General features: G+C 42.3%; 1 pseudogene; it reads right to left on the bottom strand.

Annotated features, from left to right (window-relative positions):
• Positions 1-48,008: 48,008 nt before the first annotated feature.
• Positions 48,009-130,801, bottom strand: LOC138094319 (uncharacterized; annotated as a pseudogene).
• Between the last annotated feature and the right edge of the window lie 13,378 nt (positions 130,802-144,179).

The following is a 144,179-nucleotide window of genomic DNA, read 5'->3' as shown; positions in this document are numbered from 1 at the left end:
ACTTACCTTTGACCCCTACCCTGTGGAATAGTCTCATATCTGGGTCCTATGTGTTAAGTTTCAAGGAGGCCACAGGATGGAGGGGCCTCTAATGCTTTGGTACCTACAAAGATGAGCAAACCAACATCTAAGGCTATAAATGCCTCAAGGTTAAGAAATCAAAACCAAGGACAACCCATCACAAACAGCTGACCAGGCTTTCAGCTATAGCCAATCAATAATCTTTTTAAAAATTTATTTTATTGAAGGATAGTTGATTGACAATATTGTAATTTCTACTGTACAGCAAAGTGACTCAGTTATACATATATATACATTGTTTTCCATATTCTTTTTCATTATGGTTTATCACAAGATATTGAGTACAATTCTCTGTGCTATACAGTAGGGCCTTGTTTATCCATTTTATATATAATTGCTTGCATCTGTTAATCCCCAGACTCCCAATCCATCCCTCTGCCGCCCCACCTCCTCCTTGATAACCAAGCACAAGTCTGTTCTGTGTCTGTGAGTCTGTTTCTTAGCATAAGTTCATTTGCATGATAAGATTCCACATGTAAGTGATATCATATGATATTCTTCCTTCTCTGTCCGACTCTCTTAGGATGACAATCTCTAGGTCTATGCATGTTGCCTCAAACGGCTTTATTTCACCCTTTTTGTGTGTGTGTACGTATGTACATGCGTGCAGTTGTGTCCTACTCTTTGCGACCCCATGGACTGCGGCTCACCAGGCCTCTCTGTGCATGGGATTTCCCAGGCAAGAATACTGGAGAGAGGGTAGCCATTTCCTCCTTCAGTAATCGATAATCTTGCCTTGCTTCTGCACCTTCTCTGTATGTCTTTTTTTCCTGGCTCCTATAGGCAAAGTGCGCCTAATCACTTCGGGTCCTGTTTGGCTCTGCCCAATTTGAATAGGTTGTAGCTTCAATCAATACTTAAAATTGTTAATAGGCCTCAGTATCTCTTCTACCACTTGTTTCCCTTTTCTTGGTTTATTCCTTCTTTGCTAGAGCGCATCTTCTAGGAACTTCTCAAGAGAGGGTCATAGTTACTATTTTGAGTTCCTTGTGAGTCTGAACATGTCCTAATTCTTGATATGCACTTTGGTGGGCTATGTATTTCCAGGTTGGTAATCTTTTTCCTGCAGAATTTCTCCATTGCCATTCAGTCTTTCTTACTAGAAGTTTATGGTATTCTGATTTCTGATCTTCAGCAGTGACCTGCTTTAATTCTTTTTGCTTCCCTGGTGGCTCAGATGGTAAAGAATCTGTCTGCAATGCAGGAGACTGGAATTCAATCCCTGGCTCGGGAAGGTCCCCTGGAGAAGAGAAAGGCTACCCACTCCAGTATTCTTGCCTGGAGAATTCTATGGACAGAGAAGTCTGGCAGGGTCTCAAAGAGTCAGACACGACTGAGCAACTAACACTTTCACTTTAATTCTTTCCAAAAGGGTTGTTTATCTAGGCTTGTGAAATTTCGTGAAAATATTACTTTGAATGAGTCTCTGTTGTTTATTCTGTTAGGCAACGAGGAATTCTTTACAGTTCTTGGAAATTTTCTTGTGTGTGTTTTCTTTTCTTCTCTCCAACAGGACGTCTGCTATTATGTCCTCCCCTGGAACATTGTCCCTGCCGATTTATACCTCTCATATGCCTTTCCTGTTTTTTTTTTTGCCAATTTGCAAAAGAATTGAAGAGATAATATGCATGTTTGGTTGCCACAAAAACGAGGTGCCTTTATGCCATCACTTTTTGAAGGTTTATTAAAAGAGGAGTCTAGTGTGAATCTGTGGAAGTTATCCTTTAAAACACGTAAAATGGAACCAGCGGAATATCTTCAAGTAGAAGGTTTTATAAAGAAAATATTTTAGAATAGGCCCTGTCTCTTTTGACCTTGGTTCCTGCCTAGATACCAGGATTAAAGTGGCAACTGTAGACACGGAAGGGTCACATTTCAGAGAGATCAATGAATGGTATCGTGATATCGTTGTTTTTCTCTGTCAGACTTACTTCACTTAGTATGATCTAGGTGCATCCATGTTACTGCAAATGACATTATTTCATTCTTTTTTATGGCTGAGTAGTATAGGAGCCTGGTGGGCTGCAGTCCGTGGGGTCGCACGAATGAGCAACTTCACTTTCACTTTTCACTTTCATGTGTTGAAGAAGGAAATGGCAACCCACTCCAGTGTTCTTGCCTGGAGAATCCCACAAATGGGGGAGCCTGGTGGGCTGCTGTCTCTGGGGTTGCACAGAGTTGGACACGACTGAAGTGACTTAGCAGCAGCAGCAGCAGTATTCCACTGTAAGTTCTCCATAGTAGCTGTACCAATATACATTCCCACCAACAATGTAGATGGGTTCCCTTTTCTCCACACCCTCTCCAGCATTTATTATTTCTAGATATTTTGATGATGGCCATTGAGACCAGTGTGAGGCGATACCTAATGGTAGTTTTACTTGCATTTCTCTAATAATTAGAGGAACCAGAGATCAAATTGCCAACATCTGCTGGATCATGGAAAAAGCAAGAGAGTTCCAGAAAAACATCTATTTCTGCTTTATTGACTATGCCGAAGCCTTTGACTGTGTGGATCACAATAAACTGTGGAAAATTCTGAAAGAGATGGGAATACCAGGCCACCTGACCTGCCTCTTAAGAAATCTGTATGGAGGTCAGGAAGCAACAGTTAGAACTGGACATGGAACAACAGACTGGTTCCAAATAGGAAAAGGAGTATGTCAAGGCTGTATATTGTCACCCTGCTTATTTAACTTATATGCAGAGTACATCATGAGAAACACTGGGCTGGAAGAAACACAAGCTGGAATCAAGATTGCCGGGAGAAATATCAATAACCTCAGATATGCAAATGACACCACCCTTATGGCAGAAAGTGAAGAGGAACTAAAAAGCCTCTTGATGAAAGTGAAAGAGGAGAGTGAAAAAGTTGACTTAAAGCTCAACATTCAGAAAACGAAGATCATGGCATCTGGTCCCATCACTTCACGGGAAATAGATGGGGAAACAGTGGAAATAGTGTCAGACTTTATTTTTTTGGGGCTGCAAAATCACTGCAGATGGTGAGTGCAGCCATGAAATTAAAAGACGCTTACTCCTTGGAAGAAAAGTTATGACCAACCTAGATAGTATATTCAAAAGCAGAGACATTACTTTGCCGACTAAGGTCTGTCTAGTCAAGGCTATGGTTTTTCCTGTGGTCATGTATGGATGGGAGTTGGACTGTGAAGAAGGCTGAGCACCGAAGAATTGATGCTTTTGAACTGTGGTGTTGGAGAAGATCCTTGAGAGTCCCTTGGACTGCAAGGAGATCCAACCAGTCCATTCTGAAGGAGATCAACCCTGGGATATCTTTGGAAGGAATGATGCTAAAGCTGAAGCTCCAGTACTTTGGCCACCTCATGCGAAGAGTTGACTCATTGGAAAAGACTGATGCTGGGAGGGATTGGGGGCAGGAGAAGAAGCGGACGACCGAGGATGAGATGGCTGGATGGCATCACCGACTCAATGGACATGAGTCTGAGTGAACTCCGGGAGATGGTGATGGACAGGGAGGCCTGGTGTGCTGCAATTCATGGGGTCGCAAGGAGTCGGACACGACTGAGCGACTGAACTGAACTGAATAATTAGTGATGTTTAGCTTCTTCCACGTGATTCTTTTTTTTAGCCATCTGTATGTCTTCTTTGGAGAAATGTCTACTTAGATCTGCTCATTTTTTGATTGGGTTGTTTGGTTTTTTTTGACATAGAGCTACATGAGCTGTTTGTATATTTTGGAGATTAATCCCTTACAGCAGTGGTGTCCAACCATTTTGGCACCAGGGACTGGTTTCGTGGAAGACAATTTTTCCATGGACAGGGGTAGGGGGAAATGGTTTTGGTTTTTACCACTGTTCACTTCCTGCTGCGTTCATAACAGGCCACAGACTGTACTGGTATGTGGCCTGGGGGTCGGGACCCCTGCCTTGCAGCACTAGGGATTTTCTTTTCTTTGAAATAGTTAATTATTTGGCTGTGTTGGCTCTCAGCTGTGGCACGTGGGATCTTCCTTGTGGCATGCAGAATCTTTTGTTGCTGCGTACCGGCTCTAGAGCTTGGGCTCAGTAGCTGTCCCCTGCACAGGAAGGCAGATTCTTAACCACTGGACCAGCAGGGAAGTCCCAGGACTAGGTCTTTTAAACACTGACCCCTAGATGCCTTGCCTGATATGAGAACCACTGAGGTCGCTGGTGGCTTTCCTCAGGGAGAGAATTACACTCTCCTTAAATAGACGCAGTTCGAGTAACACAGGGTGAGTCTGCAGTTCTGGCTTTGCGGTGCGGGTCCTTGGGTTCCTTCCCACCAGTGATGGCTCGGGCTTGTGAGTGGTGACGGGAGGAGAGGCAGAGCATCTGTGATGTGATATGAAGGCCCTTGTCTGTAAGTCCACTTCGTCATCATTTAATTTGGCTACTGTAGTGACAGTCAAGGGATGATTATTTATTTATTTATTTATTTTTATTAAAAAATTTTTTTATTTTTACTTTATTTTACTTTGGATGATTTTTTTTGAAGAGACTCGGAGGGAAAGGAAAAGAGACTAATGATTTGTGAATTTTAGTAAAAGAAAATGGACACTAGGGGGCAGCAAACCACCGTTCACAGGACAGGCTGCACAAAATTCAGTAGGGCAAAAGAAGATGGTTTCCTTGAAAAATATGATGTGTGTGATAACTGTCTTCTATAAAGGGCAGCCCCAAAGGTCAGAGCTGCTCTAACCTGAGTGGCAGTTTCAATCTTTTCAATATTTCCCTCTATGTTATCCCAGTATCCACTTATCTTCTCATGGAGCACAGTCACATACTATGCTCATAGTGTTTCTTTATGCTTTATGCTTCCCTGGTGGCTCAGACAGTAAAGACTCAACCTGCAATGTAAGAGACCCAGGTTCTATCCCTGGGTTGGGAAGATCCCCTGGAGAAGGAAATAGCTACCCAGTCCAGTATTCTTGCCTGGAGAATCCCATGGACAGAGGAGCTTGGCTGGCTACAGTTCATGAGGTCGCAAAGAGTCAGACACAGTTGAGCAACTAACACTAGCCCAGTAACTCCTTACCCTCTCACGAGGCACGTTCATATACTTTGCTCGGTGTTTTCTTACAGGGCACCCTCCTAGTTCTTCCTCACAGACTCCTGGAGTTGATCCTCAAGGACACATCACCTCTTCTGGAAACAGTGAGCTTGACAAGCACATTTCCTGCATCTTGTGGGATGAAGAGCTGGTCTCCAGCTGTGGGTCTCTCAGTGAGCACATTATCTCCTAGAACCTCCTCACAGGTGATAGGCCTCTAGGAGACAAGTCCACTGTGCGTTCACTGGGGTGACCAGGAGACGCTGCACTGTCCTCAGGGAACTTCTGTATAGTCAAAGGCTAACTTGGCTTGATACTTTTGGCTATATATTTTGCTCTGAATCACAGAGGTCTGTTTCCTCTGCTAAGTCTAGGAATTATTCATATTTACCCAAGATGTCTTCTTAATGAGAACTTTGCATAGTTCATCCAAACGGAAGTAAAAAAAGATGCGCTGCATTTGGATTGTTCAAGCGGTCAAATATCGTTGTTTTTGGCAAGAGAGAGGAGGTCTTCATCTGGACTCATAGAGGATTTGGTACCATGTGATGTTTTCTGGTTAGTTCTTCTAGCGGTTCCAGCATGACCTGGAGTGGTGGGCTATGGTGGTGTGCGCCCACGAGCTGTGTGAGGTTGGGCAGATCATGGGACCTTCATTTCCTCATTTCTTAAATGACCTTTATTTCCTCCTTTTAAAAACTATCTACTGTTGGCCTAGGTAGTAACTCTTAATTAGAAGCACACCTCTGAGTCTGATTTGAAACCAGTAGATCCTCTCCCACAGAATCACGGCTGGGCCCCTGGCGTGTGTATTTGGGTGGTGGGGGTGAGGAAGAAGGGGAACTCAGCCCATTCCAGGTGATTCTGGTCAGGTCACCAGGATATGAGCATCATAGCAAGTATTCTAACCTTCTTTCATTCATTCACTCATTTGTTAATTCACCAAAAATTTAGTAAAAAAAAATTGTGCTTATGTAAAGGTCTACATGAGTCCATTTGGAATTCAGATCCAGTAAAAAAAAAATGAAGGAAGACTATATTAACTATTCCAAACACACACACACACACACACACACACACACACACACACACTCACACACTCACGGTTAAAATTTGTACAGTAACAGGCACTTTGTTAAGTTACATTAGTATCATTACTTATTTATTTTCCAAGTCTCCTGACCTGATAGTAGCTGACAAAATGAACCCCTCTTAGGACTCATGAACTGAGAAATGAGTGACGTAGAATCAAGCAGCTGATGCATGAAGAGCTCTGGAGAGAGAAGCTGGTGTTCTAGTGCCAGAAACTTCCCTGCCACCGACTCTCCCTGCAATCTTGGCAAAATGTCTTGAGTTTCTTCTTCCTTACTCATGATTACTTTCCAAAGGGGGTTATAAATCTCTACTGGTTATTGCTCAGGATGAAGATTAGGATCAAATGAGATAATGTGACTTTGTAAATTATAAAAAGCCATAAAACCTTAATAATAATATTGCCATTATTACTATCACGAATTCTATTGAGTGGAAGTGTTGGAATTTTGCCTCTCAGGCCAAATGTCTTAAAGGTAGCAACAGACTAGGTTGGGCTTTAGTTTGTCCACGGTGAGTGACCTCTCTGGGTTTTCTCTTTCACTTTCCATGAACCATAACAGCCCACGTCTTCATATGCTTGGCCTCAGCTGACTCTTCTCCAAAGCTCCTTTCACACGCATGCATCTCATCTACCAAAAAATGTTCCTTGTGGTCCAGAGTGCCTCAGCTGAAGCTTTCCCCATTACAGTTGTTTACTTTCTCTGTAAATGTTAGGTTTTATGGTGAACTGTGGCTTTGGAGATACAAAAGCTCCATCTTGGTTTATTTGGGATAGGCTTTCCAAGAAGACAAAGCCTGTGAGTCTGAGGAACACTGACCTTAGTGTGTCCTGTGCAGACCTTTTTATCCCTCCCACTGTGGGCCAGCTAGGCTTTCATTTATCCATCTGGTTGTTGTTCAGTTGCTCAACTGTGTCCGACTCTTTGTGACTCCATGGACTGCAGCACGCCAAGCTTCCCTGTCCTTCACCATCTCCCAGAACTTGCTCAAACTCATGTCCATTGAGTCGGTGATGCCATCCAACCATCCCGTCCTTTGTCATCCCCTTCTCCTCCTGCCTTCGATCTTTCCTGGCATCAGGGTCTTTTGCAATGAGTCTGCTCTTCGCCTTGGGTAGCCAAAGGATTGGAGCTTCAGCCTCAGGATCAGTCCCTCCAGTGAATATTCAGGATTGATTTCCTTTAGGATTGACTGGTTTGCTCTCCTTGCAGTCCAAGGGACTATCCATCCGGGGCTTCCAGTTAATCCTTTACTTGCTTCAGATATTCAGGGTCCTTTTCTATGCTCCTTTCTAGACTAAGGAGAGGGGTTGATGCATTTGTGTCCTGTTTTACAAGGAGAAGGCAACACAAACACCATGTTTATTGGGAGAGGCGCTTTGGGATCAGATAGACCAACGAAATGGGCTTGCAGGTGCCACAGCGACTGCTGCTGTTCCCGAGGGACATGGTGCCCTGTCCCCGTGTAGTCTCATTCCTCGGGGGAAAGGAGAGGCATTAGATGACCTTGTTCAGGGTCACTTGTAGCGTGACATTCTTATGGATCTCTTCAGGACTCTGAAACACAATTTCTTCCTAAAATGACATACCTACTGTAGCAGCAGAGTTCAGGGATCATCAAAGAGAATTTAAGATGACCAACCTCAAACCCCTGTACTCCCAGCCTCCCCAGCTCCCATGTCTTCTCAGTGGCCATTCTCAGTGGGCAGGTGGCTCTTTCACAGGACATGAGCTCTGCCACTAAGAGCAGTTCCTGCTGGAGACAGAGGGAAGCCAGGGTCCTGCTCATTAGCCCTGAACCCGAGGGCTCTCTGAGCTCTGGGACCAGTCTTCCTCCCACTGTGTGATGCTGCTGCTAAGTCGATTCAGTCGTGTCCGACTCTGTGCAGCCTCATGGACTGCAGCCTACCAGGCTCCTCGTTCATGGGATTTTCCAGGCAAGAGTACTGGAGTGGGTTGCCATTGCCTTCTCCGTATGTGTGATGAAGGACCTGCTTTTATATTTTAAAGCAAATAGATATTTATCTTTATTTATAAAAAATTTATAGTGTCAGGTGTCAGAAAAGTGAATGCACATTTTTTAAAATATAAATTTATTTATTTTAATTGGAGGCTAATTACTTTACAATATTGTATTGGTTTTGCCATACATCAACATGAATCCGCCATGGGTGTACACGTGTTCCCCATCCTGAACCCCCTCCCTCTTCCCTCCCCATACCATCCCTCTGGGTCATCCCAGTGCACCAGTCCCAAGCATCCAGTATCATGCATCGAACCTGGACTGGAGATTCGTTTCACATATAATATTATACATGTTTCAATGCCATTCTCCCAAATCATCCTACCCGCTCCCTCTCCCACAGAGTCCAAAAGACTGTTCTATACATCTGTGTCTTTTGCTGTCTCGTATACAGGGTTATCGTTACCATCTTTCTAAATTCCATATATATGCGTTAGTATACTGTATTGGTGTTTTTCTTTCTGGCTTATTTCACTCTGTATGATAGGCTCCAGTTTCATCCACCTCATTAGAGCTGATTCAAATGGTGAATACACATGTTATCCCATCCATGGGATCTTCCAGGCAAAAATACTGGAGTGGATTGCCATTTAACATGTTATAAATACTCTTTTTTAGATTCTTTTCCCATGGAGGCCATCATACAGTACTGAGTAGGGTTTCCTGTGCTATATAGTGGATTCTTATTAGTTATCCATTTTATGTGCAGTAGTGTGTATATGTCAATCCCAATCTTGCAATTTATCCCTTCCCCTTCTTCTCCCTGATAATTATGTTTATTTTCTCCACCTGTAACTCTGTTTCTGTTTTGTAGATAAGTTCATTTGTAGTCTTTTAGATTCCACATATATGTGCTATCATACGATGTTTGTCTTTCCCAATCCATCACAGATTGATACTTGTTTAACAAGAAAATTTTACCTTTGTGAAACATTACATTAAAAATCCAGTACAAGCCCCACTTAAAAATGATTTGATTTTAAGAAAGATAAGATTACTCTGGAGCACGTTTCTATAATAGTTTCAGAGGACTTACTTGCAGTTGATATCAGAAACAGAGTCCTCCACCTGGGACAGGTGTGTGGCCCATGTTCTGGGAAGCACTGCTGAAGGTCTTGGCCGGCAGCCTGCAGCCCCGGGCCGACCACGTGACTGCGGCTGGGCGCCCACCCTGTGCCTTGGTGTCCTCACCTGTAGATAGGGATAATGATGGTGATACCTCATGGAGTTGCTGTGAAGATGAAGGGGGCTTAGGCAGGACCATCGCTATGACTCCTGAAGCGTGAGCCCAATATGATCAGTCCCAACTGGCAGCTAGCTCCTTACGCTGGAGGCCATTAGAGTCCCTGGGAAAGAGCCAAGCTGGGAGTAAGGGCAGACCCACCTGCCTCGTGATGTATTCTCTGGACAGCAAGACGTTCCATTTCTCACACATACTCATTTCGGTAAGTTGGAACTGCAACATTTAAGGCCTTTGCTTTTTCTGCGTCATTTACAGTTTGCCTGTAGTTTTGCTTGAAAATAAGAATCTATTAAGCCAATGTGTTTATCTCCTTTATTTTTGGCTAGTTTCTCTTTCCAGTTAAAATATACAACAATTTTTAGGCTCACAGTACAGCAGGGGGATGTTTAGATCTAAAATAAACTGTTTTGTCAAAACTAAAAAACAGCAAGAACTCATTTAATCTGTGTACCTTTTCTGTAGTGATCCCAAATTTTCTCTTAGACTAAGAACACTGTTTCTTTTAGTATAGATGGTCTTCCGGTGACATTTGAGGTTTTGATATGTTTTAAAGGAGGAACATATTAATGAGATGTTTTAAATAATGGAGTCGTTCTTATCAAGTCATCAGCCTAAAGCTGAAATCTATAGCACAAGCCCTCTAAACACAACCAGTTTACCATACTTCATCAGAACTTGGCCTCGTGTTTGCATTGGATTTTCCCTAAAATATAACAACAACAACAAAAAATGGGTGAGAAATTTCTGTTTACATTGTGGATCCGCTTTCTCTACTGGCTTCTGTTTTGCTTCCCAGTTGCCTTTTCACGGGAAGTGTTTTGACGTGAGCACAAAATAAAGGCTGTGCAGTATTTCTGTATTAACATGTCCCATTCAGTCCTCAGGAGGAAAGTTGGTCAGATGAACAGTTGATCTCTGGCTCTCTGTACACCAAACAGAGTAAATGCACCAGAGTAAATAGATCACAACAGCGAATTCTAGGGGATCTCCTTTCTCCATGGTGATCCCTCAGCACCTCACTGGGGCATTGCTCGCCTCACCTGCTCTCAAGTTATAAGGGTACTTATTCACACTTCCCAGGGTTGTGTGTTCCCCGCAAACGCAGGAGGGCGCGTGTTTCCCCATGGCCACTGCCCCTGCTGCAGGCTGCCCCTGGAAGGCTGTGCAAACAGCTCTCTGTTCCCAAGTTGCCAACTGAAGGCCCCATTCCTTGAAGTCCTGCCTGAGGCAATGCCAAGCCCTGTTCCTCGATGAACTGGGGACTGCCCACCTCCAACTCCAAGCTCCCTGTCACCCGTATATACAGAGCAGTCTGCTGTGTCCTTCCTGAAAGCAGTTCCTTCAGCTTCCGCGCAAAGGCCCTCTCGGACTCAGCCAGTCTGACACCGGCTTGAGTCTCGGTGTCAGACTGTGCTGATGGCTCCTCCTCTATCTTTTCCCTCAGACACCGCCTTCGATGCACTCATTCAGCGGCTAACCCGCTTCCAACCAACCGCTTCAGAACCTTTCTTCCAAACTGGAGTGTTTTCTTTTTGGATAATGTGATAATCAACCACTGGTGTTGAATTTGTTATTTAAAGCCAGTATTTAAATAATTTAAACATTTAAATTATATTGGTTGAAAAAGTTTTTATTGGAAATGGATAAATGTGAGCGGTTCCTCTATACCCCACCCCACCCCCTTCCCAGACCCAGCATCTGTCACTTAGTGGTTGACTGTAGGGTCAGTTCCAAGCGTCCGTGAGAGAGATTCACTTCACCTGATTAGGATGTCACAGCATCATGCCTTCTTCTGGCCCCTTCTGGTCTCTAGTTAAACACACTCTTGATCTTCTCACTGTGATTTTTTTTTTTTGTCTCTTCTCCATGCCTTCTGTATTTCATTCATTTTACTGTTTCTATTTGTTTATAGTGTTATCATCATTATACTATTCTGCTTTTTCTGACCTATCTTCCAGTCCATGCATTCTTTATTCAGGTTTCTCTAATCTGCGGGTAAACTACTATATTGCTTTTAATTTTTGTCATTGTATTTTTATGCTCCTGAATTTCACCCTGTGTCCTTTTTACATGTGCAGTGTCAGTGTTACTCTTTTTCCACTTCCTTGCTGAAACTGTTTGGTTTTGTTTTTCTCTCTTTGAGCACATGAATCACAGTAGTTTTAGCGTCTGTGTCTGGTAATTTCATCGTCTGGACAAACTCTGTTCATTTATATTGTCGTTTGTGCTGGCTGTTGTTCATAGTGTCTTGCATTCTTGAGACCTGGTTATATTTGATTGTGTGCTGGACATTGTATTTGAAAACATTATTTGTAAACATAATTTGAGGCCTAGAATGTTATCTGTCTCCAGAGAGTTTTCTTTTGCCTCTGCTGGATGCCTGTGGTGCATACCAGGGTCCTGTGGATTTAATTTTAGGATCTGAGACCCTGTGGGCACCCATATGACTTGCAGTCCAGCTACAAATGAAAGCAGGTTTATCTGCAGCTTGCACTTATTTCTAGAGTTCAGTTTACAAGAAACTAACCCCAGGCACTGGGTGGTTCAGTAGAGCCACCTCTTGGCAGAGTCTAGATTCTTCTTTTTGCCCAGCTATCCTCCTGAACTGTCAGAAGCACTAACAGGGAGAGTTTGTTATGATGCAACCCTGACCCACCTCCCCCAAAGACTTTGGTTCCGTAGGTCTGGGCTGTAGCTTGAGAATCTGCATTTCTCAGAGTTTCCATCTGATGCTGTTGGTTTGGGGATTACACATTGAGGATCCCTAGTTGACTTCATTCTTGAACTCGATTGTACATCTCTTGAAGGTAGAGACTATGACTTATGCTCCTTAGTTTCTCTCCCCAACTAGCTTAGTGCTATGACCCACATGGAACCTGTATATGTAATTCTCACAATGGAATAAATTCAGGTGTTTCTGTTGTTATTGGTTTTGTGTGTTGGAGGGTCTTAAAGTGCCAGGTACCTCCAGCCACTGGCAGTAAACAAGAAAATACAACACAGTCTCTGTCTTTTCATTCTAATGGGAGATGTGGGGCACTGTGGCAGGGCAGGCAGGGGATAAGAATGAATAAGTTGACTGTGTGCTTCTTCATCCAAATTGTGGCAGTGAAAGGGGACACTCAAAAATCCCATTGGAATCACTATGTTACCAGGAGCTATGGAAACAAGGAGAAGGGGCTATTTAGTCCAATGGAGCAGCCAGTGGGTTGAGGGGTGGAAGTTCAGAGGGGAATTCCAAAAAGTTACTTCAGGGAGACTATGCTTGAGTTGTGTCTGAACTTTTGCATTTTAAAGCAGGAAAAGGTGCAGCTCGGTTCCTCAAATGCTAATTAAGGTGGAATTTAGGGTGATAAGACCCCTGCAAGCGCACAGGGTGAAAGTGTCCAAATTATGCTACTTTGGGTGACTACACCTTCTTTGCTTAATAAGCATTTATCATTTGTCAGGGCAGCAGAAGTCACTTGGTAGTTCACTATTCCTTATTTCAGAAAAATAAAAGGTTGATTGACTTCAAGCTCTTACAAACAAGGAGAAGCAACTTGCTCTCCCCTGCTTTCCTCAGTCTTCTCATGCTTCTCTCTCTTTGTAAAAAAGTAAGTAAAGCTGACCTTTGAGCCAAGGTTGTAACAAGGGCAGTCCCAAGCTAGTTGACAACTGATCTCATGACAGTGAGCTCAATATTTAGACAAAGCTAAGTTCTTTGCATCAGAGGTAAGTGATGTCTACTCAGAGGCTACATTCCCTCACCTGTTCTCTCCCGAGGGCTACCTTCATTGCTAGGTTTTTTCCTAATCACCTTGCCTGGGCTCACCTTCTTACCTGCAAAGAGCACATTCTCATAGTAGCACAATTGCATAGCTGTGGCTTATACTTTGCTACTACTTTGGGTGCAGTTTGCTGCAAATAAGGACATTTACAGTCCGTGGGAGATGTTGAAATAGTCCCAAAATAGCAGACATGCAAACACGATGCCTGATGAGCTGCTGCTTATTAAAACATATGGTTTAAGGACTGAGTTACCAATTTTATGTTTCCATAAAGTACCGTATGGTCTTGTATAATGAGGAAAATTGCAGAATTCTGATGTTTATGGGGCAGTCAAAACTGTAGGCTCTGCAGGCACAGACCATGAATTCCAGCTTGGAACTTCATGTTAATATAAGCTTTTTGCATTATGTATTTTTTAACACTTTTAAGCCTTCCTCCATGATCAATGCAAAGAAATAGAGGAAAACAATAGAATGGGAAAGACTAGAGATGTCTTCAAGAAAATTAGAGATACCAAGGGAACATTTCATGCAAAGATGGGCTCGATAAAGGACAGAAGTGGTATGGACCTAACAGAAGCAGAAAATATCAAGAAGAGGTGGCAAGAATACACAGAAGAACTATACAAAAAAGATCTTCATGGCCCAGATAATCATGATGGTATGATCACTCACCTAGACCCAGACATCCTGGAATGCAAAGTCAAGTGGGCCTTAGGAAGCATCACTATGTACAAAGCTAGTTGATGTGATGGAATTCCAGTTGAGCTATTTCAAATCCTGAAAGATGATGCTGTGAAAGTGCTACACTCAATATGCCAGCAAATTTGGAAAACTCAGCAGTGGCCACAGCACTGGAAAAGGTCAGTTTTCATTCCAATCTCAATGAAAGTCAATGTCAAAGAAAGCTCAAGCTATCGCACAATTGCACTCATCTCACATGCTCGCAAAGTAATGCTCAAAATTCTCCAAGCCGAGCTTCAACAGTACGTAAACAGAGAACTTCCAGTTGTTCAAGCTGGATTTAGAAAAGGCAGAGGAACCAGAAATCAAGCTGCTAACATCGGTTGGATCATTGAAAAAGCAAGAGAGTTCCAGAAAAATATCTATTTCTGCTTAATTGACTATGCCAAAGCTTTTGACTGTGTGGATCACAACAAACTGTGGAAAATTCTTCAAGAGATGGGAATACCAGACCACCTTACCTGCCTACAGAGAAATCTGTATGCAGGTCAAGAAGGAACAGTTAGAACTGGACATGGAACAACAAACTGGTTCCAGATCAGGAAAGGAGTACATCAAGGCTGTATATTGTCACCCTATTTATTTAACTTATATGCAGAGTACATCATAAGAAATGCTGGGCTGCATGAAGCACAAGCTGGAATCAAGATTGACAGAAGAAATATCAATGACCTCAGATCTGCAGATGACACCACCTTTACGGTAGAAAGCAAAGAAGAACTAAAGAGCCTCTTGATGAAAGTGAAAGAGTAGCATGAAAAAGTTGGTTTAAAACTCAACATTCAGAAAACTAAGATCATGGCATCCAGTCTCATCACTTCATGGCAAATAGATGGGGAAGCAATGGAAACAGTGAGAGACTATATTTTTTTGGGCTCCAAAATCACTGCAGATGGTGACTGCAGCCAGGAAATTAAAAGACGCTTACTCCTTGGAAGGAAAGTTATAACCAACCTAGACAGCATATTAAAAAGCAGAGACATTACTTTGCCAACAAAGTCCATCTTGTCAAAGCTATGGTTTTTCCGGTAGTCATCTATGGATATGAGATTTGGACTATAAAGAAAGCTGAACGCTGAAGAATTGATGCTTTTGAACTGTGGTGTTGGAGAAGACTCTTGTGAGTCCCTTGGACTGCAAGGAGATCCAACCAGTCCATCCTAAAGGAAATCAGTCCTGAATATTCATTGGAAGGACTGATGCTGAAGCTGAAACTCCAATACTTTGGCCACCTGATGGAAAGAACTGATTCATTTGAAAAAACCGTGGAGCTGGGAAAGATTGAAAGTGGGAGGAGAAGGGGACATGAGTTTGAGTAAACTCTGGGAGTTGGTGATGTGCAGGCAGGCCTGGCGTGCTGCAGTCCATGGGGTTGCAAAAAGTCAGACATGACTGAGCGACTGAACTGGACTGAGCTCTTTCACTCCTGAAGGGAGTGTGGACTCTGTTTCTCTGGTTAGACTGTGCCTCATCTACTGTCTTTGACCTTGTGGCAACTGATGTTTCTCAGGTGCACCCAAAGTAGGAAAGGCTTAAGATTTTCCTTTCAGAGTTTTTGCCCTAGTGTCCGGTGTCTGGTTAGGCAGATGGCTGTTATGATTTGAATTGTGTCCCCCCACAAAAGATATATTGAAGTCTTGACCCCCAGTAACTTGGGTGTGACCTTATTTGATAATAGCATCCTTGCAGATGAAATTAGTTAAGATGATGTCACACTGGAGTGCAGTCCAATGTGACTCATGTCCTTGTGAAGACACTGACACCCAGGCAGGATGTTCTGGGAAGATGGTGTGTTGGAGCGATGCATCTCCAGGCCGAGGCATGCCAAAGACTGCTGGCAAACCTCCAGAAGCTAAGATTCTCTAGAGGTTTCAGAGGGGGCATGGCACTGCTAACACCTTGATCTTGAACTTCTGGTCTCCAGAACTGTGAGAGGACAAATTTCCGTTCTTTAAAGCCATCCAGTTTGTGGTGCTTTGTTATGGTAGCCTTAGAACATGAATGGCTAATGATGTCTGGGCCTCCAGTTCCCTCCTTTGGAAGTATCACTCACAGAAATTACTCTAGGTCATCTGGGTGGTATAACCCAGTGTGACAGAAAGAAGGCTGGCGGGAGGGCGGGACAGTCATTCTTCACACAGGTGAGTTCCTCTGCCTGGATTGTTTTAAGCCTCCTGCAGTGCTGACTGTTCTACTCAGAGGCTTTGCCATCCCTCTTTGTCTTGGTTTTAACTCCTTTGATGATGGGTGGGGGGATGGGCAGGGTACACAGGACCCTGAGGTGGCCAGTCATGCTGCATTCCCTGGTACAGTGGCACAGAACTTAGAGGCAAAACGGGCCCTTCCTTGAATTGATAGAGAAGCACTGAGTGGAGCAGGGTGGTGCTTTCTCCCTTCTGGCCACTAATGTGGGACTTGGGCACCCATGTGCAGTAGGTCCTTTGCAACCAGGGTTCTGCATCCACAGATATGGAGGGAGGGCTGACTGTCAGGAACTGGAGCATCTGAGCGTGTTGGTATCCACGGTAGTCCTGGAATCATTCCCCTGTGAGTAACAGGGGGGCAATTGCATATTTTTCTCTGGAGTCCAGAGGGTCTGCTTTCAGTGAGTGAGCCCTGAAAGCTGTGTTTCTGAACCCCTTAATCCCCGCTTTCTGCAGTTCTGATCTGCATCTTGTGAGCTACTCTTCAACTCTTTCTAGCTACAGGTTTTGCTAAATCCCATTTCTACTTGAGCTAGGTAGCGTTCCTTCTTCTTCTTTATAACAGTCAGGCCCCACTTGCAAATCTTTTCTAAATCTCCTCCTCTCCCTCCTCCCAGGGAAAGATTTCCTTTTGCTCCGATTTCAATTTTTAAATCCTTTATTAGAATGCTAGACAGAAATTGTTTTTTGGCTTACATGTTGTTGAGTCTCATTAGGTCATGAATTTCTTGATAACAGAAGCTGTCTTACTCATTTTTATTTCTTAGTGCTGTGTGCCTGGTTTATATCTGGGTCCCCAGTTCAGGGATATTAGCCAGCTAAATAAACCAATGAATGATGAACCACCCTTAATGGGACTGCAGATTGTTTAAGCAGGAGAGGACTCTAGAGTTAGTCTGCATGTGTGCTAAGTTGCTTCAGTCTTTGCGACCCTTTGGACTATAGCCCTCCAGGCTCTTCTGTCCATGGGATTCTCCAGGCAAGAATACTAGAGTGGGTTGCCATTTCCTTCTCCAGAGAGTCTAGTGGTTTTCAATTTCCAGAAGCTGAATACTTTCTTCAAAATGAACTTTTAGGTGGAGTCCTGTATGTAAAGCATGTGCGCGTGGAGTTGCTCTGGGGGAGGTAGGTGTGGCCTCCTCCCGGGAATGCTGCCCCTCCTCCTGTCCTCTGACCCCCTCACCCCTGGCCTCAGCGGAACTTCTGGGATTCATGCATCACCGTTTGTTAAGCTTCTTTCTTAGACTCTTGGAGTTTCATTTTCCCATTTGGTTTCCCTTCCTTTTAGGGAGATTCCTTAAAAAATTGCAAATAGAATTGCATTATGACCCAGCAATCCCACTGCTGGGCATACACACCGAGGAAACCAGAATTGAAAGAGACACTTGTATCCCAATGTTCATTGCAGCACTGTTTATAATAGCCAGGACATGGAAACAACCTAGATGTCCATCAGCAGATGAATGGATAAGAAAGCTGTGGTACATATACACAATGGAGTATTACTCAGCTATTAAAAAGGACACATTTGAATCAGTTCTAATGAGGTGGATGAAACTGGAGCCGATTATACAGAGTGAAGTAAGCCAGAAAGAAAAACACCAATACAGTATACTAACACATATATATGGAATTTAGAAAGATGGCAATGATGACCCTGTATGCGAGACAGCAAAGGAGACACAGATGTGTAGAGTGGCCTTTTGGACTCTGAGGGAGAGGGAGAGGGTGGGATGATTTGGGAGAATGGCATTGAAACATGTATACTATCATGTAAGAGACGAATTGCCAATCTATGTTCTATGCAGGATACAGGATGCTTGGGGTTGGTGCACTGGGATGACCCAGAGAGATGATATGGGGTGGGAGGTGGGAGGGGGGTTCATGTTGGGGAACTCATGTACACCCATGGTGGATTCATGTCAATATATAGCAAAACCAATACAGTATTGTAAAATGAAGTAAAAATAAAAATTTAAAATAAAAAAAAAAATAAATAAGCAGGGTGACAAAAAAATAAATAAAGTGGATGTCACAAGATGTAAGTTGCTGCTGCTGCTGCTAAGTCGCTTCAGTCGTGTCTGACTCTGTGTGACCCCACAGACGGCAGCCTACCAGGCTCCCCCGTCCCTGGGATTCTCCAGGCAAGAACACTGGAGTGGGTTGCCATTTCCTCCTCCAATGCATGAAAGTGAAAAGTGAAAGTGAAGTCGCTCAGTCATGTCCGACTCTTCGTGACCCCGTGGACTGCAGCCCACCAGGCTCTTTCGCGCGTGGGATTCTCCAGGCAGGAGTGCTGGAGTGGGGTGCCATTGGATTCTCCAGGCAGGAGTGCTGGAGTGGGGTGCCATTGGATTCTCCAGGCAGGAGTGCTGGAGTGGGGTGCCATTGCCTTCTCCACTACTGCACTACGATTACTTCCCTCACACGTGAGCATCAGGCACACAAAGCACACATATTCCCCTCTCTAAAAATACTGAAGGGGGTGATTTGTAGAGCTCCAAATCCCACAGGGTGACCTGTGGGGTTCACAATAGCTATTGGCCTTGTGAGAGTAGGGCCAGCTCAAAGGATTCAAATTTGACCAAAGTTCACTCGGGGGAATCTCCTTTCCAAATTATAGTACATTTCCAAACCCTTCTCAAGCATACTCTCCAACTGACCACCCGACATCATCGGGACCCTTCATATCTTATTGTTGACCCCTGACCTGTCATGAAATATTGATAAACAGCATGATCTTCTTTCTCCATTAAAAAAAGTTTTTGTTAGGGTTTCAACGTACCTTCCATTTTTAGGATTCTTGATTTCTGGTGTCACATAGTGACTAGTTGTTTGTAATGGGAAAATCCTCAAAGAGACATGGTATTCCCAAACATCTTGCTACTAGGATGACCCTTTGCTATGCTTGATGTTAGCAAATAACTGTAAATACAGAGGCTGCCTAGTCTATCAACCAGTTCCAGTTCAGTCGCTCAGTCGTGTCTGACTCTTTGCAACTCCATGGACTGAAGCACGCCAGGCTTCCCTGTCCATCACCAACTCCTGGAGCTTGCTCAAACCCATGTCCATCCAACCATCACATCCTCTGTCATCCCTTTCTCCTGCCTTCAATCTTTCCCAGTATCAGGGTCTTTTCCAAGGAGTCAGTTCTTCATATCAGGTGATCAAAGTACTGGATTTTCACTTTCAACATCAGTCCTTCCAGTGAATATTCAGGACTGATTTCCTTGAGGATTGACTGGTTTTATCTCCTTGCAGCCCAAGGGACTCTCAAGAGTCTTCTCCAACACCACAGTTCAAAAGCATCAATTCTTCAGTGCTCAGCTTTCTTTATAGTCCAACTCTCACATCCATACATGACTATTGGAAAAACTATAGCTTTGACTAGATGGACCTCTGTCAGCAAAGTAATGTCTCTGCTGTTTAATATGCTGTCTAGGTTGGGCATAGCTTTTCTTCCAAGGAGTAAGCGTCTTTTAATTTCATGGCTGTAGTTACCATCTGCAGTGATTTTGGAGCCCCCAAAATAAAGTCTCTTGCTGTTTCTGTTGCTTCCCCATCTATTTGCTGTGAAGTGATGGGACCAGATACCATAATCCTTGTTTTTTGAATGTTGAATTTTAAGCCAGCTTTTTCACTCTCCTCTTTCAGTTTCATCAAGAGGCTCTTTAGTTCTTTGCTTTCTGCCATAAGGGTGGTGTCATCTGAGTATTCTGTCAACAAAAGACTGTATAGTTCATATGAAGGCAGGGTTTTTGATCTCATTTGGCTAAAGGATACTTTTCAAGTTATAGTGAATTGAAAAAGCACCAAAAGAGCTTATTAAATAAAATTTGTATGGGAATTATAATAGAGAGCAAATATTGAATCAATATAAATAAATTGATTCAAGAAATAACCAAATTTTATTTAAAAATTTTCTTATAACAGGAAAAAATTATATAAATGAATTTTTTGTTAAGAATAAAAATCTATATTTAAATTAAGAAAAATTCTATTTTAAGTTTTTTACTGAGAGAAGTTGTGAAGTATTTTTTGAAGTATAAGTGACATAACATTATACACTTTCAGATGTACAATGTAATGATTCAATATTTGTATATATTGCAAAATAATCCCCACAAAAGTCCAGTTAACATCCATCACCATACATATTTACAAATTTTTTTTCATGTTATATGAACATTCAAGTATCTCTTACTTTCAAATGTGTAACTTAGCATTATTAACTGTAGTCACCATGCTGTACATTACATCCTTGTGACTTATTCACTTTATAATTGGCAATTTGTACCTTTTGACTTCCTTCACCCATTTTACTCACCCACACTTCTCAGCTCAGGCAACCACCAATCTGTTCCCTATTTACATGAACTCCATTTTCTTAATCTTACATATAAAAGGGACTATATGGTATTTGTCTTTTTCTGACATTTCACTTAGTGTAATGCCTTCCAGGTCCATTCATATGGTCACAAGTGTCAAGGTTTCATTCTTTTTTATGACTGAATAATCTTCCATTGTATACACACACACACAGACACAGTATCTTCTTTATCCATTTCTCCATCGATGGACATTGAGGTTGTTTCCATGTCTTGGCTATTGCCAATAATGCTGTTATGAACTTGGGGGGTGGGGTGCATAGATCTTTTTGAGTTAGTGTTTTCAGATAACTGCTCAGAAGTGGAATTGCTGGATAGAATGGGTTTCCCAGGTGGCTCATTAGTAAAGAATCTGCCTGCTAATGGAGGAGACTTGGGAGACATGGGTTTGATCCCTGAGTTGGAAAGGTCCCTGGAGGATGAAATGGCAACCCACTCCAGTATTCTGCCTGAACAATCCCATTGGCAGAGGATGGGCCACAGCCCATGGGGTCACAAATAGTTGGACATGACTGAGCATACACACATGGTAGTTGTATTTTTAGTTTTTTGAGAAAACTGAATACTGTTGGCCATAGTGGCTGTATTAATTTACATTACCACTGACAGTGCACAAGGGTTTTATTTTCTTGCCAACACTTGTTAATTCTTTATCTTTTTAATGACAGCCAGTCTAATAGGTATGAAGTGATATTTCATGGTTTTGATTTGCATTTCCCTGATAATTATTGAGCATGTTTTCATGTACTTGTTGACCATCTGTATGTATTTTTGGAAAAATGTCTATTCATATCTTGTCCATTTAAAAAATTGTAACTCAATAGTATTTTTTGCTATTGAATTCTATGAGTTCTTTGTATATTTATTAAATGTATAATTTGCAAGTATTTTCTCCCATTAAATAGGTTGCCAGTTCTTTTGTTGATTTATTTCACTGTGCAGGTTTCTAGTTTGATGTAGTACACTTGTTTATTTTTGCTTTTGTTGTCAATCCAAAAACCATTGCCAACATTCATGTCAAGGAGCTTATGCCTATGCTCTCTTCTTGAAGTTTGGTGGTTTCAGGTATACAATAGAAGTCTTTAATCTAGTTTGCGTTAATTTTTGTATGTGGTATAAGACAGTGGTCCAGTTTTCTACTTTTGCATGTGGCTGCCCAGTTTTCTCAGCACCATTTGTTGAAGATATTGGCTTTTCTCCATTGTATATACTTGGCTTCTTTCTTGTATATTTATTGACCATATGTACATAGGTTTATTTCTGGGCTCTTTATCCTGTTTCTGGGCTCATTATCCTGTGTGTCTGTTTTTATGCCAATACCATACTGTTTTGATTATTATAGCTTTGTAATATAGTTTGAAACCAGAAGGTATGATGCTTCTTGCTTTATTTTTCCTTCCCAATATTGCTTTGAGTATTTGGATCTTTTGTGGTTCCACACAAATTTTAGGCTTGTTTTTTCTATCTCTGTAAATGCATTAGAATTTTAAGTCTTTATGAGAGTCAGGTTTATGACCATTTTCCCATGTCTGCTAAATTTTATGATATTCTTGAGTCAGATTCTCATATCAAATGCAGTGTAGAATCCATTCTTACATATTTCAAAATTAGTCTAATTTGGAAATTCCATTTGCATTAGGAATGTTATAGCAAAAGGAACACAAACTTCATCTGAATGTTTTATAATATTCAGGTCAATATGAACTAGATTACTTTAAAATTCATGACTTATTTTTGTCTTCAGTTCAGTTCAGTCGCTCAGTTGCGTCTGACTCTTTGTGACCCCATGAATCGCAGCACGCCAGGCCTCCCTGTCCATCACCAACTCTGGGAGTTCACTCAGACTCACGTCCATTGAGTCCATGATGCCATCCAGCCATCTCATCCTCTGCAGTCCCCTTCTCCTCCTGCCCCCAATCCCTCCCAGCATCAGAGTCTTTTCCAATGAGTCAACTCTTCGCGTGAGGTGGCCAAAGTATTGGAGTTTCAGCTTTAGCATCATTCCTTCCAAAGGAATCCCAGGGTTGATCTCCTTCAGAATGGACTGGTTGGATCTCCTTGCAGTCCAAGGGACTCTCAAGAGTCTTCTCCAACACCACAGTTCAAAAGCATCAATTCTTTGGTACTCAGCCTTCTTCACAGTCCAACTCTCACATTCATACATGACCACAGGAAAAACCATAGCCTTGACTAGATGGACCTTAGTCGGCAAAGTAATGTCTCTGCTTTTGAATATACTATCTAGGTTGGTCATAACTTTTCTTCCAAGGAGTAAGCGTCTTTTAATTTCATGGCTGCAGTCACCATCTGCAGTGATTTTGGAGCCCAAAAAAATAAAGTCTGACACTGTTTCCCCATCTATTTCCCATGAAATGATGGGACCAGATGCCATGATCTTCGTTTTCTGAATGTTGAGCTTTAAGCCAACTTTTTCGCTTTCCTCTTTCACTTTCATCAAGAGGCTTTTTAGTTCCTCTTCACTTTCTGTCATAAGGGTGGTGTCATCTGCATATCTGAAGTTATTGATATTTCTCCTGGCAATCTTGATTCCAGCTTGTGCTTCTTCCAGTCCAGCGTTTCTCATATGTACTCTGCATATACGTTAAATAAGCAGGGTGACAATATACAGCCTTGATGTACTCTTTTTCCTATTTGGAACCAGTCTGTTGTTCCATGTCCAGTTCTAACTGTTGCTTCCTGACCTGCATACAGATTTCTCAAGAGGCAGGTTAGGTGGTCTGGTATTCCCATCTCTTTCAGAATTTTCCACAGTTTATTGTGATCCACACAGTCAAAGGCTTCGGCATAGTCAATAAAGCAGAAATAGATGTTTTTCTGGAACTCTCTTGCTTTTTCCATGATCCAGCAGATGTTGGCAATTTGGTCTCTGGTTCCTCTGCCTTTTCTAAAACAAGCTTGAACATCGGGGAGTTCACGGTTCACGTATTGCTGAAGCCTGGCTTGGAGAATTTTGAGCATTACTTTACTAGCATGTGAGATGAGTGCAACTGTGCAGTAGTTTGAGCATTCTTTGGCATTGCCTTTCTTTGGAATTGGAGTGAAAACTGACTTTTTCCAGTCCTGTGGCCACTGCTGAGTTTTCCAAATTTGCTGGCATATTGAGTGCAGCACTTTCACAGCATCATCTTTCAGGATTTGAAACAGCACTACTGGAATTCCATCACCTCCACTAGCTTTGTTCGTAGTGATGCTTTCTAAGGCCCACTTGACTTCACATTCCAAGATGTCTGGCTCTAGATTAGTGATCACATCATCATGATTATCTGGGTCATGAAGATCTCTTTTGTACAGTTCTTCTGTGTATTCTTGCCACCCCTTCTTAATATCTTCTGCTTCTTCTAGGTCCATACCATTTCTGTCCTTTATCAAGCCTGTCTTAGACAAGCTATTTCTCAGTTTCTTATAAATCAAAGACAGAACATTTTCATTGTTACTTTGGAGAATTTCAAACTTTTGCATGTTTGATTTAGACACTTTGAGTGTCATCAGCCTCTATATTTTATGCAAAATATCTTTCTTTTAGAAATAGCACCATGGGAAATGAGTATATTAGGTATACATGTTAGTATTTAATAAAATAAAAATTATCTGTTGACATTTTAAGATCAAATCCATACTCCAGATGAGCCATCATGTAGCAGACAACTGTTGGTAGGACAACCTGCCTTATAGATATAAATTGCCCTGCCCATGATCACCAAGATGTGCCCTGTGGGCTCACAATATTCATGCAAGCCTTGTGCCTGGCATCCTAGTTGTCTGTGAGTCAGGTCATGTGATCTCTCTCATGGTGACAGGATACAGTATTTCATTGCTTTGACTCCTGGGGTCACACCATTGATTTAATCATAGCTTTTCTAGGAAGAAAATGAGGTGCCACACATCAATACTAAGTATACATTGATTTCAGAAGCATTAAAATGTGAAAAATATTCATTTTAGACTCAGAGAACTAAGATAAAGCTACATGTGTTTAAAAGGAGTACGTCAAGGCTATATATTGTCACCCTGCTTATTTAACTTATATGCAGAGTACATCATGAGAAACGCTGGGCTGGAAGAAGCACAAGCTGGAATCAAGATTGCCGGGAGAAATATCAATAACCTCAGATACTCAGATGACACCACCCTTATGGCAGAAAGTGAAGAGGAACTAAAAAGCCTCTTGATGAAAGTGAAAGAGGAGAGTGAACAAGTTGGCTTAAAGCTCAACATTCAGAAAATGAAGATCATGGCATCTGGTCCCATCACTTCATGGGATATAGGTGGGGAAACAGTGGAAACAGTGTCAGACTTTATTTTTTTTGGGCTCCAAAATCACTGTAGATGGTGATTGCAGCCATGAAATTAAAAGATGCTTACTCCTTGGAAGAAAAGTTATGACCAACTTAGATAGCATATTGAAAAGCAGAAACATCACTTTGCCAATAAAGGTCTGTCTAGTCAAGGCTATGGTTTTTCCAGTGGTCATGTATGGATGTGAGAGTTGGACTGTGAAGAAAGCTGAGCGCCGAAGAATTGATGCTTTTGAACTGTGGTGTTGGAGAAGACTCTTGAGAGTCCCTTGGACTGCAAGGACATCCGACCAGTCCATTCTAAAGGAGGTCAGCTCTGGGTGTTCTTTGGAAGGAATGATGCTAAAACTGAAACTCCAATACTTTGGCCACCTCATGCCAAGAGCTGACTCATTGGAAAAGACTCTGATGCTGGGAGGGATTGGGGGCAGGAGGAGAAGGGGACTTCAGAGGATGAGATGGCTGGATGGCATCACAGACTCGATGGATGTGGGTTTGTGTGAACTCCGGGAGTTGGTGATGAACAGGGAGGCCTGGCGTGCTACAGTTCATGGGGTCGCAAAGAGTCGGACACGACTGAGCGACTGAACTGAACTGAATTTTATATATTTAAAAGAAAAATATTGCCTTTATCTCTATATTCTCTACCTATTTATCTATACATATTTATTTGGAAGATAGTTCAGAAACTATTTGCCTGTTAGAAGGGAATACAGAATGTGATTTAACAGTAAAATAACCCTCATAAAAGTGGTACTGGCTAAAGAACCCAAGTTGGTGAGGAAGGCAGGTTTGACATATTCTGGGCCCTGTAAACAGGAAGCAAGCATAGCATTCTCTGCTCCTGTGGAATGTTCCCACACCAGGAAGTCAGTGTAAGATCTGAGTGATTGTTTTGACTACCACAAAAGAGCATCTGAATCTTGTGTTGTTTTCCATGTTTGTTTCTGCTTATCTGAGAACAGGAAGCTGAAGATGGCCACTGGTCACATGAGTGTGCAAGTCTGGGAGACCTTTCCTGCCCATTGGGGAACTTTGGGGGAAGGACCAGACTCTCATGGCATTCAGCCAGTGGCCTCTCTCCCATTCTTTCTGGTCCCTTCCCTCTCAACCCAAGGTGCCTCTGCTGCTCTGTTCTGTGCTGGAATCAGCCTTGCAGAGGATTTCTCCTCGTAGCTCCACACTTCTTCAACTGCGGGTTCATTGGAGCCTGATTAGCAGTTTGGAAGAGTATCAATTCCCATTCCTTAACTCCCAGGCGTTCAGTTGTTCCAAGTTTCATTAGAGGTGCCTACAGAAATTTGGCCCAGAAAGGGAAAGGACATGGTTTTAAATGTACTCGTTTTAAAGTACCATAAAAAGATTTATTGGAGAAGCAAGTTATAGTTGATGAAGAGCAGTTCTCGTCAATTTTATGTTAGGATGTTGGCTGACTTCAGGTGGGTGATTGTTCAGGATCAGATTGGGGCTTCCAAGTATGTGAGGGATGAGGCACCTGAGTATTACAGGATACTGGTACATCTGTTCTGGCCTTATTAGAAGATAAGGATAGTTAGGACAGGTATTTCCCCTGGTATATTGCTACTTTACATTATTATTATATTTATTGTTGTAAAACTGGGGCTTCCCTGGTGGCTTAAATGGTAAAGAATCTGCCTGCAGTGCAGGAGACCTGGGTTCATTCCCTGGGTTGGGAAGATCCCCTGGAGAAGGAAATGGCCATCCACTCCAGTATTCTTTACTAGAGAATTCTATGGACAGAGAAGCCTGGCTGGCTATAGTCCATGGGGTCACATGGGGTTGGACACGACTGAGTGACTAACACACACACATGTTATTGCTATTTATTTATTGTTGTAAAAACTACAGAAGATTTTCCATCTTAACTATTTCTAAATGGATGGTTCAGAAGGGTTAAGTGCCTTCACATCATTGTGCAACCAATCTTCAGAACTCTTTCCATTTTGTGAAATTGGAATTCTGTATTCATCAAACAACTCCCCATTTCTCTTGTCTTGGTAATTCCCATTTTGTTTTCTGGCTCTGAATTTGACTACCCTAGATACATCATACGGGTGGGAAGCATACAGTATTTGTTCTCTTGTGTCTGGCTTTCTTCATTTAGCATCATGTTCTCAAGGGTCATCCGTGTAACATGGATCAGAATTTTCTTCCTTTGTTCTGCTGGATGGGACAGCTGTTTTTAAAGATTCTAGAGAGCAGACCACACTGGCTGGATATATAAAGTGCACGGAATACTCATTTGGAGGATTCCTATTTTTATGGTAACATTTTTTAAAAATACTTTTTATTTCATGTTGGACAACAGTCGATTAAAGAATCTGCCTACAATGCAGGAGATCCAGGTTCGATCCCAGGGTTGGGAGAAGGGAATGGCTACCCACTCCAGTATTCTTGCCTAGAGAATTCCATAGACAGAGAGGCTGGTGGGCTACAGTCCACGGGGCTGCAGAAGAGTCGGACATGACTGAGTGTGTCCACTTTCATAGCCAATTAATAATGTTGTGATAGTCTCCGATGCACAGAAAAGTGGCTCTGCCATACATACACATGTATCCATTCTCCCCCAGACTCCCCTCCCATTTTCTGCTCACTTTTCTTAAAGTCTTTTAAGTAGTTGTGTTTCCAAGTTCCAGCAGCAGGATCAGTTAGAATTCCCTGTGGATATGGATGATGCATGAAGAGTGAGATCAGGCTGAGGATGCTCTGAGAATTACTGAGTTGTCTCCAAATGGTCTCTTTCCTTCTGGCCTTTATGAGAAAAAACTCTTTTCAGCTTCCAGTGGTGTTCTCAGCTCAGGTGGGGTGTGATTCTGCCCTCCTCCAGGGATTTGGCATTATCTGTAGGCATTTTTGGACATCATGCTTCAGGGGAGGTGTGCCATTGGCATATGGCAGGTGGAGGCCAGGGTTGCTGCCAGACTTCTATGATGCACAACAGATGATGATTTGGTCCAAATGTTAACAGTGCCCATGATGGGAAACCCTGACCCAGAAGCAGAAGCTAAAGAAGACCAAACCGTGTATGAAGTTTTAGTCAACAGAGAGCTTCCAATCGTTACAAACCCAGATGGCCCTCCTCTTGGAGGCCTGGCATGTAATGAAACAGAACAGCGTCCATCTACGTCAGATGCCTCAAGTGGGTACAAAAGATCACATCAACAGCAGCTCTCTTACCTAAACACCATTTGTCTAAACACAAAGCCTTCAAACAGCTGACTTTCAGGGAGCTCAGTGTCGGCCCTACTCTGGAAGCCCCAACAGAGGCTATTTCATGCTAATGTAAACAGGATAAGCCTTTTCAGCTGCAGTGCTGTTTACCAGGAACCTGCTGAAATAAACTGGGCCATTAAGTTTAATTTAGTCAGCAGGAATTGCTGGCTTTTTCCATTGTCAAGAAGCAACAAATGTGTGGGCACATATGACAGACGCTATGATCTGGATTTGCTGGGGAACACTTTGGAGGGCCTTTCTCCAAGCGAACGATGAGAACGATGAACTTATGCATGATGGACTCCCTCCCTGAGAGCAAAGAGTCAACTTGCAAGCGAAAGAAGCAAGTCTAAAGGTGGGACTGGAGACGGCCTCTGGAGGGCCCTGTTACAGCTGGGAATCAGCAAGTCGGTGACTGAGTTGAAAATGAATGATCTGAAAGTTCTTTTTCTTCTTTTAGGTGGAGAAGATACCATTTAATAGGAATTGTACTATATTTTTCTCTCTGCACATTAAAATTCTCATCCAGAGAAGAGCAGGGGAAAGCTGTCAGCAGTGGGAGGAGGTACAGTGGAGACCAGCACCCTTCAGGGTCCTGGACTATCCTACTTAGGGGCTGGGGCATCGCTCTGATAGTTGCAGCCATACTGCAGTGCTCAAATGGACCAGTTTTGTACAGTCTCTGGACAGCCTGGTTGAGCTAGGGCTCCTCTGTCTATAGGATTCTTTTGGAAAGAATTCTGGAGTGCTGTGCCCTCCTCCAGGGGATCTTCCCGACCCAGGGATTGAACCTGCATCTCTCTCTCAAGTCTCCTGCACTGGCAGGCAGGCTCTTTACTACTAGTGCCACCTGGGAAGCCCGAGCTAGAGAAATGTGTTTAAGTGCAACAAACACCTCCCAGGGAAACATAAATGAGTTCACATCCCCAGGCCCCCACTTTAGCTATACCATTTCAGTTATGCCCTCCCGTCTTTTGCTCCATCAGACATATTAAAGCTATAGTTGGTCCCTCCATGCAGTGCTCAGGAGTCTGGACTCTTATATGAGATTGCACAGGTGTGAGTCCTGGCTCTGTTACTTACCAGCTGAAAGCCCTTTTCCTCTTCCGTAAGGATGAAATCACTTTCAGTGACCTCATATAGTTATGCTGATTTAAACGGCTTAATATTTGTAAAGCACATAAGACAGCTCCAGATGAGTGGTGAATATCATGTTTGCTAAATAAATGACATCCTGCTACCAAACCAAACTTGGGTCCACCAGCCTGTGTGCAGTAAAGCCAGTCTGTTGACACCAGTTTGTAGTGAAGGAAGGTGCAGTGTTGACTGCAAGGCCAAGCAAGGAGTGTACTGCTCAAAAGACCTGAACTCCTTGGTTGCTTCTTGGAGAGGTTTCTAAACACAGGGTGAGGCCTCAGGGTGCCTCATGAGCGCATGGGCACTCTTCTAGTGGATGGGTGTGAGGTGATTGGGGGTCAACATCATCAACCTTCTGGTTTCAGCTGGTCTGGGACCATGTACTTCTGGTCAGCAATGTAGTTAACTTCTCACACCTAACGGGGGTTTTAGTCTCTGCAAAAAAACTCAAGGCTGTGGCTGAGGATGCTATTTATAGCCCTTACGGAGGAACTAAAGTTCCTTGACTTTTTCAGGGCTAAACTATCATGATTTTGTATTGCCTGATGGTTTTCTTTTGTTTCTGAATTTTCTCACCTATTTGATTGTGTTGATACTTGCTCTTTGGAACTCAGGGAAGGCCCCAGAAGCTAAAGATTTTCTACAAGCAAGAGGCGAGAGACATGGAGGTTTATCCTCAGGAACCCCCACAGGGTCCTGCACAGTTGCAGTTCGACAAACTGGAAGCTCTAAATTCATGGATTAGGCTGTAATTTAACAGATTTTTGGAGCCTGATGCTAACTTATTTCAGAGAGCATATAAAATAAAGTCAACATGTATTGACCAAACAGCCCCCAACTTCCCCAGGTTTGATTTTAATTGACTGCTCAGGCTTCTATGCTCTCAGGCCTTCCTTGCCCATGCTGTAGCTACCAGGTGTCCTAGAAGAAGTGTCAGATGTTTTCATCAAGTGAGACTGATTGTCTGCCTTTCCATCCACTGGTGGGTCATAAAGTTGGCCTCACGGCAAACGGGGTGAAACAAAAGATTTGCTGGAGCAGGGAGCTGGGAGGACAGAGGACAAAGCCTGCAGTACATTCTGACTTGGAGGTGTTTACAGCACTTCAGCCAGGAGGTGACAGGACCCGGGTCAACGGTGGTTAAGATCCACAGGTGAGGCAGGATCAGGAGCTGGCCCAAGCCACAGGGCAGGGCTGTCTCCAGGGTCTGCTCTGGTGCGAGAGACCTGACAACTGACCTATATCCAGGTGAGAAGGAGAATCATGACAGGGGACATTTGCGGCCCCTGTGGAGAGTTTTAACTCCCACTTCTCCTATCACAACTGGATGGCGTGGGCTTCTCCTTCTTCCTCCTCTGGGCCTCTGGAGTCTTCCATCCTGGGCTTACATCCCCCAGGAGGGGGCAGTGGGTGGCATTCTCTCTGAAGAAACTGGCATTTGGGAGTCCCAAATGACACAGTAAGTTGTGCCCTGATTTCCTAGCAGCAAAGTCCGCTGGTTGCCCAGCGTGCTGGTGCCCAGAGCTTCCATCCTGTCTTAGTGGCTTCTGCTTAGGTGTGAAGGCAGGTCAGGGGCCACTTTGGCCAGGGCTCATCCGGCCTGGGCATGGCCGTGCATTTCCTGCCCCTGGCTGCCTGCACCTCCTTTCTCTACTTGCACTGGGTAACAGAGGGAGGCACAGATGCTTAGAAGGAAACAAATAAATGACTTGGAAAACGATTCTCCACAAATAGCTTGCCTGCTCCTCTGAGTCCTGAGGAAGTTCAGTCAAAACATGGAAGGAAAACATCCACTGGTCCCCAGTGCCTAGGTACCGGCCAGCATGGATGGGGCTCCGAGGCTGTGGAATCTCAAACAGGATGGGACTCAGAGACATCAAACACATTTCTGACTGCAATCTTTTTACTTTCTCACTTTAGCACTTTCCTCTGAATTTCTTGTGGTCAACATTCTTGGTATTCTGGGTTGAAGAGAGTAGGGGAGAAGGAAGCAGGGAGAACTGATTCGAGGGAAATGAATCAGAGTGGAATGCAGTGAGCCCCAAAGTTGAGGATTAGTCCCCACTTCTGCCTTCTCTACTGCCGTGCAAGTCCAGAGGAGAAACAATGGGAAAAGCTGGTTCTGAGTAGGGGAAGCCCAGCAGACCCATGGCTCTCTCAGATTCAGCCTCATTTATGCCCACCTGCTTGGAGAGAGAGACTGGTGCTCTGAGAACCACAGGGCATGGGGAGAGCCGCTCATCTTGAATTGTTCTTGAAGAGCATATTTCAGCAGTTAGCTTTTCCCAGAGGATCCCTGCAGCTCAGAAACCTGCTCTCCATAGCCTAGAAGGGGCCATGGTGTTTTGAGAAGGCTAACACCTGATCATCCCACTGGCTGTTCTCTGGGCAGAGTTTTCAGCTCTGCGGTTAGGTGCTTTACACTGGGCACCACTAAGGACTGAGTGTTGGGAGTCCTAACCCCCAGTGCCTGTGAATGTGACCTTACTTGGAAATACGGTCTTTGCAGATGTTAAGTACTTTCAGTTCAGTTCAGTTCAGTTGGTCAGTCATGTCCAACTCTTTGTGACCCCATGAATTGCAGCACGCCAGGCCTCCCTGTCGATCACCAACTCCCGGAGTTCACTCAGACTCACGTCCATCGAGTCAGTGATGCCACCCAGCCATTTCATCCTCTGTCATCCCCTTCTCCTCCTGCCCCCAATCCCTCCCAGCATCAGAGTCTTTTCCAATGAGTCAACACTTCTCATGAGGTGGCCAAAGTACTGGAGTTTCAGCTTTAGCATCATTCCTTCCAAAGAAATCCCAGGACTGATCTTCAGAATGGACTGGTTGGATCTCCTTGCAGTCCAAGGGACTCTCAAGGATCTTCTCCAACACCACAGTTCAAAAGCATCAATTCTTCGGTGCTCAGCTTCCTTCACAGTCCAACTCTCACATCCATACATGACTACTGGAAAAACCATAGCCTTGACTAGATGGACCTCAGTCAGCAAAGTAATGTCTCTGCTTTTGAATATACTATCTAGGTTGGTCATAACTTTTCTTCCAAGGAGTAAGCATCTTTTAATTTCATGGCTGCAGTCACCACCTGCAGTGATTTTGGAGCCCCCCAAAATAAAGTCTGACACTGTTTCCACTGTTTCCCCACCTATATCCCATGAAGTGATGGGACCAGATGCCATGATTTTCGTTTTCTGAATGTTGAGCTTTAAGCCAACTTTTTCACTCTCCTCTTTCACTTTCATCACTTTCATTAAGTACTTAGGTGAGGTCATTAGTGGGGGGGTCCTGATTCAATACGACTTGATGCCCTTACCTAAAGGGGAAGTGTGGGAGATGGACATAGACACAGAAAGTGCTCATCATGTGAACAGGAAAGTAGGCATCAGGATGATGCTTCCACAAGCCAAGAGATACCAAAGATTGTAGCGAACCACCGGGAACTGGGGGAGAGGCAGAGAACAAATTTCCCAGCCTTAGGAGGAACCGAACCTGCTAAGACCTCCAGCTCGGACTTCTAGCCTCTGGAACTATGAGGCAAGAAATTGCAGTTGTGTAAGCCATGCAGTCTGCGGTACTTTGCTCCAGCAGCCTTACAAAATGATCCAGGCTTGGACTTGCTGGAAGAAAGCGAATTCATCACGCAGGGTTAATCAGCCCCACGTGGTTCATACACAACCTTCGATTTGGCTTTTGCCCAGAAGGTTTTGTGCAGTGACCATTGGTTTTGTTCTGCTCCGGATCTCCCTATATCTCTCTGGTGGAAAATTTTCTTGCTGCTCAAGGGTGTGTGGAGGGGGACCAAGAATGGAACTCTTTGTTTAGAATTTGCGTGGTATACATAAATAACAAGCATATGGGGGATTTTCGAGCCAGAGGCATTTCAGAATTAGGCAAGGGAAGAGAGACTTCATTTGTTAAAGACATTTCCTGTTCAAATTCATCAAGAGCTTTCCTACATCCTCCCTTCCCCGTGTCCTGCTCCCCTCACAAACCCAGAATATGTAAGAGGCTTTCTTAGCAGAGTAAGCCCAACAGGATGTTGAGAGAAAGGGATAAGAGAAAATAGTGCATAAACCAGATGAATGGAAAAAGCTCTGTTTCTTTTTATGCATATAACTTCAGAATTGTAAAAAAGAAGTGAGTAAGAAAATTTCCTTCTCAGTAAACATGCCATTAAGTGTGTCTAAATTGTTTACACAAAGCCCAGGATCTAGACGTTAACCCCGGTTGCCTCTTTTTAGATAGAGGGACCTGCACTGAAATGTTACCTTAAGGCTTCTTACACTACTGGCTTATGTGCCCTTCTGCTCAGACTGTTACATAGGGTGAGTGGGTCAAGTTTAAGGTACAAAAGTTGGCCTACTCCAGCTCAGCCACTCCAAAAAAGGGTTACACACTTGGGGGGCGCAGGTGGGGCAATTTTGGCCTCCTTATTTCCTGAATGCAGGATGCTCTAATTTAGTTAATGCTTTTTCCTATCACCATGTGAATGCTCTATAGCAGCTTCATCATTTGCTCTGGAAAAGCCCTTTCGAATTAAAATAATTCATTAGCTGTCAGACACTTAGTGAAGCGAGCTGTGAAGAAGGGAGTTCCATTTGCTTGTGTCCGGAAAGGAGGTTGCCTCCTGGTTAGCATAAACATCTTCGTTTCACACCCCATTAACAGGGTGTTTGTCTGATTTCTTCCTTTCAACCCAAACCACAGTCCTGGGGAAGCCAGCCAGCCTTCCAGTTGCTTCTGGTGCAGACCTTCATGGCTTCGTGACTCGACTTAGTCAAAGAGATTTCTTGTAACAGTTTTAGAAGAGACATTTCCACATTCAGATGTGACCACAGAAACACATTTCAATGACAGGTAGACATTATATATGATTTCTTTGTACCCTGAATGAGAGTGCTTTTTCTGGATGAATCTCCTGAAGACAAGTGTGTGTAACTGGTAATTTGCAGTAATATTAGAAACAGAAGAATAAAATAGTTGTGATATATAATAATATAAGTATTTATTACATAGTATGTTGCAAGAGATAAAATATAGAACATAAAGCATAAAACCGAGGACACCAGATTTGGGGAAAGGCCAGAAACTGCACTCAGCTCTTCATGTATTCTTAGGGTGTGTGTGTGTGTGTCTGTGTGTATGAGAGAGAGCAAGAGAGTGTGAGAGGGTGATTAGATCCCTTTGGAGAACGTCTCCTGTGTCATTGAAAGAAGGGTAATTTATGTGAGTGTCATGAAAAGTCATTTAAGAATTTGAGAGGAAGCATAAGGAAGGTAATTATGTATCAGGAAAAAAAAGGGCATTTTCCCCCCTCTGATTGACAGAAGGGTCTAATCCTTGCATAACATTTTCAAGGGCAAGGCTCAAACTTGGCTCTGAGATAATTAATTGGCCTGTTGCCTGGAGTGAGGAGTTGGCTTTTAGAGACAAATACACTAATCAAAAACAGCTTTCAGGAAGACTTTATTCTGTCCCATGCCTACCACAGTAATTTGCACATAATATGCCCTCAAATATGAGTTTATCTAATGGATGAAGAGAGGATTTTATATTGAAAAGTTGTTTGTAGCAGGCAGTCTCTGTACTTCTTTTTCCTCTAAAGGTGAAGACGGACTTGTCTAAATAGCAGTAAGAGAAATATAGGTTAGAGTTGCCAGCTACAAGCAGAAAGAAATATTGCAAGAGCTCCAAGAGGGTTAACGTTCTTTCTGGAGGTATCTATGGCAACAGAAAGGTTAAGCATAGCTCTTGTAGAAGAAAGGTGTAGGTCCTTAATTCTCTGCCCCCGACTTCCCCTTTCCCCCTCCATTTGCTACTGGCTGGGAGACACAGTCAAGCCCAGAATGGTACTAAATCCCCCTGAATAATGGGATTTTTTTCTTATAGTCAAGATACTCTGCCTTTCTGAGAACAGAGGGGTCATTCAGCTAATGTCACCTGAACCAGGCTATAGTGTAAAGGGGACATATATAAAAATTGGTTCACCCGAGAGTAAAAGAAAACCCCAATTAAAATGGCAGAAACAAAATAGTAAGTTAAGAAGTCAAGCAGTAGATATCTAGTTCATGATATTGCTAGGGACCACATTCTCATCATGTAGCTTCTACGTCATGATCCCAGATGGCTGCTTGAGCTTCAGCCATCATGTCTACATACTAGCCAGGGGCCAAGAAAAGATGAAGAAGGGCATGCCCTATTCCTATAAGGACACTTCCCAGGACTGGCAAAGGATACTTTCACTGACATCTCCCTGGCCAGAACTTCCATGAACACACTTTCAGCTTAGGGTGGCTGAATAATATGGTTTCTGTGTTGGGCAGTCAAATATCAGCTAAATACCAGGGGTCCTATTAAAGAAAACAGAGAAGAATGGTTAGTAGGGGGCACCTTGTAGTCTCTGCAAAAGGTGTAAAATGGATATGTGGGTTACTCAGTTCATGAAAACATTATTTTCCTCTCTGTCTATTCTACACTCCCCTTGGTTCCTGTCTGAGTAGCTTAATTTGATTTTGAAATCTTGACAGTAGGAACTCCTAGGCAGATCCTGAAGGCATTCACAGGACCTGGGTCAGTCTGGATTCACTGGAGCAGAGCATGGTTTCCAAACTCAAATGGACCGATGCACTCTGAGGTACTTGGTCTGGCTAGGGCCTGAGATTCTGCATTTCTAAGAGTCTCTCAAGTGATGTGATGCTGTTGGAGTGCAGACCACATTCTTAGTGCAAGAGTTTAGAAAAGATTTTCAACGTCCCAGTCTGTAGAGATGGGCTGGTGATGGTCAGAGTGTGTGCCATACTGTTCCTGAGAGAGCCTTGGGGAGCTTGCAAAATATAGATTTCTAGCATCCCAACTACTGCATTCTATGTGATAGGTTGCAGATATCTGATTTTTTTTTAAATTGAAGTATAGTTGATTTAAAATATTGTGTATAGTTTCAGGTGTATAGAAAAGTGATTCTGATTATCTATCTGCTTTTTCAGATTCTTCTCCATGAAAGGTTATTATAAAATATTGAATATAGTTCCCCATGCTATACAGTAAATCTTTGTTGTTTATCTACTTTATATAGAGCAGTGTGTCTCTTGATCATGGTATCTCCCTTGCCAGGCAAGTATGCAGCAGTGTATCTCTTAATCCTATATTTCTAATTATGTGGCTCCCTACTACCTGCCTTTCCCCCTTGCTAAGCGTGAGTTAGTTTTCTACATCTGTGGGTCTGTTTTCTGTTTTGTAAATAAGTTGATTTGTATTGCCTTTTTAGATCCCACATGCAAAGGCTATTATGTAATACTTAATACCAGCTTTGTCCTTTTTCCTCAGAATTACTTCAGCAAGTCTAGATCTTTTGTGGTTTCATATACATTTTATTTTATTTATTTTATTTATTATTTTTTTTAATTTTAAAATCTTTAATTCTTACATGTGTTCCCAGACATGAACCCGCCTCCCACCTCCCTCCCCATAACATCTCTGTGGGTCATCCCCATGCACCAGCCCCAAGCATGCTGTATCCTGCGTCAGACATACACTGGTGATTCAATTCTTACATGATAGTATACATGATAGAATGCCATTCTCCCAAATCATCCCACCCTCTCCCTCTCCCTCTGAGTCTAAAAGTCCGTTATACACAGCTGTGTCTTTTTTCCTGTCTTGCATACAGGGTCGTCATTGCCATCTTTCTAAATTCCATATATATGTGTTAGTATACTGTATTGGTGTTTTTCTTTCTGGCTTACTTCACTCTGTATAATCGGCTCCAGTTTCATCCATCTCATCAGAACTGATTCAAATGAATTCTTTTTAACGGCTGAGTAATACTCCATTGTGTACATGTACCAAAGCTTTCTTATCCATTCATCTGCTGATGGACATCTAGGTTGTTTCCGTGTCCTGGCTATTATAAACAGTGCTGCAATGAACATTGGGGTACAAGTGTCTCTTTCGATTCTGGTTTCCTCGGTGTGTATGCCCAGCAGTGGGATTGCTGGGTCATAAGGCAGTTCTATTTGCAATTTTTTAAGGAATCTCCACACTGTTCTCCATAGTGGCTGTACTAGTTTGCAATCCCACCTACAGTGTAGGAGGGTTCCCTTTTCTCCACACCTTCTCCAGCATTTATTGCTTGAAGATTTTTGGATCGCAGCCATTCTGACTGGTGTGAAGTGGTACCTCATTGTGGTTTTGATTTGCATTTCTCTGATAATGAGTGATGTGGAGCATCTTTTCATGTGTTTGTTAGCCATCCGTATGTCTTCTTTGGAGAAATGTCTATTTAGTTCTTTGGCCCATTTTTTGATTGAGTCATTTATTTTTCTGGAATTGAGCTGCATAAGTTGCTTGTATATTTTTGAGATTAGTTGTTTGTCAGTTGCTTCATTTGCTATTATTTTCTCCCATTCAGAAGGCTGTCTTTTCACCTTGCTTATAGTTTCCTTTGTTGTGCAGAAGCTTTTAATTTTAATTAGATCCCATTTGTTTATTTTTGCTTTTATTTCCAGAATTCTGGGAGGTGGATCATAGAGGATCCTGCTGTGATTTATGTCGGAGAGTGTTTTGCCTATGTTCTCCTCTAGGAGTTTTATAGTTTCTGGTCTTACATTTAGATCTTTAATCCATTTTGAGTTTATTTTTGTGTGCGGTGTTAGAAAGTGATCTAGTTTCATTCTTTTACAAGTGGTTGACCAGTTTTCCCAGCACCACTTGTTAAAGAGATTGTCTTTACTCCATTGTATATTCTTGCCTCCTTTGTCAAAGATAAGGTGTCCATATGTGTGTGGATTTATCTCTGGGCTTTCTATTTTGTTCCATTGATCTATATGTCTGTCTTTGTGCCAGTACCATACTGTTTTGATGACTGTGGCTTTGTAGTAGAGCCTGAAGTCAGGCAAGTTGATTCCTCCAGTTCCATTCTTCTTTCTCAAGATTGCTTTGGCAATTCGAGGTTTTTTGTATTTCCATACAAATCTTGAAATTATTTGTTCTAGTTCTGTGAGAAATATGGCTGGTAGCTTGATAGGGATTGCATTGAATTTGTAAATTGCTTTGGGTAGTATACTCATTTTCACTATATTGATTCTTCTGATCCATGAACAGGTTTCATATACATTTTAGAATTACTTGCTCTAGATCTGTGAGAAGTGTCATGGGTAATTTGATAGGGATTACATTAAATCTGTATGTTGCTTTGAGTAGTATGGTCATTTTCACAGTATTAATTCTTCTAATCCAAGAACATGGAGTATCTTTCCATTTCTTTGGATCATGTTCAGTTTCCTTTATCAATATTTTATAGCTCTCAATGTACAAGTCTTTTACCTCTTTGGTTAGGTTTATTTCTATGTATTTTATTTTATTTTTTTGACACAAGACATCTGATTTTCATAACAGACACTCTGGGTAATTTCTGATAAAGGTGGTCTGTGTGTGTGTTCTTAGTTGCTCAATTGTGCCCAACTCTTTGCAACCCTGTGGACTGTAGCCTGCCAGGCTCCTCTGTCCATGGGGATTCTCTAGGCAAGAATCCTGGAGTGGGTTGCAATGCCCTCCTCCAGGGGATTTAGGAGCTACATTTTGAGAAATATTGGCATCCAGTTCCCCAGCAGTCTGTGCCGGTGTGGGTCTTAACCTCTCAGATCATTAGCCTATGAGATCTTGGCATTCTGGGATTTCTGGTTTTAAATTGTCCAGTTTAATTCATTAAAGGAAAGACATTTTACTAATCTTTATGGTCCAGAAGTATTTCATCAAAGGCACATTCATCTTCCTTTCCTGTTTTGGAACTAAGGGTTTTATTCTTCCAGGAGGTTTAGGATGTCTTTATCAGTGAGGGTTGCCATAACAAAATACCATAGGCTGGTGGCTTAAACAACAGACTTATTTCTCACAGTGAAGGTTAGATTTCTGAGATAGGGTGCCTGCCTGGTTGGGTTCTGGGGAGACCTCTCTTCCAGGCTTGCAGACAGCCACCTGCTGCCGCCTCTTTATGGCTGTGTCCTCACGTGCTTGAGAGAGAGGGAGGTCAAGTCTTGTCCTTGTCTTACAAGAGGACATGCCTCCCTCATTACCTCATTTAAACCTAAATACTTCCCAGAAGCCCCACCCAAATGCCATCACCCTGGGAGTTAGGCTTCAACATGAGTTTGGGGGGAAACACAAACATGCAGTTCCCGACAGAGGGGATTCTGCATCTCTGAGAATGGGGCTGGCAGACTGCCCAGAGGTTGGGCTGGGTAAAGGCAGATGTCGGGGAAAGATTGAGGGAGAAAAAGAGGAGGGAGGAAGGAGCAGGTGGCAAGAAGCTGACGTTCCCTGGCACCTCCTCTGTGCAAGCGCTGTGCTAGCCATTGTCTAAGTATTCCTTCATGTAATCCTCACTACCACCTGTGAGGTAGTGGGCTGTCTCCATTTGGCCCCAGACAGATGTTTTAATATTCTTTTGCATATATTCAATATTTAATTTAAACAGGAGTCAGAGAAAAGGAATGGCTTTTGTTGCGTTTGGGTGAACTCCGGGAGTTGGTGATGGACAGGGAGGCCTGGCGTGCTGCAGTTCATGGGGTCTCAAAGAGTCGGACACGACTGAGTGACTGAACTGAACTGAACTTTGTAATCACAGGTGACCAGAGGGTCTTTTCACCTCTTTACTTTCACACCATTTTCATTACTTGGTAATTGTTCTTCCCTTCCCTCCATTGCCTCCTCCTCATCCCAGCATCTCTTTACCACTTTCATTTCCTGATCAACTCTACTTATAAAGGCCTAGTTCAAGTTCTAGGTAGATTTCCCCATCACCCTTTTGGGGAGTCCTAGATTGCAGCCCCATCCTTGGATTCAGACCTTCATTCACATGGAGAAGTCTTCCCCAGGTTTCTGTCATCAGCCTGGGGACATATTATATCAAGCACATCTTTTAATTTTCTGTACTTTATTTACTTATTTGAAAAAACTTTTTATTTTATATTGAAGTGTAGTTGATCCATACATATGTATAACAGAATCATTTTGCTGTACACCTAAAACTACTTTTCTGTATTTTTGATGTTTGATGTCTAAGGTCTTGCTGACACTGGAGGGCCTGTGTTTTTCAGGGTTGGCCTGTTCCTAGAGATAGTAATTGACAGGTGGGCTAGGGTGCCTTTCATATGGAAACCATCCAGCCCAGCGCCCACCACAGTCACCTCTTTATGGAGCTTTTATATCCCAGGCCACTATCTGCCTATCCTAGTCACCTCAGCGTCAGGTACCAGACAAGTAAGGGCAGCCACTGTGCTCCACTGAAAGCCTACTGAAATCTTTCAAACTAGCCAGCCTGAAGCCTGCTTACCCTGCCTCTCATTCCTGTAGAAACCACAATAAAAGCTCTTGTCTACTTTTCCTTCCATCTACCTCCTAACTGACCCCGATTCTTCCCTGAGTGGCCCCACCAGACATGCCATCCTTTTGGAATCTGAATATACCAAACTATCTTTCCAATGGCAGTCATCTCCTCATCTGTTGGTTTTACCGTACCTGAAAAATAATGCAACCTACATTTTATTTATTTGTTTTTAAATTGAGATATTAACTAACATAGCATTATATTAGTTTCATGTGTGCAACATATTGATTTGATACTTGTATATATTGTGAAATGATCACCATAATATCTCTCGCCATACATAGTTGTAAATTGTGTTTTCTTGTTATGAGAACTTTCAAGATTCACTCTCTTAGCAACTTTCAAATGTGCAATACCCCATTATTAATGATAGTCACCATGCTGTATATCACACCCCCATGATTTATTTATTACTGGAAGTTTGTACCTTTTGACTCCCTCCCACTCTTTGGCCCCCCACCCCCACCCCCTGCTCCTGGCAACCACCACTGTATCTGTGTGCTTGATGAAGCTTATGTCATCTTGTCAAATCCCACTGACCATGAATCCCAAACTGGCTGCTGTGCCCCCCTGAGACTGAAGAGCTCATGAAGGACTCAGCCCTCATTGATTGCTTCTCAAGTGGACTCAGTATCTCCAGGCTCTGTTCACTGGGAAATGAACTCATTTAGCTTCCAAGGAGAGGAAAGTCCCATGGTCCTAGAGTCTCTCTTTTTTTTTTTCTTCACCTTTTAGGAGCTTAACAGAGACCTGACTCAACTGGTCTGGGTTACCTGGATTGAGAAAACAGACTGATTCTGGCCCCTGAGCTCCACAACTTCCATTTCTAAAGGGTCCACTTCCTTGACACGAGAGCATCCTGATGGTGCCTGCATAGATATTCCCTGCCCTCTGTCCCTACAGATATATGGAGCTTGATGGTGCTGGGTTCTGTTCTACTAGAAGGCTGGTGCAGTGAATATATTTAAACATTTCCTGTGCATTATGATTTTTGACATCTTAGAAAACCTTTCTGGTAGGGGAGAGACTGCTGATTTTTAGAGATAGCAAAGGCTCAGCTTGGGTACATGCCTTTGATTTCCAGAGCCACACCTCCTGTCTGGCCCAAACATTCTTGGAGGCAATATTCCTCTGTCTTAATTATCCCAGGGCTAGGTACCAGGCAAAAGGGACCACCCTGATAGTTCAAAGCCTACAGAAGGTTTTCAGACCAGCCCATCCTGAGCTGCTTCCCCCTGCCTTACCTTGCCTTTCCCAAGGACACCCCAGTAGCCCCCATGGCCTAAGTCTTCCTTCTGCTTCTGTCTCCAGACCATGTTGGTGAATTCCTACGTGGTCCTGCATGATGTGGCATGCCTCCTGTCTCTAGGGCCTGTGAGTATAATGCATGTTATTTTCCTGAGCCTCTCCTGTGTCTCCTCCAATGGCTGTACCTGAGTGTCTCATAAAAGCATATAGAACAACTGACCGTGGGGTTGCCTGGTTGAGGTTTTTGGGATAAGGAGAGCTCAGGGGACTGTGTGCCCTTTCCTACTTCTCTGCTTGCATCTTCCTCAGCTCCCAACTCTATTTTCTGTTTGTACCACGTGGTATAAGTGATGTGTGTCATGACCCCTCTGTAAAACAGTTTCCAATCTTTGGTCATTAGCCACTCCTGTGTTTGAGGATCCGGAGACTTCTTTAGTGACAGGACATTAATTCACTCCTCTGATAGATTTGTGGGCTAATAACAAGTGGTGGAACCATTGCTTTCTTCCCACCTAATAAATATTCCATGAATAATTGAAGCTTATTGAATTAGTTGGGCCACAAAGCTGCTTCCTCCCTTGCTGGGAATGCAGCCAGCGTTGTGCTTTAAAAGACACGTGTGCACGTGCTCACGGTGAATAAATTCTCTGGCAGAAAGAAAATCGAGGAGGAGTTAGAAAGGCCAGGAGAAGCAGAAAACAACCCCAGAGGAAGGAAATGTATAAAAGCTTCAGGAGATTATACAAAAGGAGTGGTGCTATATTCCCCAGGAGAAAGAGATGATGCTGTTTGTGGCTTTGTACATCCTGTTTCTTTTTGTGATTCAGCTTAAAGATGAATAATGTGGGGAGGGAGGGAAAGCTGGTACAAGTCCAGAGCCTGACACCTCCGGATAATGATGCTGCCATTGTCCCTGTCTTCTGAATGCCAACAGCAGTGGCTTCTCCTGTTTCGTGGGGAAGCAGAACTAAGATTCTACACAGCTTAGAATGGCTGGGACTGGAGATAAGGTGCAGAATTATCCTTTTTTCGGCTCAGTGGCATGCACCTTTTCTTTCAGTTCAGCCAAGCTGGGTGGGGACACTGGGGATACAAGTGTAAATAAATGCCACTCTATTCCCCATCCACAGAGTGGGGAGGACCATCTTAGAGGCAGTCCTGTGTGCTGGGAGTTGGGGGGGAGGTGGGGGAATGGGGAGGACTCTAGACAGACTATTTGGGAGCAAGTCCTGTCCATTCAGTGACCCCAAGTCCTTGGACAAATTCCACTGTTTATTTATTGCCCAGTAGAGTTTTGGGTGCTGAGGATAGAGTGCTGAACAGAGGTACTTTGATTCTAGTGGAGAAGACAGTCTGGTGGAGGTGTTGTCACTAAATTGTGTCTGATTCTTGCAACCCATGGACTGTAGCCCGCCAGGCTTCTCCATGGAGATTCTCCTGGCAAGAATACTGGAGTGGGTTGCCATTCCATTCTCCAGGGGATCTTCCCAACCCAGGGATTGAACCCAGGTCTCCCACATTGTAGGCAGATTCTTTACTGTCTGAGCCACCAGGGAAACCCAATACAATCGAACTTATGGACAAAACAGAAGGAAACTCACAGACATGGATAACAAATTTATGGTTATCAAAGGTTAAAGAGGGGGAGGGATAAATTAGGAATTTGAGATTAACAGATACATACTACTATGTGAAAGTAGATAAATCTAAAAAGAAATGATACAAATGAACTTATTTTGCAAAACAGACTTACAGACTTAGAGAAGGGGACTTATAGACTTAGAGAATGGTTGCCAAGGGGAAAGGACTGCGGGAAGGGATAGTTAAGGAGTTTGGGATCAACATGTACACACTGCTATATTTATAATAGATAACCAACAAGGACCTACTGTATACACAGGGAACTCTGCTCAGTGTTATGTGGCAGCCTGGATGGGAGGGGAGTTTGGGAGAAAATGGATACATGTACATGTATGGCTGAGTCCCTTTGCTTTTCATCTGAAACTATCACAATGTTGATAACCAGCTACACTCCAATACAAAATAAAAAAGTTAAAAAAATAGATAGACAACAAGGACCTGCTGAATAGCACAGGAAATTATATTCAGTATCTTATAATTACCTATAATGGAAATAACCTAAAATGGAAAAGAATCTGGGGGAAAAAAAAACACACACCACTTTGCTTTACACCAGAAGCTAACACAACATTGTAAACCATCTATACTTCAATTTAAAAAAAATCTGGCTTTTTGAGCCACTAAACTCATCTCATTCTAGCTGTAGTTATTTTCATCCAAGTCACTCGGCGCTGCCTGTGGGAACAAGGCGAGGTTAGCTTGTGTTTGTCTATATCGGTCTAGCTACCATTTACCTATCTCAATCTTATACAGATGAAGCAGCTAGAGTTAGAGATAAGTTTTTTTTTTTCAGAACACAAATTTGGATCTGATCTGACACTCAGACGAATGGGCAATCAAGTTCAAAATCTCAGGTCCTTTCTGTTCATAGTCATTTTCTTCTGCTGCTGCTGCTAAGTCGCTTCAGTTGTGTCCGACTCTGTGCTACCCCACAGATGGCAGCCCACCAGGCTCCCCCGTCCCTGGGATTCTGCAGGCAAGAATACAGGAATGGGTTGCCATTTCCTTCTCCAATGCATGAAAATGAAAAGTGAAAGTGAAGTCGCTCAGTCGTGTCCGACTGTTCGCAACCCCATGGACTACAGCCCACCAGGCTCCTCCATCCATGGGATTTTCCAGGCAAGAGTACTGGAGTGGGGTGCCATTGCCTTCTCCGCATTTTCTTCTAGGAGCTATGAAATGTCTACCTTGATCATAAAAGTGTTATAAGGCAACCACAAAATCCCAAACTTTAAAGCTTTTTGGCTTTCTGGTGGACCCTCAGTGTTGGGATTCTCTTTCACGCCCACTCCAAAGTCTACCCTGCCCTCTGCTCTGGCGGGCTGGTTCTGTGGGTGACCTCCACCCCAGATGTGGCGTGGGCAAAGGCAGGAGACTGGAGGACAGACAGACAGAGGGTCAGGATATTTATGCTTTCTATTCCCTGCCTGTCTGGTTGCCTGGAATAAGCTGCCTTCCTCTACCAAAGGCCTTGGCTCTTGTTGGAATGACTCCCTTCTACACTGAGGGTTTTTCTGGGTTCACATAAACCCTTTTCTATTACATTCTGAGGCCCAAAGGTCATAGCAGTCTTCTGGTTTTGCTAGCCAGAGATGCTTGCTGTTTTTCTTTAACCCTACTTATACCTTGATAAAATAATATCTTCATGAAATTCTCTTAATCACCCCTTCTTACTTGTGCCATCTATTTTCTGCTGGAACCCAACCCACATACCTTCTAAGGTCAAATGTTTCAAAATGTACCCTTACTATAGAGTACTAGCAAGTAAAACATAGTTATATTGAAACATATATCATATTTCAATGATTCTAATATGTGCCCCACCCCCCTTCCCACATGTGTTTCAGCATCGCCAAAATTAAGATGATTTACAAGTGGTGGGTTTTATTTTGCCACCAGCGAGGCAGTGGTTCCTGTTTCCTGGGGAGGTATGAACTTGGTCATTGGTGGTCACAGAATCCTCATTTTAATTGAGTTATGCTCATTGTTGGTACTATTTAGTGCTGTTTAAAATATTTTCGGAAAGTTTGCATAATGATTCAGCTCTGGAAACAAGTAATTGTGTACACAAAGGCACAAAACAGAGCAATGAGGCAAAATATTCATCTTGGCAGAATGGCTGCAATTTCGTAGTTTTCAAGGGTTTTATGGGATGTAAGAAATAAAGAGTCCTTAAGTAGCTGGAGCTGTGTTACATGTGTTACTGAAATGTGTGCAAAAGAATTGCCTGAACAGAGCAAGAGATGCCCCTTAGGGCAGAAGGAGTTCTAAAAGCCCTTAGAGTAAGTCAATTTCAAAGAAGCAGGGAGTTGATGTCACTGATTGGTGGTACTTTTTCTTTCTCAGTGATTCATAAAATAGTGATGTGGCCTACAAATTCTTAGACATCTCAGATTCAGTGAAACACGGTATTTCCTAGAGTGCTGTTTCTGGATTGACAGTTCATTTATTGACCTTAATCCTACCTCTCTGTCAAGTTTACAGAGAAACAAAGGGATAGCATTCATCCCCAGGCCGGTGGAGGATGTGTTCCTCAACTTTCCCCCTCCCATGGGCCCACATACTATAAAGGTTTTGATTTTGAGGCTTGATGAGGTGTCTCCAGAGCAGTGGTTCCCAACCTTTTTGGCACCAGGAACCAGTTTCATGGAAGACAAATTTTCCACAGCCTAGGAAGGGGAGGGTTGGTTTCAGGAAGATTCAAGTGCATTACATTTATTGTGTACTTTATTATTATTTCATCAGCTCCACCTCAGACCATCAGGTATCAGATCCCAGAGATTGTGGACCCCTGCTCTAGAGGGATCCAAGGGCTCCCTGAGTGGCCTGGAGTGGAATGGAGAGGGGATCGCTGCCTGGGCAGACAGTGCTCCTTGGCTGAGGTAATTGAGCCTTTTACCTCCAAGTTTTGGTGGAATAACTGAGGAGAGGACTTAAAATGTGATTCCAGGAAGAAATCAGGGTGCAGTCAAATGAAAGTTTAATGAAACAGGAACATGTGACCCAAGCAATGTCACTATTTTCCATCAAACTCCCAAAGGCCAAGATCACAGTGTCTCATGGCCCTACTGGGCAAGCTGGAGGGAGTAATTTATAGGACTTTCTTCAAGGAGAGTTGAGAGGACTTAAACATACTTTTTCCCACAAATAAAAATAAACATGATCTTTATTATTTAAAGGTAATACCCTTTTCAAACATGATTTTCCCAGGGGCTATGTGCTAAAGGATGAATGGCTTAAGTGTGGATTGTATTTGTGAAGATGACTTTAGATCTCTGTCCTCAAAATCGGAAAAACAGATTGAGTAAAATCCAGAAGTCTGTTAATGGGCCATGTGCGTGAAGGTGAAACACAGAGTCAGAAATGGATGGAGATGCTATTCAGTTCAGTTCAGTTCAATTCATTTCAGTTCAGTTGCTCAGTCGTGTCTGACTCTTTGCGACCCCATGAATCGCAGCATGCTAGGCCTCCCTGTCCATCACCAACCCCTGGAGTTTACCCAAACTCATGTCCATCGAGTCGGTGATGCCATCCAGCCGTCTCATCCTCTGTTGTCCCCTTCTCCTTCTGCCCTCAATCCCTCCCAGCATCAGAGTCTTTTCCAATGAGTCAACTCTTCACATGAGGTGGCAAAAGTATTGGAGTTTCAGCTTTAGCATCAGTCCTTCCAATGAATACCCAGGACTGATCTCCTTTAGGATGGACTGGTTGGATCTCCTTGCAGTTCAAGGGACTCTCAAGAGTTTTCTCCAACACCACAGTTCAAAAGCATCAATTCTTCTATGCTCAGGTTTCTTCACAGTCTAACTCTCACATCCATATGTGACCACTGGAAAAACCATAGCCTTGACTAGATGGAATTTTGTTGGTAAAGTAATGTCTCTGCTTTTGAATATACTATCTAGGTTGGTCATAACTTTTCTTCCAAGGAGTAAGCATCTTTTAATTTCATGGCTGCAATCACCATCTACAGTGATTTTGGAGCCCAGAAAAATAGAGTCTGACACTGTTTCCACTGTTTCCCCGTCTATTTCCCATCAAGTGATGGGACTGGATGCCATGATCTTTGTTTTCTGAATGTTGAGCTTTAAGCCAACTTGTTCACTCTCCTCTTTCACTTCATCAAGAGGCTTTTTAGTTTCTCTTTACTTTCTGCCATAAGGATGGTGTCATCTGCATATCTGAGGTGACTGATATTTCTCCCGGCAATCTTGATTCCAGCTTGTGCTTCTTCCAGTCCAGCGTTTCTCATGATGTACTCTGCATATAAATTAAATAAGCACGGTGACAATATACAGCCTTGACGGACTCCTTTTCCTGTTTGGAACCAGTCTGTTGTTCCATGTCCAGTTCCCACTGTTGCTTCCTGACCTGCATACAGAGGCCAGTACAGTTTTTGGATATTTAGGAAGGGGAGGGGGAGAAAGTCAGTTCTCAGAACAAATTAGTCGGCTTCAATCTCATCAGCAGGATCTTTGGATTCTTTGTTCTTCCGTACTTCTTCAGTGTGCTTGTCCTTCTCTTGCGAACGCTCCAGCTTGGCGGCCCTCTGTGCCTCTCGGTTCTCTTTGTGGCCTCCATCTTGTGGGTCAGCTTCTCTTCCGCCATTTTGCTGAAGTTGTTCTCTATCGCTTTCTGAAGCGCTTCTTTCTCACGCTCCGGTTTCTCAGCAGGCTGCTTCAAGACCTCAGCTTCTTGGGACTTGTGTCTTTCTTCTACAGCTTCTAATTTCTTCTGAATTTCCTCCAGGGAAAGATCCTTCTTAGGAGGGGAAAGGGGAAATCCTGGGACAGATTCTTTTGATCGAGGGCTGAGAATCAACTCAAAAGCCTGGCTGAGGCACGCTTCTCCAGTTCCTTCACCTGGATATAGAGGAAGCCAAGGTGAAGAGAAGCCAAGAAACTGGCAGCGTACTCTACACGATTCCCTGGCAAGGAAAACCCTCTTTCCTTCGCTCCCAGTCTCCTGCCACCCAAAGCCGTCCGCACCCTGGGCCTAGAGGACTGGGCGGCTCTTGTGGGGTGTCAGCCTTCCGTGGGCAGCCGCACAAACACTGGGGGGGGGGGGCGCTGCCCTTTCCACCTCACAGTCTGGCCCTCAGGTCGCTCCTGGGGGTGTCGCCCCGCCCCTTCAAACAATGGGGACCCCAGCGGGGCCTGTGCCTGCAGTGGGGCAGGGGAGGGTGGGCCTATGCCCCCTCCAGACTTCCTTCTATAGTCACCTGCACCTCTCCTTATCTCTCTCCCCCATTTTCTCCCTCCCCTAACCCTGACCTGGCTCTGCTCTGAGAAGCTAATCCATATGGATCCCACTAAACATTAAAAAGCAGAGACATCACTTTGCCAACAAAGGTTCTTATAGTCAATGCTGTTTTTTTCAGTAGTCATGTATGGATATGAGAGTTGGATCATAAAGAAGGCTGAGAACCAAAGAATTGATGCTTTTGAATAGCGGTGCTGGAGGAAACTCTTCAGAGTCCCTTGGACAGCAAGGAGATCACATCAGTCAATCCTGAAGGAAATCAACCATGAATATTCATTGGAAGGACTGATGATGAAGCCGAAGGTGAAGTTCTAGGACCTGGCCACCTGATGTGAAGAGTCAACTCATTGAAAAAAACCCTAATGCTGGGAAAGATTGAGGGCAGGAGGAGAAGGGGGTGACACAGTTTGAGACGGTTAGATAGCATCACAGACTGAATAGACATGATTCTGAGGAAACTCTGGGAGATAGTGGAGGACAGAAGAGCCTGGTGTGCTACAGTCCATGGGGTCTCAAAGAGCCAGACACAACTTATTGACTGCACACCAACTACATGGTTCACACAAAGGGTATCTCTGTCTTCTGGCTTCCAGTTGTGTCTGTTCAGTATGGAGTCCCAGCAGATCAGAGGAAAGGGATGAATGAGAACCAGCATTTGTTCCCAGGTTCCCTGCTGTTAGGTTGCTTGGATTGCTGTATCCATCCACCCATGAGTCACAGCTCTTCTCAAGATATGGCCTGTATACACTCTCTCCTTCTAGGCTCTATTAACTTCTTTTTCTCCTCTTTAGGCCTAACACCTTGGCTACTAATAAGCCTCATGTTACTGTATTGTCCCTGTGGTTCCTCTTATACCTGTAGCTTTGTAAGTAAATGTTCCTTACAGTATCTTATTTTAAGTGTGCCATCTGCTTGCCCACAGAACCCTGATGGTTCCAGTCCAGATACTTCCTGTAATCTTCATGGGAGATCGTATCCTCTACAACAATAGAAAGTGAGAAATTGGGATTGCTCTGGTTCAGTTCCTCGGCCCTGAATTTCAGGAGATAAATGCAAAGATGTGACAATAATGATATAACTCCCTGACATCTTTTGCATATCCCATGGTTTGAATAAGTAAAACAGCTTGATTTCAGGGGGTTTGGAGCTCTAGGACTGGGACAAGGAGGATGGTTTATTTGGAAAGTGGTGTGTTTGTTTTTGTGTTCATCTGAATAAAAAAGTGATGTGATCATTTCCACATCTCGTGTTCTTTGGCTCCTCCAACTCTTCTCTGAATAGAAAATTGTAGATAATCTCCAGGCTTAAAATTAGTGTTAAAATCTTTTTTTTTTTTTGGGGGGGGCGGTTTCTTTTTCACATTGGGCCTTTAAATAATAATTAAACTTCCTGGATTTGGAATTTGGAGAGTTCATCTTTCCAAACAGGATTACATTTTAATGTTTTGTAGTCACAATTGCAAGTGATATCCAAGAGAAAGTAAACTGCTGTGGACAGTTGCTGAGGATATATACTGACATCTCTAGGGGGCAACATCCAAGCTTACTATTATGCAGTGTGCAACCTGCACAACAGTGTACAGTGGTCCAAAGAGGGGACATAATCTCCTCTAGCACTGATGTAACAGAATTTAGGTGAAGTTTAACCATTGCCCACACTGCCTCTGGCCTTTATATATTTTAAACTTCTGCCTTAACTTGAATGATGTAACAGAATTTAGGTGAAGTTTAACCATTGCCCACACTGCCTCTGGCCTTTATATATTTTAAACTTATGCCTTAACTTGAACGATCTGATTTACAGTCTGAATTTTGCTTTAAATTTAGCTCTTTCTATAGTATAGCTAAACATTTCACTTATAATGTTTCAGTGTTGGAGAGTACTCTGTGGTCAGTTTAATTTGGGGGCATCAGAATAAGGAGAAGGAACTCTGGATCTAGTATTTGGGGACCTGGATTCAGAACTTAGCTGGACATTTATGAACAGATTCTGTTAGGACTCTCAGAACCTCAGTTTTCTTAACTATAAAACAGGATTAGTTGAGGCTTTTTTGGGGTAGGTTTCAATGGACAAACAAGATTACATGTCTGAAAGAGTCTGATACACAATAAATGCTTACTAAGTATTGGTTTACTCTGACAAGGCAAAGCTTGTAAAAGTGAAATAGCTTCTTACAGTGCTGTTATATGTGAATTTTTAGAAAGGAGAACCTCTCAGATGATGGTTTAGAAATGTCTTCATGTAATAAGAACTTTTGTGAGACTTAAGAGAGCTGTTTAGTGGAGCTGAGGGAGGCTGCCCACAGCATTCAGCTCCAGCGCTAGAAGTGTGAAGTCCTTAGATTGTTCAAAAATTGCTCCCTAGTTGATGTTTTTCTCTCTGACATCATGGGTTGTCCTATCTAATGACAGGGCCGTCTGTGATGAGGAATTCCTCTTGTTTGTAAAACCTCCTTTGGTGGTTGGAGAGGTCAGATAGTTAGCGCTGGGTCTTTCACCTTTCTTCTGATTGGCAATGGCATGTTTCTCCATTTGGAATTCATCTCATCTATCGATGTAAGACATGGGGAGGTGATGTTTAGGTCAAAGTGTTGTCATTAATGCCAAGATGTTGAGGCATCCCCAGTGAATAGATGCTGTCAAACTCCAGAGGTCTGAGGTCCAAAAAGTAAAACTATTGGATGAGATCCCTATGGATGGTCACTCCACAATAGACTCTTGTTTGCTGGCTACCTGCTCTTAGCTCTTCCTGTCACATCTCTGGGATATTGTTGGATGATTCCTGATTCTCTAAGCCAAACTTTTCCATCTTCTGTGTCCTAGGAGCCAAAACAACTGAGGAGGATGGATTCCAATAACAACAAGGATATCTTACATTTGTGTAATGCTTTGTCCTCTGGAAAGCAGCTTTGCCTCTGTAATCTTACTTGACCCTCATGTAAACCCAATGAGGTGGTTTGGGAGGCATTATTTTCTTTATTTTACAACTGTGAAATCCAAGAAGATATAAAGTGTCTCGCCATGATCTCATAGTACATAAGCGATAGAATCCGGATCTCTTGGATCCTTGTCTAGTAGTTTTCACATTACACTAAATCGTCCTGAGCATTTTTTTTTAATTAAATGAATTTTAAATTATTATATGTGCCTATGGTTTTAAATTAGAAAATATTAAAAAAGATATAGAGTGGAAAATAATTCTTCCTCCCTCTCTCCTCAGCAATGTATTGATCCTTACTGGATACACTCACCATTCCCTCTTTCCCACGTGCTCCTTTGGTAATAGTCTATGAATTTGTAAGTATAAACATATATCTTCTCCCTTCCTCCAGGGACTTAGAAAATAGGCAGTAAGAAACATCATAGAGAAGTGAGCTTGGAGAAGTTAGTAATTGATCTCTTGTGGTTTTATGAGAAATATAGATGATCTATGTAGGTTGCCTTTTGAGAGTCTAAATGATACATTTTAGCTTTTCAAATATGAAAGACAATTGCTTTGTACTACAGGTCTTGAAAGTAATCGAGACAGTCATTTTAAAGAAGTTCTTCCTTCTTTAAAATGAAATTTTTTTCTTAAATGGTCGTAATAATAATGGTCAGTAGTATTAAAAGATTCACTAAATGTGAATTACTCTTCTAATAATTTTTAATGTAAATTTCTTGTAATCATAACAGTACTGTGATAAAGGTATTATTATTATTATCGTCCATTTTCATAGCTGAGAAAACAGAGTCTCAGCAGGGTTAAATCATTTGCACAAGGGCACACATAGAGTAAATGCTGGAGCTGGGATTCAAAGTCAGACCCTAAGCCTCACATTCTGAACACTTTTGTGAGTGTGAAGAAAAGAATTCTCACAAGTTGAATAGCTCCTGGGAATGACTCCATCAAGGATGCAGGCATGTTTGGATAGCTTGCCCTTTTCACTTCTGGCTTACTTCTGGTGTGAAAGTTGTCACTTAATCTTGGTCTGCTTTTGCTTTCTGTCCTGGGTCGGTTCCTTCTCCTGCCTAAGATTGTGCTTGAGGTTCAGGAATTTGCTTTCTGGTTCATAAGGCCATTTCCTGTCTTCACCCATAGTCTTCAAACCAAGGTTATACAAGCTTTGTTGTAAGTATTCAACACTGTTTCTGGAACATAAAATCATTTAAATGGGACTTGAGAAATAGCAACTGGAGAAAGCCACCTGCTATTATGGAAATTTGGGCCCTTACATTCCGAAACTAGAGTTAGGTCTCCTGATGAAGCCTCACTATTTCCCAGTGTCGCTAGGTGTCATGTCTCCTGGTATCAAACCCTCCGAGACACAGGACCAAGTTGGTTTTTTCCGATCCTTCACGTACCTGTGCTGATGTTCATCTCACCCCACCTGAAATTCACTAGGTGATCTCCATACCTGGACTGATCCATAGCTTGTTCAAGGAGATGAGTCTGCTAATTGTGCACCTGGGTGGCATGTCATTGTTAAACTGCTATAGAAGTTTCTGGGTGGTGACTCCTTTTGCAATCCAATGGTTTGAGAACCTTTGAGCAGCACTATGTGTAAGACCCTGTGTTCTGGTTAGCCAAGTGAGTGAGCACTGCCACTGGCTGCTACACTGGGAGAATTAAAGCCAGTGCTTTCATCTTATTTCTTTACAGTTTTGAATGCCCTCGTATATTTCATCTGTTTGTACCTTTCACTTTTGTGGGGGGCAGACTGGTAGACATAATTGGTATTTGAACCTACTAAGATAGGTATTCATGTTACAAAGATGAAAAAAAGTTGCCTGTGTTTTCAACCTTATGTGATGATATGCCAAAAAAAAAAAAAAAAAAAAGAATCGATATGTCATCTGGGGAAAACCCACAGACAAATAGCAAAAGAGAAACCTGGGAGTCAGCACACCATGCAGTCATGTGTTCACCTGAGAGCTATGGAAGGACTGTGTACCTGTCATCCATCCCAAATTGTCTCATTGCCACCCTCTAGGAAGAGGGCCTCTCATTGAATTGACATTCGGAAGTCTGGTTTCTGGGCACTTCGTCTCTAGGGTCAGAGAACTGGCTATTCCATTGAAAAACTGAAATCATCAATTGAGATTTCTCTCTCTTGAGTCAATGAAACAATTTCCCCCAATACTATTGATCATTTCTGAGCATTTTAAACCTGTCATTGGGTGCCGAAGATTTTTTGCTCTATAGGGAAGAGGGTCCTTGCAGTAGAGAAGAGGGTCCTTGTGGTATTTTACTGTGAGCAGGGATACAGGCAGTGTGAAAGATTCTGAGATGTCGCTCCCACCTCCTGTAAGTGTTGCTGCATGTCATTGCAAACTTCCTTCCTCTTCATAGATAAGACTTCATGAGAATTAGCAGGGACACTGGAACTGCTTTTGATAAAAGGCCAAGAAGAGAAAGCTTTTCCAGGAGGTTCTCAAGGTATGATCTGAATACCATCCAGACCAGATCACCTGGTGCTTGTAAAAACATTGACCTCAGAATTACTGAATCAGAGTCTCTAGAGGTGGGATTGTAGCATCAGCATTTTAACAACCTCCCTATGGAGTCTTAAGCATATAAAATTTAATAACCACTGATTTAGGGAGACACTCATTTTTAGCTTAATCATTAGGCTCTGCCTATATATCTCCACATTATCCCAGGTGTGCTAAAATGGAGGAATTTGTGTCAAGATAATACTGGCAGCAACGAAAGGCCTAACTAATCTGCCCAAATGTCCCCCCCTGCCAAGACTGTCACTGTTGCTAAGTTCCCAGCTCTGGCTTCCCTCAGCTGCCTTCCTCACTCAGATGGTGCAAGTACCCCCGTGCTGGGCTGAACTCTGCCCCGAGCCCAGACTACCAGTCCCTCCTGTGAGTTTATTCCCAGCAGGTTGCTGTCAGTGTGTACAAGCTCAGCTCTGGAGGTCTGACACGCTTGGGTTGGGCCCTGCTTCTGTGCTTACCACCTGTGACTTTGTACCGCTTAAATTCTCGGACTCAGGTTCCTTTCTAAAATGGAGAGAATAATGTTGATGGTTCACACCTTAGAGGATTGTGTCTGGACTAAATGAGATAATCCATATGCCTAACATATAACAGAAACTTGATAAATCCTAGCTGTCATAATATTAACATTAAATATGGAATCATGACATTTACCACTATCATTACTAACATCCCTGGATACAGAGGCATATCCTTGGACTTGAGCCTCAGTGTAAGTGGGGACCACTCAACCCAGTCCCAGGGCAGGGCAATTCTTGCCTCTTGGACGTTATCTCCCTTGGCCAGAGAGCTGTTCATGAACACACAGATCCACCTATTATTTAACTGCCTTCTCAGCACTTTTGTCTGGCTCTTCCAGAGGGCACCCATGCTCACATGTGCAAAGGTAAGTTTGCCGCTTCCCTTCTCAGGCTGTCCTCTTCTAAGTTCCCTTTCTCAGTAAAAAGCGCCAGAATCTATCCAGCTGCATAAAACCAGAAACCTGAAAGTCATTCTTTGTCCTGATGCCCCCTTACCCTTGTCTGGATCTCCAAGCTACTCTCACCCTACTCTGTTCCTGGTCTTGCTGGGGAGGTTCCCCTGCTTTGTGTCTCCGAAGGTTGACAACAGCCTATTGGTGTTGGTAGCCTTAATGCTACCATGTCTCAGGGCGTGGTCCCATTCTGTTACCCATCTGCTTATCAGGTGGAATTCCTGAAATACCTGATACTACCGCTATGTCAAGTGTCACTGGTTCTTGGGGCACAAATGGAATTGGCCTTACCTCCTTTGGGTCTGGCCTATGATTAAGGATCCTTGCCTGCAATTCAGTACCTTTATCTCCTTTTGCTCTTATCAGCTTCCTGCTAAAAGTCTGCTGCCAGTTCAATCCCATCTATACTCCTCCAGGCCGAGTATTCAATGACACTGCCTGGAAGCTGAGAACTAACTCTATCTAATTACAGTAGTTGTCAATATGGAACCTAATAGGAATCCACCTGGGATTTATTATATATATGTATATGCTGTTATTGTTGTTTAGTCACTAAGCCTTGTCTGACTCTTTGTAACCTCAGGAACTGCAGCATGCCAGGCTTCCCTGTCCTTCGCAATCTCCCAGAGCTTGCTCAAATTTATGTCCATAGAATTGGTGATGCCATCTAAACATCTCATCCTCTGCTGCCCTCTTCTCCTTTTGCCTTCAAACTTTCCCAGCATCAGGGTCTTTCCTAATGAGTCGGCTCTTCCCATCAGGTGGCCAAACTATTGGAGCTTCAGTTTCAGCGTCAATCCTTCCCGTGAATATTCACCATTGATTTCCTTTAGGATTGATTGATTTGATCTCCTTGAAGTCCAAGGGACTCTCAGGAGTCTTCTTCAGCACCACAGTTCAAAAGCATCAATTCTTTAGTGCTTGGCAATGTAGTTTTTGCTTTTTAATACACTGTCTATGTTTGTAATCCCTTTCCTTCTAAGGAGCAAGCATCTTTTAATTTCATGGCTGCAGTCACCATTAGCAGTGATTTTGGAACCCAAGAAGATAAAATCTGTCACTGCTTTTATTTTTTCCTCTTCTATTTGCTATGATGTGATGGGACTGGATGCCAAGATCTTAATGTTTTGAATGTTGAGTTTTAAGCCAACTTTTTCACTCTCTTCTTTCACCCTCATCAAGAGGCTCTTTCAGTTCAGTTCAGTTCAGTCGCTCAGTCATGTCTGACTCTTTGCAACTCCATGAATCGCAGCATGCCAGGCCTCCCTGTCCATCACCATCTCCCGGAGTTCACTCAGACTCATGTCCATCGAGTCTGTGATGCCATCCAGCCATCTCATCCTCGGTCGTCCCCTTCTCCTCCTGCCCCCAATCCCTCCCAGCATCAGAGTCTTTTCCAATGAGTCAACTCTTCGCATGAGGTGGCCAAAGTACTGGAGTTTCAGCTTTAGCATCATTCCTTCTAAAGAAATCCCAGGGCTGATCTCCTTCAGAATGGACTGGTTGGATCTCCTTGCAGTCCAAGGGACTCTCAAGAGACTTCTCCAACACCACAGTTCAAAAGCATCAATTCTTTGGCGCTCAGCTTTCTTCACAGTCCAACTCTCCCATCCATACATGACCACAGGAAAAACCATAGCCTTGACTAGACGGACCTTTAGGCCCTCTTAACTTTCTGCCATGGAAGTGGTATCATCTGCATATCTGAGGTTGTTGATATTTCTCCAGGCAATCTTAATTCCAATTTGGGATTCATCCAGCCCTGCATTTTGCATAATGTACTTTGCATATAAGTTAAATAAACAGGGTGACAATATATAGCCTTGATGTACTCCTTTCCCAATTTGGGATCAGTTAGTTATTGCATGTAAAGTTTTAACTGTTGCTTCTTGACCCACATACAGGTTTCTCAAGTGAAAGGTAAGGTGGTCTGGTATTCTCATCTCTAAGAACTTTCCACAGTTTGTTGTGATCCACACAGTCAGAGGCTTTAGTGTAGTCAATGAAGAAGATGTTTTTCTGGAATTCCCTTGCTTTCTCTATGATCCAACTAATGTTGGTGATTTGATCTCTGGTTCCTCTACCTTTTCTAAATCCACCTTGTTCATCTGAAAGTTCTTAGTTCACATACTGCTAAAGCCTAGCTTGAAGGGTTTTGAACATAGCCTTGTTAGTATGTGAAATGAGTGCAGTTATCCAGTAGTATGAACATTCTTTGGCATTGCCCTTCTTTGGGATCAGGAAGCAAAGACCTTTTCTAGTCCTGTGGCCACTGCTGAGTTTTCTAAATTTGCTGGCATATTGAGTGCAGTACTTTGACAGCATCATCTTCTAGGACTGGAAATAGCTCAGCTGAAATTCCATCACCTCCATTAGCTCTGTATGTAGTAAGGCTTCCTAAGGCCCACTTGACTTCATACTCCAGGATGTCTGGCTCTAGGTATGTGAGCACACCATCATGGTTATCCAGGTCATCAAGACTTTTTTGTATAGTTCTTCTGTGTATTCTTGCCACTTCTTAATCTCTTCTGCTTCTATCAGGCCCATACTGTTTCTGTCCTTGGTTGTGCCCATTCTTGCATAAAATGTTCCCTTGATCTCTCCAATTTTCTTGAAGAGATCTAGAGTCTTTTCCATTCTACTGTTTTCCTCTAATTCTTTGCATTGTTCATTTAAGAAGGTCTTCTTATCTCTCTTTGCTATTCTCTGGAATTCTACATTCAGTTTGGTATATATCTTTCCCTTTATCCCTTGCTTTTCACTTCTCTTCTTTCCTCAGCTATTTGTAAAGCCTCCTCAGACAACCATTTTGCCTTCTTGCATTTCTTTTCCTTTGGGATGGTTTTGGTCACTGCCTCCTGCACAGTTTTATGAACCTTTGTCCATAGTTATTCAGGCATTCTGTCTACCAGATCTAATCCCTTGAATCTATTCATCACCTCAGCTAAATAATCATAAAACATTTGATTTAGTCATACATGAATGACCTAGTGATTTTCTCTATTTTCTTCAATTTAAGCCTGAATTTAGGAATAATGAACTGATGATCTGAGCCACAGTCTTGTGTTTTGCTTACTCTATAGAACATCTCCATCTTTGGCTGCAAAGCATATAATCAATCTGATTTCAGTATTGACCATTTGGTGATGTCCATGTGTAGAGCTGTGTTGTTGGAAATATATATATGTATATATAATATATTCCTATATAGATGTGGGAATATCATATATCATATACCAAGATATTAATGATGGTTTTCTATGAATGATCTGATTGTGGGTTTTAAAATTCTTTTCTCTCTTACTTTTTTGGTTTAATTTTCTCCAATGAACATATATATATATATGTATATATACATATATATTCATATATATATGGCTTCTGTTATAATAGAAAAGTTATTTTTAATTTGAAAATACATAGCAACTCTTTAACAATTGAAAGTAATGGCATTAATTCCTGGTTCTTCATATTAAAATTCCCATGACAAAGAAATAATTCAGATATAATATCACTTGGCTGTGATTAGGGAAGAAAAAACTTTTTAGGTTCTCTGAAGGAGGTAAATCTTATTTTTATCATTTGGCCTTGTTTTCTTTTCATTGCCATATGTGCAGCTCCAAGGAAAATTTATCTTGGGATGTTTGAACTTCCGGAACATATCCTAGTTAGAAGAAATAGGCTTAGTCATTAGGAGGCCTCAGGGGCTCAGTGAGAATTTGAATATGTCCCCCATTTTGGAAGACAGGCCTGTAATAAGGACATGGCTACTGTTGTCTTGGGACCTCATTTGCAAGACTTTCCTGTCAAGCCTGCAATGTGGATGGGGTTCATATGCCAATGTGTATGATGAAAGATAACAGACCCAAAATAAATCAGGCAGCAGGACAAGTTTTGAATTTTAATGCATATTAAAAAAGTTACCCCGTGCTGGGGCTGCATTTCAAAGAGAGGTTGAAAGATAAAGGTAGGTATTTGAAGGTCTGTTTACTAGGTGACATTGTTACAGTGCAGTAAAGATTGCTAACAGCTGCCTCGGACAGTGACTACTTATTTAGGGACTCACCATGAATTTATTTTTGAATCCACGGAGTGTTTGGGTTAAGAGCATGGATTCTGAAGTCAAATTCTGTGTTTGATACTGTTACTTTTTGAGTGACTTTGGATAACCTGCTGACCCTATCTATGCCTCAGTTTCTTCATCTATAAAACAATGATAATAGAATCCCAAAGAGTTACTGTAAGGATTAAATAAATTAATAGGTGTGAAGCATTTAGAATAATCCTTGGCACATGGTTAGTGCTATATAAAGGTATTGCTATTCTTCTTTTTCGTTTTCTTCTTTGGGGGACAGGATAGATGAGGATTTGCTGAGGGTCACAATATGGCTGATGTTGTTTGGCTGAACCACAGTCACTCTCAGTCTTTTTTACACTTTTCATCAGGGGGCAAGAGAAGATAGCATTTGCTCTTCCATTTAGGGATGGCCCTAAACACAGTTCTAGCCAGTAGGGCATCCTTGAAAGTCTATGGGACAACTTCTTGGAAAGCTTTTGCTATAAAAGAAACCACTCAAGGTGGCCCCTTTATTCTTGCCTTGAACTTGATTGTGATGTCTGCAACTACAGCAGACACTTATCAACCATGAGGTGGCAAGCAAATGGGAAACCAAGAGAATCTCAGGGATACTCTAACATCCTTAAGGCTCATGTACAGTAAACTTGAAAAATCCTCTCCTCAGATATTGACTTACTGAATTCATTTTTGTTAGGCAACCTTTGAGCATTTACAAAGGCTAGGCTTTATATTAGTTGCTGTGGATGCAAAGATGTATAAGACTACTTTGCCCAATGTAATGTAAACTAAATTACATTCTTTTTGTAATTTCAGTCCAAAGTAGTAATTGCCAATAAATAAATAAAGTATGCAAATGGTTAAACTAGTGTGGTAGGTGAAGAAACTCTTCCTGAATTGAAAGTACACTGCTAACTTGATTCTGTGGATGTTCATTCTTTGTGAAGGTAACATTGTAAATAATATTATCCCCACTTTGGTAAAATTTCCTGATAGCATAGTTTATGGAGCTAATTCTATAAAGCCAATTCAATGCCTTAATCAATTTTATATTCAGAATTGTTAAAATAATCCATTATTTTCCATTTTCATTGGTATTTCATCAAAATTATTTTCCTTTGGAGAAATTCTTTTTCATGGGAAATTTACAGAGACAGTTTACCAGTTTGCAGTTGTTGCATTGTTTTATTCTGTAGTCATTATGTCAATCAAGACCAATTTGCCTGTTTAAAATATTAAAGACCCAAATTTAGTCAAGGATTGTTGACTTGTCTGTCAAATTTAATTCTTAAAATTTTTACCATGCAAAATTTTAGTTGTGGCTAGTTTCACATGCTTTTGATTATTTTTCACAGGACAATTTTTAGTTTTCAACAAAGCAGCAATTCTTCAGTTTTTTTTTTTAACAAAAAAATTCTGTTAGAAGTTTTCTATGAATATTTTTTACTTTGTCAGTTATTTTTAGCTGATTATTTCTACCAGGGATATTTAGCATAAAATTGATCAACATTAAATGTTTATGTATATATATATACAAAATTGGGACTATATTTCTCTGTTGTTCTTTTCCAGGCTTATCTTTTAGGCAGCATTGACCTATTGATTTGAGAATGCAGTTATTCTATTTGTTTCAGATCACTTTACGTGCTGTTTACAGAGAAGAGCACATAGAGATGCCAAAATGGTGTGGATCAGAGGAGGGCAGTTAACAGAGAAGGGCAGTGGGGACGGGAGGAAGGTGGCTATGGCACTGAGGGGACAATGGGAAGGAAGTGTGGATAGTGAGTTGTACCGCTAAGCAGCTTGACTAAAAAGAGGAGGAGAAATACAGGCAGGAGCTAGAACATTTTTAGGATGGTGAGGACTTGCTGGGTAGAGGCTAATGGAAAGATCTCAGTGAAAGAACAGGACCAAGGGAACAAATGGAGAGGTAGCTTTGAACTGGAGGAAAAGAGATAACAATCAGTGCAGGATAGGGAAAATTAACACCTTGATTTTCTCCGTGTAGCTGGAGGTAAAGTCCTCTGCTGGGTGACAAGGATGGTTGAGGGCTGAGTTAGTAGGGGGCTGTGGGAATAATTGCCTTGGCTTATCTGGCAGGCTTTCCCACCTCCTTCTGGCAATAACACTCTCTTCATTTGGAAACTCTTCCCCTATGGGTCATGGGATTTTGCATGTGACCCCTATCCCTCGCCTAGGGAGTGAGTCTCCATTAGTTGGAGAGAGGGACAGACAAGGAGTCCTGGGGCATCCTCCAGCACTACAAGATGAGGGAGATGAGGCAAAGGTTCTGTGCTAGGGAGACATCTTGAGATGATGTATTTTGTGGAATAAAGATGAAGAAAGTGAAGCAGGAGGGAGGGACTAACTGTGTACATGATGCTGGAGGCTGTGTAAACTAGGACTGCACTGATGCTGAATGTGACAAGGTGAAGGTCATCAACTTTGACAAGAATAGTTTTGCTGATGAGGTGGTGACTAAAAGCTGCATTAGAGTGGGTTGGAAGAGGAAAGGGTTGAAGAAGAGGAAGCATAAGTAATCATTTGGAGGAAGAGAGAAATGGAGCAGTAATTAGAGGAGGGATGTGGATTAAAGGAAGATTTTTGATTTGTTTTGACTTAAAAAAAAGAAATATTACAGCATGCATATACACTGGTGGGAATGATCCTATAGAAAAGGAAAAATTGAAGGTGTAGGACAGGGAGGGACTAACTCTAATAGCAAAGAGTTTGAGAAAAGTAAAAGGGGAGGGCCTGATTGTCAAGTGGAGGGTTTGGTTTTTGGATAGAATTGGGGACAGGCATGTTCTGTCATTGAGATAAGGCTGAGTTCCTGGTACAGATGAAGCCAGGTTGGTAGTTACTGATAGGAAAATGAGGCAGTTTTATATTGATTGCTTTTAGTTTCTTAAGTAAGAAGCAAGATAATTAGCTGTGGGATTAGTTGTGGTAATTTCCTAGGTTAAAGTGGACAGTCAATTTGGATAATGTGAGGAGTGTAAATAGATGGACCGCTGGATTTGGAAAACTGAGGTCATTGGTGACCTTGACCAGAACCTTCTCTGGGGCAGTTTGTAGGGGACAGGTGAGTGGTGTTGGGGCTGGAGAAGGAATAGGCTCAACAGTAGCTGGAGCTTTGTGCGGCATCGCTGCGACCCTGCTGAGGCCAGGATTCAGACTGGAGGAGATTGGCTGGCCTCAGTGACAATGGTGGTTGATGATATTACTAATAAGAGAAACTGAGGAAGTAAAGATCTTTTTCTGCTCTGGCTCCTACGTTGTACCATATAAGCCTGGTCCTTTGCCTACCTGTACGGAGGAATCCGCACCCTAGAGAGGGGAAGAGTGCTGACACCCAGAGGAAGGGTAAAGCAGGCGATGGGGGTAGAAAGAGTTAGGGGCACATCACTTGAACTGCTGGATCCAGCCATGCTCCCACGGTTTTCAAGGCGTAAGATAAACAAAGATCACCCAAATGAAGACAAGCAAAGGCTATGTATTCAGAGCTTGCTTATGGCAAAGAAGTCAGCCACCAGTGTTTGTATTTGGTAGAGAGTCAGGGTGGGCAGAGGAGTGGGAAGGCTTTACCGTGGAAACTGGAAAGGCTTCATGTGTGCCCTACTGTAGAGATTGCTGGCTTACAGAAACTGGGAGCAGGTTAATGAGAAGCAGGGCATCCTATTTGATTGGTTAGGGGAGATATCTGATTTTCTCTGGTTGGTCCTAAGTTGAAAGCACATTCAAGAAATTAGGGAAGTTGGAACTTATTGACCAAGTTTGTCCTGAACTGATTGCTGCAGAGGCTGTGGTTTGACTTCCTGGGTTGGTTACTACAGAGACTGTGGATCACAGTTCTCTTTTGATACAGGGTCTGACCATTGTCCATTTATACATTCAGTTTCTCAGTCCCTATATATATAGTCTCTTTTTGCTTAAGCTGGTTTGTGTTGAATATTTGTATTCTGTGATTACGAGAGTCCTGACCACTACAGAGAAGTTTGGGGAATGACAATTTGGAAATGAGCTTGGAGGTTAGAAACCTGGGAGATTAGAAAGTTGGGAGGGTAAGCAAAACAAACCCCAGAGATGGTAGACACCACTTTTAAAAATCTACTTTTTCCTTTTGAACCTTTTATTTTGTATTGGGGTATAGCCATTAAACATCTACTTTTAACCAGGACCCTACCTGTATCATCTCATTTAATCTTCAAAAACGCTGTGATATAGGATTATTTTCTCCATTTTTCACATGAGGAAATGGACTCACAGCAGGAAAGTAGGTTGCCTCAAGTTTTACAGTATCAGAACCAAGGATTCAAACTTAAAAAAGAACCTTTTATTTTGTATTGGAGTTTAGCCAATTAACAATGCTTCGATAGTTTCAGGTGAACAACAAAGGGATTCAGCCATACATACACATGTATCAAAAGGGAAAGTGTTAGCCGCTAGGTCATGTCTGACTGTTTGTGACCCCTTGGACTGCAGCCCGCCAGGCTCCTCTGTTAATGGACTTCTCCAGGCAAGAATACTGAAGTGGGTTACCATTTCCTCCTTCAGGGGATCCTCCTGACCCAGGAATTAAACCTGCATCTCCTGCATAGTAGGCAGATTCTTGACCGTCTGCACCTCAAGGGAAGCCCATACATGTGTTCATTCTCTCCCAAACTTCCCTTCCATCCAGGTTGCCACATAACATTGAGCAGGGTTCCATGTACTACACAGTAGGCCCTTGTTGGTTGTCCATTTAAAATATTTCAGTGTGTACATATCCAGGAGATTCAAACTTGAGTCCGCTCTTCTGAGGTCCAATGTTTTTGCTCTCAGGTTAAGATATTTTGTATAAAATAGGAAATGGATTTTCCTCCTTCTGGGTACCATGAGACTCAGAAAGACACCTATGGATTTTCTGCTTGTTTGTTGTGTCATATATACAAGACTTCTATGAACATGTGTTAGCACATGCCTTGTGGTTGATTCATTAGTAGACATCTCTTTTGTGATCATGACTTTATTAAAAGCAGTTGTGATATGGATGAAAAGTTAATTTTGAGACAGTTTTTTCTCATCCCCGTGATATCATTTTGAAATTCACAGTGTTTAAAAATCGGTTATTGATCTTATCGATGATTGTGATAGATAATTCTTCTATCTGAAGAATGAAAACTGATCTCTAAAGCACACATCTTAGAACTCAAAAAACATCATGTCTTGATTTTAGTAGGTATGTGTTAAATACAAACAGCAAGAAAAAATTATTAGGATAATAATTTTATTATTTTATTGTATTACTGAAGGAACACTAGGTAGGAAAGTTATTTCCAAATGTGAAGAAGAAAGTCTGTCCCTTGAGAGAGCTGTGGGGCAAGAAGAGAAACAGTCTTTATGGGAGTTGAAGAATTCATTAGAACCAATTAGAAACTGACTGGCCTGATTTGAGGGCTTCTCTTTCTGTTAGGACTAGATTACATGGCTTTAACCAAGAAAGAATCTATAATTTTTTTTCTTTCTTTTTTTGGTCTGCATGGGTGATTAGGAAATTTACTGCTTTCTTGATCTGGGTGGAGTAGTTAAAACAAATCCATCTTTCCTCTTATGTAAGATCCTATCCAGAACTCTTGATTTTTCTCTTATTCCCCACCCTCAAATTTTTTATATCATTCTCCCTTAGAAACTGTGGTAAAGCTAATATGGTCATTATGGGAAAGTGATAAAATTATCAGTATCCCTAAAGAAGCACTCTTAGTCTTCAACACGCAGAGAATTTTTCTTTTAGTGTTTGTGTGTGTGATGGATTTAATGTAGCTTGGTACATCATACATTCTAGGAAGGGGAGAAAAGATGCTCCTGGAGGGATTACAATGATTGGTAGGGTAGATACAGATCCTCAGGCTTTGTGAATTTGCTGTAGTCTATCATGTGTGAGTTTGGTTAACACCTCATTAATTTATTAAAGCCAGAGAACAAAAAACTGAATAAAATAATGGCTGTGTTCCCAGTCCAGTCTCCTGCAGATGGCTGAGTGGGTCTAGTAAACAAAATAAAACAAAAATCAAGGGTATCGTTTGGCTTGTCTGCTGATGGTAGCCTCTAAAATTTCATATTGCCTTTTTAATGCCTTAGAATTGGGGCAAATAACCAGCCAGGGTTCCTGGAGTAATTAGTATTGGTTTTAGCAGCTCTCAAAGCAGCTATTTTGTGATAATGGATAACCAAGTAGACCTCTGAGCCTTCCCTGGATCCTGTCCTCTTAACATCACGGTGGCTTTTCTTGGGGAGATTTTTTACCTGGTCCATATTAGAGAAAAAGATATTTTAGAGGTTATCATCAACAGACAGGCCAGATGATACCCTTGATTTTTGTTTTATTTTGTTTGTTCAATGGTTACAAGTGACATGTAAGCTTTAATGTATAAACATCCTTTGATGTAAAGGTTGAAAATTGATCTTTTTCTTGACATAAACACTTGCTTTAAAAATTATGAATTTTTCCCATATGTAAGCTAATGTTGGTAATGTAAAGACTAGCAAAATAACACTCAAGTACTCACCACTCAGCTTAAAAACTAGAACATTACTGATGGATATTAACCCTTCCCATGTAAATCTCTCCCTAATCTCATTTCCTTTCCATGCCATGTACCTTCCCTTCCCCCATGAAACCACTATCTTGAAATGTGTGTTGACCATTCTGTTGATTCAAAAATATATGTTTCTACATCGGTGTTATCTATGAACAAAATGCAATTTAATTTTGCTTTGGAAAAGTTTTACATAACAACATTTATTCTTATATAATTTGCCTTCCTACCTTTCAATATAGTGTTGGGCAGTTTGCATTTGCTTGTAAATAGTTCTGGGATGTTCATATCAAGGATTGTGAGTTTGGTGAAGGAGCAGCAGTAGACACACAAATTGACTGTGTCTTGGGAAATAGAATTTGTAAGAAAAGAGTTCAGGTATTGGGCTAATGCATATGCAAAGTAAAAAGTGGCTGGGATACCATAAAAACAATCATTTATAATGGACTTTTATATAAGACTCTAGATAAATAGAGCTGGAGTCAAATCCTACCTTCACCACTGCAGGGGGATTCCTGAAGAATATTGTTGTTATTATTTTGCCTTTGTAAAAGGTGGTGCTAAGTGCTAAGTTGCTTCAGTCATATCCAACTCTTTGCAACCCTATGGACTGTAGCCTGCCAGGCTTCTCTGTCCATGGGATCCTCCAGGCAAAAATATTGGAGTGGTTTCCATTTCCTCCTCCAGGTTGGAAAAGGTAGGGTGAACATCATTCTGAAAAAGTTTAGGTTAAGATATTGGATATATACTGGATTTGAATGTTTCATTCTGAATAAGGAAAACAGGACCAGCCTCAGACATCTGCCCTGGAAAAGTGTTCAGACTGAAAAATCTTCTGTTCTGAGGTCCTGGTGGGGAGTGGGAGATGAGACAACATGGGAAGGGGTGGTGATGATGAGGCAATGAATACGTTTCTTGGCTTTCTCCTTGACTTTTTTCCCTTTTCAGAAGTATGTAGTAATAAGACCTCAATTCAATTGGTCTTGGTGGATGAGTTAGGGAAAATTTGAATGTACCTCAACTTTTGTTTCTTTGGTTAGTTCACTGAGATTGTTTGGAACAGTCACATACTGTCTATGTAATCTTGCCCTTTTTAAGACTTAGATTCTTCTTCTGTAATGCAGAGATCCTATCCAGACAAATGAGAAGGTGAATGCAAAAATTCCAGGAGCAATGCAGTGCTGATAGTTGTGCTATCATTGTTACTACGATATTGCAAGTACTTGTTTTGAAAGCTCAACTGAGGAGTCACTGAACTATGGAAGTCTTCCCTGACCTTTCTCTCTCCTCCATCCCTCTTCTCAAATCTTCTTTGGAGTTTAAAATGTTTCTAGAGGACTTACAGAGAAGGCGATGGCACCCCACTCCAGTACTCTTGCCTGGAAAATCCCATGGACGGAGGAGCCTGGAAGGCTGCAGTCCGTGGAGTCGCTGAGGGTCAGACACGACTGAGCGACTTCACTTTCACTTTTCACTTTCATGCATTGGAGAAGGAAATGGCAACCCACTCCAGTGTTCTTGCCTGGAGAATCCCAGGGACGGGGGAGCCTGGTGGGCTGCAGTCTATGGGGACACGACTGAAGCAACTTAGCAGCATCAGCAGGGGATTTAGTGTTTTTTTAGCATTTACAGTTTATGTCAGTTATAGTACAAAACTTACTTACTTGTCTTTCTCACTAGCCTGTGGGGTCCTGTATCCAACCATAGGGCCAGAACACAGAGCTAGTCAATAAATTTTGCTGCATGATTGGACTAAAATAAATATCCCTTAAGATGTTAATATTATATTTACTAAACACAGTAAATATTCAGTCAAGTAATTCTCATTTTCAGATAATTTATTAGCAGCATTTGTTAACATTAATTTGTGTCTATGACTGTTAATTCTCTTAAACTCTCAAACCAGAGAGCATCATGGGAAATACTGGCCTTGAGTCACCCTGAATGGAGAGCCAAAATACAACTTTGGACATAACACTTTGAAAATATATATTGCCCTTAAGGAATGACTAAAAACAGAACAATGAAAACAAAGTAGAGCTCAAAACCCATCCCTCAAGTGAAATCATCTGTCTAAATTTTTCAAAAGTCTGAAAGTTTTAAAATTTATGTTAGTTTAATTGAAAACCCATTAAATAAATCTGGGGAAAATCATCCTCATCTCTGGTAGAACTGCTTTCATTATCATCAACCCAAAAGCTATAACTGTAAATTGGAAGAAAATTTCTTAAAATTCTTAACGAAAGAAGGCATTTTAAAACCGTTTTTGGCCATCATGTTCACAAGAGCTTGGACTCTTTTTTTTTTTAAGAACAGAAAAGTGAAGTTCGGGGTAGTTAACAAATATATCCAAGAAAATTTTCAGGGGGACAATTACAGTTTCAGGTTTTACCTTTCTTGTTATTTATTTATTTAGCTGTGTTGGGTCTTAGTTGTAGCACATGGGATCTTTCCTTGTGGTGCACAGGCTGGGTTGTTGCCGTACATGGACTTAGTTGCCCTGTGGCACGTGGGGTCTAATTTCCTGACCAGGAATTGAACCCATGTCCCCTGTATTGGAAGGTTGATTCTTAACCACTGGACCACCAGGGAAGTCCATACCTTTCTTAATTTAATTGAGAAGTTCTGGTCTGTTCTAATGTGCAGAGACCTTCAGACACTGCAACACTTGGCGTGTTTTTAGGGTTCGTATCTCGAACCTTCAGTGGTCATCATGCTCTGTGCATGTGTGCTAAGTTGCTTCAGTTGTAGCCAACTCTTTGCGACCCTATGGATGGTAGCCTGCCAGGTTCCTCTGTCCATGGGATTCTCCAGGCAAGAATACAGGAGTGGATTTCCATGTCCTCCTCCAGGGAATCTTCCTGGTCCAGGGATTGAATCAAGGTCATGAGTTAAAGTTAAAATGGTCTTTTGAATTAGCAATTGCCGTTGCATGAATTTTCTAGCATGTAACATCGTAGTCCTTTCACACAGGCCCATTCTCCCTTTTGTGGCTAGTTTTCTCTGCTCATTCCTGAGACTGGCCTCAGGCAGGAAGAAGAGGAGGGGGGACCAGTCCAATCTAGGAATGAGTTTACATCCTATTTGAGGGCATGGAGTCTACTGTGAACTCCAGAAGGGTCAGTGAGTTACATGAAGAATCAAAACAGTCTGTTTTCTCACAAAACATGCCAGGAGCGAGACAACATCCACTGAAGAATAACAGTGATAACTGGCCTCTGTCATCCGGGGAGCTCAAAGCATTCATGGCCACTTACTCACCAAGCCGTGTGCCATGCCTGTGATGTATGTATGTCTTGTTTAAAGATTAAGAAGCCAAATTTTAGCAGGTTTGACCCAGTGACTCAAAGGAAAGCAGGGCAATGGATGAGAACACATGCTTGGTTCTGAGTCTTCTCACTCAGATCATCATGGTATGGAATGGACGGTTGAGAAGTGACAGCAGGCATTACCATTATCTTTATGATTTTGGTTGGCCACGGTTTTGAACGATGGGGATTATAGAGAATGAGGAGGCAGTTTCTGTCCTAGCTGCTGTTTAGTCACTAAGTCATGCCCAGCACTTGTGATCCCATGGACTGTAGCCTACCATGTTCCTCCGTCCATGGGATTTTCAGGCAAATATCTGTCCTAGAGGTGCTTCTGAGAGCTTTGCTTTACCTGCAGAAATAAGTAGACAAAACTAGCATAGTCTAAGTGCAAAATAAAGAAATCAGGCAGGGAGTTCAAAGGAGGAAAATGTGTCTCAGGCTGAGGCAGTCAGAAAAAACTTAGTGGAGAAAGATGTTGAGTTGGGACTTTGAGGAAAATGGGACTTGGCATGAGGAGACATGTGAACAGGTGAATTTCAGGTTGAAAGATGTGAGGGGAGTTACAGGGGTGGAGGGGACGGTTGCTCCCTGTGGGGTGTAACTACAGAGAGGCAGGTATAACTTTTATTCAACTGGGTTAGCTTACCTACCAACCAATCTCAAATCTGCCTCCTGGAAGGCAAGGACCCTGGGATGTTTATGAGATAAAGCAGAGTTATGGGGAGGTGTGTGTATGTGTGTGTGTGTGTTCTATCCTGTTTAACTCTGTGACTCCATGGACTGCAGCCCACCACCCTTCTCTGTCCATGGGATTTTCTAGGCAAGAATACTGGAGTGGGTTGCCATTTCCTACTCCAGGGGATCTTCCCTACCCAGGGATTGAATATGAGGCTCCTGCATTGGCAAGCGGATTCTCTATCATTGAGCCACCTGGGAAGTCCCCATGTGGGGGGTTGGGGAAAGCTAATTGAAGAAAAGAAGAAGGAAAGAGAATCATCATTCTGCACAGGTGCAACTAAGCTACGTGCTTCTTCCTGGGACACATGTGCAGAAATGGTGGCATCATCACCTGAGGGTGGAGGTGTTGGCCCGGTGACATCAAGAGGTCACCAAGGGGACATTTGTGCAAGCCCAGTTGGAGGGTTGCTGAACCAATCCTAACCAGCATAAGCTTGAGGTAGACAGCATTGACTCCAAATTTCTGAAAAATACTGAAGGTAAAGTCACTCAGTTGTGTCCGACTCTTTGCGACCCCATGGGCTGTAGCCTACGAGGCTCCTCTGTCCATGGGATTTTCCAGGCAATAGTACTGGAGTGGATTGCCATTTCCTTCTCCAGGGGATCTTCCTGACGCAGGGATCGAACCCGGGTCTCCCACATTGTAGACAGACGCTTAACCGTCTGAGCCACCAGGGAAGTCCTCAGAAAAATACTGAGGCAAACATCTTTTTATTTATGCAGCATGAAGTTTGGAAGATGTTAAAGTTTTTGTAAAAAACAACTTGAAAGTGAAGGCAGGTTATAGATGTAATGGATCTAATTGATGAATACACTCAATTTCACCACCTTTAGCAAGTTTGCAAAATCCCCACAAGTACTGATCAGGGAACAAGCTCTGACTTCTTGGAAGTATAGTTTTTTTTGTGAGGTAAGTGTCTGACCTTGCCCAACCACCATCCCTCTGATGGTTAAGATGACCAGACTGAGGTTCTGCCTCATCTGCTGGATATTTTACTGGGCAGGATACCAATTTGAGAAGCAGTGTGTCTCATTGCTTCCTTGTCCTGCAGGGTGACCTGCTTGTCCCTGCTTACAAGAAGTGACCTGATGCAGACTGGGACAGTACTGTTTCGCGAAAACGAAGTATTTTAAGAAGGAAGAATGGTTAAGGTTTGGAGGGACATGAAGAAGTCAAGGAGAATAAAGTTACAGAATCCAATTTTCTATGATTTATCAAGTCAGTTCAGTTGCTCAGTCATGTCTGACTCTTTGTGACCTGGTGGACTGCTACACGCCAGGCTTCCCTATCCATCACCAACTCCTGGAACTTGCTCTAACTCATGTCCACTGAATCGGTGATGCCATCCAGCCATCTTATCCTCTGTTGTCCCCTTCTCCTTCGGCCTTCAATCTTACTCAGCATCAGGGTCTTTTCCAATGAGTCAGTTCTTCACATCAGGTGGGCAAAGTATTGGAGTTTCAGCTTCAGCAACAGTCCTTCCAATGAATATTCAGGATTGATTTCCTTGAAGATGGACTGGTTTGATCTTGCAGTCCAAGGGACTCTCAAGAATCTTCTCCAACACCACAGTTCAAAAGCATCAGTTCTTCGGCATTCAGCTATCTTTATAGTCCAGCTCTCACATCCATACATGACTATTGGGAAAACCATAGCTTTGACTAGACGGACCTTTGTTGGCAAAGTAATGTCTCTGCTTTTTAATACACAGTCTAGGTTGGTCATAGCTTTGCTTCCAAGGAGCAAGCTTCTCTTAATTTCATGGTTGCAGTCACCATCTGCAGTGATTTTGGGGCCCCCCCCATATAAAGTCTCTCACTGTTTCCCTGTTTCCCCATCTATTTGCCATGAAGTGATGTGACCGGATGCCATGATCTGAGTTTTTTGAAAGTTGAGTTTTAAGCCAGCTTTTTCTCTCTCCTCTTTCACTTTCATCAAGAGGCTTTTTAGTTCCTCTTCACTTTCTGCCATAAGGGTGGTGGTATCTGCATATCTGAGGTTATTGATGTTTCTTCCGGCAGTCTTGAGTCCAGCTTGTGCTTCTTCCAGCCCAGCGTTTCTCATGATGTCCTCTGCGTATAAGTTAAATAAGCAGGGTGACAATATACAGCCTTGACGTATTCCTTTTCCTATTTGGAACCAGTCTGTTGTGCCATGTCCAGTTCTAACTGTTGCTTCCTGACCTGCATATAGGTTTCTCAAGAGGCAGGTCAGGTAGTCTGGTATTCACATCTCTTTCAGAATTTTCTACAGTTTGTTGTGATCCACACAGTTAAAGGCTTTGGTGTAGTCAATAAAGCAGAAGTAGATGTTTTTCTGGAACTCTTGTGCTTTTTCGATGATCCAGTGGATGTTGGCAATTTGATCTCTGGTTCCTCTGCCTTTTTAAAATTCAGTTTGAACATCTGGAAGTTCATGGTTCATGTACTGTTGAAGCCTGGCTTGGAGAATTTTGAGCATTACTTTACTAGCATGTGAGATGAGTGCAATTGTGCAGTAATTAAACATTCTTTGGTGTTGCCCTTCTTTGGGATTGGAATGAAAACTGACCTTTTCCAGTCCTGTGGCCACTGCTGAATTTTTCTGGCATATGAGTGCAGTCATGGCATCATCTTTTAGGATTTGAAATAGCTCAACTGGAATTCCATCACATTGACTAGTTTTGTTCATAGTGATATTTCCTAAGGCCCACTTGACTTCAAATTCCAGGATGTCTGGCTCTAGGTGAGTGATCACACCATTGTGGTTATCTGGGTCACGAAGGTCTTTTTTGTATGGTTCTTCTGTGTATTCTTGCCACCACTTCTTAATATCTTCTGCTTCTGTTAGGTCCATACAATTTCTGTCCTTTATTGAGCCCATCTTTGCATGAAATGTTCCCTTGGTATCTCTAATTTTCTTGAAGAGATCTCTAGTCTTTCCCATTTTGTTGTTTTCCTCTATTTCTTTGCATTGATCACTGAGAAAGGCTTTCTTTTCTCTCCTTGCTATTTTTTGGAATTCTGCAATCAAATGGGTATATCTTTCCTTTTCTCCTTTGCCTTTAGCTTCTCTTCTTTTCTCAGCTATTTGTAAGGCCTCCTCAGACAACCATTTTGCCTTTTTGCATTTCTTTTTCTTGGGGATGATCTTGATCACAGCCTCCCGTACAATGTCATGAACCTCCATCCATAATTCTTCAGGCACTCTAGCAGATCTAATTCCTTGAATTTATTTGTCACTTCTACTTTATAATCAATAGGGATTTGATTTAGGTCATACCTGAATGGTCTAATGGTTTTCCCTACTTTATTTATCAAGTAGAACAATATATTTATTTCTTTGAGGATTAAGGGGATGCAGGTAATCTGAGTCACACATTGCCAGGTCTCCTGCACAAGCCTGAGCAAACTTTCCTATGATTCCTATATGTAGTATTAAAAAACTCCACCATTATCCACATATTAAAATTAAACTCAACTTTGATTTACCCTCCTGTAAGATACATATGTGTGGTGTATGTTTTCTGTAGGCTTTTATTATGTTCAAAAGTTGCTGTAGCCTGTTATTAAAATTAACTGGTTTATTTCAACATGAGGCAGAGGGGTTTGACTGATGTTAACATTTTGAGAAAAATTTATGGAAAACATTTTTTAATTTGAAACATTGGTGCAGCTGGTGCCAATTGAGAATCTCCTAGTAAAGCTTATACATATTTTGAAGGGAAATTAGGACCCATTTGATTTGGAAGTTTAGGCAAGTCCAGTAATAAACTGATGGGAAGAAAGAATGCTTTGAATTGGAAAATAGAAGAAGAGTGAAATGAACAGGTACATTTTTATTTTTTGGCAAAATATGTAATTGTAACAAAAATTTTAAAGAAAAAGTGGTAAATAAATTCTGTACTTTCATAGCAATTGTTTTTGTATTTTGAAAGTGTTTTACTCCTGCCTTGTCAAGTTTCTGTCCATTATGCATTTTTGTTTTTTTTAAAATTTACTTTACAATACTGTATTGGTTTTGCCATACATCAATATGAATCTGCCACGGGTGTACACGTGTTCCCAATCCTGAACCCCCCTCCCACCTCCCTCCCCATACTATTTCTCTGGGTCATTCCAGTGCACCAGCCCCAAGCATCCTATATCCTGCATTGAACCTAGACTGGCAATTTGTTTCTTATATGATATTATACATGTTTCAACGCCATTCTCCCAATCATCCCACCCTCTCCCTCTCCCACAGAGTCCAAAACACTGTTCTATACATCTGTGTCTCTTTTGCTGTCTTGCATAGAGGTTTACCATTTTTGAAAACATTGTCATGGTACAGATAGGGCATGTAAAATAGAATAGTCTGCGTTTTAACTTATGATGTGCTTGACATATATTGATATTTCTATTTGGTCTCCATAATTAACTTTAAAAATTGTTTTGTAATATTCTAGTAGGGGTTTCCTCTCAGTTTCTGCATCTGGCCAGTGACTTCCATTTTTCTCTCTGGTTGTCATCTCACAGCTCAGGGGCAGAGTCATGTGAAGTTTTGGTTTAGAATCTTCATAATAGTCCCTTGTAGTTGATTTCTGCCAGTGATATGCTGTCATTGGGCATCTCAAACCATCCTCAGGCTGGGGGTTTGGGGACCATGAAGGAGAAAAAGGACCTGAGTGTGGGAAAGAGAGAGAACTCACAGGAGGAGGGAGGGATGTCAGGGCCGTGAAGATGACCTCCTTTCTCATCCTTGCCCTGCAACTTTCTTCTCTTGACTTTCTCTTTTTTTCCACATTCAAGCTCTGTCTGTCCTCATCATTGCTTGTTCTCTCACATGTTCTGATTCCTTCACCTCTCCATGTCTCTCCCTTCAAGCTTAATGTAGTTCAGAGATTCTCAACCCCAACAATGCCTGCTTTTAAAATACATCTTTAAATTTCTCTTTTATTATTTCAAAATAAAATTTGTAGGTTATGTAAGCTCAATATGCATAATTTAAAAAATAGGATGCTCTAATTGTAATATAGAGAATAAGAGGAAATCGGTTTAAGAGAAAACGAGGCACACCTGCGCATGCTCAGGCCCAGCTGCACTAGAAGCGTTTATGAAGGAGACAGACGCTTGCACTTACAGAGAGTGAATACGCTTGGTTTTAACAGAAATAGCATTCAACTGGGTATTGTTGGCTCTCCCCATAATTGACAGTGTACATAAGGAGTAGAGAAACATATCTGCTTATCAAGTATCTCTAGGTCCTCCTTGTTAAAAGCCAATATACCCCCTAATCACTGTGATGATCAAAACTTCCCCAGTTAAGTTTAAAACCCTCTTTAAGGTATGGTACCATTTCCATTGAAAATCACTCTTGTAGTCAAAGGAAAACTGAATTCTGAGCTTCAGTACCTGGGCTTAAGTCCCATCTTTCCCTAGCTGTCTCTGGGTGAACAGGATCCATGGGTTTTTCATAACTGGTGGCACTTGCTGATGGGTCTCTGGAAGAGGCTGCTCCAGTGGGAGTCAGTCCAGCAGGGAGACCCTCCTCCCTGATTTTTATAACAGGAACCACAGTGTGCTTGGCCTGGCATGCCTGTATCACCACTTCTTTTACAAAATGAGCCTTGTCTTCCCTTCAGTCAGAAGGTTCTGGAATCTGCCCCAGAATCTCAGATTCATAGCACAGTAGAGGATTCCAAACATAGCACACTGACCTCCGAGCCACATGGTAGACATGGCACCTGGCCTGGCCCAATCAGAGTGCTTCTCTGGGATCTTTCACATCAAAACTGATGGAGAGGAACTTTCTTTGACCTGGGCATGTTGTTGAAGTCCAGAAGCTTCCAGAAGGTGTAGTTTAAGCTTGTGGACAAAGCTGGCGTGTGGAAGCAGAAATGGAGACATTGATTTCTGATAGCAATCTTTGAGGCTGAGCAGTATCCCTGCTCTTTCCCTTCCTTGTCTACAGTAGTTTGAATTGTGTCTCTGAGATGGGAAACCCTGGCTGACCCAACTGTATTTCCAGGCAGTCCTATCCTTATCCAGGGCTGCAGTGTGATGCAGTTCTTCTAGAACTGCACTGTTCCATATGATAGCCACTAGGCTTCTGTAACTGTGTTTTAAGGGGCTGCCCTGGTGGCTCAGTGGTGAAGAATCCACCTGCCAGTGCAGGGGATGTGGGTTTGTTCCCTGGATTGGGAAGATCCCCTGGAGAAGGGAATACTACCCACTCCAGTATTCTTGCCTAGAGAATCTGCATGGACAGAGGAGCCTAGCAGGCTATAGTCCATGGGGTTGCAAAGAGTCAGACACTACTGAGCAACTTTCAGTTACTTTTAGAGCAGTTTGACATTCACGAAAGTCTTGAGAAGGTACAGAGATTTTCCATATACCTCTTGCAATGGGAATATATGGGAATATGTGTGTTTGTTTTCTTAAATGGCTGGACAGCTCAGGTCTAGAATACCTACCACTAATCATTTCCATCCCCATCAACTTCCTTAGGAATTCAGTCAACAGGTCAATTTTGTAGACTCATATGCAAAAGAGTTCCTAGATGCAATTTATGAGTTTTGTTTCTGTATTGTTGTGTGAATTTACACCGTCAGATTGAATGGATTTTGAATAACAAAAGGCTCAGCTTTTTGAAGAACACAGGCTCAGCTTCTAGTCCCTCACCAACACCTCAGTTCACAGTGATCAGCAGGGCCATGGCTTAACAATCCCAGCTAATGACACACCGCTGGTTTCCAGCCAGTAGTTGGCGATATCTTTCTACAAGAAGAAAGAAACCTATAATCTCTGCCCTTCATGCCATTGGCATTTATTACTGCTTTTCAAAAAAGCAGTGACACAGATTAAGGAATCCAAGCTGAAGGTGCAGTTTCCACCATGTTTTAGTGAGATGTTGATGGAACAAGAGATTTTAAGGCTGTCAGCACCTCCAGTTTAGTCATTGAAAGTAATTGTGGGGTTCAGGGGTTCATGAGCATCAGAGATCCCTAAATTATAGTTTGATATCTCTCACAAATTAGCCCCAGTTAGCCCCTGAGAGGTTTGGTAGTATTTGAGAGAGGTGAATAGGCTCATGTGCACACATGTGCATGCACACACACACACACACACACTCTTACACACACAGTTATACAGATGTGTGTGATGTGTTTATGTATATTCCAAAATGTTTTTTATCCATAGAAAGTGATTGAGGTCATATGAATGAGCATGTATGGTCTAGATTCTGAGAAACTCACTTGTTTAGAGAATTCTTATTGCCTTTACTGGGCCCCCAGAGTTAGGCAGAGTGAACTGATCAACATATTTTGGGATGTTTAGGGGCTCCTGAGTGTAATAGTCACTGCCAGAGATCTTAACTGTAGGACTCCCCAGGGCTACCAGTCTAGTAAAAAATGGGAAAATTCTGGAAGATTTTGTTGAAGAAGCACAGTGCATTGAGAAGAATATGGAATACTGAGTTATAAGACCTGAATTTGAGTCCTAGAAACCATCATTTACTAGCTACTGTGAGTTCAGGGAAGTTGGCTAGCATAGTTTCCTAACCTATAAAATAATAATGGTGTTAATAATAATAAAAATAATAATCCCCAACTTGCATGGTTGTTTTGAGGATTTAAGATGCCATTTGTAAAAGCAATTTCATTAATGGAAATATTACTTTATAAATATTACTTAACTTCCTGGTTAATAAATACTTTGGCTGGGATTCCCTGGTAGCTCAGCTGGTAAAGAATCTGCCTGCAATTCAGGAGACCCCAGCTCCATTCCTGGGTTGGGAAGATTCACTGGAAAAGGGATAGGCTAGCCACTCCAATATTCTTGGGCTTCCCTTGTGGCTCACCTGGTAAAGAATCTGCAATGCAGTAGACCTGAGTTCGATCCCTGGGTTGGTAAGATCCCCTGGAGAAGGGAAACGCTACCCACTCCAGTATTCTGGCCTGGAGAATTCCATGGACTGTATAGTCCATGGGGTTGCAAAGAATCGGACATGACTGAGTGACCTCAACTTTTCACTTTCACAGGGAATTGTTAGTTATAGCATAGGGTGTACACATACTGTTGATGGGGTTCTCAAGGCAAGAATACTGAAGTGGTTTGCCATTCCCTTCTCCAGTGGACCACATTGTGTCAGACCTCTCCACCATGCCCGCCCGTCTTGGGTGGCCCCACAGGGCATGGCTTAGTTTCATTGAATTAGACCAGGCTGTGGTCCGTGTGATCAGATTGGCTAGTTTTCTGTGATTATGGTTTCAGTGTGTCTGCCCTCTGATACCCTCTCGCAACACCTACTTGTCTTACTTGGGTTTCTCTTACCTTGGACATGGGGTGTCTCTTCACAGGTGCTCCAGCAAAACGCAGCCACTGCTCCCTACCTTGGAGGAGGGGTATCTCCTCACAGCCGCCCCTTCTGACCTTGAACATGGAGTAGCTCCTCTCGGCCCTCCTGTGCCTGCACAGCCACTGCTCCTTGGACATGGGGTTACTCCTCTCGGCCGCCTCCCCTGACCTCAGGTGTGTGGTAGCTCCTCTCGGCTGCTGCCCTGACCTCGGGCGTGTCACCCTGCTTATTTAACTTATACGCAGAGTACATCATGAGAAACGCTGGGCTGGAAGAAGCACAAGCTGGAATCAAGATTGCCAGGAGAAATATCAGTCACCTCAGATGTGCAGCTGACACCACCCTTATGACAGAAAGTGAAGAGGAACTAAAAAGCCTCTTGATGAAAGTGAAAGAGGAGAGTGAACAAGTTGGCTTAAAGCTCAACATTCAGAAAACTAAGATCACGGCATCTGGTCCCATCACTTCGTGGGAAATAGATGGGAAAACAGTGGAAACAGTGTCAGACTTCATTTCTGGGGGCTGCAAAATCACTGTAGATGGTGATTGCAGCCATGAAATTAAAAGACACTTACTCCTTGGAAGGAAAGTTATGACCAACCTAGATAGCATGTTCAAAAGCAGAGACATTACTTTGCCAACAAAGGACCGTCTAGTCAAGGCTATGGTTTTTCCAGTGGTCATGTATGGATGTGAGAGTTGGACTGTGAAGAAAGCTGAGTGCCAAAGAATTGATGCTTTTGAACTGTGGTGTTGGAGAAGACTCTTGAGAGTCCCTTGGATTGCAAGGAGGTCCAAACAGTCCATCCTAAAGAAGATCAGTCCTGGGTGTTCGTTGGAAGGATTGATGCTAAAGCTGAAACTCCAATACTTTGGCCACCTCATGCGAAGAGTTGACTCATTGGAAAAGACCCTGATGCTGGGAGGGATTGGGGGCAGGAGGAGAAGGGGACGACAGAGGATGAGATGGCTGGATGGTATCACTTACTCAATGGACATGAGTTTGAGTGAACTCTGGGAGTTGGTGATGGACAGGGAGGCCTGGCGTGCTGCAATTCATGGGGTCACAAACAGTCGGATACGACTGAGCAACTGAACTGAACTGACCTAATGTACACATATAGAGTGGCAATTTTCCAAAACATGAACACAATCAAGTACATTAATAGTAAAATTCCACTAAGTATTTAATGTCTTTGGATTTTTCTGTAGGCATGTTAGAGTTTTGGCATCTGCTATAATTATAAATTGCCATGCCAATTACCCCAGAACATATGGGAAAATAGGATGACCAGTTAACCTTGGGACAAACAAAGACTTTTCTGTATAGTGTTTTAAAATGGACCCCTACTTTCCTATGATCTTCATATATGTCCTAATGATAATTCTTAATTAAAACCTAATATCAAGCTTTTGCTTAGCAGATCCGAATAATAATTGCTGTGTCAGGCTAGACCATAGAGACTGGTCTGTGTTGAACGATAGGTGAGAAGGAGGGCTGAGATTTGGCTCAAGGTTGCTTTTGCTTGACTTTTTCTCCTGCAGTGGCTTATCAGCAGTTTGAAGGATGCACATGATATAGGATCTGAATGGATACTGGTCTCATTGCTTCCTTTGTACTTCAGGGAGTTGGCCCACACTTTGGTCTTGGCCAATTTTGAAGAGTAGGAAGTCTGCCAGCTTGGAAGAGAATAGAATCAACTAACTTTAGCATCCAGAAATATCTTATTTGGCTATACAGTGCAAAAATTTGCCCCACTCAGCAAGCAGAGTCTCCAAGGTCCAGGTTCTTGCTGGGCTAGCACTGTGACAACATATCCTAGGCCAGGCCATGGTCTGTCTCATCCTTATAGGAACAGTCCTTTCAAAGGCTGCCTCTGGAGACTTAGCATGTCTAAAATACATGTGTGGGTTCAGGTGCTTTGCACTCTGTGGTCCAGATGAGACAGAGAGAAACAGAACTAAACATGCCAGATTAGGGAGTCACTTCTCTGGATTTCCACTGTCCTTTCTCAGTGATTCTGTTTTAAAGATTAATTCCCCTTGAGAGGACACCTACATGTTACTGTGAATTAGTTTTCACTTGTTCTATTAGATCTCTTCCATAACAAGAACAAGGCAGTAATAAACACCCTGGGTTCCTGTGGGATGAAATGAGGTTTCGAAAGGAGGACATTCCCCTCTAGATAGCTTGTCAGCCTTTCAGGAAGGAGAGTTGGTTTATATGTGTGCCAGGCTTGTCAAAAGTGAATTAGGAATTCCTACTATACCCTAATTTTCATCAGTGGCTACTACCAGTGAGGTGAGGTGAAGTCGCTTAGTCGTGTCCGACTCTTTGCGACCCCATAGATTGTAGCCTACCAGGCTCCTCCTTCCATGGGATTTTCCAGGCAAGAGTCCTGGAGTGGGTTGCCATTTCCTTCTCCAGAGGATCTTCTCAACCCAGGGATCGAACCCAGGTCTCCCACACTGTAGGCAGATGCTTTACCGTCTGAGCCACCAGGGAAGCACTATCACTGAGTATTGCTCTTTTCAAAGTGAGCTGGCAACTGGGACAGTGACTAGAAAAACTATTAGTCAAAGAACTTCAGAGAAATATATAAATCCACTCTGAATATTCATTGGAAGGGCTGATGCTGAAGCTGAAGCTCCAATACTTTGGCCACCTCGTGCGAAAAGCCAACTCACTGGAAAAGACCCTAATGCTGGGAAGGACTGAAGGCAGGAGAAGGGGATGACAGAGGACAAGATATTTGGATGGCATCACTGACTCGCTGGACATGAGGTTGAGCAAGCTCCAGGAGATGGTGAAGGACAGGGAAGCCTGTTGTGCTACAGTCCATGGGGTCACAAAGAGTTGGACATGACTGAGTGACTGAACAACTAAGAAATCCACTCTATCCACCCACCCATTTATCTTTTCATCCGTCTATCTATTCCTTCACCCATAGGTTCAATCTACCCAATTAGTCATTTCACAAATATTTATCAAGTGCTTGTTCTGTGCAGGACATGGGTTAATGCTATGAAGGAGATAGTCAGTTAGGTATGGTCCCCACCATCAACAGATTTGTTAAGGGAGATAAAACATATGCATATTAAACTTAAATAATCAGTGAATGTTTATTTGTAATCTACTGCACATGAAACATCATGTATATATTAAAAAGTCGAGGAAGATACTTTCTGCTTTCAAAAAGCTTACATTTTGTGGCTGCAATAGTCAAATGCCAAAATACTTATGATAGAAGGCATATTATGACACATGACATGAAAGAGGCACAAAGGAAGTGTCTTGGAAATGAGGGAGGGAAGATCATATAATTAGTTGAGTGGGCTGTGGAATGGGGAAAGTAAAACTCAGGAAGAAAGTGTATTTGAGCTGGGACCTGAAAGATGGACTGGGTTAGAAGAGATGGAAGCAGGGAATCACGAGGCGTGTTTAACAAAGAGTGAGATATCCAGTCTCACGAAGTGTAAAGTGACATGTAGCGGGGAGTAGAGGTCGGGGGGCAGCTTTGGAGTCAATAGAGAGCCACTGGAGGTTGCTCAGTGGGTGAGTGGTGTGAGAGAGGGTCTATGCACTGGGAAGATTAACTGGCAGCAGTTCCCAAAAATGGGTTAGAAGAGATAGAGACAGGAGGTGGGGAGGTCCTTCTAGGAAGCAATTAAAGTAATCCCCGCGGGAGTTGATGAATGTTGAAAGTGCAGTAGGAAGCAGTTTTAGATTTAGGAACCTTGCAAAGTCTACTAATTAGGTAATACATTTCAATAATCATCTTTAAAAGAATAGCAAATATTTATCGAGCCCTTTTTATATGTCAGACAGGCTGCCAAGTGTGTTTTCTTGGTTAATTTTCACAACAACATATTATGATAGGACTTTCACTGTCTCTATGTTACTGAAGAGGAAATGGTATTTTCTAGAGGCTAAGTCGCTGGCTGAGGTAATTTAGCTTTAAATAGCAGAGCTTAGATGGCAGTTGCTGTCAGACGACCTACAGAGCTCCAAACAAGCAGGCCACTCGATTTCCCCTGGTTACAGCCCAACAAGGCCTTTGCAAAACCTTTATGCATATGATTTTATGCCTTAAAGCAGAATAATAATGACGTGATACTAAATAAAGATAAGATCAATGGCATGTTCCATGTTAAATGAATATTTAAGATGATGGATGCTGTATTATTAATTTCTCTTTCTGTTCCCTGTTTGTAAAACTTGTCAGACTCATTTTCTTTGCAGTTTCATCAAGACACTTGTGGCTCAGACGATAAAGACTCTGTCTGCAGTGCAGGAGACCTGGGTTTGATCCTTGGGTTGGAAAGATCTCCTGGGGAAGGAAATGACAACCCAGTCCAATATTCTTGCCTGGGAAATTCCACGGACAGAGGAGCCTGGTGGGCTAGAGTTCACAGGGTCACGAAGAGTCAGATGAGACTGTGCAACACACACACACACAAGACACTTGTGACTCTAAACTATGTTGTGGATAATAAGCATGCTAAGAAATTGTCTGCCCGTCCAGATCCTTGGTCGTTGACCAGAATTCGATGATTTTTTCACTCTGAAGAATCCCCACAGCACAACCACTCTGGAGCCAGACTGCCCAGGCTTGTTCTCTGGCTCTGTCAGTGACTAGCTGTGTACTCTTGGGCAAGTCATTCAATTCCTGTGTGCCTCAGTTTCCTCATTGCAGTTTCCTCATTACCCATTTACAGGGTAGTAGAGAGGATTATCTGAGGTATCTAGCAAGCCCTTTGAGCACAAAGTGAGGGCCGTGTAGGATAGTTATCGCATCACTTGGGAATCACTCATTCCTGTGCCCTCCGATGCCTCTGGTTCCTATCACTACCTCTCCAGTATACCTCCATCAACTCTTACACCCAGGTCCCAGTAACCTTTCTGTTGTTAAATGTCACAAAAACCAGGTTTTAAGGCATCTTCCTTCACCTTTCCCAAGGTTTTACAGTTCATATAGGAGGCAGTCAGTTTTAATTGGCAATAGTCTGGACACTGGAGTCAGAGTAGGTTCAAATCCTGGTTTTCTCATTTGCTCACTTATATAACCTTTGATGAGTTGCTCATCTTCCCTTTATTTGTTAAAGTTGTGCTGGTTGCTATAACTGATAAACTTTCAAAGCACAGACCAGGTCCAGTAGAAGCTTATTCTAGAAGGTAAAAAAGGCTGTCTTAGCAAAAATACAACAAATCGGGTGGTGTAAAATAACTGAAATGTATTTACTCATAGTTCTGGCGACTGGAAGTACAAAATCAAGGTGTCTGCAGGGCTAGGTTCCCTCTGAAGACTCTAGGAAAGAATCCTTCCTTGCCTCTTCCAGCTTCTGATGGCTCCAGGTGTTCCTTGGCTTGTAGCAACGTAACACCAACCTGTGCCTTTATTTTCTATGGCCTTCCTCTCTGTGTCTTTCTTGTTTCTTATAAGGATATTCTCCTGGGATTTCAAGTCTACCATATTTTACTATGATTCCATCTCAGCCCTTAATTATATCTACAAAGACCCTATTTCCATATAAGGTCACACTCTGAGTTTCTAGATGGACATGAATTGGGGGGAGAGGGACACGATTCAACTTACTACAGGAGGACAAGACCAAACAGCTACATTACATCTGCTCATGATAGCCAAAGCCAGTCATATGGCTAAGCCCAACCCCACCGCTAGGGGGAGAAGTTCAAAGGGTGTGGACAGAGCGGGAGAAAAAGAAGTGGGCCAATAATTCAATCTACTTCAAAGGCATAGTCTGCCCCGGGTCTAGAAGAAGAGATTGGTGATCCTGTAATACTTCTTAACTCTCCGTATCCTCATCTGTAGTTTATTGAGAAGCACATGGGTGGTGTGATGTTTAAATACACATAAGTTGCTTAGTATGCAATACACATACCAAGCACTAAATTAATGTTAACTGTTATTGTCCATATAGAACCCCCATTCCTTTCCTCCCATGTGCTTCACTTTTCTTTATCATTTCTTATATCTCTCCCCCACCTTTGCTAATTTCCACCAGCAAAGTAATTTCCATTTTGCATAATTCACTTGAACCAGAAAAGAAATTCTTCTGGTGGTGAATCCTGTTACATTAGAATTTGGAATGCAAGAGTCTCAGTTATCAGGAGAGATAACACGTAGGACATTCGGTATGAAGATAGCGCTTAATGGTGGGCAGGAAACAAGGGAGCCCTGTGCTTTGACCTCCTGGAAGGGAGGCTGCTGTGGGAGGAAGGGTTGGATGAGGCTTTCACGAAAGCAGTGGGGGTGGGACAGGACCATTACCTTTGCAGAGCAGAAACGATCCAGCTCACTTTTTGAAGCAAAGGCCAAAGCTGATCAGGTCAAGACAACACGGCAAAGGATGCTGCGTCATCACCCAGCGTGGCCTCTTGGCCGAGAGATAAGAACGGGTTCCCCTGGAGCTATTGCACTCTGTCTGGAATATGAGCTGTTCTATGCTAATGAGTCATATTGTATTATTTCTGGGAGTTGATGCCAGAGAAGGAACTGTTGTCGCATGCAGCCTTTTTATAAAAACTGTTTATTTGGTGGAGTCTTTATGTTTAACTTTTGTACTAAAATAATTGCTGAGTGATGACTCACTTCCAACCTGCATGACATGCAGGGACACAGCTAATGTGACAAGCTGTTGATGTTCACTGTTTTCATTTTAAGGAGCTAGCGTGCTGCTTCTGTTAAGGTCTCAGGGTTTCCTAAGATTTCTGGGAGCGCAGCATTGCAAGCTTCACCCTAGGACAGGGTGTGACCTTCAAAGGACTGTGTGGACAGTTGGAGTGCTCAGGAAACTCAAACACTGCCCGTGGACTCAGGGACTCCTTTCGTGTCTGTTAGCTGTGGATGATCTTTGTAATCTTGAAAACTTTAGAAAAGAAATCAGTGGTTTCCATTAGTTGTGTGATTACAAATTTCTGATGGTTTAAATGTAAACTTTTATATGAAAATACATTGTGATTAGTAAAATGGGTTCCCCTGCAAAGCCAGGAGCCAGCTTTACTTTGTTCAACACACTGCTGTGCAAAGCAGCACACTCTTCTGGCTAAGAGAAGTGGGTGTGGGTCAGGAAGCACGAGTCCTTGGCTGAAGATTGAGAGGAGCTCCTAGACTCAGAGAGGGATGTGGTCTTGCCCAACAGAGGGCAGAGCAGTTGGGGGCCCTCCCAGGAAGTGTTGCATACAGGTCACCTGGAGAGTGAGGGATCGGCCCCCTTCTCCCACTGACCTCTGGCTCCAGGGGATGACCGCATGCTTCTTGGTCTCCTCTCTACTATTCATGAGCACATGTAAGTGTGCGTGCATATGTTTGTGTGTGTATGTGGCAGGGAGTGGGGAGAAGGCTAGGACACCAAGACAAAGACCTCAGTGCTTCACTTACCCCTGTGCTCTGCCACTGTGCAAACGGCATCCAAACGCACACATTTGGGTTGTCACTCAGGCATAACTACACGGGCTCCTCACAGTCCACAGTCTTCATTAGAGTATGGGGTGAACACTGTCTATTGCTGACCAAAAAGGAGCCATTTCCTTTTTCAACCCCTTTCTTTCCTATTAACAGCAACCGATTTATTCAGGGAGCAGGTGGAATCGCAGGTTGATCTTGGGGAGCATAGCCCCTTTGTCAGCATTTACGATAAAACATTGATACCAGTTAAGGGAATTTTGTTCCTTTTGGTTAGTAAGTTTGGTCTAAGTATTTTCATATAACCAAGTTTTGATGAACTAGATGTTAAGTGAAAGTCTGCAGTGAATGGCCTTCTTTGGTAGGGTGGGTGTGGAGAAGAAAAAGCTTCAGGAGATGAGATCTTTCAATCTTTTCTTCTCTTCCTACATGGAACATGGATGTGATGCCTGGAGGTTTAGTAGCCACATTGCAACCATGAGGTTAACAAAAAAGCACACTAAAGAAGTTCGAGTAAAAAGACAAAAAGAACTTTCCATGGTTTTCTTACCTCTAGACTTTTTTTATTATTACATATTCTAAAGGAGATCAGTCCTGGGTGTTCTTTGGAAGGAATGATGCTAAAGCTGAAACTCTAGTACTTTGGCCACCTCATGTGAAGAGTTGACTCATTGGAAAAGACTCTGATGCTGGGAGGGATTGGGGGCAGGAGGAGAAGGGGACGACCGAGGATGAGATGGCTGGATGGCATCACCAACTCAATGAATGTGAGTTTGAGTGAACTCCGGGAGTTGGCGATGGACAGGGAGGCCTGGCGTGCTGCAATTCATGGGGTTGCAAAGAGTCGGACACAACTGAGCGACTGAACGGAACTGAAGGAAAGTGTCTCCCTACCTGAGTAAATGTAATCCACTGTTACTCTGTTTTTCTGATCCTTGTAGCCAAACACTTTGGCTTGATTTCACTATTGGCTATTTTTTCCCCCTAAACTCTGAAAAATGAGAAACTGTCCCAATGCAGGGAACAGGTGACAGTATTAGGGAAGAGAAGAAGGTGGTTCAGCCAAATGGTGGTCTCCTGTAACTCACCAAAATCTCGAGGTGCTGCTCTCTGGTTACAATACTTTGGTGACAGATGTGACGCTAAGTATGTGTAAGTGCGTTGTGCTGAGTGGGGCTTTAGATTGGTGACAAGAAAGGGCTCCCTTAGAAAGGGAGCCTGGAAGTGACTTTCTTATTGGAAAAGTGGGAGAGGGTAGAAGAATCAGAGGAAACAGAGGAGAAGATGTGGTTATAAAGGAGATAAAAAGTTCTCATCCTCTCAGCCTCCTTTCACCCTTCTGTTGGTTTCATATTAAATGTGGTCAGCTGTTGATAGGGGTAGTGAGCCTGGGAAGCCAGGGGTGACCCAGGGCAGAGAACCCTTAGTCCCTAGGGCTGGTCATGAACGTCAGGGGAGATACTTTGGCAGAGTGTGGTAGGACTTCCCATATTTAGTGACAGGATATGAAAGATCTGGAACATGGTGACATGGGAGAAGGGCTGCCTGCCAGTCTTATATACCACCCACAGAATTAGCATCGTTACATATTATTCTATGTATGTGTAAACCTACACAACACTAGCATCGATACTGTTATTCACGGATTGGACCCAGATGCCTTGAATGATCAGGCAGTTTATGTAAATAAGGGAAACACATGCCTCATTTAAGAGGAGCAGGGATTACTAACCTCTAGCCCAGTGTTGCCAGAACTTCTAAGTTTTCTAGAGGATCTGAAGAAAATTCTGATTTTTATGTGATTCCTCTAATTTTAGAAGTTGGCAGTGAAGTCCAACTTTTAAAAATGCTGTGTCATTGAGCAGCTATTAGGCTCCCTGGTTGGTGGGTCACCAGGGTACAACCTTGGTGCCATATAGTAACTCTACAAAGTTGTTGTTTTTTAGTCATTAGTTGTGTCTGACTCTTTGGTGACCCCATAGGCCAGAGCCCACCAGATTCCTCTGTCCATGGGATTTCCCAGACAAGAATACTGGAGTGGGTTGCCATTTCTTTCTTCAGTGGATCTTCCTGACATAGGGGTTGAACTCATGTCTCCTGCATTGGCAGGTGGATTCTTTACCACTGAGCCACCAGGGAAGCCCAACTCTCCAAGGTACTTGTTTTGAAAAATTTTTTCTTATTGAAGTATAGTTGACTTACAATGTTGTGTTAGTTTCTCCTGTGTAGCAAAGTTATTCAGTTATATATGCACGTACGTTCCTTTACATATTCTTTTCATTATGGTTTAGCACAGGATATTGGATATAGCTCCTCGTGCTATATAGTAGGACCTTGCTGCTGACCCACTCTGTGTATAATGCTTTGCATCTGCTGATCCTGAACTCCCAGTCCCTCCCTCCCCAAGTCTCCCTCCTGCTTAGCAACCACAGGTCTGTTCTCTGTGTCTGCGGATCTGTTTCATAGCTCAACTCATTTGTGTCATATTTTAGATTCCATATGTAAGTGATATCATATGGTATTTGTTTACTTCACTTAGAATGATAATCTGAGTAATACTCCACAGGTACATACCACATCTTTACCTGTTCATCTGTGGATGGACATTTAGGTTGTGTCCATGTCTTGGCTATCGTGAGCAGTATTGCTATGAACACAGGAGTGCGTGTATCTTTTTGAATTATAGTTTTGTCAAGATATATGCCCAGGAGTGAAATTACTGCATCACGTGGCAACTCTGTTTTTAACTTTTTGCGGAAGCTCTACACCATTTTCCGTAGTGGATACGCCAATTTACATTCCCACCAACAGTGTAGGAGGGTTCCCTTTTCTCCACATCCTCTCTAGCATTTATTCTTTGTAGATTTTTTGGCGATGGCCATTCTGACTGGTGTGAGGTGATACCGCATTGAAGTTTTGATTTGCACTTTTCTCTAACAGTTAGCAGTGTTGAACATCTTTTTCATATGCCTGCTGGCCTGCTGTATGTCTTTTTGTCTCTATTACTGTTGATGGAAATAGGCCCACAGGTACTGGATGGAATGGGATACAGACCCAGAGAGGACAGGTGAGAGAGAGGTGGGGAAGTTCTGCATAATAAAGCTATTTTCATTAACAAATAAAAATCGGAATCCAGAAATTTACATATTGAGAACAAATCAGGCCTCTTTAAAATACCTTTTGATGGAGGACTTGGTATTCGAAGACAGTGTATGAACAAGTATATAAAAGAATCATAAAATATCTGTGATTACATGATGACAAGGGGCCTCATATAAAAAAATGGACATCTCAATGAAGATGATGCAAAATAAGGAAGATATAAACCAGTGGAAGAGGACTAAACAGGGTGAGGCGTGTCCTGTTATCCATAATATGTGAGTTATCCAGTTCTTTAGAAAGAGAATGTTGATGTCAGAATACCTTTAGAGTCTATGTAGAGTCCCTCATCTGTCCACTTAGAAGGGCCTGCTTTCTCTATCTTAGGCTTTTTTGGAGACAAATGAAGATAGTGGAGAAAGGGGACTTACTACAGGTTGCTTAGGGCATTTGGAGGAGAGCAGACTTGGTGAAAGGGGGGCTTTTGAATATTGCTATAGTCTCTGGTTACATCCCACCCTTAACCAATAATGTTAGAGAATTTCAGCAACTTCTTTCAGCAACATGTTATATAATCTTTTAAACGTCTTGACTCAGTTTTGAGGCCCTGGCTAGAGGCCAGTCAGTTCTTCTTCTTCAGTTCAGTTCAGTTCAGTTGCTCAGTCGTGTCTGACTCTTTGCGACCCCATGAATCGCAGCACGCCAGGCCTCCCTGTCCATCACCAACTCCTGGAGTTCACTCAAACTCATGTCCATTGAGTAGGTGATGCCATCCAGCCATCTCATCCTCTGTCGTCCCCTTCTCCTCCTGCTCCCAATCCCTCCCAGCATCAGAGTCTTTTCCAATGAGTCAACTCTTTGCATGAGGTGGCCAAAATACTGGAGTTTCAGCTTCAGCATCATTCCTTCCAAAGAACACCCAGGACTGATCTCCTTCAGAATGGACTGGTTGGATCTCCTTGCAGTTCAAGGGACTCTCAAGAGTCTTCTCCAACACCATAGTTCAAAAGCATCAATTCTTTGGTGCTCAGCTTTCTTCACAGTCCAACTCTCACATCCATACATGACCACTGGAAAAACCATAGCCTCGACTAGACGGACCTTTGTTGGCAAGGTAATGTCTCTGCTTTTCAACATGCTATCTAGGTTGGTCATAACTTTTCTTAGACAGGAGGTTAAGTCCACGCTCTAACCATTTCTCTTGTTGGGCTCACAGTCTGAGCCCTAATCACCTCGTGGCCAGGTCCCAGAAAACCAGGGAAAGTCCCTGTGCCCCAGAGCCCACTGAAATTATTCAAACTAGCTAATCCTGTTTACTCTGCCTCACCTGCTCTTTCCTGCAGAAGCCATAATGAAGGCTGTTGCCCACTCTCCCCCACTCTTCCTCGGCCTAGTGATTGACTCAGCAGGTCCCTGTACCATGATGTGTGCGCCTTCTCTTGGGATCCGTGAGTGTAATAAACTATCTTTTCATTGGCTGTCGCCTCTTGATCTGTTGGCCTTACCATACCTGAATAATAATAAAACCTATCAAAACAGGTATATGGACCCTCTGATTGCATCTTGCTTTATAAGTTGTAGGCCAAAGGGTAGCGAAAAGAAAAAGAAAAGTTCACCTTGACTGTGGGTATCATGCAACTTTACTTGCCTGTGACGTTCTGGATGGCACCTAGGGTACCAGGGAGGAGGTGTGGATTGGGTACTTTGGTTGGAGTGGGAGAACTTTGTCCTTCAGAACCCACTTTCAGTTCTTATGTGGGAGATCAAATAGTTGGTTTCAAGATTTTTTAAAGTAGGATTTTTTCCCTCTTGATGGGCTTTATTAAAGATACATTAGTACAGGGACTTCTCTGGTGTACAATGGTTGAGAATCCACCTCCCAATGCAGGGGACACTGGTTCCATACCTGATCAGGGAACTAAGATCCCACACGCCATGGGGCAAGTAAGCCTGAGAACTTCAGCTAGAAGCTTGGGCGCCACAGCTAGAGAAAAGACAGTGTGTTGCAATGAAGAGCCTGCACGCCCAACAGTGAATTAAAAAAAAGGATACATTAGTACAAGAACCAGTATCAACCGTTGTAGTATGTTAATGTATTTCTCTCTTGACCTTTTCTATGCATTGATTTTTTTCAAAAAGTTATTTATTTTTGGCTGTGCTGGGTCTTCATTGTTGCCCGTGGGCTTTCTCTAGTTGCGGTGCGCGGGCTTCTCATTGTGGTGGCTTCTCTTGTTGCTGAGCACCGGCTCAGTGGTTGTGGTGCATGGGCTTCAGTTGCTTGAGGAATGTGGGGTCTTCCCTGATCAGGAATCGAACCTATGTCTCCTGCATTGGCAGGCAGATTTTTTTTTTTTAATCACTGAGCCATCAAGGAAGCCCTAATTTTTTTCTTTACAGAGATAATAATATTTATTGTATATAATATATATGTCTGTGCATATATGTGTTTGGATAATGCTATCATTTCATATAATATTCAGTGCAGTTCAGTTGCTCTTTCGTGTCCAACTCATGAACCACAGCATGCCAGGCCTCCCTGTCCATCATATAATATTAGAGCCTAAATATATCATAAAGAATCCACCATTGCAATTTATTTATACTAATAATTTTAACTACTTTATGGTATTTTATTTTATGGATATACCATAATTTACTCAGTGATTCTGTCATTTTGAGTTTTTTCCCCATCAAATTAATGTGTTAATGAGCACCTTTGTGCAAAAATCCATCTACCCTTGGGACTATTTTCTTAGAATAGATTCTTTAAATTAAAATTACTGAGTCAAAGGTTATTTTAATATATTTTCTATTTTTATGTACATTGCTTAAATCTGCATCCTATCTTATGGTTGTCAACAGAAAAAGTGTATTCCACATTTCCTAACATTTAAAAATTAAGGAAGAATTAAAGGTAGAATGTTAAAAATTGAAAATGAAATTACATTCATATATTATGTTGTGGAATGAAATTTGGGAACTATATGTCTAGAAAATAAGATTTCTGAACCATGCCTACTGAATCAAAATGTCTTGGAACAAGACACAGTAACTTACATTTAAAACAAACTCCCCAAATTATTTGTACGTGTGCTGAAGGTCACTTTCTTTTACAGGTAAGGATTAGAGACAGATTGTATGTCTTGCCCAGGGACACAAACTCCTGGGTTATAATATGGATGGTTTTGAGCACACCTCGAAAAGGTTAAGCCAGCAGCCAACTGAGAGTCATTAATTCCTGCAGTCTCTTGCTCATTAGAGCTGTCTCCTGACCTAACCTGCTATAATTAAGGGTCAGGAGATGGTTCCATTACAATCTCTTTTTAACTTGGGATTGTCGTCAACTTATTTTTGCCTCGCTCAATAGAGGAAGCCTATTTATTAAGCCATTAGTCAATTTGCTCTTTTTAAAGACAGCTAATGTCCTTTGTCCTTTTCTAGTGCTTAAGCCTCCATTTTCCCATTTGGAAGCTTATTGTCATGACCTGGCATTTGATTCAGTAATTTGGAGGAAATTGAAAAGGGTTTGGAGATGGGGGAGAGTGACACTCGGTTTCAGAGTGAAGGTCATGCTGAGACCCCTAAGATGGGTCTCATCATCTTGGCTGTCTTGGGAGGGTGGCAGAAGACTTCAGTTAGCAAGCATATTTGAGGACATGACTTACGTTTCTGAAGTCCCATCTTTGGACCCTAATCAGAGAAGTTTCTGGAAAATTCATGACAGAAAATGGCATAATTCCTAGATGTTAATTTGTAGGAATGCCAGGTTTTTGGAGACATTTTAGCATTAAAAAAATCTATGATGATAATATTTTCTTTTGAATGACACACACACCTATATCCTCCATTGCATCTCAATTTTTAGGAAGGGTCAGGGAGAAGCTACCAAACACTTATGGGATGGTAATGACAGCCATTTACTGAGGATGCAGAGGGCTGTGTGGCCAGGTGTCAGATGAGTCGCTTCTCTACCTCATCTCTGCCATTTGTTAGATCTGCGATCCACGTCAGATGAAGTGGAAGAAGCTGGATTGCCTCTTTTTTGGTATGAATTGCCTGCCAAATGTTTCTTCTTATTCTATTTCCAATCTTCTGGGCACTTAATCTACTTGCTATACATCTCTCTTGCCTTTTACTCCTCAGATTCTACCATGTTGTGGAAGAAAAAGAAATGATGAAGATGAATACCAGTTCCATGAGTCTACCCTAATAACTAAAGTTCTTAATATAAATACGAACATTTAGATCTGGCAATGGTTATTTTCAAAAGGAGAATTCCTACTTTTAGTCCAGTTGTAATGTCAACTGATAACATTTTAATCTCTCTGCCTACAAACACACAAACAAGATTGAGCATTTGTGTAACATCTCTGGAAATTTTTTTTAAAGATGCATAGAGTGCACAAATAATGCATAGAACTCATTATTTCTAAATTCTAAAGAAACAGATAGCAAAATGATTGTTAATAGATGCTTCATTACTCTTTGTAACTTCTGAGCAAAATGATTGCTGCTAAGTTGCTTCAGTCGTGTCCAACTCTGTGCGACCCCATAGATGGCAGCCCACCAGGCTCTCCCGTCCCTGGAATTCTCCAGGCAAGAACACTGGAGTGGGTTGCCATTTCCTTCTCCAATGCATGAATGTGGAAAGTGAAAGTGAAGTCGCTCAGTCGTGTCTGACTCTTCGCGACCCCATGGACTGCAGCCTCCCAGGCTCCTCCATCCATGGGATTTTCCAGACAAGAGTACTGGAGTGGGGTGCCATCGCCTTCTCCAGAGCAAAATGATTAGTTTGGACCAAATTAATGATCCTACAAATTTTAATTTTTCTATAATCTGTGTACCCATTAGTACATTGGGATTGATTTAATATTATTTGAACCATGTGTGCACCAAGTTTTATAGCACAGGGCACAATCTTAAATTATAATGTTCCAGTGGGAACATACAAGCTGCTTTACAAAGATGTGCTTTGCAATGACCTGCCTTATTCTAATTCCCTTTATAATGATCTGCTTTGCTACACTTTTTAAAGGGATTTACTAGTAAGCAGAACAATAAAAAACCTCATAGGCTTTGAAAAATTTCATCTGTCACTCATTGCAAGTCCTACCTTTGGTATGTTCATCTTTCCACATCAGTTGCTATAATTTCTTTCAGAATATAATTAAATATCAGGGTTATTTCACTTCTATTTTCCTTACTTGTTTCAGGGAAAGAAATTTTGTTTTAACATAATGACATTCAAAACTACTGAAGGAAATCAATTTGGGGGAAGACATTATGAAACTACATAGTAAGGAAATATAATCTTTTCAACTTAATTAAGTCCATGTGTATTTTCAAAAGATAAAAAGAATTTCACATCATAAAGGAAAATAAATGTAACTCTAAGAGTAGTGTATTTTTTCCCTCCCAGATGGTTTGTTGACTATTCTTAGTATGTATCTGATCTCTGATGTGTTCCCAAAGTCTGAGCCAAAGTGAATATTGTCAAAGGCCATCCTCTTAAATGAATACATGGCTCCTCGCAGTACTCCTTTGGTGCAACGAACATTTGTTCATTCCCTCTGCATGCAGGGTGTGATACAAGATGGGATGTGCCATCAGTGCTTTTTTTTTCTGAGAGAAAAGGACACGACAAGAACATAAGCAATAACAGTGCCATTGGCAAACAGTGATTTCTTCCGTTCTTTCTTGAAGGAAAGAATTCAGTGGGGAGGCATATTTTCTTTATTAAGTTTTATTAAGCAGAGCAAAAGTACACTCCTAAGAAAGGTTGAGAGTGGGTCATGCGGAAAGCAGCAGCAGCCCTGCAATGGGTAGTGTTGGGTGTTTTAGAGTGGTGGTCACTCCCTGTGTCCTGGGTCATTTGTCTGACAAGTTGATTGACAGCTTTAGGTTATATAACTTTTCTCCTAGCGCACAGGTGCTTACTCATAAGCACCCAAGTGAAGAGGGTGTGTAAAAAGCATAATTTATTATAATTAGGGCATGAGGAACCCCAGGTTAACTTGAGTCACCTTTTAGGCCTTGTTGTGTCTGGGCCAACCTGTGCTGGTGGTTTTTTCTTGCTTGATCCTGATATGGCTGGAAACTTAGCTTTGGACCTTGACCATGGGAGGGAGGATCTTTGGGCAGGCTCTGACCACCAGTATCCAGGTGTGGGAGGAAAAGGTGAACCATCCAGGGGAGGGTGGGACCCATTCCTGTTTAACTAGCTACCTAACAATAGGGCAATACAAAGTTGATGCTGGGTCTGTGCGTGCTTAGTTCTTCAGCCGTGTCCGACTCTCTGCGACCCCATGGACCATGGCTTGCCAGGATCCTCTGTCCATGGGATTCTCCAGGCAAGAATACTGCAGTGGCTTGCCATTCCCTTCTCCAGCTGGGTCTGTAACAAGTACTATTTGTTAAAATGCAGGGAGCACTGAGCTAGTTTCTGAGTCCCAAGTGAGAATAAGAAGACATGGTCTTTGTCCTTAAGGGTCTTAAAGTCTAGTGGGGGCGTGGGGAGACAGAGAATGAGAGCAAGAGAGAGAGAGTGGAAGGAATTAAATACAGAAATCAATATAATTACAAACCATGGAAAGTGCTATAAACTAGTAGGGTGCCATATTATACACGGTGATCTAGTTTATGGTTCTGTATCTCTGAGGATATGACGTGTAAGCCAAGATGAAGCCGGATATATCAGTCAAGTTCTCGGTGCATGCTAATAATAATGTGAGGAGAACTTAACACAAGCACTCTTAACAAAGGCGTGGGTGAGTGTAGAAAAGTCAGAAGGGATGGTGCAGCATCTCAGGGATGGTCACATTGGACCACCCCCTCCCTAGGGCTGAAAGGGTGAGGAGGCAGATTCAGAACCCACAAGAAAAGAGCCTCAGGACAGGAGCCGGGAGCTCTGACCAAAGAACTCTTTACTCTGGAGTGACCCTGCAGGGAAGGAGCTGAGGAGGTAAATGATGTAGCCTCGCTCACCTCCCTCCCTCCTGGTCCTGCTGGGGCCTCCTGTTCGATGAGCCCGAGTGCTTCCCAGGTGGTGCTAGTGGTAAAGAACCCGACTGCCAGTGCAGGAGGTGTGAGAGATGCGGGTTTGACCCCTGGGTCAGGAAGATCTTCCCCTGGAGGAGGAGGGCACAGCAACCCACTCCAGTATTCTTGCCTGGAGAATCTTATGGACAGAGGAGCCTTGTGGGCTACAGTCCATGGGTCACAAAGAGTTGGACACTGAAGCAACTTAGCATGCATGCATGAGAGGAAGCCAGGGGGCAAGGTAGCTAGGTCCAGACAGCTCGCCTTTTTGCAGCAGAGAGCAGAATGGACAAGGGTGGAGGTAGGTCTGGAGGGGAGGGGAACTGTCTAATGGAGTTGAATAGGACACTGCATTTCTAGGGAAAGGGGTAGAGTAGGGGGCTGGAGTTTGAGGTGGAGGCAGGAAGAGAGAGAGCATGCACAAAGGCCTGGTGGTGACATCCAGCAGCAGGAAGAAACAGTCCTCTCAAATGGTCAGTGGGGAGCTGAGTGTGGACATCAGGTTGGATTCTGGTCTGTATCCAGGGAGCAGTGGGAAGAGATTGGAGAGGTTTTCATGAGGTGGGGTGGGGGAAGTGGCAGGAGAGAAGAGGAACCTGATGAAATCCTGCTGGCTGAGCTCTAGGAGGGACAGGCGGATGCCAGAGTTCCAAGGCTGTCACAGTTGCTTTACAATGTTCCTATATTTTGTATTTCAATATGCTGTACATGGGGCTTCCCTGGTGACTCAGACGGTAAAGAATCCGCCTGCAGTGCTGGAGACCTGGGTTCGATCCCTGGGTCAGGAAGATCCCCTGGAGGAGGGCATGGCAACCCACTGCAGTATTCCTGCCCGGAGAATCCCCATGGACAGAGGAGCCAGGCAGGCTATAGCCCATGGGGTCTCAAAGAGTCAAAGATAACTGAGTGACTAAGCGCAGCACAGCATGCTGTACATATGACTCTTTTTTTTTTTACATTTTTCTGGATTGTTTATTCAATAATTTTACCTTAACACATATATTATTTTATAATCTTGACAATTATAAAACAAATGACAAATTCTCTCCCTGTATGGCTGAACAATATGGTTTTTGATAATTTAAAATAGGCACTTCTGAAAGACACTATACTTAAAACCTAAAGATAGATAAAGTAACCATTAAAAAGAAGACTATTGTTTGACTAAAATTTTATTGTTTGACTAAAATTTTTCATAATATTTTTAGAAGAAATATTTGTAGGAATATTTGTAGAATATTTCAGGAAAAATATTTGTAATATGGCTTAGGTAAGGTTTCTTGAACAAGACACAGAAAGCATAAATCAAACCAAACAACAACAAGAAGAACTTCATTGAAATTGAGAACTTCTGAAAAACAGGTTTCTTTTTTTTTTTTCATGCTTAATTCTTTTTTTTTTGTTTGTTTGTGTCTTTCTTTTTTTTTTTTACTTTTCTTATTTATTTATTTAATTTTTTAATTTTAAAATCTTTAATTCTTACATGCGTTCCCAAACATGAACCCCCCCTCCCACCTCCCTCCCCATAACATCTCTCTGGGTCATCCCCATGCACCAGCCCCAAGCATGCTGTATCCTGCGTCAGACATAGACTGGTGATTCAATTCTTACATGATAGTATACATGATAGAATGCCATTCTCCCAAATCATCCCACCCTTTCCCTCTCCCTCTGAGTCCAAAAGTCCGTTATACACAGCTGTGTCTTTTTTCCTGTCTTGCATACAGGGTCGTCATTGCCATCTTTCTAAATTCCATATATATGTGTTAGTATACTGTATAAATTGCTCTTGTTAATATATATATATATATATATAAATATATATAAATAACTTTCCAGCTAATACCTGTAATAGCTAGGTGATATTTTGTTACATATGTAAATGTCTTCTTTAATCTTATTGAAGGACATTTAGGTATGGCCAATTTTTCTCTTCCATGTAGCATTTCAGTGAATGTTCTCAGATCTGAAGAACAGATTCCTAGAGGGGGAATGCTGTGTGAATGCATGTGGCCTTTTTATAGGTACTGCCAAAGTGACCTTGAAAAGGGCTGTACTGGTTTTCACTTGGGAGGAATATTTTCAGCTGAAGGAAATTATGTGTTTTTTTAATAAACTAGAAAATTACACCTCACTTATAAAAACGTGTTTTAACTTTTTTCTGAAAACAAATGCTAACTATTCACTTCACTTTACCTTATATATGTGTCCCTGTCTAGTTAGTATCTGTTGTTGTTTACTCTCTAAATCATGTCCTATTCTTTGTGACCCCAAGGACGGTTGCCCTCCAGGCTCCTCTGTCCATGTAAGTTTCCAGGCAAGAACACTGGAGTCGGTTGTCACTTCCTTCTCCAGGGGATCGTCCCAACCCAGGGATTCAACCTGCAGTCTCCTGCATTGGCAGCTGGATTCTTTACCACTGAGCCACCAGAGAAGGCCAAGTTAATACGTAAGTGACCACTTATAGACATATCACCTCTGAGGTGTATTCTTTTCTTTCTCTCCTCTCCTCCCTCCCTTCCTACTTCCCTTCCTTCTCACTCCTCTTTTTAATAAAATAACTTGAAAAATAGTAAACAATTAAAATGTTACTTGATTTTTGTTAAAATCTATATATATCCAATTTTAAAGTTTAGATGTGATTATATTACAGCATTAAAATTGTTGATGGAAAATATTAACATGAAACATTTAGAATATATCACAGATTGGAATAAATTCCAATGGGGAGTTTTTAGTTTTTTTCTTTTTAATGGACTATATTAATTTTTTCAGATAAGTTAATATTTTGTCAGTAACCAATGAATGCTTGAGTGGGTTAAGACAAAACAAACAGAAAACAGCCAAACAAAAACCCTGTGAAACTTACAGAAACTCCCCAGAACTTATTTTTTTTAAAATAATGTGTTTATTTATTTATGTATTTATTTCTTGAATCTTTTGGCTGTGCTGGGTCTTTTTTGCGGTGTGGGTTTTTCTCTAGTTTCGGGGAGCTGGGGCTATTCTTAGTTGCCGTGCTCAGGCTTCTCACTGTGCTGTCTTCTTGTTGCGGAGCACAGGCTGAGGGTGCGCAGGCTTCAGTAGCTGTGGCCCGTGGGCTCAGTACTTGAGGTTCCTGAGCTCTAGAGCACGGGCTCTGTGGTTGTGGAGCACAGGCCTCGTTGCTTTGTGGCATCTGGGATCTTCCCGGATCAGGTATCAGACCTGTGTCTCCTGCATTGGCAGGCAGGAGAGCCACCTTATTTACCACTGAGCCACCAGGGGTAAAGCCCCCTAGAACTGATTTATTTATGTTGGATACTTTTGAATTATAAAAGAAAAACACAATATACTTGTATTATTTCATTGATCATTGTTTTTGTTGTTCAGTCCCTCAATCGTGTCTGACTCTTTGCTACCCCCATGGACTGTAGCACACCAGGCTTCCCTGTCCTTAACCATCTCCTGGAATTTGCTCAAACTCGTATCCATTGAATCGGTGATGCTATCCAACCATCTCGTCCTCCGTTGTCCTCTCCTCCTGCCTTCAGTCTTTCCCAGCATCAGGGTCTTTGCTAATGGGTCGGCTCTTTGCATCAGGTGGCCAAAGTAGTGGAGCTTTAGCTTCAGCATCAGTCCTTCCAATGAATATTCAGGACTGATTTCCTTTAGGATTGATTGGTTTGATCTCCTTGCAGTCCAAGGGACTCTCAAGAGCCTTCTCCAACACCACAGTTCAAAAGCATCAATTCTTCAGTACTCAGCCTTCTTTATTTTCCTTTTTCTTAAAAAATTTATTTTAATTGGAGGCAAATTACTTTACAATATTGTGGTGGTTTTTGCCATACATTCACATGAATCAGCCATGGGTGTACATGTGTTTCCCATCCTGACCCTCCCTCCCATGTCCTTCCCCATCCCATCCCTCAGGGTCATCCCAGTGCACCCAGCCCTGAGCACCCTGTCTCATGCATCAAACGTGGACTGGCGATCTATTTCACATATGATAATATACATGTTTCAATGCTATTCTCTCAAATCATCCCACCCTCGTCTTCTCCCACAGAGTCCAAAAGTCTGTTCTTTGCATCTGTGTCTCTTTTGCTGTCTTGCATATAGGGTCATTGTTACCATCTTTCTAAATTCCATATATATACATTAATATACTATATTGGTGTTTTTCTTTCTGACTTACTTCATTCTGTATAATAGGCTCCAGTTTCATCCACCTCATTAGAACTGATTCAAATGCATTCTTTTTAATAGCTGAGAAATATTCCATTGTGTATATGTACCACAGCTTTCTTATCCATTTGTCTGCTGATGGACATCTAGGTTGCTTCCATGTCCTGGCTATTGTAAACAGCACTCAGCCTTCTTTATGGTCCAACTCTCACATCCATACATGATTACTGGAATATGACCACATCCATACATGACTACTGGTATATGATAATCGTAGTTGCAGGAATATCAAAAGGAAGAGGAAAAGAAAAAACTGTAGTGATTTCTTGAGTAGGAGGATATGTTAGTCATTTGGTTGCAAGCAACAGAACTTAAGTCATCTGGTACTAGGCACAAAAAGAAATTTGTTCATCACATCACTAGAACATGCAGGGGAGAAATGGATACAGGCACCTGGGCTTCCCTGATAGCTCAGTTGTAAAGAATCCACCTGTAATGCAGGAGACCCCAGTTTTATTCCTGAGTCAGGAAGATCTGCTGGAGAAGGGAAAGGCTACCCACTCCAGTATTCTGGCCTGGAGAATTCCATAGACTATTTAGTCCATGGGGTCGCAAAGAGCTGGACACAACTGAGCGACTTTCACTCACCCGATCTAAGCACCAAGTGAGGCTGGCAGGTTTTGCTTCCCCTTTCCTCATCCTTTCCTCTCCCTCATATTTTTAGCTCCCTTCTTCTCAACGTTTCTCTCTCGTTGTGTGTCAGGCAAGGTGACTGCCAGCTGTCCAGGACAGGATTGTTGAATTTAGCGCCCCTGAGAGGAAGGTAGCAGCTTTTTGCAGAGAAGACAAGGATGAGTCTGAGCACACAATCAGCCAGCTTGGGGCTAATATTAAGAAGCAGCTTAACCTCTCTGAATATACCATTTCTATACTCTTAAAAGATTTGTGGATTGAGATGAACGTTGGATGTAAAGTCCAGAACATAGTACCACGCATAAGGCAGGCGTCCAATAAATGGCAGTTCAAATCACAGGAGAGAATTGGAAGGTGGTGCACTTTGGAGGGCAAAGTGGTGGATTCGGTGGTGTTAGTAATGTCTGAGGTGCCCATGGGGGACTTAGAAAGGAGTGTCTAATAGGCAACGAGGGACAAGGATCTAGAACTTGGGTAACGTTTTTGAGAGGTGGTGGTTAGCATCAGAGGAGTTGTTACCGATTTTAAGGCCTCTTTGTTTTGCCAAACAAACCCCAGCTCCTCATAGTTACAGATGAAGATTTTGTACTGGGATGAGCTGACTGTGGTAGTGATGCCCTGGAGGTGGGTTGGAAGAATTTCCGACTGGGGACGCTTCTGCCAAAACAGGATTGTGTTCTTCAATTGTTCTCTCAGGAGATTCTGCCCTAGAGCGTGAGTTGTTCCTTTTTCCTGTTGCTATTTTTATCCATTGGATAGTGTGGGGTTTTCTAAGCTCTCAGTTCATTTCTTTGTTTAAAAAAAATTCAATCCATTCTTATTTCCAAGTAGTATGTGAGGTCACACAGGGGAACATTACACAAAGCAACGTGACAGATCAAGACAATTCCTTATGGAATATCTATCTGCAGGGTTCTGGAGGAATCTGTGACCTTCAGAGGGGACAGTCAGCCCCTGACACTCGTTGGGAGAATGCAGGACAGAGAAGACAACCATGGATATAAATGATTGTAATGTTTTGTTTATGATGTAAGCTGCTGATTCCAAGGAGTCATTTGTAGACTTTGCATACTTTGATGATCATAAGGTATGTACAATGATTATGGTAGGAGCGTCGTGGCATTCCTGGTTTTAAAATAACAGGAAAACTGGGATGGAAAGGTAAGGTGATTCAGGTTTTTGTCTCAACATTTCAAGTAACTAGAACTTTTACCTTGGACAAGTTACTACGTTTCTTTATCTATAAAATGAGATGTTTGGATTCCATAGTTCCATAGTTCTGTGAATCATTAGTAAATGTGGATAACCTAGATGATTTAAAATGTGGAATCTGAGAAACACCACCATAAGAAGATGAAGTTCAGACTCTATCTGGGAAGCACAAAGACGTTTATAACTTCCACTGCTATGGCGCGTCTGTGCTTGAATTTCATGTAGCTATTCCTTTGTTTAGCTAAGAAGAATGATTTTGCAATAACCCTCTTTTTGGACAGGATCAAAGTTCAGTTCAGGAAATCCCAGAGATTGGCTTTTAATTTGCTTTCTATTTTTGACCATGCTTCACTCCAGAGAATAATATTTTCTTCTGTGTTTCAATGGAGCTATAGAAACAGAATTTAGCAGTGAAATACACTTTTCCAAAACCCCACACTGCCCTAGTGAGCACCTACCCTGCAGGGCATGACCAAGTTCAAAATGTGGAATTCTGAGAGTGTAAAATTTTCATCTGTGGTTAATTATTGCTGTATGGATCCAAATTCCTGAAGTCAGATGGTTTGTGTTAGGACATTACATTGTTTCATGTCCAGTAAATATTTGTATGCATATCCCCTGAATGTGTGGAGCAAACAGAATGATTTCCAACTTCCTGTAAATTGAGCTTATTTTGAATTTGAAAATGCTTACAGAGGAGAAAAAGCATCCAGGCAAATGACAAGGTTCAGTTTGTGTTCACCTTCCCAAGGATTTACTGGAGCAAAGTGGAGAGCATGAAGTGTAGGGTCTGGATATGAAACCAGAGAGTCCTTGCTTGGGCAAAATTTTCATTAGCTTCAGTCTATTCCCTTACTGGAATGTGAAAATATCTTTTGAGCAAAGTCCAGCCCAATTTTATTAGTTTGGCAGACCATTTCACCCTAATGAAAAATGAACAAAATGTGCACTTTTTAACATCCAAGACATTTTACCACTAGACCATGAATTTCTTTGGAAAATTTATATTTCTTGCACGAGATACATCTTATGAACTTGGGAGCTCTCACAGGCTCAAATGTAGAATTTGTAGTTGTTCATCTTATATCTATTGATATTATTGTAGGGCTTCTCAAAACTTTTTTTGGGGGGGGAGGTCATCATTAAATGTTTCTTACAGATTTTAATTGAAAAGTTTAAGAGAAAGCCATGATTTCCAGGGAATTATAAAGTAAACGTTTAAAAACATTATAAAAAGTTAAGTAGGAATTTAGAGTAATTAGGGGTGAATTTGAAGAGCAGGGGAATGAAGAACTAGTCACTTACATAGCAATAAGAAGAAAAGTAGAAAATGAAAAGCTTCTCTGTGGCCTTAAGTTTCATTGAAAACAGCGCTGCAGTGGGTACTTGCTGCTGCTGCTGCTGCTGCTAAGTCGCTTCAGTCGTGTCCGACGACTGGGGTCGTCTCTGTGCGACCCCAGAGACAGCAGCCCACCAGGCTCCCCCATCCCTGGGATTCTCCAGGCAAGAACACTGGAGTGGGTTGCCATTTCCTTCTCCAATGCAGGAAAGTGAAAAGTGAAAGTGAAGTCGCTCAGTCATGTCCGACTCTTCGCGACCCCATGGACTGCAGCCTACCAGGCTCCTCTGTCCATGGGATTTTCCAGGTAAGAGTACTGGAGTAGGGTGCCATTGCCTTCTCAGAAGTGGATGCTTAGGTCTGAAAAAACAAGTTTTACATGATCATAAGGCACTAAGTTTAAACTTTTAGCTGGAGCCCCAAATGGCCCTAAATTAATAGGAGTTTGTTACCCTGTGTGCTAGTGTGTATGTTAGGGGGTGGGGGAGTAGAGGGAAGCTTTGGGAAGATGCCCATACAAGGAACTAATTAGAATGCAAAATAGTGAAAATCTGCTAACTTGAGTGACAAACAAATTGATGAGAGGCAGAGGGAGGAGTTAATGATGGTTTGGGCTTAAGCAATTGAGGAGGTTTCCATGGGGAAGTGCAATATATCAGGGCCTTGAAGAATGAGTAGTTTTTGATAAATACAGACAAATTAACAATAGCAATGACAGAAACTAAATTCTTTTCAATATATCATCTCTTAAATCTCACAAAAGCTCTAAGAGGTACATTTAATTATTATCCCTATTTATAAGTGAAGAAATTGAGGTAGATATAACTTGACCAATATCACACTTGAATGCAAGTGCACTTGAATTCAGACATTTTGCTTCAAGCAAATGTGCTTTTTTAAAAAGAGAAGGGCAGTCTTGAAGGAGGAGAAGCCTTGAGCTAATAATAAATGAGTGGATTTTGGAGAAATTGCAAGGCTCTGTGTAGCCTAAGTATAGGATGTTTGGGGAAATAAAATTGAGTTAGATGGCAGAGCCTTGAATAGTATTTTAAGGATTTTTTTCTTCCAGGCAATGGGGAGACATTATGGATTTTTGTGTAGAGGGGTAATGTGATTTGATTAGCAATTTTAGATAAGTCTGGAGGTGGCCTGAAGCATGGGTAGAAAAGGGAGAGATTAGAGATCAGGCGAAAAGTTGCCAAGCAACTGTGGTGCTGTGATGACAGATGAAAACCAAGATGAGGTTACTGGGAACCGGCAGGGGAAGATATTGGTGACACTGTGGAAAGTGGAACTGGCTGGATACTGTAAATGCTTGTGTCTCGGAGTGACGAAAGAGAGTTTTAGTTTCCGCTGTTTGGAATATTTGTTGTTGTTGTTTAGTTGCTCAGTTGTTCAGTGTCTGACTCTTTGCGACCCTGTGGATTGCAGCATGCCATGCTTTCCTCTCCTTCACCATTTCCCGGAGTTTGCTCAAACTCATGTCCATTGAGTTGGTGCTGCCATCCAACCGTCTCATCCTCTGTTGTCCCCTTCTCCTCCTGCCTTCAGTCTTTCCTAGTATCAGAGTCTTTTCCAATGAGTCAGCTCTTCATATCAGGTGGCCAAAGTGTTGGAACTTCAGCTTTAGCCAACAGTCCTTCCAGTGAATATTCAGGGTTGATCTCCTTTAGGATGGACTGGTTTGATCTCCTTGCAGTCCAAGGGACTCTCAAGAGTTTTCTCCAACACCACAGTTCGAAGGCATCAATTCTTTGGTGCTCAACCTTCTTTATGGTTCAACTCTCACATTCATATATGACTGCTGGAAAAACCATAGCTTTGACTAGACAGACCTTTGTCAGTAATGTAACATCTCTGTTTTTTAAATGCTATCTAGGTTGGTCATAGCTTTTCTTCCAAGAAGCAAGCATCTTTTAATTTCATGGTTGCAGTCAGCATCTGCAGTGATTTTGGAGCCGAAGAAAATAAAGCCTCTCATTGTTTCCATTGTTTCCCCATTTATTTGCCATGAAGTGATGGGACTGGATGCCATGATCTTAGTTTTCTGAACGTTGAGTTTTAAGCCAGCTTTTTCACTCTCCTCTTTCGCTTTCATCAAGAGGCTCTTTAGTTCCTCTTCACTTTCTGCCATAAGGATGGTGTCATCTGCATATCTGAGGTTATTGATATTTCTCCCGGCAATCTTGATTCCAGCTTGTGCTTCATCCAGCTTGGCATTTTGCATGATGTATGCTACATATAAATTAAATAAGTGGGGTGACAATATATAGCCTTGAGGTACTCCTTTCTCAATTTTGAACCAGAATATAGTGATGCATTTGATGTGATTGATTTAAGAAGTTCAGCAACAAGAACCTAAGAGGAAGACTGTGTATTAGCTTAGAAGCATGTTGAATTTGAGGGGCCATGTAATATCCAGATAGAGATGTCCAGTGGGAATATGGAAAATCTTTGTCCAGGGCAAGGTAAGAAGATTGGGCAGGCACAACATAGACACAGGAGCTGAAATCTTGGAACAGAAATAGGATAACAGAGAGGAAGACATAGGCTAAATCTCTAAAGGATACTCCATTTTGAAGAAGTAGGTGTATGAACAGTGTATGTTAGTCACTCAGTCGTGTCTAACTCTTTGTGACCCCATGGACTGTAGCCCACCAGGCTCCTCTGTCCATGGGATTCTTCAGGCAAGAATACTGGAATGGGCGCCATTTCCTTCTCAGGGCATCTTCCCAACTGAGGGGTCAAACCTGGGTCTCCTGCCTTTCAGGCAGGTTCTTTACCATCTGAGTCACCAGGGAAGCTGCACTATGATGAACAGAAATCAGTAGAAAAAGACTTAAAATACATGGTCAAGAAAGGCTTTCTCCAGATTATCCTGAATTCCAAAGGAGAGAGTTTCAGAAGGGAAAAATCATCATGAATGAGAGCCAGGTGTATAGAATACATTCTGAGAAAAGACCATTGGATCAAAACAGTGTTTCTCAAATCCTGTTGTGTCAGGGCACCTTTCCCCTTAAAAATTATTCAGGGTGTCGTCTTGGTCATCTTGGGCTGCTATCACAAAATTCCATCAACTTGGCGACTTAAACTATTGTAAAACTGTTTCTCACATTTCTGGAGGCTGTGAAGTCCTAGACCAAGATGCCAGCGCATTTAGTTCCTGTTCTTGTAGACAGACTCCTTCCATCTGGGTCCTCACATGGCAGAGAGAAAGAGGGTTCTGCACCCTCTTCCTTTTCTTATAGGGACACTAATCCCATCATAGGGACCCTATCTTCATGATCCCATTTAAATTTAATCACTTCCCACAGGCACCACTTCCAATACCATCACATCAAGAGTTAGGTCATCAGCATACAGATTTGGGGGTTATAACAGACAGAACCCCATGGAGAAGGAAATGGCAACCCACTCCAGTACTCTTGCCTGGAAAATCCCATGGATGGAGGAGCCTGGTAGGCTGCAGTCCATGGGGTCGCGAAGAGTCGGACATGACTGAGCGACTTCACTTTCACTTTTCACTTTCCTGCATTGGAGAAGGAAATGGCAATCCACTCCAGTACTCTTGCCTGGAGAATCCCAGGGACGGAGGAGCCTGGTGGGCTGCCATCTCTGGGGTCGCATAGAGTCGGACACGACTGAAGCGACTTAGCAGCAGCAACAGAACCCCAAAGTTTCATTTATGTGGGTTTTATCTAATATTTAGCTATATTGGACATGAAAATGGAGAAAAATATTAAAGTTTTAATTACTTAAAAAATAATAAGAACTCATTGCATGTTGCTGCAAAATAAATATGAAAAACAATTCTATTTTACAAAGCAAAATTAAGGAGAAAAATGGTATCCTTTTCCATATTTTGCACATCTTTTTTGTATCTGGTTTAATAAAAGACAAATGGCTTTTCATAACTGCTTCTGCATTCAATCTGTTGCCATGTTACCCTTTATGGAACCTCTGGAAAATGCAACTGTATGCTCAGAAGAGAATGAGAGTGACAAAGCACCCACCATCTTGCCTAGTTAGCCTTCTGCATCTCCAACCCAAAAGTGCTATCTCAGGTTCTTGTTTGTTTCCCTTGTTGGATTTCATGCAGTTTGTAATTATTTAATTTACTTTCCCTGAGTTTGTTTGTTTTCGTTTAGCTGGCCCTCTTTGACTGTAAATTCCACAAGGGAGGGACTGCATCATAGATCTGCCTTGTCCATCACCATTTCACAGTGACTCCCCTCCAGTATATGCTCAGTATAAAATGATCGAATGAATGAAATAAATGGACTCAAGCAAATACAGCTAAGGAAGAGTTGAGTATACCAGCTGGTGAGTGTCAGTGAGGAGGTTAGGAGGAGCTCCAGGGGTGTTGAGAGACGATTTTCCTGATGTTGTAGGATGGACAACAAGAATCCATTGCTGGACACAAAGTCCTGATGCCCCTCCGTTCATGCCATGGCTAAGTCTGTGTAAGGAGAGCACCAGGAGGGGAGGGCAGAGTCACAGAGGCATGGCAGAACATTCATGGTGAGAGAGCCTTACTCTCCCCTCCTTGTGATGGTGGATGAGCTGGGGCTGTTCCAACTGCCCTCCTAGGTCCAAGGAAACCACTCAAATCTCAGTGTGTTTGTAAGAAAGGAAGATCGGCCTCCGGCTCCCTGAGTGGATGCTTGCTTAGGAGCAACTTGCAGCCACCATAGACACAGAGGAGAGTGTGCTGAGCGGGCTTAAGGGAGAGCATGCCCTGTGTCCCCAGGAGGAGGGAAGTGGTGTTCTTGAATCTGAGACTGATGCTGCTTCTCATCTGGAGACTTCTGAGTCTGATAGCCCCATGAAAGGAGTCTGGACAGGCACGATGAGAAGGAACTGGGGCATAATTTCTTGGGGGAAAGGGAAAAATGAGTGAGGAATGCTTCTCACCATTCTGAGCCCTGCAGAGGCTTCCAGAGGGATGTCGGTGATTCATGTAACTCCACAGGAAGGAGCACAGAGGTTCGAGTCAGGTTATGCTTGCACAGCTAGCTGAGAGGAGGAACCACCTGACTGTTGTGAGGAGGGGCTAGGGTGAAGCTGAACAATGTCTGAGAGAAACACACATATGCATACACACACACACACACATATACATTTGCAAACACACACATATACACACACATCACACACACATATGCAAACACACACACATACATATACATAACACACACATCACATACACAAATGCACACACACACACACACACATGTTGTTTTGATCAAAAGCACCATACCAGTAGAGGAAACCACACTAAAACAGAGAAGAATGGGGCACTGGTCTCCACCAACAGGCTGTCGGCTTAGGTGAACTCTTCTCCCTGCATCTTCTAGCTTCAGAAGGGAGAGGTGGGGAGGGATGAGATGACTTCCCCCATCCCCTTCAAGGGGACTTGAGGGAGAGGGGAGGCAAAGGGTCTGATCTCACCTTCTTCTTGACCAAGTTCCCTGAACCCTGATATGGAGAAGGTTTTGAATCCACTGTGGGATTGGAGTTTTACACAGAGTTGGACTTTTAATCATTTCAAGTGAACAAAAAAAGATGACACGTATGAAATGTGAAATGTGGTTGAATGCAGGAACTAAAGAAAAAGAAAACTGCTTTGTGTTAGTTTCTAGTTGAATTAAGATGCCTTAATGATCCACTTATAATTTGTTCACTTTCAGGTTGTATGGGCTTCTATGTGCCCTGTGGGCAGGGAAAATCCATGTTTTAGTCATCTTGCTTCTTGACATCAATTAGTGGTGCCTTTCATGTAATGGAAAACCTGTAGGTACTTGTTATATTTAGTGCACATTTCTGTTCCAGGAAGCCAAGCACACAGTAGGCTCCGTGGGAGGGTAGTACGTATTCCTTTGGCCTTGACCTCCCTTAATAGCAGACCCATGCATGACACAGTGAAAGGCAAACAGCCCTGATGACCAGTTCCCTATTAGTTTTATTCTCTATGCTTTTGAATATTTCCTTCTTCTGATGTAACAGTAAGAATAATCAGGTCAGAGAGGACAAGCAAGTGAGGTCAAGTTGGGAAACACACACATGCCTGCTCATAGCACCATATTTTAAGAAAATAAACTTATCAGGAAGATGGAGAGGCAAGTGGAGAGAGTGGGTGTAGAGTAGACTATTGACTGAGAAAGTCAGTGCTTGTTTTGTCTCTTTAGGTATAAAATGGGGACTATATTTTGTCCTTTTCATGAATTTTACTGTAGAATTATACTACATGTTTAATAACCCAGAGGCTGTATTTACAGATAAACTTGGCAGTGATAGTTTTAAAATAGCCTTCCTGTTGCTGGAAATCATCACAGACGTGTTTAGATAAGAAGGGCTACAAATGATCCGGTAAACAGCTTTTCACTGTGATATTTCCAAATCTCATGACCGATTAGGGGGACTGATGCAATCTAACAGCCTCCTCTGAGCTCCAGACCCCACGGAAAGATAAGCTCATAGTAGAGTGAAAGAGTACTTAACTCCCTGGCTGAGGACAGGGGCTGAAGTTTTGGATTTTGGAAATATATTGACTGTTGCATAATGGCAGAAAATGACTGTGACCAGATCTCTCCTTCATTTTCTGCTTTCAGCACTAGAAGACTTGATACCAGCTTGGTTCATGCCTGAGTGAGGCAGACCCAGACAGTGGTGTCCTTTAAATCGAGCCAGAATTTAAAGTAAAGGCAAGAGAAGATATCATCGAGTAGAAGCTATTTCATTTAGGACTAGGGTGGTCAGATAAAATAAAGATTCTTAGGAAAACTGGAACTTCGGGTAGACAACAAAAAAATGTTTACTGTAAGTATGTCCCAGACAACATTTAGGACATACTTATACTAAAAAATGTTTATCTGAATTTAAATTGAACTGAATATCCTGTGTTTTTATTTGACAAATCTGAGACTCTACTTGGGAGTGAGTCTCATCAGTGAGAAGTTGTTTTTCTCTTATCTTAATTCAAACCAGGATCTGGTCGAGAGTAACAGGAAAACTGACTTCAAAAATTTGAGTTGGTCCTGAAGAATTTCTGTGTGTACCAAGCTGAGAACAGGCAGGTTTGCAGAAAGAGGGTGCCCCTGATTTTGCTGTTATAGATGTAATTTTTTATTGTCATAAATATACATAACATAAACTTTACCATTTTACCCATTTTAAGTACACAATCCATTGGTATTACATGCATTCACATTATTGTACAACCATCATCACTATCCACCCCCAGAACTTTTCTTTCAACCCAGTCTAAAGCTCTGTACTCATTAAACAATAATGCTGTTTTCCGACCCCATCCCCACCCCGCCATCTCTGGTAACCACCATTCTACTTTCATCTCTCTCAGTGTGAGTATTTCAGAGGCCTCATATAATTGGAATAATATAATATTTGTCCTGTGTCTGACTTTATTTTATTTAGTGTAATGTCTTCAGGGTTCATCCGTGTTGTAGCGTGCATCCTTTTTAAGCTGAGTAGTATTCCATTGTGTGCATATATCAGATTTTATTTATCCAGTCATCTGCCAATGGACATTTAGGTTAATTTCCATATTTTAGTTATTGTCACTCTGCTATGAACTTTGGTGTACTAATATCTGTTCAAGTCCCTGCTTTCAATATTTTGAGCATCTCCCTAGAAGTGGCATTGCTGGCCCATGCAGTAGTTGTGTTTTTAATTATCTGAGGAATCGCCATGCTGTCTTCTATAGCAGTTGCACCATCTTAGATGCCCACTAGCCGTGTATGGGAGAAGGAAATGGCAACCCACTCCAGTATTCTTGCCTAGAGAATTCCGTGGACAGAGGAGCCTGGTGGGCTGCTGTTTATGGGGTCACACAGAGTCGGACACGACTGAAGTGACTTAGCAGCAACAGCAGGAGCAGCAGCTGTGTGTGAGGGTCTAGTTTCCCCACATTCCTGCCAATTCTTTTCTTTCTCTCCTCTCCCTCCTTCTCCCCGTTTTCCTCCTCTTTCTCCTTTTGCTAATAGCTGTCTTGATGGGTGTATGTAGATGTAATTTTTTTCCCCACTATGCAACCCACTTCAGTACCCACAGCCTGGGAGCATGGAGGCCAGGCAGTAATTTGGGGTCATACTGTGCTCTGACTTTGGGCGCTTTGAGATAGACATAATTTTTAAGGATGATTTGTTATTTCTCCTATTTGTTTAAACAAGAATAATTCATTCTTTCTTGCTCTGGAGTCACAATGACTTTTGCCACTGACATAAAATTATATGTTTATTGCACAAGATAGGTCTAAATGTTTGGGTACAGATTTCCCAGTGGGGCTTTTAAATTTGCCCTGGAAGTCCTATTAAAAGAGGAGTTCTAGAAACGTTTCAAACAATGATATTATAGCAGGACATGGCATGGATTTCTTCATGCAAGTTCTGGTTTGTTTGCTGAAACACAGGCTCCCACTCAAATATAATGATTTTGTAGTCATATCTCATAGACTCCTACTGAGGGGTCTGGATAGACTCTGGGAATCTGGACCTAGACTCTTTCCCTGGAAATTATTTCTCAAGATATTCTGAATTTTCAGTAATAACATCCAGGATGGCAGTCAGAAAAGGAGTGGGCTGAATTCAGGGTTGAGATAGAATTTGCTTCTCTTAAGTCTAATTATTAACCACCTTTCAGAAAATAGAAGGTGACTGTTCCTATGGCAACAAGAGCCTTAAAGCAAGAAAGCGTTCATGGCCTGACATTTTTAGCCAACTCTTTACTGATCCAGTTTGCTGGGGAGGAACCAAGACTCAGGGTCAAATGTAGCCCCTCCACAGAGAACTTCAGCTCATAGCTCTCTTTCCTCCATAGTTCTTCAAAAGATATAAATCTGGGGCTGGCTATGTTGCTGGTCCCCCAGACTACTTCTCCAACATCCTGGTGTGTGTGTGTTTCTGTATCTATTCATATTCTAGCTGCCTTACTCATTTCTCTGCAAATCCAGATTCATTTTCTTCGCAGTTGTCAATGAAGCATTCAAAATGTACTTTTGGCTCAGAATTGAATAATGCCTTAGGAATAAAGCAGATTCTGTTGTTGAATGTCTCTTGAGCAGGACTTTTGGATTGCTTGTTAAGTGCAGGCCACATTTTCTTAGCTGTTTTTCTTTTAACAATGTTTTTCATGGATGCACTCTTTCAAATTTGTTAGTTTTGTTTTCACTGGTACTAATAGCACTTCTAATGGTTGTTTCTTTATTTATAAGTGAACAATCTGAGTCGCCTGCTTGCAGGTTCCCCAGTTCCACATGCCATGTTATTTTTAGTTCCTTCAGCCTTACTCAATCAATGTAATCTTAAATTACATGTGGGGTTGGACTCATCATTTGCTTTTACTGTGAATGCCACAAACAGACAATGATGTGAGTAATTGAACACTCAGCATACATGGACATGTTTTTACTGTTGAATAAAGCAGACTTTATGCCTGAATTAATCTTCTGTTTCAGGGCTAGGCCTAACAGGCCCTCACTCAGTAAGTACCGTCAATGGTGCAGGGCCATCATAAATGATTGTCAGTGACCCTATGTTTATCCAGAAATGTTAATCATGAGTTTTTTTCCTGAAACCACGTATGAAAGTTGATATGTGCAAAATGAAATGCATGTGACATCTTTCTCCTTTCCCTTTCTCCCTGCCTTCCATAACACATGCATGCTCCAGAAGCACTTTCTTTTCTGATAAAGGCAAAGATCTTGATTTTGACTTTTCATATGCCAGGTTTTTCTTGACCAGAGGAGTAGGAAAGAAAGCCTAGAGCCCTAATCTTGTGTCCAGCTGAGGGATGGGAACACATCACACAGTATCTCCCCTCACCTCCATTCTAAACTCTCATGGTTTTGTCTCAAAGACAAGACTGAAGTTTTAAAGTGAACAGAATGGAATCTTAAAACACAGACATAAATCCATTTTAATGACTGTATGTGATGGAAATCAGCCTGGAGTATCATTTCAGGAACCTACTGACCAGCAGGAGATGGTTTGACAATGAAATTGGTAGGAGTTGCTGGAAACAGATTGTATCATGTTTACATTGAGACTGTTTACCAATCTCTTTACGTTTCTTTTTCTGGGTTCACCATCCCGCATCTGAAAAATCTCTTAGTGGCACATCTGCTTATCTGTTATTGGCCCACCAGCACTGAAAGACTAACCCCTGTGCTTGCAGAACAGTAAGCTATGGAAATGCTGTGATAAAGCATTGCTGATATGTTAACAGCCTCCGATTTTGAGAAACAAATCTCAACTTATTATGCTTGCCAAGCAAGAGAGCCCTGACTTGAGGAGTGCAGGCTCCCCAAATAGTGTTGAGCAGAGCTTATATATGTTGCTAGGAAAGCACAGATGATTCTAATTAGCAGAAGTGGCGACAAGAATACTGCCTGACTCCTAGACCAGAGCGATGTTGCCTTAACACACTCAGCATTCCATCTGTCTTAGGTTAAAACGGGTTTATTTTGGCCTTGGAGGTTCCTGATTTGATTTCAAACAGTAAGGTTTCTCAGTACGATATCCTTGATCCTGATGTGATTTAAAGAACAAGATTCGTAAGGTTATGTCCTACATGTTCCCTGGCAGAGCTGTTTTATAGTTTTATTCAGTGGGGGTTGGTGTGCAGGAAAGGCAGAGGGAGCCAGCAGCCGTGGGTGGTGGTAGAAAGTAGAGGAAAACGTGTTGAAAATAGATCCTGGATCCTGGCCACATAGAAGTGCTTGTGCAGAAGGGCAGGGGGGAAGGCCTGTTCTACCTGAGCACAGGGACTGTCGGACCTGCACTGCAATCCCCAGGCTTAGCTGGGTACCCCGCACAGAGCCAGTACTCTCTAAATATTTGTTGAATGAATCCATGGTGGAGGAAGATGAAGAAAACAGTTACAGGAGAACAATTTCAGACAGTCTCCCTGAGACTGTGGCTGGGAGAGGTAGATGAGCGCTTGGGTTCCCTGGCCCCCAGTGATTCCAGGGGCAAATCCACTGCCCCTTGTCTCCAGCACAGTCTCACCAAGTGGTGACTGAGAGCAGGTCCAGCTTGGCTCTCATGATGGAGTACGGGTGAGGAGTGGAGAGAGGCCAACTCCCCAGGGGCTTGGTAGAAAATGAGTGAAAACAACCCCCTTCTCTCTTTCAGAGCTGCAGTGAGACAGCTCTCTTTTCAAGCAAAAAATGGGCCAAATGACTTCTTTGACCTCATGGCTTGTTGTAAAATGCTGAAGTATTATAGAAGTGTGCTACCTAGAAATGAATCTTTCCCCTTCGTCCCTGCTTTAATCCCACGCCCCTTTCCATGAATCACTACTGCTACAGGTTGGTGTAAATGCACCTACACAGTCCCCTGAGCAGGCAGGCTTAGATACCCATGCAGAAGCAAACACATGCACAGTGACATGCATGTAGAATTAGAATGGATATATAAATGGGACTTTGCTACCATACTGCCATTGATTGGAAGTTGCGCACACTGGTCCTGGTTCCCTCTTTAGTGGAACCTTCCCCTGGGTTTCTTAATGGGGCTCTCTGTGGATTTTCTGGGGAGAACAACTTAAACGACTTCTATATTTTCACTGAAATGCTCAGGAGAGCAGTGTAGGGGTATCAGAAATGTCACTGGAAGGGGGAGCTATTGATGTGCATTTAGCTGAAATGAAGTGCAGAGTTTTTGATTTGAGTAGTTTGTAGTATAGCAAGGTCAAGAATTTGGGTTCCAAACGAACTTATGATTACCAGGGAGGGAAGGATGAGGGGAAGGGATAGTTAGGGAGTTTGGGATGGACATGTACACGCTGCTGTATTTAAGATGGATAACCAACAAGGACCTACTGTATAGCACTGGGAACCTTGCTCACTGTTACATGTCAGTCTTGTTGGGACGGGAGTTTAGGGGAGAATGGATACATGTATATCTATGGCTGAGTCCCTTCGCTGTTGAAACTATCACAGCATTGTTAACTGGCTACACTCCAATATAAAATGAAAAGTAAAAAAAAAAAAAGAATTTGGGTCTCCAAAATTTGATTTGAAATAAGGGTTTCACATTAATTAACTATATGACCTTGAGAAAATTACTCAACCATTTAAAACCTAGTTTACCTCATTTGCGAAAGAATATAATTGTCCCTATTGTGTAAGATGGTTTGGAGGACTTAACTGGCTTGCAAAATGCTTATCACATTGAAGGCATATGGTTGACGACTCAACTGAGTAAGACTTTATCATATTTCCAGCGTCACTTTTGAACACTCATATTTCTTGTCCATCTGAAAACTACTTTTCTAAAGATTTGACTTGCCTTTATTTTAAATTCTGGGCTCATGCCCATTTTCTTTTCAATCTATCATATCTGCTTTAGCATGCCAAGCCTCCTACACAGCATTTTGGAAGTGAATAAAGAACAGATCCAAGTGTTTCACTCATAGCTTCCTGGGCATCCCTTAGATTGAGTTATGGCTGATCATTTCTCGTCTTTTTTTAAAAAATCATCGTCTTTTAGTTCTTTAATGGCATAACTTTCCAATTGGTTTTTGGTGTCAGAGAATTAAGAGCTCCCTTGTGTTTGGACCCATGAAGATTTGGCTGCTTTTGTGTTAGCTAACTCTTGACTCTGTCAACCCATGGAGGATTGACATATGTTAATTTGGTATTAATCATATTATATCTTCATTGTCCATCTGTTTCACTGATTGATCTATTTATTGTTGAACATCACAGTGTGCCAGGAATTTCACTATGTCTTAGGGATGTGGTGTGGATGCAATGGAGATAGTCCCTCCTTTCATGGAGCATAGGGTTTAGCAGGGACTGGACACATTAATGATAAATCACTAATGTAGTAGTGCCCTGAAGGGGGCTGCAGAAGGCTGTGGGGTCTCCTAAACTAGCTTGAGAGAGGGGCTTAGGAGGGCCTCCCTTGGAGGAAGTGATACTGATGTGAGATCTGATAAAGTGGCTCCAGTGAGAAGCAGGTGAACATTCCAGGAGAAACAGCACCATATTCAAAGACCTGGACATGGGAAAAATCTTGCAGCATTTGAGGAACTGGAGTAAAACTAATGATTGGAGAGGAAAGAGCGAGGGTCTTGAGTGCTGAGGTGGGACTTTAACCTTATGAAGGATTCATTCTTTTTTAGGAGCTTCTTTGATGTCTTTCTGATGTTAAGTGGTTACATAGTCTCGGCGGTTGCTAAGTTCAGTGATGATAGTGTATTTGGAACCTCATTAAACAGCAATATTTTATTGTTCTTCGGTGATTAATGAAATCTTGTCTCTGGCCAAGTAAACAGATTCTTAGCACAATGTGTTTTAAATCAAGTCAAGAAGACAAAAGTACAAGTGCTAGTGAATCTCTCAAGTTAATCCATAGACAGAAGAACATGGAGCTAGAGCATGTTTCATTTGTTTGAGCAGTCTCATCTGCTCTTTGTTAGTTTTCCTGTCTCTTCCACTTTCAACTTTTTCAGTTTTGTCTAAATGATGTCAAATAGAGCAAACCAAAAGTCCAACAACAGATACTGCTTCAAAGCTGTGGAACTCATGGCAACCTCAGTGCTTTAGTAGTTAAACTTTTCCTTTCAATTCCTGTAGTTATAATTATCTCTAGTGTCGGCAAGGGTGGTGAGGAGTCACAATTTCCAAGACCCAACTCTCAAGGCGTGTGAAACTAGGATACTACATAAAAAGGGATTCTAGACTTTTATTGATACATATATACATTTTTTTTTTACAGCTGCAGAAATCAGTTTATTCTATACGTGAAAAAAGAAAATTACCGGTAAGAGATAATAAGCTCCATTTATCCCTTGACAAAAATTTATATTGTTTGTGCTTATCCTTTCTAGGGGATGAGGACTCTGTCTTTGGACTTTTAGAAGGGTGGGCAAACATATTAGACTTTCTGTGGAAGTGTTATAATAACTAGCACCTTTAAATTCAGAACATTTTGCTGCTGATACCCATCTAAGAAGTACTTCCCCAAGAGGGGCTTCAAGTCTGCCTGCTCTGGAATTATCCATAGTATTTAATTAGAAAATAAGATTTCCTGACCCCACAATGAAACTATCAAATCTGAATCTATAGAGCAGGGAGAGGAAGAATTGGATAAAGCCTAGCCTTCTATTTTATGTAGAATTTAAAAACTTATTAGCTAAAACTCCTAAAGCTTAAGAATAAAATGATATAGAAAATCAATAAACATAAAATATATTTATATTTTGGGCTTCCCTTGTAGCTCAGTCGGTAAAGAATCTGCCTGCAATGCAGGAGACCTGGGTTTGATCCCTGGGTCTGGATGATCCACTGGAGAAGGAAATGGCAACCCATCCCAGCATTCTTGCCTGGAGAATCCCATAGACAGAGGAGTCTCACAAGCGTCAGACATGGCTTAGTGACCAAACTGCCAACCACCACCACCATATTTATAAAAACATAATACTCTATAGAATATCTGATATACATTTTTAATTTTAATCTACTCATCGTACCTAAAGAGTTTTACCTATGGATTTTTTTGATCTTATTTAAAAAGCAGAACAATTTTTTATTTTCTTATTTTCCTTGTTATTATGGCTTATATGGCTTCTTAGATACACCCATAACTTAAAAGTGAACATTTAATTTCAAAATACATGGGGTTTTAAAAGTATCTTGGATATTAATTTTTCATTTTAATATTCATTTATCATTTAAATACTTTCTTCCCTGCAATCACCCTCTGTGTTTTTTTTCAGTCTTCTGACTTTATTGAGGTTTTTCAATGGCTAAGTCAAAGATCTCTCTTGGTAAATGTCACATTGAACTTGAATATATGTGGGTTATTTTTAAATATCTTTTGATATTGATTTCTAACATAATTCCATAGTGGTAAGAGAACAGACTCTGTATGATTTCAATACCTTTAGACCATAAAATTTTTGTACCTGTTTTACATCCCTGGATATATTCCAGTGTTTCCTGATTTATGGTCTATGGTAACTTGAATAGAAGTTGTATCCTGAGGTTGTGTGAAAACTGTATAAGTCTTAATTATGTTGAATTGGTTCACAGTGCTTTTCAGGTCTACAATATCCTACTTTCCTGTCTATTCATTCCATTAATTTTTGAGAGTTTGATATTGAAACTCCAACTAAAAATCTTAATTTATCTACTTAAAAAACAATTGTAATCTATAGTGGAACTACATGTAACTTTGTTCTGTGTTTTCCAAGTCTCCTATAAATGTGTTATCATACTTTCATAATTTAAAAATAAAATAATAAAAGGAATAAAAAACAGAATTTTTTTTTTCTTAGCAAGAAAACTACTGGTTCCCAGTTGCCCAGTCCCATTCTTCTTAGGGAATCAAAATTCTCCTTCTAGCCCAGATTTCTCAGTGAGTTTTTCAGTATGTGTATAGCTCTCACTCTAGATATTTCAAGACATTTGACAGCTTTGTAACTGGTGTATTTATAGGCTTTTTTTCCTAACATTTACACTATTTTGGAGGAGGGGTCAGATAGACACAACCAGAAAGTTAAGTCCCTTGGACAGCAAGGAGATCTAACCAGTCAATCCCAAAGGAAATCAATCGTGAATATTCATTGGAAGGACTGATGCTGAAGCTCCAATACTTTGGCCATCTGATGCAAACAGCCAACTCATTGGAAAAGACCCTGATGAGGGGAAAGATTGAGGACAGGAGGAGAAGGAGGCAACAGAGGATGAGATGATTGGATGGCATCGTCAACTCAGTGGACATGAGTTTGAGCAAACTCCAGGAGATGGTGAAGGACAGGGAATCCTGTCGTGCTGCAGTCTATGGGATCACAGAGTCAAACATGACTGAGCAACTGAAGGCAAGAAAGTTTTGAGCAATGAGGAAACCTTCACTAAAGAAGTGAATTTTGGTCAAGGAAGGATTCCCAGAGCACAGCATATGCTTGGCAATCCAGAAAAGCATGCTCCCAGGACACCAGAAAGTGTTGAGATATATTAGAATAAAAATGAGTGACAGGTGATCCAAATAGATAGGAATGCAGTAGAGAGCCTAGATTTTGATGAGAGAGCAGAGGGATAATATATAAATAAAGGGTGAGAAAATGATTGTAGGAAAACGAGCTAGGAGAAAGCCCACTTTAGTTGAATTTAAAATAGACCAGAGGGAAACATGGGCTTCCCTCAGAGCTAAGTTGGTAAAGAATCTGTCTGCATTGCAGGAGACCTGGTTTCGATCCCTGGGTCTGGAAGGTCCTTTGGAGAAGGAAATGGGAACCCACGCCAGTATTCTCGCCTGGAAAATCTCATGGACAGAGGAGCCTGGCAGGCTACAGTCCATGGGGTCACAAGAGTCAGTCATGACTTAGGGACTAAACCACCACCAGAGGGAAACATGATGTGAAAAGTAGCATGACTGAGTGATATCTTGTGTGGGGATGGGGGGCTAAGAGAGGGAGGGTAGATTTCAGAGAGGGGAAGGGCCTTAGTACAAAGTAAAAAATGATTCTTAATTAATAATGACTAGTGGGATTCTTAGTGTAGGTGCTGTGATGAAAGGATAATTACAGGAAGAAAACTATATGGTTATTTTCTCATCCTTCCTAAACGCTAGCCGTTATAAGAAATAGCATTTTGAGAGTTAGATGAAGAATTTGTGCATGGTTACCATCTTCTTAGGCTCAGCTAAATATTTAGACTCACTTGATGATCACAGGCCACCTTTGGCACCCCCCCACTGTCATCTATTCAGAGTGCCAGGTGCTCCTGGGCCGGTGGAGGGGTGTTTTTGCAGTAGTCTTTACTGGTGTCCACAGAGCTATTCAGGAACCACTCTCTTGGTAAACAACCCTGATTTAGAAGCCTTTTGTCCCACAGTATCAGACTATTTTTTTGGGCTCCAAAATCACTGCAGATGGTGATTGCAGCCATGAAATTAAAAGACGCTTACTCTTGGAAGGAAAGTTATGACCAAACTAGATAGCATATTAAAAAGCAGAGATATTACTTTGCCAACAAAGGTCCATCTAGTTAAGGCTATGGTTTTTCCAGTGGTCATGTATGGTTGTGAGAGTTGGACTGTGAAGCAAGCTGAGCGCCGAAGAATTGATGCTTTTGAACTGTGGTGTTTGAGAAGACTCTTGAAAGTCCCTTGGACTGCAAGGAGATCCAACCAGTCCATCCTAAAGGAGATCAGCCCTGGGTGTTCATTGAAAGGACTGATGCTGAGACTGAAACTCCAGTACTTTGGCAACCTCATGTGAAGAGTTGACTCATTGGAAAAGACTCTGATGCTGGGAAGGATTGGGGGCAGGAGGAGAAGGGGACGACAGAGGATGAGATGGCTGGATGGCATCACCGACTCGATGGACATGAGTTTGAGTGAACTCCGGGAGTTGGTGATGGACAGGGAGGCCTGGAGAGCTGCGATTCATGCGGTCGCAAAGAGTCGGACACGACTGAGCGACTGAACCGAACTGAATTGTCCTGCAGAAGCCAGTATCTCTTTCTCTTTTTTTTTTTTTCAGTTGGTGTAGAATTGCTTTACAATGTTATGTTAGCTCCTGTTGTACAATGAAGTGAATCAGCTACATGTATACATATATCCCCTCCTTCTTGAACCTCCCTTCTAAGCCAGTGCCTCTTGTAAGAATTCTCATTACCTGTTCATTCCTAAGTGTACCCAGTCCAGATGAGACTTACCAACTAGAAGTCATTTTATCATCATCAGTGTGTCCTGGCAACAGATTTGGCCCTGTTGTAAGCAGGTCAGCCAGGCAATACAGAAAGTTGTTGAAGGTCATGGAAAGTTAACTGAAAGTCATATTCTCACTTGGAAAGAAGAATGGTTCTATTAACCCTGTATCCCAGGGACAGGGGAGCCTGGTGGGCTGCCATCTATGGGGTCAACTGAAGTGACTTGCAGCAGCAGCAGCAGCAGCCACAGGCACTAAACAAGGATCCAAAGGAAAACATTTTAACAGGAGTGGACTCCTCCACTGGAGGAGTATTAAAAATATTAAAAATACTGGAGTGGACTCCTGTTAAAATAAGGACTGGAGTGGACTCCTCCACTGGAGGAGTATTAAAAATATTAAAAATACTGGAGTGGACTTCTGTTAAAATGAGGACTGGAATGGACTCCTCCACTGGAGGAGTATTAAAAATATTAAAAATACTGGAGTGGACTTCTGTTAAAATGAGGACTGGAGTGGACTCCTCCACTGGAGGAGTATAAAATATATTAAAAATACTGGAGTGGACTCCTGTTAAAATGAGTCATTGGGGACTTTTCTGGTGGTTCAGTGACTAAAACACCTCAATCCCAATGCAGGGGACCTGGGTTCAATCCCTGGTCAGGGAACTAGATTTTGCATGTAGCAACTAAGACCCAGTGAAACCAAAAAAAAAAAAAAAAAAAGAGTCATTGGCAGGGGATGGGGGTGGGGGTGGTTTTGAGTTGACTTGCCTAGCACAGCTGTGTTAAATAAATGTTGTTATGGGTGTTATCACTGTAAGAAGAATTACCTTTCTCATCTTTGCCTTCTGTCTGGGACTTTGATCTCCACTTTGTTACTGGACTAACCTAGTTGACTCAACACTTCAGCTTGGATGTTACCTCTTCCAGGAAGCCTTATCTGACATGCCCCTCAATCTGGGTTAGGAACCCCTTTTGTATACTCCAGTACCACCCTTATAATTCTACACTTTATGTTCATCTCTCCTGCACTTCTGAGCAGTTGTTCATGTCTTCCCAGAACTGAACATAGTTCCTAGCACATGGTAGGTGCTCAATAAATAATTATTGAATTTAATTAAGCCCAATTAATTAAATTTAATTAAGCCCACTCAGGCTGGGTTGGTAAAGAAAGATTATGGAAGTTCAAAGGGATTCTTGGAAGATACTAAAGTGTGTGTGCGTGCGTGTGTGTGTACGTGCCCCCACGTGCAGGAAGAGAGAAATGAAGAAACAGAACATCAGTGAAATCAGTTGTCTTTTTCATTTGGGTCCTTCTTTGATATTCTTTCAGAGGCTAAGATATAAATTATACTTTTAATTATTTTTGATTGTCATGTTATCAGTGAGAATTTTCCTGACCTATTTAAATTGAATCTCACCTGTAACCCAGCACTTCTGTTCCCTTTCCAGCTTTACCATAGCACTTACTGTCCTCTGATATGTAATAGATAGTATTTATTTATCCAGTCCCCTCCCACAAGAACGCAAACTCTGTAGGGGAAGGAAATTTTATTTATTTCCTGCTGTACTCCTGTCACTTAGAATGGGGCTTAGCACGTAGTAGGCACCCAACAGGTATATAATAAATGAATATTGATGGGAATGGTTTCATTTGAATGCGAGCCTATGATAAGATTGAATGATATGGACCTTAGAGGTTTGTAATTTACAGAAGGGATATCCTAATTTCTATGTGCTTTATATCAATATATCAGATACCAAATTTGACATCTTCAACAGATGAAATTTGCTCTAGGATGTCTAACCTGAAAATATGATGAAAATATATACATTAATGTTGCATTGTGTACTGAAGTCAAACTAATATAAATAAAATGCAACACAGGCACCTATAGAACCGCTGTCTCCCTTCCTAGGTTGAGCTGGTTTCTGGCAACTGGGGAACGGCCCATGGTCTGTGGTCTAGAAAGGCCTTCTTTCAGATGAAGCTATAACACTGCTTAGCGTGCTCCGTGGTGCTCTCCTGGCCCATGCGTCTCCGTGACCAGCCAATATTCCTGAACTTACGTGGGTCATGTGATACAAACAGGGAAACGTGCATTTCTGAGACCAAAGTGCTAAAACTTGCAGTTCCAATGGTCAGACCATTCTCCACACTCCCCACCAGGTCTGTGCAGCTAGGCTACATTCTCTTTAGTTACTCCTCATAAAATCCTGTGATTCGGGTTCCCACTTCCCTGATTTTTAGATAAGCTAACGAGAATATAAAGGGAAACCTACCATGAAAATTATTTTCTCTTTGAATAAATATTTTGATAATGAAAACTGAAAGCGTTAGTTGCTCAGTCGAGTCTGACTCTTTGTGACTCCATGAACTATATAGCCCACCAGCTTCCTCTGTCCATGGAATTTTCCAGGCAAGAATACTAGAGTGGGTTGCCATTCCCTTCTCCAAGGGATCTTCCCAACCCAGGGATTGAACCTGAGTCTCCTGCATTGCAGGCAGACTCTTTACCGGCTGAGCCACCTGTGATAATGGTGAAATTTTTAAAAACAAAGGTACAAACTATAGAGGGACTATGGTTTTATGTATATAGTTTCTACTATCTTGAAGTGAACTCCTCTCTCTCAGTGTTAGAAAACACTTTGAGATTTTTCATTGAGATAGTTGCTGTTCAGAAACATGGAGAAAAGAGAGAATTTCTGGAGAAATCTAAGTTCGATGTACAGGCCGTTTCTGACCTATTATTTGCTTTCTGTTGAATTTCTGTTTTAGGCGGGACAGTCCCACTGCAGGCATTCTGCACTTTCCCCCATGACACCGTCTGTGGCCTTTCTTCGCGGCTTCAGGGTTTTGCTTTCTCCCTCTCCTTTGTTTACAGAGCATTTGTTGAGTGATGCCCATACTGGCCACCGACGTTACGTGACTGTCGTCTTCTGATCCGAGGACTCAGAGGTTGTTGGCGGGGACTTGTCATGTGCACTTGCCCCTGTTGCTAAGTTCATATCAGGCACCGGCCTCACACTGATATTTTGTGCACATGACACGGGTCTGTTACTCCTCCTGGAGGAGAACGAATTAAGATAGGGTGGTCAGCTGAGAGAACCCTCCTCTGATTGGTCACCGTCCACAGTTGCTGGGGGATACACATGGCGGAATTCCAGGGGGCGCTGTTCACACAGACAAGCTGCAATGGGAATTGGGCCCTCTGGGGCTGTGCCTGACAGTGGCTGGGCTCTCCCAGAGGTAGGCTTGGAGATGATAATGTAAATTGTGTGTTTGGGAAGTACAGAGGATACCAGCAGGGAAGCAGGGAACGATACAGAGAAAAGCAGGTGATAACATAGGGTTTACTACTCTGCCTGCTACTACAGCGGACAACTGAAGCTTCATCCTCTGGAGAATCCTGGGGAATGGTGCAAACACACGCCTTGGAATGATCCCATCTTGGGGGGCAGAGAACTGGGAGCTTTGTATAGCAGTTCCGGACAGTCATTGGTCGAATGTCTTAATTCTGTGGCCCTCTGGTCTGCTGCATGTGGGCAGTGAGGATTTCTGGGAAAAAGAGATCCCCGGAGTCAAGAGATACAGATACTGGCATCTGAATGTCACTTGAGTGCAAACATCCATGGTGGAGGGGTGGGGGGGTGGGCGGTCAGTGAGGTGTATGGGGTTCAGTGAGGTGTATATAGCATCTCTACCAGCAGCCTTGCTTTCTGGGTCTGGAAATGACATCACAAAGCAACTCTCCTTTCTCTCTTTTGAAAAATGGGGATGCAACTCTTAATCTGATGTTGATGTAAACAGCAGACCTGCCAGGTGAAGGCAGAGTGATTAAGTGCTGTTGGGAGTTTAATACTTCCTGGGTTTAAATCCCATCTTTGGCCTTTGTATAGCTTACCTGTCAAGTTCTGTAACCTCTCTATGCTTCATTTCCTCATTTACAGAATTGGCACAATAAAGTGCCTGTGAAGATTAAATTAGACAATATAAACAAAACACTTAAACATATAAGACTGTTGGCATCAGAGATGAATATGTGAGTCTGCCCTCATAGAGCTTAAATTTTAATAGGGAAAATACTGGAGCAGCAATCATATGACTTTAACGAACATGATAAAATTTAGGACAGTGGTAGGCACAAAGTACTTTGAAAGCATTTGGTGTATCCTGAGGAATCAGAAAGGCTTCCTGAGAGAGGTGATGACTAAACTCCCAGACAAGAGGAACTGGATGAAGAGAGACCTGCTAGGTGAAGGGGATCATTTGTTCCATGTAGAGGAAAGTATACCCCACTCACCTTTTCCTCAAATTTGAGTTGTGTGGGATGCAGAGAGTGAGGAGTGAGCTTAGGCCAGTCTTCAAAAGCATTAGCATTAGCATGTAACAACCTATGTGACTGCCCACAAGTCCTTCATCCTCTTCCAAGCCCCTGGCTCCCCTTCTGGGCTATGAGGGACCCTGTGTAGTGAACAGGGCTATGGCTCTATCCAAGCAGCCACCTTCAGAAGCTTTGGTTTTGTGGGCAGAGTCTGTGGCTGGTTGTATGGCTGCTCCATCCCATGAATTAGAGGGTTTGTGTGGAGTGCCTGCTCCCTCCCTTGCTTCCCATCTGGAGTTCTCAGCCCTTTGTTAAATTTCTCCCAGCTCCTGGGTATAGAGGCTGCCCAGCCTGGTCCCAGATGGACTGTGCTTTAGAGTTTGGCTTTTTCGGATACATTGTCCAACGCAGGCTTGTGATGTGTTCTTGCTCATGTGGTTTCCATCAGTGCCTGCTGGGATGTGGCTGGCAAACCCCCAGCCCGCACTCAGGATAGAAGACAAAGGGAGCCCCTCTCAGGGCTGCCCCAGCGTGTTGAAGGACCATGTTGTCTGGGTCTTCGGTCTCAGATGTGGTCTTTAATGCATGATTTGCTATCAGATCTAGGCTTCTGATATTTGAGAGGTTAGTACAGCTTTTAAAACATCACATCAGAGGATGTAACTTTCAGCTCCGTGATCTCCCTTTCCACTGGATTGCTCCTTAGAGAAGGCTGACAAGAGGCTGCATAATTTAGTTTAGAGGGAGGATGTGAATATAGTTGCTTCTCTACCCCAGAGGACCAAGATAGCAAAATGAGTTTTAATGCAAATTAGGTGGTCAAAAGCCCCACAGAAATCACCTGGTTTTTCTACCTCAGTTGGCTATTTGTAAGGAAGCCACCTGCTCTCATCAGGTCATTTCTCTCTCTAGTCATTTGGGTCCATCATATCGTAGAGAAGGAGTCAAACTACTTATCAGTTGGGACTTAGTTCTCAGTTAAATTTAGGTTCAGTTAAAGCAGTAGTAAAATCAAAGCAACACTAGCTTAAACTAGGCAGAGGTTTGCTCTTTCATCGAACTCTGCTATTTCTTTCCCATGTTAATGTCGGGTTGTAGGCTGTCCTAGATAGCATGGCTGCTTCATGCCACACAGTCTGTAGGCCCCAGGTTTCTTCTGTCTGCGACTCTGCTATGCAGGATCTCCATGCCCAGGGTTACCTCATGGTCCAAGATAGCTGCTCCTGTTCCTGCCATTATCTCCATAATGTAGCTAGTAGAACAGAGAAAAGTACAAAATACCACATGGTACCTCTCACAGGTCCTTCCTGGAAGCTGCATATGCCTTAAATACCATTGGAAAAAAAATCATGGTTTGGTCATACCCAGCTACAGGAATATGCCTGTAATACAGGAGGCTGGGGTTCAATCCCTGGGTTGAGAAGATCCCCTAGAGAAAGGAATGGCTACCCACTCCAGTATTCTTGTCTGGAGAATTCCAAGGACAGAGGAGCCTGGCAGGCTACAGCCTATGGGGTTGCAAAGAGTCAGACGTGACTGAGTGACTAATACATGCAACTACAAGGAAATCTGTATTTCAGGGTAGAATATGATAGTGTAATATAATGCCCAGCCAGAATTAGAGGGTTCTATTACTCAAAGAATAAAGAAAGAGATGATATTAAGGTGCAATTGGTAGTTTCTATCACTGGACTGGACTCTTTACAGTAGTTTGTGACCTTGGGCATAGAACTACAGTTTTTTGAACCTCAGTTTTCTTATCTGGAAAATCATAGGAGTAATATTTACTTCACTGAGGTTTTGAAAGGATAAAACAAAATTAAATGATGTAATGTTTGTCATTATTGAAGTGCAGAATGAAGCAGGGCAAAGGCTAACAGAGTTTTGTTAAGAGAGCATGCTGGTTATAACAAAAACACTTTTACAACAACCCAAGAAACGACGCTACACATGGACATCACCAGATGGTCAATACCAAAATCAGATTTATTATGTTCTTTGCAGCTAAAGATGAAGAAGTTCTATACAGTCAGCAAAAACAAGACCTGGAGCTGACTGGGGCTCAGATCATTAGCTCCTTATTGCAAAATTCAGGCTAAAATGGAAGAAAGTAGGGAAAACCTCTTAGGCCTAGGGCAAACCCACTAGGCCATTCAAATATGACCTAAATCAAATCCCTTATGATTATACAGTGGAGGTGATAAATAGATTCAAAGGATTAGATCTAGTAGACAGTGTGCCTGAGGAACTATGAATACAAGTCCGTACCATTGTATGGGAAGCAGTAACCAAAGCAATCTCAAAGAAAAAGAAATGCAAGAAGGCAGAGTGGTTGTCTGAGGAGGCTTTATAAATAGCTGAGGAAAGAAGAGAAGCAAAAAGCAAGGGAAAAAGAGAGATATGCCCAACTGAATGCAGAGTTCCAGAAAACAGCAAGGAGAGACAAGAAAGGCTTCTTAAATGAACAGTGCAAAGAAACAGAGGATAATAATAGGAAAAATAAGACTAGAGATTGTTCAAGAAAATTAGAGATATCAAGGGAACATTTCATGCAAGGATGGGCACAATAAAGGACAGAAATGGTAAGGATCTAACAGAAAAAGAAGAGATTAAGAAGAGGTGGCAAAAATATACGAGAAGTTCGTGTATAGGAGAACTATACAGAAAAGATCTTAATGACCTGGACACTCACTCACCGAGAGCCAGGCATCCTAAAGTGTGAAGTCAAGTGGGCCTTAGGAAGCATAACTATGAACAAAGATAGTGGAAGTGATACAATTCCAGCTGAGCTATTTCAAATCGTAAGAGATGAATGCTATTAAAGTGTTGCACTCAATATGTCAGCAAACTTGGAAAATTCAGCAATGGCCACAGAACTGGAAAAGGTCAGTTTTCATTCCAATCCCAAAGAAGGGCAATGCCAAAAACTGTTCAAACTACCATACAATTGCGCTCATTTCATGTGCTATTATCGTAAGGTCATACTCAAAATCCTTCAAGCTAGGCTTCAGTAGTATGTGAATTAGGAAATTCCAGATGTACGAGCTGGATTTAGAAAAGGCAGAAGAACCAGAGAGCAAATTGCCAACCTTCATTGGATCATGGGGAAAGTAACGGAATTCCAGAAAAACATGTACTTCTGCTTCATTGACTATGCTAAAGCCTTTGACTGTGGATCACAACCAACTGTGGAAAATTCTTGAAGAGATGAGAGTAGCAGTCCATCTTACCTGTCTCCTGAGAAACTTGTATACAAGTCAAGAAGCAACAGTTAGAGATGAACAATGGACTGGTTCAAAATTGGGAAAGGGATATGTCAAGGCTGTATATTGTCACTCTGCTTATTTAACTTCTACGCAGAGTACATCTTATGAAATGCTGGGCTGAATGAATCACAAGCTGAAATCAGGATTGCTGGGAGAAATATCAACAACCTCAGATATGAAGATGACACCACCCTTATGGCAGAAAGTGAAGAGGAACTAAAGAACATCTTGATGAAAGTGAAGGAGGAGAGTGAAAGAGCTGGCTTGAAACTCAACATTCAATAAATCAAGATCAAGGCATCTGGTCCCATCACTTCATGGCAAATAGAGGGGGGAAAAAGTAGAAGCAGTAACAGGTTGTATTTTCTTGGACTACAAAATCATTTTGGGCAGAGACTGCAGCCATGAAATTAAAAGACGTTTGCTCCTTGGAAGGAAAGCTATGATAAACCTACACAGCATATGAAAAAGCAGAGACATCACTTTGATGTCAGTGGTCTGTATAGTCAAAGCTATTGCTTTTCCAGTAGTCATGTATGGATGTGGGAGTTGGACCATAAAGAAGGCTGAGCACTGAAGAAGTGATACTTTTGTGTTGGAGAAGACTCTTGAGAGTCCCTTAGACTGCTGGGAGATCAATCAGTCAATCCTAAAGGAAATCAACCCTGAATATTCATTGGAGGGAGTGATGCTGAAGCTAAAGCTCCAATACTTTGGCCACCTGATGTGAAGAGCTGACTCACTGGAATAGACCCCAATGCTGGGAAAGATTGAAGGCAAAAGGAGAAGAGGGTGGCAGAGGATGAGATGGTTAGATAGCATTGCTGACTCAATGGACATGAATTTGAGCAAACTCTAGGAGCTAGTGGAGGACAGAGGAGTCTTGCATGCTACAGTCCATGAGGTCACAAAAAGTTGGAGACGACTTAGTGACTGAACAACAACAAAATGTTTGACAAAATGCCCTGTCAACCAGAAAGCACCATGCAAAGCAATAATTTGGTTTTTTACATTTAAAAAATAAGTTTCTCTCATTATGAAAATGGACCAAAGGAGGAGTATGGTAAACACATTTAAATTAAAAAAATTACTTCAGAGACAAAAGTGATCTTGGGGAAAATGTGGAGTTTCATCATGTGAACTCAGACAGAAAACTCTCAAAGGCAAATAGTCACATGTGAGTTTTTAATTGCAATTGGAAAGATGATATACTCCACTTAAAAGGTTTTCCTTTGGTATTTCAGCATCATTAGCCTTAACTCAAATCTATAACAGGAGAGGCACTCATAACCAACAAGTAGTAATGAAATCTTCAAAGAGTTTTTACAACAGAAATGCTTTATTTGAATTAGGGAATAAGGTCTTAAAAAAAACCCAAACCCATTTGCCTATTTTGCCTAATAAGGAAATACTTTACAGCACAAGATGTGGTGCTCTGGGAAAAGAATCAGCACTTTTTATTTTAATGGGACCCGATGTACTAGGAATGGCCTGCAGTTAATATTGCATATAATTATTTATTAGACTTGTAAAAACCTCCTATTGCCAAGGCCCCTGGGCATATGGACAAAGTTGGAGTATTAGCTAGTAATGCAAGCCGACTCAGCAAACACAGATGCAAGGTCATTCTACGGATGGACTCAGTGGAGACACAAGCTCCCCTTGCGGCCAGAAGTAGACTAGCTCTCTGGGGAGAAAAATGACCAGGTCATGAGGCAAGGCCTCTTCTTTGGCCTGTATTATTGTAGGGAACCACACTTTGTTGGAGGGAGGAGGTCTCCACAGTTCCCTGTGCCCGTAGCGTACAGACCTTTGCTACGTTGGTCACTCAGATCGCAGTGCAGCTCACAGACAGGCTGATTCCATGAACCGTGGACCCAAGCAGTCACATGAAGCAGTTTTCTCCTTTCATGTGGAAGGAGCTGGAGGTGATGGAGTGAACTATCCTCTGATTTTCTTGTCACACAGAAATAGCTACAGTGACAGTAGCTACAGTAACAAACCTTGAATCAGGCATATTTGGTTACAATTCAGATTCTGCCAATTAATATCTAGATGTTTTGGAGTAAATTACCTGTATTTCTGAATTCTGCCAGGTTATTTTGCGGATGAAAAGAGCACCCAGTAGACCCTCAATAAATGCTTCTGAGATCTAGCGCAGAGATATCTTAAAGAAGACCAAGTATAGATGGCTTACCATCCTTTGTCTTCCCAGTGAAGCACGTCGGGCTTTATACTAAGCATGGTCATGTTCTTAAGTTTTACGTTTTGAAAGCATTGTGTCTACTGTGTGTCCAAAGCATTCTAACTCAGTGAAACCAAAGCATTATTTATGGGGAAAAAAATCTTTCTGGCCTAATTACTTTCCTTAATCTATTTCACCTTCAATTTTGGATATTTTATGGAATCCTAGTAAGGAATGGATTTGGTAAGTTGTCTAGAAATGTTTTGTCTTTAGACAGAATTGTAAGCAAGCCACAAGAAAGAGTTAAGGATCTAGCCTTTTATCTGACTTCCCAGTGAGGTGCTTGGACACCATAATATATCTCAGTAATTCATTCCATGTGGTAGTTATGTCGTTCCACTAGGAATAATTCTTCTGTATATATAAAACTTCAGTTCCTTATGGTGGGATTTAGGTCCACTTAAAAAATGTTCTCATTTGACATGTATTCATTGAAAACCTACTACGCTCTTGATACTGACAAAGTGCTGGAATATATATTAATATTTGATCCTTAATGCATCCAGAATATCACTGGTGTTCCATTTTAAATAAGAGACTTATATTTGAAGAAAATTATTTCTTTTAAATTTTTGACTCTTTTCCTATTTATAGCTGAAGCTCCAATACTTTGGCCACCTGATGTGAAGAGCAGATTCATTGGAAAAGACCCTGATGCTGGGAAAGATTGAGGGCAGGAGAAGGGGGTAACAGAGGATGAGATGGTTGGATGGCATCAGTGACTCGATGAACATGAGTTTGAGCAAACTCTGGGAGCTGGTAAAGGACAGGGAAGCCTGGAGTGCTGCAGTCCATGGGGTGGCAAAGAGTCAGACATGACAGTGACTTAACAACAATTCTCCTGTTTAAATTTTTTGAATCAATTATTTCAGTCTTCATGTCTAGGTATTTAGTCATACCTGAACCTTGCCTGATTTCTCCCTCTCTCTTTCTCATTTTTTTTTTTTTTTGTTTGTAGAAAGAAAATTGGCTGATTCTTTGCACTTAAAAAATTAATTTTTCTATTTTTGGCCACCAAATGCCTCCTTAAAAAGACCAGATATTTTCTATGTAAATGTATTTTATAACACCAAAATTCAAGTGGAAAAAAATTGAATTAAGGAGTTATAATTCAGTCAGGAAATTCAAATGAACTCATAAAATACAGCAGCTTGATTGAATCAGTCTCTTGCTAGTCAGTTCTCTACCCACATAAAATATGAAATGAAAAATTCTTTTGCCAAACAGTTTGAAGCAAAAGTTCAAAAATTTTAAAATCCCCTGATCAGCAGGAAGAATCAGATTTGTTTCTTTATTTTCTCCTCTACTGATATCACTGAAAGTAAGACTTTGAGAGAAGTGCTTTATAAAAATGTTTCATCTAAAACTGTCATCAGGCTAAAGACAGAAAAGCAGACCACTACGTTACCTCTATGTAAATAATTTCCTCTGGATATTTCAGTAACCTTCAGTGCCACTCTGATGCAACTTCATCATTATACACAAAGCTTAAAACTTACGCTTCAAATTTCTGGGACCATTAAGAACATAATTTTATTGGTCTCAAAGATGCAGTAAAAGAATTACAAAATATACATTTGTAGAGACCTCTGTAGTTTATAAAGTGTTTCATTAGGTCAGGGAGATACTATTCTTTTTCTCAGATTAGAAAACGAAGGCTCAGAGTTTGTGGAGCCTGTCTTGGGTCACCTAACTCAAATGGCCGTGTTGTGGTTGTAATTAGGTTTCCTGTGCCTCAAGCACATGTTGATAGCCTATTGTGCTCAAGTCTGTTAAAGCCCCATTTCAATGGATCCAGGGGGACATTTGAGTCACTTCCCATAAAGATCAACCTTTACCTTTGGAACTGCTCTGGCCAACTTTTGTTTCATATGCATATGTTGCTTATCACGATGTCTTGTGTTTCTATTGCTCATTTCTCTGAGAAAATCCAGGCGCATTCCAGACACTCAAGTCTAATCTACTCCGATAGCAGGGAGCAGGGTTGGACAACCGTGGGGGTTGTTTGGCGCGTGCCCAGAGGCTGTGGGGTAGACTGCTCATTTCTGGTCTTCTTGAAACAAGAATGGGCCCTGGCCACCTGCCACCTCAGGTGACTGGTTTTCCCTTCTCCTTAGCCTCATACTCACATGTCTCTGTTGCTGATCTCTTGGCTATCATCCCTTTTGTGCCTAACTTCTCAAAAGAGTAGTGCTCACCTGCACATTCTAATTCCTCAGTTCTTAACTTCAACTTGTCCACCTGGCATTAGCTTTGACTTTCCCTCTCGACTTTTCTCTCCAAAAGTGAAAGTGAAAATTGCTCAGTCATATCTGACTCTTTGTGACCCCATGGACTTTTCATGAAAAGATGGGCACAATAAAGGATAGAAATGGTATAGAGAAGCAGAATATATTAAGAGGAGGTGGCAAGAACACACAGAAGAACCATACAAAAAAGATCTTCATGACTCAGATAACCACGATGGTATGATCACTCACCTAGAGCCAGACATCCTGGAATGTGAAGTCAAGTGGGCCTTAGGAAGCATTACTATGAACAAATCTAGTGGAGGTGATAGAATTCCAGTGGAGCTGTTTCAAATCCTAAAAGATGATGCTGTGAAAGTGCTGCACTCAAAATGTCAGCAAATTTGGAAAACTCAACAGTGGCCACAGGACTGGAAAAGGTCAGTTTTCATTCCAATCCCAAAGAAAGACAATGCCAAAGAATGTCCAAATTACTGCACAATTGCACTCATCTCACACGCTAGTAAAGTAATGCTCAAAATTCTCCAAGCCAGGCTTCAACAATACACGAACCATGAGCTTCCAGTTGTTCAAGTTGGATTTAGAAAAGGCAGAGGAACCAGAGATCAAATTGCCAACATCTGTTGGATCATAGAAAAAGCAGAGTTCCAGAGTTCCAGTTTTCTGGAGAGTTCCAGAAAAACATCTACTTCTGCTTTATTGACTATGCCAAAGCCTTTGTGTGGATCACAGACTGGAAAGTTCTTAAAGAGATGGGAGTAGCAGTCCACCTTACCTGCCTCCTGAGAAATCTGTATGTAGGTCAGGAAGCAACAGTTAGAACCAGACATGGAACAGCAGACTGGTTCCAAATTGGGAAAGGAGTAGGTCAAGGCTGTATATCGTCACTTTGCTTATTTAACTTATATGCAGAGAGCATCATGTGAAATGCTGGGCTGGGTGAAGCACAAACTGGAATCAAGATTGCCGGGAGAAATATCAATAACACAGATATGCAGATGATACACCCTTAGGGAGAAAGCTAACAGGAACTAAAAAGCCTCTTGATGAAAGTGAAAGAGGATAGTGAAAAAGCTGTCTTAAAACTCAGCATTCAAAACATGAAGATCATGGCATCCGGTCCCATCACTTCATGGCAAGTATATGGGAAAACAATGGAAACAGTGACATTCTTTATTTTCTTGGGCTCCATAATCACTGCTGATGGTTACTGTAGCCAGGCAATTAATATACTTGCTCCTTGGAAGAAAAGCTATGAACAACCTAGACAACATATTAAAAAGTAGAGACATTACTTTGCTGACAAAGGTCCGTCTAGTCATAGCTTTGGTTTTTCCAGTAGTCGTGTATAGATGTGAGAGTTGAACCATAAAGAAAGCTGAGTGCCGAAGAATTGATGCTTTTGAATTGAGGTGTTGGAGAAGACTCTTGAAGAGTCCCTTGGACTCCAAGGAGATCAAACCAGTCAATCCTCAAGGAAATCAGTCCTGAATATTCATTGGAAGGACTGATGCTGAAGCTGAAGCTCCAATACTTTGGCCACCTGATGTGAAGAACCAACTCATTGGAAAAGACCCTGATGCTGGGAAAGATTGAAGGCAGGAGGAGAAGGGGATGACAGAGGATGAGATGGTTGGATGGCATCACTGATTCGACGGACATGGGTTTGAGCAAAGTCCGGGAGTTGGTGATGGACAGGGAAGCCTGGCATTCTGTGGTCCATGGGGTCGCAAAGAGTTGGGCACAACTAAGCAACTGAACACAACTGATGCTCTGTGCTCTGAGATGCCTCTTCTCCATCATTTACTGTTCTATGTACTTCTTCATCCAGTTTTAAAAGATGAAAGAGTTATAACTCAAGCAGAATCCAGTTTGTTCTCAAGGAAGCCATAGACTCTCATAACTTTTAATGGGGTTTTTGCTTCCTGATGCCTTCCCCTATTTGGGTTGAATGCAGGTGGTAAGGAAAACAGAATCATCTGTTAGTTTTCTCTTCCCATGTTGTGGTTTCTCTGGATTGATTCCCTGATTGGAAGAACTGGCTCCCATAGTGAGGTCTGATGTGCTGTCCCTGGATTGTGGTTGTTCTGTATTAGACTTGAATGTATGTCTTGCTCAGCCTCCCAGACATGGTTTGCAAAATTCTTTATTGTTTTTCCCTTCTGGGGAGCGATAAGGTATAACATTTCTTATTGATTTTGGAACTGTTTCTACAATGCAAGCAAACACTTATCTGAAAAACCCTGTACTAATCACAGAAAAATGTGACCATGTGGGTCCTTGAGTGTAAGAATTTCCATAGCTATAGGTCTGTAGAGAGTTTTCTTCTTATTATTCAGGGTTCTGTTAAAAATAGTTCTCTCAATGGAAAATGAACACTTCAGAAGCAGGATATTGGAACTCTTTCTGCCTTAATTCTCATGGTAGCTTAAGATTAGAAAAATTCTTGCCTATTGTATCTCCCTGTAGGTGAATCAGACCCTAGATTTCTTTGGTTGCTGAGTGTTAAAATTTAATGGAACTTCTAGCCCAATAGCTTTAAGAAGACTCTGAATACCAGAGTGGATGTTTCTGGCTGTAGGGTGCAAAGGTTGTGGTTGGTGACAGCCTGGACAGACACTCCTACCCCCACTTCGGCCTGCCTTCCCTATGTTTTATTGTTTTCCTCCTGCTTGAGCAAATAGATTTAAGTGAAATCCAGTGGGTCCACCCTCAAACTTTCAGGGCCCAGGACAAGAGCACAGATAGAAATCTATATATCCTGTGCCTACATTTTGGAAGCTAGAAGTCAAGCTACAAGATGTTAAATAAGATATGTTATTTTATTTATCTTTCTAACTTGACAAATATGTCTTAATAATGAACTGGAAGGCCAAGCATTACATTCTGACCTTTCAAAATCTGGTTCCCAGATATCACTCATCTTTTACCCTTCCCAGCAGCAACTCCACCCAATACTACAGGAGCCTGGTGTACCAAAACCTAGTTCTGTCCACTGTCCCCTTCAGTTAGCAGCCCCTGTGGCTTATGTGGCATTCACCAGCTCTGCAGGCCATTCTCAGTAGGACAGATGTGGGAAGAGGCCCTCACAGGCCCAGTAAGCAGGCTTAGGGATGTTTGGGCGAGAAATTTCAGGATCCTCAGCGCCCAGAGAGTGGTCTAGAAGAGGGATGTGAGCTCCCCTTGGCCATGCAGACTCCTTATCCCATGGAGACTGGTTATAGCCTCAGCGGGTGTCCAGGCCAGGGCTCCACATACTTGGGTCTGTGAAAGTCACTCAGTCGTGTCCAACTCTTTGCAACCCCATGGACTATGCAGTCCACGGAATTCTCCAGGGCAGAATACTGGAGTGGGTAGCTTTTCCCTTCTCTAGGGGATCTTCCCAACCCAGGGATCGAACCCAGGGTCTAGAAGCACTGAAATGCATCCAAAACACCATTTGGAGGCTCTTTCACTCTGACTTCATGTCATTTGTTAGGGATGGCTCCCGCCTGGTATAGAGAGCATGCAAACCCCTTGGACAAGCCTTCAGTGTAGGTGGAAAAATTCCAGCCAGTCTTCTTTCCCTATCTTATTGGCCTGAAATACCCTCATCCTGTATTTCCTTGTGTTAAGTTTTGCTCTCCAGCATCACTGCTAGGAGTCCATGTAACCCCTGGTAGTTTCAGCCCTTGAGAATCTCTTCTCTGTTATGGCTCAGTGTCGGTTCTAGGGAATGCTGTGCAGTGGAAAGATAGCATGTCCAAGGTTTCCGTTCTGTCCTCTCTCTCGTTTCCTGGGTGTCTTCCCCTGCCCTCATACCCTGACTATCAGATGCCTCTTCTCCCATGTCTCTCTTGCCTCCTTCACCAGTCCCCTTCCTCACGCTTTCTGTGCTTTGAAAATACCACCCCCTCCCAAGCCTTGTCTTTGACCTCTTTCCTCAGTCATCAAAACTCTGTTTCCTTCAGAAAAGCCGTGTTAAGTGTATGGAAAATTTTCAGATCAATCCCAAAGAAAAAACTGGAAAGGTGAAGTTCACCTTTAAGCACCAGGCTGTCTTTGTCCACCTTTGTGTTGTCCTTATTCTCTCTTCTCAAAATCAGCTCTCAGGAAAGAATCCTAATAGATCATAGGTGGTGTCTCTCAAGGGGAAGAAAAGACCCGAGTCCTTCCAAAGGACCTATGGCTGTGGGGCGGGGGAGCAGTGTTCTACGGCATTTGGAAAGCCTTTTGTCTGGATGTGCTGGCTGCCTGCACAGCACAGAGGGCCCCACCTTCAGGACTGAGTCTACTTGTCCTGAGGGACATTTCATAGGAAGAGACCGTAATAGCAACAGTTTATGCCGAGTTGGTACAAATCCAGATTGTTTTCCATTTAGACAGGAAAGCGGCAGGCATAGAGGCTTCTACTGAGGCTGAGCACAAAGTGTTAAGAGCCTGTTTTCTGGCTGCTTCCTCCCTTGCTTTGCACCTCCTCACTCTTCCCACGCCCTGACTGCTGGAGTGGACCCAGCAGGCATAGGGCTCTGATGCGGTGCCTTTGTGTTCTCTGCCACACCTCCTGTCAGAATGGATCAAAAGCATAGAAAACATAAAGTCCGTCACTTCTTTCTGGTATAAACAATCTGTGGCTGCAGGAACGGGGTCTGGAGTTTGAGGCCTAGGTATTAATCACATCAACAGTTTACTTTAGGCACAAATGACCTTTTCTGCCTATGGAGAGAGAGAGAGGCTAGGAAATTCTCTGCAAGTGTAGAGACATCAGTGCGTGACACATGTGTGTGGGTGTTCATGAGTGTTACCAGTGAAATGGTTTGTAGTTCTGTTTCTGCAGGTCTTACAAAGTAATTGAAGTTATTCCTTCACATTCTCCAGGGAAGAAATTGAGAAATGATTTTAAGTATTAATATAAGAGAAATCTTAAAGATGTACATGGTGTTTGAATTTTGGCAAAATATTTTTCCTTGGAGGAAACTTTGAAGGCTGAATGGTTGTCTATAGAGTTCAAGTTTTGAAGTTAGATCTGATTTAAATGTTTCCCCTGTGAGGAGCTGGGTTGCTTATTCTCTCTGATCCTATATGTAAATGTAATGTTAATTTTCAAATCTTTCTGGGTTGTTATGAGGATTAAATGAGAAAATTTATGTGAAATGTCTGGCAGGGAGTTGATTCTCAATAAAATTTACAGCCCTTCTCTGGTCAGAGGCTGCTTATTGCCCAACCAATTTTCATATCCCCTTGTTGTCTAGTAGCAGAACCCTGATTTAATTCAGATAGCACCGGGTTCAGTAGTGAGACTATGTTTCCCAGCTTTGTTTGCTGCTTGATATGGTCACGTAAATAAGTTCCAACTAATGAAATGTAAGAAGTTGTTGGGTGGGAATTCTGGGAAGGTACCTTAAAAGGGAAAGAATCAACTAATGCAGGCTTATAAAAATCTTTTAACTCCCTACTTTCTCTAGAAAATAGACATAATGACTGGATTTGCAGCAGCCATCTTGGATCATGATGCGACCTTGAGTGTGGTGCAAAGAATTACAGAGAAAGACAGGTGCCTGGATTCCTACTGAGTGTGAGCTTTAGTACCATCCTAGGCCTGGCTACCTCTACTTCTTCTTCTTCTTTTTTTTTTAATGTGTGAGATGAATAAATTTTTATCTTGTTGAAGCAGCTGTTATTTTTGGCCCTTCTTATTGAGCAATGAGTGAAGTTCCTAAAACATCTTTCCTTTATACTCATATCCTCTTATTTCTCAAATTTATCCTGAAAGTTATTATAGTTTTTCCTATTTTGCAGATAAAGACACTTAAGTGGAGGAGTCCCATATTATATGGCTATACTGTGCCACTGCTTATTTTTGACTGTTTATTGTGCTTTATACTGGAAGGATGATCTTGGTTTCCCCCCAATCCTTCTCTTTCAGATCTTATCAGCAGTATGGCATAACGGCTAGAAATCCATACTCAGGAGCCAGATTGCCCAAATCTGAATCCTGCTTCTGCTACTTATAGCAAGGAGATGTTCATGCAAGTTGCTTGATCTCTCTGGGCCCTGATTTCTTTCTCTGTGACATGGGGATAACAATAACCTCACAGAGTAGGTATCAGGATGAAATGAGTTAATGTATGTAAAGTGCTTAGAACTTAGAATTTAAAGTGCCTGGCATATAGAAAGAACTATTAAGTGTTAGCTAAAATCATTCTTTTTTTTTTTTCTTTAGTAGGCAGACAGATTCACTCACTGGATGCAAAGCCTTTGTTAGGACCATAGCTTACATTTGGATGTTTTACCACACTTCTATTGGTGTTGCAGGCTGTGGGTGTTCTTAGGTAATTCATTCCTTATATAATCCTGAGACCTTCCTGAGAGCACGTGGGTCCAAATGGAGACTCCATGTAATGGCACCGCTGAAGACCTGGAGGGCCCAGGAATCCCTGCTGGTGGGACATGAGGTTTGCTCTGCGGGACATGAAGTTTGCTCTTCAGGACATGAGGTTTGCTCTGCAGGACATGGGAATAGGGACTGGTAGGCTTCTGGTGGAGACCACCAGGGCACGGGAGACTAAATGCTAAGCAGAGAATGGAGGCTCAAAAACTTCTGCTGGTATTTTGGGGAAGAAAGAGATAATGCTCTAGACCAGAGGCAGATAAGGGGGAAAAGAGAGAGTGGATTAGGAGGAAAGGAAATAAAGTCAAGAAAGAGCAGGAAAATCCTCCAGCCTCATGAATTATAGGTCATCCGGATGTAAAGTCCTTGGGGTTTCAAAGTATGCCAACCTGACATGGAAAAGGGGAAGGATGAAGGGAACAATGGTTTCTTGTGGAAATATTACCTAAAAATGTAATAATATATATTGTTATATATATGTATACACACACACATACACATATATAATTTGTCATCTGACAGTGAAGACCATGATGAAGCTCAGAGGATGTGATAGCCCAGAGCAGAGGAGGAGCTTAGAGGATGATCTACTGGTCAGTGCTTGTTTCTCTGTGAGTCTCTGAAGTGCACTCAGTGAGCTCCTCCCATGCAGCCCTGCCCGAGGTCCACCTCCCTCCTAGATGTTAAAGCTCCATAAGATTTCTAGATATCTGCTACTCCCCTTTGTTGATTCTTATTGAGGCCATTTGTCAGTTTCCTCCTAGAATTTGCCATAAAACCCTTACATTAAAACAGGCCTCTGTACTTGTCCCTGGGGGTTCCTTGGTGGCTCAGCTGGTAAAGAAGCCATAAAGAATGAGGGAGGCCCAGGTTTAATCCTTGGGTTAGGAAGATCCCATTCTCCATGAAGGGAATGACAACCCACTCCAGTTTCTTGCCTGGAGAATCCCATGGACAGAGGAGCCTGGTGGGCTACAGTCTATGGGGTTGCAAAGAGTCGGACACAGCTGAGTGACCAAGCACGCATGCACTTGTCCTTATTAAGGTCAGCTGGGGGAGGTGCAAAGACTGTCCTGGTCAGCAGGCGGAGGAGGGCATGGAGAAGGACAGGGTTGGGGAGCAGGCCTGACCCCAGGGTTGGCCCGGAGGGACGCAGAACCAACACGATCCTGGGGCCTGAGGGCAGAGAGGCTGATGAAAGTCTCTTCTACCCGCCCCAGCTCTGTTTGTCGAGCCACACTGGGTGACTTTTGTTTCTCTTCCACCTTGGTTTTAAGTTCCACTGAAGGTCATTGTCTGCCATAAAGGGGGCACCTCTGTTTTCAGGGGACAACGTGTGGCCGCTCAGCGGGCAGGAGTAAACTTAGTACATTTGACCTCTACACAGTAAACGCCTTGTTTTTGTTTTCACAAGGTTCAGCGCTTTCCTTTTCTCCACCCCCACACTCTAAGTCACATGGCAGTGTCGTGTGCCTTACACAAGCGCTCTGGCTCTCTTGGCGGGGAGCACATTAGAGGTGAGTCAGCCCATATGGGACCGGAGGTGGAGTTGCCCCAGGTCCTGTTGGTTGAAATGGCCCACAACAGGTGTGGAGTCACTGCCCACAGGAAGCAGCAAGGGAGGATTTGGGGAACCACAAGGAATGGGGCAAGTTGCCAAGAAAATTCAGACCCCTGGGTGCTCTGCATTGCCCTTGTCTTTGCCCAGCATCCTGGGACACTTGCCGTTTGCCACAGTTCAAGTCAGTTTAAAAATATCTCAGGACAACCCCCACCTCCTCCCCCAACCTTGCTTTGTTTATCCCATCTAAGTGGCTTCTGGATCTTGGAAAAGAACTCTCCAAGTTGAGCTGTAAATAGTGAAGGTTGTCTTTGTTACATAAATAACTTGGCAGTGTTGTATGTGTATGTGCATAGAAAACTCGTCTAAAAGATCTTTCCAACCCCCAGGATGTTGCTGGGAAGTCTCTCAGATAACCAGAGATGCTCTGGAGATAGAGTGTTCCCAGGGCCCGGAGGGCCCAGAGCAGCGCAGTGCAGCCTCTTCCATGACATGGGGTGGGGAGGGGGCAGGACATGAACCTGAAGGCCCAGATGAAACCCCTGCTCCCCACACTGTCCGCATCTCAGTTCTGAGGCAGCCAGAACATATTACTGTGTGGGAGCCACTATGCCTAATATCTGTTTGAACTCTTCTCAGTTAGAAAGCTATTGATTGGTGTAAGTTATCTATTGTTTTGTAATAATCCGCCCCCCACCCCCCCGCCCTTAAACAGAGCAGTTCACAAGAACAATCATCATTGAGTTTGCTCATGAACTTGCAGCTTGGCAGGGACAGCTTGTCTTCCCGTTCACAGTGTCACTCTGGGGCATTTAAAGCTGGGGGTGACCTGCTGGCTGGGGGCTGGAACACTCTGAAGGCTCACTCATGTGGCTGGCATTTGACATTGCCTGAGGCTGGGGTGTTAAGTTGGAGCAATCAGCCAAAACGCCTACACGTGGCTTCCCCATGTGGCAGCTTGCCTTTCTCTCAGAGTGGTGCCTGGGTTTCAAGAGTGAGCTTCCCAATCAACAAGGCAGAAACACGTGGCATTTTTATGACCTGGCCTCATGTGCCAGCACCATGCTCTTTTGGTGAAGGTAGTCCTTATTCAATTCTGGAAACTTTCTTCTTTGACACTCTTTAAATAATATTCTAATTTACTTGTTCTAGTCTCACCTGAAAGAGCACTAATCCCTCATATATTTTGTTATCCATATAGATTCTTTTCCTTCTCAATATTTTTCTTCTCTTTGTCATTATGCTCTGCTTCTAGGTGAAACTCTTGTGTTTATCTTCTACATATGATTTAATTTTCAGCATTCTTAACGCTGCGGTTTTAAAGAATTAAATTCTACTGCAACATTTTTATTGCATCCTTTCCTTAACTCTGCAGGTTTCTTTTTAACTCATTTTTATGTCTAATCCTTTTATCTTTTTATTTCCTAAAATCCGGTTTTTATTAACAAAGAAAGCAATTGCTATCTAAATTCTTTTTCTAAATAGTATATCATTGTCCCACATTGCTTTCTTCTGCCTCTTTCTTTCACAGTCGGTCCCCATGTTTTTTGGTTTTGTTTTCTGCCTGCTCATCCTTGAATGGGAAGAGAGCTATTCTAGCACAGCAGTTACTCTAAAAATGATGGCTGTTTGCTTGGGTCCTGTCGCATCCTCCTGGTTGCAGTTTGATACATTTTCCCATGTGTTCAGCTCAGGGGCTGGTGCTTTGAGATGATGCTTATAGGGATCTAGTGGATTGGGGAGACGCTGGAGGAACCTGGCATTCTGGAGCATCACAGTGAGGAAAATTCATTTCTGTTCTGTGTTGCAGAAGTTGCTACATCCATTGCCAGTTTTCTGCAACCAGAGTTCACCTACGGGCATGAGTTGGCAGCCATGGGTGTTACCTCTGTCCTAGAGCAACTGGCCAGCCTCCTTCTCTCAGGTAAGGAAGATGTTTCTCTTTGCACTTGGTGCATGAGGTAAACTGATGAAGATGAGGAGAGAGAAGCAACTGAGACTTGCCCAAGTTTGCCCATCCAATTTTATTTATGAGAGCAGGCCTCAGGTTTCTTGTCTTCTGCAAACTTCTCTATAGGCTTCTTAGTCCCAGCTCATTAGTAGATAAAATCTGTTCACACAAGTTTGTAGGACTTCTCTAATCCTACTTATCTGATAAAGGAAACACTGAGAACAACTTAATTGACTTTCAGTGTATACACGTGGATGTTTTTGCTCTTGGATCTTTTATTGTCTGAAAGCTATCATCAGTTTCTTGTTCATTCCACTCTGAGGGAGGAGGTGAAGGTGAGTGGTGTGGAAAGATGGACATAGACATTAGAGTTTAGCAAACTGACTCTCAACTGGTTCTCCTCAATGTCAAAGAAGAGCCAGTTCTGAAGAAATTGGATGTGGGGAGAATGTTGTTAAATTTAAATCCAGGGTGTTTGAGAGAGAGGCTGCAGCTTTCGGACAAAAAAACCCTGCTTGGCCTGCCGAGTAGGGAGTGAGCAAAAAGTTGTACCAGGCAGATGTGAAAACAGTGTAAGTGGGGAGAGCTCAATTCTGTGTGACCAGTGAAATGAGAGCTCTGTGGGAACTATGCAATTATCATTCTGAGGGGTCGTTAAAGCCCTCATTTAGTTTTAAAGCAGTGGCAGCCCTCAAGGACATGCACTGCCTTCAAACACGAAGCAGCTCTGCAGAGTCAGGACCAGATCTCCTCCTGCACTTTCCTTCTCCAGCGAAGGAGAAACGGTTTACCACACATGTTTGGAAGGTACTGATGGGAGAGCAGAGCAACGAACAGATTCTTCCCTTGCTGCTTCTGCTGATCTCATTTCTCGGCGGTATCTGGCAAAATGGCTCCCACTTCATGAGTGAGAAGGAAAAGCAGTCTCCAACAGATTGCTGGGCCTCTGAGCTAGATGGACACTTAGCCAGAGCTGGTGTCCCTGGTGTTTCCATCCCCACCATGCCCAGCTCAGCAGCAGCAACTGTGGGCAGTAATGATTGACTCTGTATGAAGCTCCAGGGAACCTGAGCTGCTAGAGGACATCATTCCTGGCTCGGGGGCTTGCGGTCAAATGAGAAAGGTAAGAATACACAAGAAAGCTAAAACAAAGCCTGACACCACTATAGTCCCAAGTCTCAAGGCAGTCTGTGCTGAATGAATCCCTGTGGAGTGGCCCAGGCAGCAGGAAAGGCCACAGAGGCACCTCAGG

Source organism: Capricornis sumatraensis, chromosome 18 (assembly GCF_032405125.1).
Source record: "Capricornis sumatraensis isolate serow.1 chromosome 18, serow.2, whole genome shotgun sequence".
Classification (NCBI taxonomy): Eukaryota; Metazoa; Chordata; class Mammalia; order Artiodactyla; family Bovidae; genus Capricornis; species Capricornis sumatraensis.
This window is presented reverse-complemented; position numbering and strand designations above follow the sequence as displayed.